This window comes from Pogona vitticeps, chromosome 4, assembly GCF_051106095.1.
Source record: "Pogona vitticeps strain Pit_001003342236 chromosome 4, PviZW2.1, whole genome shotgun sequence".
Taxonomy (NCBI): Eukaryota; Metazoa; Chordata; class Lepidosauria; order Squamata; family Agamidae; genus Pogona; species Pogona vitticeps.
Window position 1 is genome coordinate 162420409 of NC_135786.1, and position 144179 is coordinate 162564587.

At 41.7% G+C, this 144179-nt stretch overlaps 1 protein-coding gene and 1 long non-coding RNA gene across 7 annotated transcripts in view; both read left to right on the forward strand.

Annotated features, from left to right (window-relative positions):
• The first annotated feature begins 52971 nt into the window (after positions 1-52971).
• On the forward strand, positions 52972-99684 carry LOC144589223 (uncharacterized). Its single transcript, XR_013545207.1, has 2 exons — positions 52972-59115; positions 95995-99684. It is a non-coding gene; the product is annotated as an uncharacterized LOC144589223 (long non-coding RNA).
• A 29149-nt stretch (positions 99685-128833) lies between these two features.
• Positions 128834-144179, forward strand: part of PHACTR1 (phosphatase and actin regulator 1) — a 325437-nt gene continuing 310091 nt past the window's right edge. For 2 of the 6 annotated variants that reach the window (XM_072998617.2, XM_072998621.2), the window contains exons 1-3: positions 128834-129330; positions 131341-131478; positions 143171-143317. In XM_072998617.2, coding sequence (XP_072854718.2) covers positions 131400-131478; positions 143171-143317 — 226 coding nt within the window. In that variant the 5' untranslated portion in view covers positions 128834-129330; positions 131341-131399. Of the gene's footprint in view, positions 129331-130089; positions 130361-131340; positions 131479-143170; positions 143318-144179 lie in introns of those variants that run through there. The other 4 variants (XM_072998618.2, XM_078393443.1, XM_072998619.2 and 1 more) reach the window with 2 other exon arrangements.

Below are 144179 nucleotides of genomic sequence, written 5' to 3' on the forward strand. Positions count from 1 at the left end.
TTGTCCCACCACCACACACATAATAAATCCATATGCCTGCTTCACCAAAGGCAGAAAACACTAAAAGCAACAATCCCCAGATCTTTTCCTCCTAGCTTGCATTATCAATGAATTCCTGCAGTATCAGCAAAACTGGGGACCACACATCCGGCTAGTATCTTAATTGCAAGAACCTCATGGCCCAACTGGTGAATGCTGTTACATATATCAAATCAGCTTCCAGGGCCCCCCCCTCCCCTGCTCGCCTTCCTCACCTTCCAAACCTCCAAGAGTCCGGAAAGCCTTTCAGCATTCCTATAGAGTTACATAAGACATCAGACATAGATAACATTGTATGGTCGGAGCTGAAAATGCTGAATATTTTGTGCTTCCATGCAGAAAGGCATGAAGGAATGTTCCCCACATATCAGAGGGAAGAAGCAAGAATCCTTAGAAACAAGCTGCCATGCAGGCTCGAGGACAAAATATCAGACTATTTGGCTTATATTGTTTTCTCTTTTATTTTCAAAACAAAAGAAGTGGAGGAAACAGATAAAAGTGGATGCATGCAATTTTTGCTAGAGCTGTGCTTGGTCTGTTGATTTTGGATCAGGTTGATTTTCCCTTGCAAGCCCTTGGTGAAAGTAAGGACCGTATATCTTCCTCTGGTGTTTCTTTTGCAAGCACAGAACTCTGTAATTTCTTTAAAACACACACATAAAACAATGGAAAACATGATTTTAGTTTGCCTGAACTCACCTAGAGATGACTGTTATATCAAGGACTGGCAATTTGTAGCCCTCCAGATGTTCTGGGATTCAAATTTCTGCAAACCCTAGTCAGCAAAAGGATGATGTGAGTTCTAGTCCAACAGCATCTGGAGGGCCACTGGTTGCCCATCCCATTCTGAACATTCCAACATCTCCAAGTACAGTATCTAGACAGACAGACAGAGAGAGAGAGAGAGAGACTAGTGCCTGTAGAGCAGCTGGTTGCAATCCTGTGTCGTCCAGGTGGTGTGGACTACATGTCTATCCACAGTGACAGCTGGCTGTGCTGCTTGTGGCTGATGGGAGTTGTAGTCCAAAAAAGCCTGGAAGGCTCTTTAGACAAAGTGGAACAAATAAAGCTCTGATGAAATGAAATGAATGATGAGCTTCTGTTTTGTTCAAATGTGCAACTATGTAGATGGAACACTTCAGAGCAATTATTGTAGGATTCTAGTAATATTTCTCATTTCTAGAGGCTTTGGAAGATAATGGGCAACACGGTGGACAATCTGAAGACGGTAGATGAAGTTTGCTTGTATTCCCAAATGGAATTGCCCAACCCATGGAGTTGTAGAAAACACAGTGTTTGGGAATATAAGCAAACTGCACCTCCTCTAGTCAGGCGAACAACATGAATGAATCTAGCCAGATCATATGAGGCAGTCCTTGCCTTTTCACCACAGTCCTTTCTGGTCATGCTTCCTCAGAAGGGTATCGTGCCTTCATTGAAAAAGAACCTCTTGTCAGTCAGAGTTCCTGCTCTGCATGTGCATAAAGAAGCCCCTCCAAACAGATGCTAGTCAGGTATCCTACAGGGGCAAGGGGTGGCACATACATATGCTGACATTTTAAAAGACAAGACTACCACCCAATTCCTAGTGGCCATTTCACACATTCAGTTTGCACCCCAGAGATTTATCTGGGTGGCAGCCATTTTTTGGGGAGGAGACATGCACATCTGTTTTCTGTCATGTGCTTCAGCTGTAATTCCTATGTGCACTTAGCTAGGTATACATCCCACTGAACTCATTGTGGTCATATCTTATCTGACCCTAAAAGAATACCAAAATGGCAACAAGAATTGGCCCATCATCCATCCAGCTTTCCATGTGGAATTCCTCTCTGTGTGGGTTCTTCTCCTGCATGGTGGAGGGAAGGCCAATATATCTATTCATCCGCTATATGAATGGGTCACTACTGAATCCAAGTCAGCCTTCCTTAAGTGTCTGCTCTTTTATCATTGTTAATGGATACTGAGATTTGGACTCAGTGGCTGAAATCTTGATGCTTAGAGTAATAAGTCACAACTAGAGCAGGCCATTGAATGAATGGAAATCATGGAGGAGTTGACTCATCCAATAATCCTTGATTCAATGGTGCTACCATAGTTGTGACTTGCTGTGCTAAGCAACAGGATTTCAGCCACTGAGTTCCTTTACACCCGTTCTATGTCAATCAAAGTTATTTGAATGTTTTCTTAGTCCTATTAGACCATAGTTGAAGCCATAGTATTTATGTGTCATGTTTATTTCCAATTCTGCTTCAAGGGCTCAAGGGAAGCATTCACTGCCATTCTTCCCATTTGTATTGTCACAACAACCTGTGAAATATATTAAGTCAAAAGATAATAACGAATGGTCCATTGTCATCCAATGAGTTTCACGCTGAAGTGGGGATTCGAAAACAAAATACACTCTAATCACTATACCATTCCAGCTGTACTTGTTACAGTGATTACACAACTGAAGAAGCAACAATGATTACCATAATCAACAGTATGCATTTTCCATTATATTTTCATACTTTGCAACTTTAGTAGACTGAATGTGTAGCCAGCACAAATGCATATTCTCAGTGCTCATTCAAGCTCTGCTGAGTTGTCAGCATGCTCTTTTTGAAGTAAACCTGCTAATTTATGTCAGGGGCTCATATCTGCATGCCAATTAGGACTGGGTCTTCATTGGATTCTAATATTTGTTTTGGGGCAAATTTAGGTAATCCAATGCAGTGAATGAACAAAAGCGCCAGAGGAAATTAATTACCTGTATCAATAAACTTAAAACTCTGGCTGTTCATGCAATGTCAAGTCATGTAATGTCAGAGGAAAATGGATCAAAGAAATGGAGATGAAAGTGAATGAAGAATATTTCAAAGGAGCCAAGTGCAAGCTTAATGATTCATCGAAGGATTAAGCAATGTGACATTGTTTTTGCTGTCCTTCTCAGTTCTGGAGGTGTACAAAATACCAGTGTTTCTATCCATGTGATGCTGCAATCTTCAGCAGGCTTTGACAGTGCAAACTTTATTCATCCCAGTTGAGATATTTCTCAGTGGACTTGGTGTTCCCACTGGGCTTCTCTTCCCATGTACCAGATGTGTGTGGTCCATTCCTCTGATACCATGAATTTAGCAGGACAATACGGCATGCCAGGCATTGTCCATAAAAGCTACCACACTCATTATCTCTACACTGCCTCTCTTCTCACTGACCCTTAACTCTTTTCCAGCTATGGGCTTTAAGAAGCTCCATCTTAATCTATCATCAAAGGCCCTAAATCTGCTGCAGAATGTAGCCCCCCCCCCCAACACAAACTCTCCTCCCTAGGGCTGTCTCTGCAAATGGACAACCCAAGCTTCATTTTATTCTTTAGTACATGTTTAGATGGGTTTTTCTGTGTGTGTGTAGTTGGTTATAGTTTAGAATGTTTAGACGGTTACAGAATAAAAAACAGAGAGTAGCTCATGAGATGCATGCTACATCTTCATATTGGTACTTTTGACAGCCAGGGCTCTCATCTAAGGCAGCAGTGGGGCAATTTATAACTCTACAGTTATTATTGAGCCACAGCATTCAGGATCCTTCATGGCTGGCTATGCTGGCTAGGATTCATGGGAGCTGTAGTCCAATAACTTCTGGACGGCACACATTCTCTTACCTTGATTTAATAACACGGGAAACTACCTTATTTGCATTTATAACACCATACAGTATATGCAATAAATGTAATATATCAATAACATAGCAATAAATATAGCTGGAAATGGGACTGCTGTGTATAGTGTATATTCGAAAGAAGGACTCTGTTCATGTCAAAAGAAGGAATTTGATGGGTTCAGTGCCTTTTGGGGGAAATGTAAAAGAATGGCAGCATGTTAGTAGCTATATCAGTGCAGTAAAGGAAGTCTTGCCAAGGAAAGGAAAGGGATTATTTTGGTTATCAAAGAGAATGTGACCAAACAAAGACGAAAGGGCTAAAATTATGAATGGAAAGAATCTTGACTAGACATTGGCGGGGGTGGGGGTGGAAGGAAAATTCTTTACCCTCAGGGTGATAAGGCTCTGGCATTAACCATCCAAGTGGATCAATGAGACAATGTCTTTCATGACAGTCTAGGAAAAGATAGAAGACATAATGGAGGGAAGTTGTCATGGTGTAGAAGCTTGGAATACATTTGTTCAACTCAGGATTTTCCAACCCTTCCTATCAGTCAGTTCCTATGCTATGTGATGGTTGTACTCACTGATGGATACCTTCAAAGTCCAAACACAAAATCCAACATGGATGAAATTACACCATAAGGAGAATGTGGATTTCCTGCTATTACATCATTTCCTCTCTAGACGTGCAATTCCTTTAAAGCCCGAAATGAAGCTCATGCTTATTTGTTGACAACCAATCCTTTAAGGGAGCTTGGCTTCTGATGATGTGCTAACCATACTGTCTAGTTTGAGCCTATGAAACAATGAAAAGAATGGTACCAGCAGTGAAGGAAAACATTTCGCAGATAGAGAGAGAGAGACGTTTTATTGGTCTCTGATTTCTTTCTGAATGGTTGCTTTGTCTCATTCATTAATTTATTCTGGGGGCTAGCTGCTGTATTTGGTTTGGATGTTTTTTTCCTTCATAAGCAGTTGGTGTTTCTTTAAAAATGGCTATTTATTCCCCATTGTGGCAAATGTTATTTTCCCAAGAAAATCATCATCATTATTAGCATCATCATCTTCATAGAATTATAGATCTGGAAGTGACCATCTTAAAAAGGGGATTACTTGTCTTGTGAAAACTCTCAGGTTTTTCCAAAATGACGGTAGGGATCCTTTGGCAATTTATGTAAAAATGTGAACTTGCAATTAATTTGGATGTATTCCTACAGGCTAAAACCAGCAGATTTTTAGCAAATGATGAAAAATTTTCATGAGAAGTATTGACATTTCTTCGGGTAGGTTTGCATATCTTAATTAGTAGTATTGGATCATTTTACTTGGTTATTGGAAAGCATATTTGGACTATATATGTACAGTGGTGCCTCGCTTAACGATTTTAATTGGTTCCAAAAAAAATCGCTATGTGAAAACATCGTTAAGCGAAGCACCATTTCCCATAGAGATGCATTGAAAACTGGATAATCCGTTCCAATTGGAATGGATTACCGTCCTTAAGCCAAAATCGCCATAGGAAAAAACTTTAAGCGAAATGCGGTTCCTCCATTGAAATGCATTGAAGCCTATTTCAATGGGGGGAAAAAATTCACAAAAAATTCAAAAAGACTCAGAATAAAGCCAAATTAAGTTAGCGAAGGTTTTATTAGGTGCACTAATGATTCCAAGCATTTTAAACATTTATTAAACATTTTAGAATATTTTAAAAATAGCAAAAACGGGGCTGTCAAAAAAAAGTTAAATGAAACAAGGGGACCTAAAACAAAAAACGTTAAGCGAAGCACGGTCCCGAAATCGTTAAGAGAAAATTGCCCATAGGGAAAATCGTTAAACGAAGCGCAAGATGGCTCAAAAAATCGTTAAGCAATTTTTTCATTATACGAAGCAATCGTTAAGCGAGGCACCACTGTAAACGGTATCTTAAGGCTGTAGCCCTATGTTAATTTTGTCTGGGACTATGTTGTATGCAAATTAATGATGAAACTTACAGTTGCATAGAGTTATGCTGTTAGCTTGCATTTCAAATTTATTCTTCTTAATTAAATTGAAGTAAATGAATGCTTGCCTCTCAATACATATATAAAATAACAATGACGTGCCATCAAGTCAGTTCTGACTTTGGCAACTCTTCTCAGAGATTCCTAGGTACAGAGTACTCAGAAGTGTGAGACCAGGCCCTCATTGAATCTCGATGTAACACATGCAGAGTGCCACATGGAATTATGGAGTAAGGTTATTTCTGTATCCACTGTGTTATTCCCTGTGTTTAACTTGTAACTGTAATCCAAATATGCACCATGTATTCAGTACTATGTAATAGACATTTTATGTTAGCATTCCATGTATAACTCAATCATTTATATTTCCATGTACAATTCAATCATTTATATATCTCGTATATGCATCTTTCCTCTCTTGCTGTTCTCTGATTTCTTTTGAACCTTGCTCAGGAACCTCCTGACCCTTGTGCCAACTGGATTTACACCCATCACACTGCATTCTTGCATATTAAAGTACACTTAGGATCACTAGCCCTCATAGCCCTCAGTGGCCTTCTGGCTCAAGCTTACAGGAAGAGATAATGCCTCAAGAAAGAGGGTATTTAGGTTTCGTTTCTCACAACAATTACAGTTTCGATTTCATCAACATAGTTGTTTGCAAGACCATTTGGGAGATAAATGGGTATTGCCTCCTGGGATCTCACAGTCTCTGTCCCCACAGCCAAACTCACTGAGCTATCCAGCCAGCTCTCTCAATATATATCATTGCAAAATCCTAAAAAAATTAAGCAAGCAAGCAAGTAAATAAGCAAACAGCAAACACCCTCCATAGGAAAGCTGTGAATGATATGCATTCTTAAAATGCTGATGTTTTCAAAAGGGAGTCCCAGCTTCAGTGTTGTTGTTGACCTTCTAGTTTTCTTCTTGACTTAGAACTCTGATACAGGATTTTGATATCCTTGACCTGTTTGTTTTTCAGCCACGTTAGCTGACTGACTGGTGGGGTGGGAGGGGACATGTGAAGTCTCACAATACGGATTATTTGAAGACATCTGAATGGACGCATTGAGATAATTTCTGAACATTTCTTCCAAAATGACTGCCAGATCAGAGCAGTCTTTCTGATTACCCCCAAGGAAAAAAGAAAGGAAATTGAAATGAATAAGCATGAAATTCTCACAACAATGAACATATTCTCTGCTCTTTGTCTTTACAGAATGGCTCATAAGATAAATATGCATGGAATTCCTGGATTTTCCAGATCCCTTGTTTGGGTGCATGACAAACACAGCTGAAAATCTGACTGGTTTCATGGGCATAGCTGTTTACACAGACAATCATTACCTTCTATAGAAAATGTGTTGGTTCACTAAGCAAATAAACATTAGCTAAGAGGTTTCAGTCTTGTTCTTCATACAGCAAAGAATGTGGGCATGACCTAACAGTATAAATTTCCGGAGGGACCCACATTGGTCTACTAAACCGTTCACCTAGTATCTTGAAAGTGACATATCCTGTTACTCAGAAAAATCTCCCTTGATGAAGGAATTCCAGCAGTTTTTTCTGACATAAATGTTTGTTTTCTGTAGGTTCATATTCGCAATATAATTTTTCATATCAGGCAATTTATTCATAAAATAATTTCATTAAGAACAAAACCAGACGTTAAACTATAGAAAGGAATACCGGCAATTTGTGCTTTCATTAAAAATGTAATTCCTCATTAAGTCACTAGGTGGCACCTAGCTGAATTTTGAAAAGCTCAAATTGTTTCCAGTCACTCCAAGCCAGAAATTGATTTCACAAAGACCAAAGTTTTCTTTCACCATTTATCTTTACTTGATAGACAGAAGCAATTAAAGATTGTGGTTTCTCTTGTTATAAAATCTGTAGTCTCAGGGATGGATCTATGATATCGCTTTTGGAAACATTTTATATACAGTACAATTTTAATTTCTGTTCTGAAGGAGTGGCGTTCACAATAAAGTTTCAAATTCTGCTGAACATCCATGTCCACAGAAAGGACTTCTGTCCCTCCATCCACCACTGCACCCCAGAACCGCCTAAACATTTTGGTCCCCCCATTAGAAATCAAAATGGAGAGGAGAAGGTTGGGTTTTTAAAAAAAAATAAGAAAGGATTCCCTTTTGCTATGGACCTCCCTTAGTTTGGGGTTGGGGTTGGGGAATCACTGATGGTGGAGCCAAAGCCTAAATGAGGCAGAATTTGCACCACCATAAGATTATATTGTCCTTTATGCCAGTTTACCTTTCTTTACCTGCTGTGCTCACACACATACAGAGAGAGAAACTATTTCTGGAAAAACAGCTCAGAGAGCAAGAGCAGGCCTGAAGGGTTTGGAGAGATTGAGGATGCTGTCAATTGAGGTCCACTTTGAGCCACACGTTTTTTGCTCCAGTTTTCAAAAGCTCGTACGGCTACCGCTACGCTGTCAAGCCAAATCTGTCCAATAGGGCTTTGCTGAGATTTGATTCTCAGCCTATATTAGGGTTGAATTCAGAGCCTGTGACTCTACAGGGGCTGTGGATTGATTTGGGAGTTCAATGTTCACACTGGATGTGATGGGATGCAATTTGAGCCCACAACCCCCTCCTTCTTCTTCGTCTAGTCCCATCTCTGCCAATCTGTTTGTTGTTTGTTGTCAAGTCACTTGCTTTTGAAAGGGTTATTCAGTGTTCCAGGAAAGGTGGCAGCATTCCAATGTTCTTCTGAATGTAATTTAGATTTTTTTTTTCTTGTCCAGAGGTGATCTTGCGCTAAACCAGTATTCAGTACTAGCAGTAAGATGGTAAGGTGATCTAGTGCTAGTCTCATAGATGTAAAAAAAAAACATTTTGGAGGATGATTGGGGGGGAGGGAATATGTGTGTGAGTGCATCCACAGTCCTGAACATCACAGTCTGCCTATCTCACTGAAACACCACCCACAAACATGCCCCCCTCTTTTCAAGAATGAATTAACTGATCCCATGGAGAATTGTTCTGTCTTGAAAAAAGTAGAAGCTCCCAGTGGCAGAGAGAGAAAAAGCTGGGTTGGGAGCGAAAAAAGGCAGAGTGGTTTGAATCAGCCTTTGTTTCCTATGATAAATGAAAAATAATTCAAGTTCGTTCATTTTATAAGTAGAGCAAATCCCATAGTATTTGCTCATGTAGTCTCAGTTTATGAGTATAGATGAGTGGCTAACAGGGAAAAGACCTTATCAGTGGTGGCGCTCTGACTTCAGAGTGTTTTTTCAAGAGCGGTTCACCTGACCCCTATTTTGATATCCTTGGTGTCACATACAGCACTGATGGTACCTGTCTGTCATGGGTTTGGAGGGAAAGTTCCATCCTATGGGGAGTGGAAGGCGGGACATCAGGGGGGAGGAGCTGTACTGTATATATGTTTGGAGCTGGTGTGGAGAGTGAAGAGTTGGAGTCTGTGTGTCAGACTGGGTACAACTGTTTGTCAGTTAGTACATACCTGATAGGTTCAGGTTTCTATCTAGGTAGCCAGAACTGATAGGTTCAGGGTCTGTGCGTTACCTTAAAGTGTTCAGGGGGGAACCAATCTGTTGTATGTATATGATTGGGACTATGCCACGTTCCAGTATCCTATTTACCTGATCCTTTTATTTACCCTGTTTGTTATTTCAATAAACCTTGTTCTTTTGTTTATTAAAATCCATTCCTGGTCTGTGTGACTCCTTATAGGGAATGGTTGGTGGCAGCTTAACTAAAGGGTGGTATACTCCAGTAGGTCTGGGGTTGTCACACTTGGTTACTCTGTTAGGACTGATGGAGTAAAACATGTCTTCACCTTTGTTATGCTTATTTTGCATATCTGTGTGAATCTCAATTCTTGACTCCCCCCCCACAAATTAATCTAAAATGCTCCAGCGTCACAACCTTTCCTTGTAGAACAGCTATTCCAGCCACCAATCATTTTAATTGCCCTATCCAGCCTCATTTCAGCTTTATCGGATTGGTCTGGAGATATGCAAAGTGCAGCTTTCCTACATGAAAGGATATATTTAATCTACTGCCTTAGTCATGGAAGATTTCAAGAAAAAATAGCACAGGACCATCCAGGAGGTAGCAATAGTTTTGTCACCACACAAAACTACTATCCAAAGAATCAGAATTCAAGCTTCCTTTTGTGTCATTTATTCTCAGAAAATGTCACTTTTGGGGCCCCTCCAGGATTAGGGGCTCTGAAACATAAGCTTCATTAGCTTCATAGTAGATCCACCCCTGGTTCCTCTCTCTCTCTCTCTCTCTCTCTCTCTCTCTCTCTCTCTCTCTCTCTCTCTCTCTCTCTCTCTCTCTCTCTCTCTCTCACACACACACACACACACACACACACACACACACACACACACACACACACAACTGCTTGCATACCAATAAAAAAACGACTTGGAAAGAAAGTGTTCCTGATGAAGAAAAACATCTGAATTAGCATCTGACAGGGAAGAAGACGCCACTGGTGCCTTTTCCTTAGAAAAACATATATGCTATTTCAAATACCAGGTTGTCTGTCTAGCCGCTTTTCTGTGCTCCTCTCCAACTCAACTAGAATTTTTATAATGAGACATATTGTACATGAAGAGGTGAGGTAGCTGAGGTCAACAACGTGCCATTCCCCAAGATTTCAGGGCTAAAACCCGAGAACAGAGGTGAGCCCTTGAGATGTGACAGAAGCAGGTCAGGCATGGCTTGGGATGCAGGGGTGGAACTGCTTCAAGGTTAACTGACTGTGGAGCCAGGCACGAGGGAGGTCTATATAAATGGACTCCAAATCTGGGTAAAACTCTGCTAACCGAGTAATAAAGCAACCCAGACCTGGGTGGGAGTCTGTTTTGGTGGCTGAGAAGGCAGCAAAATTAATCCTGAGACCAGCTGATAAACAGCTGAGAAGTCTTTAAAACCACCTCAAACATATAAATTAGTCTTTCTGTTCCTTCAGTACTGCTTACCCAGAGATATCTTCCCCACCTAGAAACCCAGGGAAGCATAACTATTTCATGAGACTCCAACTAGCACCTGAGACCTGGCAACCATATGTAGTTTTCGTTGTTGTTTAGTCGTTTAGTCGTGCCCGACTCTTCGTGACCCCATGGACCAGAGCACGCCAGGCCCTCCTGTCTTCCACTGCCTCCCGGAGTTGGGCCAATAAAGTTAGCTGGGCTTATAAATAACCACCTCTAAAAAACACATCAGTGTGGCACACCCTTCCCCAGGCTGGTATTTTGCAAGTATTTGGGAGTACAGCTCCCAGCATTGCTGACCATATCCTGCATGGGAATGATAAGAATTTAAGTCCAAAATGTTAGGAAGGCATAACTATGAGGAATGATGAGATGAAGAATACAGAACATCCAACAATGAGCTAAGCACCAAAGCAGGCTGACTCATGCCATGAGACAGGGGGTACCTCACTCCCAAATATTAGGGGATGCCCCCTACCTTGGTCATGGCTTAGTCAACCAAAGAACGATTGCAGGTGAAAAATAAATCAGTAATCTGCCTGGTTGCTAGCACTGATATGTCTCTGAAGAACATCTTTAGTGCTTAATAGTTTATGTTTTTGCCAAATTTCTCTTCCCCCCCCCCACACACATTCTCTCTCTTTCTCTCTGAGCTTTTTTCCTGAAGACTTCAAACCAGCAAAGTAACCCACAGACAGCAAGCTTCCCTTTTCATCATCTCCTCCTCCTCTCTGCCTGAGGATGTACATACTTATTGATTGCTAACTTTTAAAGGCATCTCTCTGAGCATGTTTCTCTAGCACTGCCCTCCTGGAATGAAGGGGACACCTTGCTTCAGGGGAGGCCCACAGGTCTTGAATGACAGGCCCCTGTGCTCTGATGAATTGGCCAGACGTCACGGGCCAGTCAAAGGAATGTGGAGCAAAAACATCAACACATTGGTGTTCTGTGCTGCTGGTGGTTGGAGCCTCCCCATTGGCCAGATCCCGTCTCCACATCTCTGTGGTGCTAAGGCTGAGGTTACAGAGTTGATCCTTATCTCTCAAAGGCAGGAAAGTATCACACGCTAAGTCAGTCAAGGCAAGTTGAAGTTCTCCCAGACAGGCAAGGGGAGCCTCCTTCTGAAAATACCTCCAAGGGATCCTCATTTTGTTTATTCAAGCATTGTGCAAGTTGAAGGTGGGAACAATCTTTGACCCACAGATTCTTATCTGACTCATAAGAGGGCATCTTTTTCTCTCTTTGGTAGCTAATTTAGTTAAAAGGGTGGCCACCTAAATGTAGCTCAGACCCAGCCATGTGTTTTGTATGCAAATGGGACAAACATGGTTGTAAATAACATAAACATTGTTTCATTTCCCCAGTAATTAAGGTGTAATGACATTAAACTGTTCAAAATCTTTCCCGGAGTAAGTGAAAACACATGAGTAGTAGTGGTAAACTGCAGCTATTTTAAAAGCTGCAAGTTGCATGCTTTGTTGTGTCCTTGGTCACATGCCTTGTCATCTGCCAGTCATGTGACCAGGCACACAACTGGCACCTTGTTAATTGTCTGCAGTTTGCCACCATGATTTACTCAATTTTATTTACTCCTGGGTAAAATCCCCTCAGAACTCTGGCCATTATAATTGTAATTTAATTGTACATTTATAACACCACTCTTTTCACTATGACAGAGATAACTTTCTCATGCGATTGTACCTTTAAAAGCGACTTTTATAGTTTTGGGGCTATTGCCATATTAAACGGTGGAAGAGAGATACCACATGGTTCATGGGGTGTCACATGTTGTGCCTCCTGCAGCTGTGTCGTGCTCTGTTGTAGGTGTTCAGGCCACAGCAAGGTGGGAAGGATGAGAATGTACTGTACTTTATGCCAAAGGCTATTGGCTTCCAGCAATTAGACTTTCCCTGAGTAACTCAAAGGGATCTACTTACTTTTGAGGAATGGAAAAGTAAGTAGTTACTTTAAAAAAAACTGTTATCATAGTCATAGCTAACTTTTGGGATGCTTAGAACAGGAACTGTAAATATTTAAAGTGGTATTTTAGCCTTTGGCAATGGGCCGATGAGCAGTGATTTTTCCAGTGCTATTGCTACTTCCAAAAACCAGATGGGAAAAGCACTGAATGCAACTGGGAGAGAAGCAGTTCTCAGCAGTGTTTAAATGTATTAAAGCTCAGTGCATTTTGGGAAAGAAAATTTTCTTCTTCAGGGCATTATAAGAGCATAAATAAATATACATAATATTTAATATGAACACAAATCGTAATTATGCTCTTAATTTTATTTAGTTTTACTTATGCTCTTATGAGGCCCCTAGGAAAGAAACTGCTTCCCAAATTCATCAGGTTTTAATAAATATAGGCTGTTCAGAGAGCTGTTTCTCTCCTAGTTGTTTGCTATTATTTAATATTCACTGAATGCCCAATGTCAATTACTGTATTTTTATTTTATTTTTATTTATTTAGTTCATAGGCTGCCTTATAACTGGAGTGCTCTATATAGCCAACAGGGATTTGACAAACAAACAGTGAAGTAGTGCAATAAAATAATGCAACACAACCAATGGCTACTCCCTGCTAAAGCATTCTCACTGAATAGCCATTAAATGTTGAGTCAATATTTACACAAATCCTATTAATTCAGTAAATCTACTCTAGCTGAAACTTCCAGTCAGGCTCAGGTCAACAAATGGGGAAGATAAACTTCACTGCAACAAATTGGTTTAGAACTAAGGCAGAAGAATAGAATTTTTTGTAGTTAAATACTACAAAAATGTCATATAATTGAAAAGCCTTTAAAAAAAAAGCTGAAAACTGGTTAAAGTTTCTGCCAGGCAGAAGTATTTAAAGAGACAATTCCACCACAGTGGGCCACTAGTGAAAAGACCCTTAGAGGTCATAGAGACTCATAGAGGCCTTAAAGGGCATATCCTTTGTTCAAAGTAATCACAGATAATGTTAGCTATTCTGACAAAGATAAAAATAGGTAATGAATCGATAGTAGAGGGAGGGTGAGAGACTGTGAAGAAGAAATAAGTGATGGCCAAAGTGGTTCTGGAAAGGCTTTTCCAAAGAGAGCCACTGGATGACATAAGAGAAAAATCAGTTATAGAAGAAGGGAGAAGAGAATACGTACAAACTAAATGATGTTCATCATGTTTTTTCCAGGGTTTTTCAAAAAATTGTGAAAGACATCTTGTTTGTTATGGCAGATCCTTTTCTCCCTTCAATTTAGCATGTTTTGTTTAAGGCATGTCACTTGGTGGATCATTGCGTGGTGTTCAGTAGCTTTATTTGCAAGTTTCATTGCTGAGGCCTAGTATTTCTCAGGGGTTGCTGTTGAAGAAGAGGCAATGAGCTAATCCTAGTGAATATCCCTTCACCTTAGCTCCTGTTTTGAACCAAGGAACTGTTACTGGATGATAGCTCTCGACCTTAGCCATACAGTCCTGCCTGAGGGCCTCGTGAGGCAACGTTTCCTCCTGGGTTGCCCCCAAACATTGGAACCCGCTTCTCGCATATCTATGATATATCTACTCTTTTATTTATTGAACACCTCCTTGATAGTTTCACAGAAGGGTAATATGGAAGTCTTTTATTTCTGTCCATAGAGTTTGCTTGGCAAAGATACTGGAGTGGCTTGCCTGTTTCTGCTCCAGGTGGATCGTGTTTAGTCAGAACTCTCCACTGTGACCTGTCTGTCTTGGGTGTCCCTGCAAGGCCTAGCCCATAGCTTTTCTGAATTACTCAAGCCCCTTCACCACAACAAGGCAGCAATCCGTGAAGGGGAAAAGAGACTTCCATATTACCCTTCTGTAAAACTATCAAGGAGGTGTTATGGAAGTTCCAGGTAACTATGGAAGTTCCCTGGAAAAGACCCTGATGCTGGGAAAATGTGAAGGCAAGAGGAGAAGGGGATGACAGAGGACGAGATGGCTGGACAGTGTCACCGAAGCTACCAACATGAATTTGACCCAACTCCGGGAGGCAGTGGAAGACAGGAGGGCCTGGCGTGCTCTGGTCCATGGGGTCACGAAGAGTCAGACACGACTTAATGACTAAACAACAACAAAAAATATGGAAATACCAACACATGTATAGATGCATAAATTACAGTAGTATTTATTGGTAGGTTAACTGCAGCCTTCCCTACATTTATATAATCAGACTCTGAGAAGGTTTCTTTTTGCAGTTTCTAGAGTCCCTCAGGCCAAAGGCGATGGATGCTGGAAGTTATGGGAGCTGTAGTAAAAAAAAAGTAGCTTGTTTATAGCAAGTTATTCTTCTGAATTCATAAAGAACACGTGAGTTGCTGGTACAGAGATGTGTCCTGCACCTGCCTCTAGGCATGTCTACTCAGAAGCAAGCCCCAGTGAATTCATCTGGGTTTAATATCAGATAACTGCATCAGCATTTATGGTACAACTATAAAAACAGTAACTCATTACAAACATTTCTGATATCAGCGCACAGACATGAGGACTCCATGCAGAGACAGCCTTGAAACTGTTGAGATGTGAAACGGAAAAACTGGACAGTTTCATCCATAGCCCTGTCTAGCCAAAAATTAGAATTCTGGCCAATTCAATCCAGCTGACGTCAATACGAACTGCAACTTGATGGTCAGTGCAACATATTTGGCTTAAATATGAAATATGTCAGCTTAAATTAACTTTCTTTTTTTAGCGTTCGGAACGACATGTGCCTGGTTGATCCGTGAGAAATGATGCCTTTTAGGTGTTTTTGTTTGTTTCAACCTTTCCCCCCCCCCCCCCCCCACACACACATTTTAGGGGCATCTTATCACTTTGTTGAAGAGTCTACATAAAATGAAACATCAAGAGATAGAACATTAAAGCCGTAGCCTAAAATGTTTAGAAACAAATAACTCTGAAACAATACCCCTCACCTATTCTTACTTACAATTGTGGTGGAATTAAATCAAGAGTCTAAGAATTTTGCCCAGATTTAGGGCCACTCATTACCTTCCTTGTGCAAGCCTCATTTCTGCTTATTGTCTGTTGCCTCTTAAAAATATCCATTTGCCAGACTACTGGATCCATCAAATAAGAAGGGGGTTGTTACTTGAACTTCGCTGCTATCTGCCATCTGTGAAGATGATAATAATCAGGCGCCGTCAAGTCAATTCTGACTTGTGATGACCTTTTTTACAGGGTTTCCAGGCAGAGAGCCCTCAGAAGTGGGTTATTATTCCCTTCTTCTGGGGTTGTCCTGGGACAGTGCAGCTTGCCAAGTTCCAGGACGCCCCCCCCCCCAGTAGGCTGGCTTTACTCCCAGGAATTGAACTCTTGATCTCTGGCTCCATAGCCAGATAGCTAAACCACTGAGCTATCCAGCCAGCATCTGTTGAAGATATACACCCATTAATGTTATCTCACCAAAATATGCTTTCCTTTGACATTTCTCTTTCATGTACAAATCAGTATTGCTAGAAATGAAGATACAAAGCCCATTTCATATAGGGAACACAAGTGCTGTCTTACCAAGTCACCATCTTTCGAGACACACATCTGTGACGTTCCACCCAGTGTTCCCGTTTGTTTCCCCTAAACACAGGTTCACTCTCTGGATACGTTTACTTTTTCTTCCGCTACCACCAGTGGACCTCTCATCCACACTGATGCACCATATATGCATCAGACACATGCTGCTAATATAACGTGTTTATTTATCTTTTGGGTTTTTAATCACAGATGTTCTTTTATTATTGTCTAGGATCACTCATTAAACTTCTTATATTTGATTACACGTTTGCTTATTCAGGTATTGTATTTACTTATTCACATTAACCAACTCAATAATATTATCTGACTATTTAGCTTTACCATTCCAATTATCTTCTTCCCATTCTCTCTAACTCTCCAACTTTCCAATTCTCTCTCCTTAATTCTCTCCAATTCTCCTCTCTAACTGCCTCCCTCTGTCTCACTGTCTCCTTGACTCCGCCCCTCCTGTCTTCTCATAGGCTCCTGCACGTGAGCTTCTGCTATGATAGACAGGAGTGACGTAGGCATTCCGCCACAACATCTATACTCTTGCTTGTAGAATTCATGCCTGGGAGGGGTCTTTCAGCCTTGGCTGCTTGGTCCCAGTAGCCCCACTTACACAGAGTTCTTTCAAAGGGGAATTTTTGCCAAATACGAATTGATCGCATTGGAGGAAGGCAAATATTATGAGAGAGCTCCAGAAATGCCAAGCAAGAAGTGAATAGTCTGTGTCTAGCAAAGAAATTGCTAGACGCAGACAACAGAGATGCTTCAAAATAAGGAAACAAGGAGCGAACCTACTGCAAGGGAATTCTAAGAGCCGGGCCACTCAAAGAGCCAGGGGTGTGCCGGGGTGCTAGAGATGAAATCTACCAAGTGGCAAGGCTTGAGACTGAAGGTGTGATTCCCACGAGGAAACAGATTGAAATCTGGACTGCTTGTGGAGTGGGCTAACGCAATCTGTTTTGTGGCAATCACACAATGTGTGGGGAAGATGAGCTCCAGCCAAACCCTGATCCATGCCCAAGCATTTTGATCCAGCTGTAGGGCTACTTTTGGGGGGGTGGGGGTGGAGAGGAGTGATTCCTCAGCAGATGGAGGGGTCACTTTTAAGGAGATCACTCCTGTTAAAGAGTTCCTTTCTGGTGCTGTCAGGCATGTACTTTTCTTGCTGTCTCATCACACCATAAGCCGATATGGGGTTCAGGGCTGCTGGAGGAGAAGAGAAAGAGCTGATCTCTGAAATGAACCCCTTTTTAATGTGTTATGTTTGGAATTGTATTTACATTGCAGTGATGAGCTGGAGTGAAGTAAGGGGTGTGTGGTCTGAGCAGTGAAAGGAAGAAGAAGGATCTCATGGGAACTAAGAAGCAGGGGACAGAGATGGGGTGAGAGACAGGAAGGAAATGCAAATAAAGAGGTCTTTCCTTTTTCTCCCCTCTCTTTCCCAAACATGGGCTGGATCAGGTGTTGCTTTAGACCCCCACTTTCCAGACTCCTTCATTCACACTTGCCACAGCCAGGTGCACTTCTGCTCCTCATCTCGCCAACCACTTGTTCTAAATCCCTCTTGGGCAGACACTGGGGGAGGGGGAGCAAAATGGGACTGTGAAAGAGGGCAGAGGGGACACATGAGCTGCAAAGGCTCAGAACTGCAAGAGCAAGAGAGACACGTGAGAAAAAGGGGGTGGGATCTGGAGGAAGAAAAGCATGAAGGAGAGAGAGAGATGGGAGGAGAGAATGATCCAAGGAATGCCCAAGTGTAAGAAAGCATTGGAGCTGTGATTTAGGTAGCGACTGCACCGTGTGCAGGCAAGATGGCTCGTTAGTGTGGATTGCAAGACAGCCAGCACCATTTTTTGGTTTCTCTCCTAGAAGACTGAGATGGAGGTGCTTGCTAATGTTCAGTTTTAGAAGTCATCTTCAGGGTATGTCGAATCAGCAAACTGTATGAAAACATGTTCCATATTAATCTATATAGTCCACGGCTGGCAGACAGCAGCTTAACCATACAGAAAGGAAAGCCCTCCCCCTTGGACGGCATTTGTTTTTCAAATAACAAGGTTTCACTGCTCTGCAATTTGGAGTTTAGCGGGATTTTTGTTAAATAATTGGTTATTGGATGCAAACTGATTCATCTGATTTCACAGACATGGAAGTGCCTGTAGAGCAGTGGTTCCCAACCTTAGGTTCCCAGATGTGTGTCTTTATCTTTGTCTTTACTTTTAACTCAAACTTGAAGAAAAGCGGAGGAAGGCAGGGTGGTTCTGGAAGACTTGTAGACATTTTCTAGAAGGCAGGCAGGCAGGCAGGCAGGCAGGCAGGCAGGCAGGCAGGCAGGCAGGCAGGCAGGCAGGCAGGAAGGCAGGAAGGAAGGAAGGAAGGAAGGAAGGAAGGAAGGAAGGAAGGAAGGAAGGAAGGAAGGAAGGAAGGAAGGAAGGAAGGAAGGAAGGAAGGAAGGAAGGAACCTACAACAGTATGGAGATGGTTGTAGATTCCAGAGTGATGGCCAGAATGTAAAGCCAGGAGGCTACAATGCTGGCATATCATATATGTGTCTGGTTTATGAGGCTTCCTCTACGTGCCCTTGAAGAGGACAGTGCCACATGGCATGGCATCTTTGTGCAAATGTATCTCCATTTGTTTGCTAACCTTCGGTCTAGATGGGCGGGATAGAAATCCAATCAATCAATAAATAAACATATTAGGATCCACACAAGTGGAAAGCTTGTCACTTGTCATGTCTTTCTAGACCAGCATTGTTTCTAGTGACACACGAAATGTATGAAGACAAGAGTTCCCACTCTTCTTCTCCATCCCTGTGATCCCATATACAAAACAATCCAGCCCCAAACTCTTATTCAGCTGTCATAGATGGCAGGAGAATAGCTTCCATGGAAGAAGTTGACGCAAAGATGAGGGAGCTCTGGGGGAATCAGAGCCCAAAGAAGGTGAAATGGGAGGGTCTTCACTTGACAGGAGACACTTCCACCTTTTGCAAGTACTGCCCAGCCCTGCTCTGAATTGTCTTACCCCAAAATTGACATTCACACTAGATTTTTATATTCATGCTCCAAGAATTCACTTCACTTCCAGGGAATGAAAACCATATATTCTGCTATTAGGCATTCTGGCTTAGTTGTAATGATCATAGGTCTTCCCCCTCTTAAGAATATGCATTTGCCAGACTACTGGATCTAAGCAAGTGAGGCTTAAAATATAAGCTAAGAAGTATTTTTAAATGCCAGTTGATGCAGAATGAACATCCATTCATTCAGCCTTCTTCAAGATTATGTGTTCCAGATATGTTGAACAATGAATCACATCATCCCCAGCCACTGTTTTTGTTTTCTTGGTATTACCGTTCCTCATACAGAGGTAGAAGCCTGAGTTGAAAAACCATGACTTGAACAAGTGAATATGAGGGACAAAATGCATATTACTGGGGAGAACTGGGATCAGATCTCCCAGTGTGTTTTCCTAATTAGCTCCCCCACCCCCCACCCCCACCCCCAAATATTAACCTCACTATGAGAAAAGACAGGTTGAAGCTAAGAATAAATCCAGAAACAAAATAGTGCCATGTGCCTGAATGCTTTCTGTTACAAAGCAAGCCAACTTTGGGAGAACAAGCGATAAATCATCCGCAGAATATATAGCCTGTATTGTCCCCGAGCAACTGGATTTCAAGCACAGCTTCCTTGTGGCGATTAAACCCGGTGTTCTCCAAGCAATTGTTTTGAGCGTGTATGCATTCTCATGTAAAAGGATGGTTGGCAAAACCAGACTGTTGCCATCCAGGGGGGGTTAAAACAATTCTTGAAAGCCTCATGCACAGAACGGTGTTTTATCAGAAGTCCCTCTGCTCCTGTTTAGCCAGTGCCATGGTTACAAGCCTCACTCAACTGATGATATTCACACTGCAGGAAACAATGCAAAGAAAACAGGATTTGCATGGCTCCGGCTATGCTGCCCCAAGAATTCCAGGAAGTGATTATACTTTTTGAAACCGTCTGTGCTCCACAAGATTGTCTATAGCTTTCTAAGGTCAAACCGTATCACGCTGCGTTCGAAATGCCTTTTGTGTAATGAAAGAATGTTTATGAACCCAAGTACATGCTGTATTGTTTTCTCCTGCCGTTCCGCTTCGAAGGTGTTGGGTCGGAGTCTTTCTTTCTTTTTAACAGGATGGCACGAGGAATCCATCACAGGCCTTTCTGGCATAACCTTGGGTTCCTTTCAAAGGAGGGATGTCCATCATGTCACTTGAGTTGGGCTGGCGTGTGGAGAAAGTCACGGAGCCCAGCTGCTGGGTACGAGAAAGCCCCGTGGGGGAAGGCAGAACCAAGGCAACTGGACGTGCCCTGTTTGTATCTGATGCTTCCTGGAAAAAACAGACCGAGCCTGTGGAGGGGCTGGTCGAGAAAGTGTCCTTTCCACCTTTGCAGGAAAAACCCAGAGCTTTGAAAAGTTACATTTTTGGAGGACAGATTCCTGGATCTCTCAGGCATTGCTATGCCTATACTGGTGATGTGGGGGAGAGTCAGGATTGTTCTCTTAAAAAAATAATAAAGCTTTTCCAGGTTATGAAAAAAAGAGAGAGAAGTTGTTGTTTTTTAATAAAAAAAAAAAAGACAGAAGCATTCTGGAATGGTTAGCAAGAGAAAGCAGCAAAATTGCCACCTGGGCAGAAAGTATGAAGAACAGGAAGAGCCCCAGCTGGTGCCTGCCAATATGTGCTACGAAACTGGAGGCAAACAATGGGTTTTCCCAAACCCTTTGGAATTCTGCAGCAACACACACCAAACAATTTCTAATGTCTGGCATAGTTTTCACAGCATGTGAGCCAATGACTGTACTCTTCCTTCAGTACAGCTTCTACGTAGTCTCATTTGAGACGCGGCCAAGATATATCAGCACCTTGAAGATACTTTAGCAGGTTTTGCATGAGGCATACATATACTATAGTACATGTCACTAGAGCTTAAGGAAGTTACTTTTTTGGACTATGGCTCCCAGAATTCCCTGAGCAGCATGACCTCTGCCCATGAATTTTTTTCGGGTGGTTGTAGTCCAAAAAAGTAACTCTCCCCCACAACCCTGCAATGGCAGTCTTTGCTCTGTTGAAGAACTGGGTAGAGGGATGCCTGAGCCCTTCCTCCCTCAGACCAGTATAACAGTGTTCGCTTTTTGAAACCATATTGTTTTAATTCTTCAAGTACTCTGTACTTCCTCATTACATAGCTCCACATGGGGAGGGAAAAATGATTTTTTTTAAAAAAAAACCATTGAAATATGATCTCAATACCAGCACTACAGGTAGATTCCCTCAGAGCCTGTGTTCTGGGTGACTGAGAACAGAGAGCTTGTCCTGACATTGAGATGAAACAGGTGCTGAGATGAACTGGATGGCTTGGCATTTGCTGCTTTCCCTGCATTCAGTATGTGGTTGGTTGTGGGGGAGCAAACTCCCGGAGTCTCTATCTTAAACATTAAGATAGGGACCATACATACTTAACAGTATTCAACATTATTTTTAGGTTATCTTTAGATACTGAATAAGACAAAAGCAGTACAAATAGTGTGTGAATATCACCCACTTCAATTTTGTTCAAATTATTTGTCTGACAACTTACAGCTCATTTGCAGCCCATCCAATCTGATTGGAACCAAATATTTTAAAACATTTGTATATGTTTGTATTTGTGTGAATAAGGAAAAAAAGAGGGAAATAAAGGTTGGCACTGTTGCCCAACAGTCAGTCAGATCTTCTGAAATGAAAACACCTGCATTCTTAACCTTCTGGATTTTAAATCTCAGTGCTTCGAAGATCGTTCAAATTCAGTTTGAGTACTGCTTCATACTTCCTTGCTTCACTTTGGATCTGTTTGTAAATGGACAAATACTCATGCATTGCTTCGTTTTCTGAATGACCAAAAAGAAGGCAGACTGGTTCAAAGCCCATTCAGAGGAGTTGATGCCAGCCATTGAGGATAAGAAGAGAGCTCCAGCAGCATACAAAGCCTGTCCTAGTGAGTACAACTTGCAGGCTTTCGACTTGCTCGTAGCAAAGTCCAACAGGCTGCTAGGAGGTGTTCCAACAATTATTGGCTTTAGCTGTGCTCTCAGATAAAGACAGCAGCGGACACAGGTATCATCAAAGGAATGTATAATGGTATGAAGCAGGCATTAGGTCCAATACAGAAGAAATCTGCTCCCTTGAAGTCTGCTACAGGCATGATCATCCAGGACCGAGCGCAGCAGATGGAATGTTGGGTGCAGCACTTCTCTGAGCTATATTCCAGAGAGAATGTAGTAACCAAAGAGGCACTAAATAACATAGAGTGCCTGCCTGTCTTGGAAGAGTTGGACAACGAACCAACTGTAACAGAAATAAAGGTGGCCTTGGATTCCCTTGCCTCAGGCAAGCACCTGGGACAGATAACATCCCTGTTGAAGTGCTGAAGTGCTGTAAAGAGATCATCACCATCGAGCTCTATGAAGTCTTTTGTCTTTGCTGGAGGGAAGGTGGAGTACCACAGGACATGAAGGACGCAAACATCGTCACATTGTATAAGCATAAAGGAAACAGGGGTGACTGCAATAACTACAGTGGCATCTCTCTTCTCAGTGTTGTAGGGAAGCTGCTTGCCCGCGTTGTGCTGAAGAGACTCCAGGTGTTTGCAGACAGAGTCTATCCAGAATCACAGTGTGGATTTTGAGCTAATTGATCCACCACTGACATGGTATTCTCCCTCAGACAGTTGCAGGAGAAATGTAGGGAACAACAGCCACTCTTTGTGGCCTTCATAGACCTTACAAAGGCCTTTGATTTGGTTAGCAGGGAAGGCCTTTTTAAAATCCTTCCCAAGACTGGATGTCCACCTCCACTCCTTAACATCATCAGGTCCTTTCACGAGGAAATGAAGGGCACTGTAGTTTTTGATGGCTCAACATCAGATCCCTTTGACATCTGAAGTGGAGTGAAACAGGGCTGTGTCCTCACGCCAACCCTGTTTGGGATCTTTTTTGCTGTCATGCTGAAACACACCTTTGGAACTGAAACAGAAGGTGTCTATCTCCAGACTAGATCAGATGGAAAGCTCTTTAATCTCTCTAGATTGAGAGTGAGGACCAAAGTCCAGCTGAAATGCATGCGGGACTTCCTCTTTGTCAATAATGCAGCCATTGTTGCCCACTCTGCTGAAGACCTCCAAGAACACATGAATTGTTTTAGCAAGGGCTGCCAAGACTTTGGACTAACAATCAGCCTGAAGGAAACACAAGTCAGGGGCCAGGGCGTGGACTTACCTCCCTCTACTGTATTACCACCTCCATGCAAGAATTAGAGGTTGTTCATGACTTTGTGTACCTTGACTCAATGACCTCTGACACTCTCTCCCTAGATGTTGAGCTGGATAAACACATTGGCAAAGCAGCTACCATGTTCTCTAAACTCACAAAGAGAGTATGGCTTAATAAGAAGCTGATGACATATACCAAGATCCAGATCTATAGAACCTGTGTCCTGAGCACACTCCTGTACTGCAGTGAGTCCTGGACCCTTTGTGCACGGCAGGAGAGGAAGCTGAACACCTTCCATATGCGTTGTCTCCGATGGATTTTTGGTATCACCTGGCAGGACAAAGTTCCAAATAGAACGAGCTGGACTTTTTAGCATGTATACATTACTGAAACAGCGATGTCTACATTGGCTTGGGCATGTTGTAAGAATAGCTGATGGTCGGATTCCAAAAGATCTCTTGTATGGAAAATTAGTGCAGGGAAATCGCCCCAGAGGGAGACCACGGCTGTGATACAAGGATATCTGCAAGGGGGATTTGAAGGCCTTAAGAATGGACCTCCACAGATGGGAAACCTTGACATCTGAGCATTCAGCCTGGAGGCAGGCAGTGCATCATGACCTGTCCAATTTTGAAGAGACCCTTGTCCAGCAGGCTGAGGCAAAGAGGCAGTCCCAAAAGTAGCAAAATCAGGGAGCTGGACAGGGGACAGATTGTATTTGTCTTCAGTGTGGAAGGAATTGTCACTCTTGAATTGGCCTTCTCAGCGCACTAGACACCCTTCCAAGTCCTCCATACAGAGCACATTATCATAGTCTCTCGAGACTGAAGGGTGCCTAATCAATCAAATCAAATTGGCACGAACTGAGCAGTCCTCTTTAACTCCCCTGACCGCCAATTAGTTCTGCAGTCTTGCTAAGATGAATGAGGTTGACAACGCCTTAAAAAATGAATAGTAACAGATTTTGCTTGCGTGCCTGACTCTAATTCATAGCAGTTGTTCTGCACTCACTGTATACACCTGCAGTACCAAAAGCAGCAAAGACTAACTGCCTGGCTATGAAAAAGGGGCCAGAAGCTTGAATGTTCCCTCTGCCTCCTGAAGAAAGGCCAGCCAAGATCACGTGGAGCATGTACTGCTGATGGGATACATGCCTTCCCACCTGTGCAGCCTAGGGCAAACTGCATGTTCCCAAAGTGCTACCAAGATGAGGAAGTGATAAACTACTTTTCAGCCCTCTGTATCTGGGGAGGGTCACCCTGACACAGAACTGACTTGACAATATAAATGTTTTCCCCCACATTTACATCTTGATTATCAGTTGCTGGTGAACACAAGCAGGAGGGTTGCCCTCATGTCTTGCTCACAGGGTTCTACTGATGGTTGTGCTAACAGGTTGGTGGGCTTGTGTTCCTATGTCATTTTGTTTAAGTGGTGAAGATTAGGGTTGACCCCTGAAAATGAACTTGTTCCAAGCTGTGGTGCCATCAGGGCAGAATGTCAGGGACCTATGTCTGGGGCCCTAGGGTTTAGAAGAATCAGGAATTGCCCAAATTCAGTGGGGTTTGCTAGTTGGAATAAAAATAATATGTTGTTATGGGGCATCAAGTCACCTTGGCTGTGAGTTTCTATGGTTGAGCAAGAATTTGAATCCAAGTCCCTTGCATCCTTATCTATCCACTACATAACATTGTCCCTCAAGGATCATAAAGGTAAAAGTAAAGGTTCCCCTTGACATTTTAGTCAGTCGTGTTCGACTCTAGGGGGCGGTGCTCATCCCCGTTTCCAAGCCGTAGAGCCAGCGTTGGTCCGAAGACAATCTTCCGTTGTCACGTGGCCAGCGCGGCTATACATGGAACGCTGTTTACCTTCCCACCAAGATGGTACCTATTTATCTACTTGCATTTACATTCTTTCTAACTGCTAGGTTGGCAAGGAGCTGGGACAAAGTGACGGGAGCTCACTCCATCGCGTGGATTCAATCTTACGACTGCTGGTCTTCTGACCCTGCAGCACACAAAGGCTTCTGCGGTTTAGCCCGCAGCGCCACCACGTCCCATTCAAGAATCATAGACTCTACCATTTTTTTTTCAAAAATTTTTATTTTTTAACATAAGGGGTGACAGAAAGGAAAAGGGAAATTGGAATTAATGAGGAAGAGGAGAGACAATAACATACCAACATCCATTCTATTGCCATATCAAGATTTTAAGTTATTCTGTTTACTCTTTTCTGCCTTCTAGATTAAGTTCTCATTTCAATACTGTATATGCTATTTACACGCTGCCTGTTAATTCAGTCCAACATAGACTCTACCATTTAAAGGGGGGTACAGATTTAAGATTATCTAATGAAACAATTCCAAAATACTAAAACAGAAGTGGAGATAGCTTAGCTGTGCTTCAGATGATCCTCCTCTTCATCCTTTCCTTAATGAATTAGCCACAAAGCATGGAGAAGTCAAAGAAAAAGAGGGCTTCCAATTTTAAGGGACAAACCAACAAGTGACAAACTTAGTTGTAGTAAAGGCTGCCAGAGACATGGAGCAGGTTGTGAGCTCTGTCTCTGCAAGTTATCATGGAGATTCAAAGACATAAGAGTATGATTATAACCCGATGAAACCCATCAGTGGTATCTGCCATTAGTATTTTAATTGCATCTTAGTAACATTAATTTATTCAGCAAGTAAAGTTCTATCTGTTTTAGAAGTGTACATACTCAATGTGTATTAATTTCCATGCATTAATTTTAGCTTCAATTTTGTATTCTTATATTAGACAGTATTTGCTTTCTTTTTGCCATAGTCTGTGGACAAGTGCAATCAGTAAAAACAACAATAACAACAACACACCAGACATAGTAGTGATAGAATTGGGCCTTCTCGGCGGTGGCTCCTCGCCTCTGGAACAATCTCCCTCCTGAGATTCGCGGGTCTCCCTCGCTGGGTATCTTTAAGAAACAATTGAAGACATGGATGTTTGGGCAGGCCTTTCCATCATATTCCTCTTGACCTCCTTTTTCCCTCTTTACTATTTCTGTTTTGCACTCTATGTAATGTATTGTAGTGTTTTTACTGATTAGAATTGTTTATTTATATTGTTACTGTATTTTATTGTTGTTAGCCGCCTAGAGTGGTCCTCACCGACCAGATAGGCGGGGTATAAATTAAATAAATAAATAATAATAATAATAGAATGAAGAAATGTCTAGCTCACTGACATTGCAATTTCAGGGGATGCCAGATTCGAAAATGAAGAATTCAAAAAATGAACAAAGCACAGATACCTGGCAATCAAAATATCTCGCCTGTGGATGAAACACACTTCAATGGTCCCCATAGTCATAGGGGCTTTGGGAACAACATCGAGAAATTTCACACAGTGCTATAAACGTACAGGAAAGAAATCCAGAAGCTAACTACATGGTGCTTAGAAAATAATCTGCACCTAAATACCAGCAAGACTAAGGAGATGGTGGTGGACATCTGGAAACAGAGACAGGAACCAGCCCCACTCTATATCAAAGGGGGCAGCATGGAGAGGGTTTCCTCCTTTAAATTCCTGAGAGTGCACCTCAGCCAGGACCTCACCTGGAAAAGTAACACATCCCAGGTGGTCAGGAAAGCCCAATAGAGACTCAATTTCCTAAGAGTCTTACAGAAATACCAGGTGGCACAGCAGTTGATGACATCTTTCTACCTGTCAACAATAGAAAGCGTCCTCACATTGTTGTTGTTAAGCTAATATAGACAAGATTATCTAATACAGACAAGAAGGCACTACAAAGGGTGATGAGCACAGCACAAAAAATCATGGGTTGCCCCATAACCCCACTGGAGGAAAATGCCAAGTCTCACTGTCTCAACAGAATGAGTAAAATCCTTAGGGAGGACTCTCACCCAGGACAGCACTTCATATTTCTACCGTCGGGCAAAAGATATAGAAGCATAGCCAGCTGGACAAAAAGGCTGAAAATAGCTTCTATCCATGGGTTGTCAGACTTCTGAATGCCACATAACACCATGACTAGACTTAATATAACAGACTTACAGTGCCAGTATAATATGCAATATGCACATATATATGTATGTGGGAAATATGTGCCTAGCCCCAGTGTTCATGGGGTTGGGGATTTGTTTAAAAGGTTGGAGATGCATTCTGTGTCTGAATGTACAGTGGTGCCTCGCATAACGATTTTAATTGGTTAAAAAAAAAACGTTATGTGAAACATCGTTATGTGAAACACCATTTCCCATAGGAATGCATTGGAAACCGGTTAATCCATTCCAATAGGCACGGATTGCCGTCCTTAAGCGAAAAAACCCATAGGAAACATTGTTAAACGATATAATGTTTCCTCCATTGGAATGTATTGAAGCTGACTCAATGCATTTCAATGGCTTTGCGAAGTCAATTTTTGCAAATTTAAGTGTGTCATAAAAGGGTCAAAAATGGTTTTAAATGCTTGGATTAGCTTCTGCACCCTCTAAAACGGATGCAAAAGTTAATTTGGCTTTGATCTGACTTTTCGTTAATTTATGGTGAATTTTTTCCCCCCAACTTTTGACAGCTGTCAAAATCTGACAGCTCCATTGGTTCCTATGGGGGAATAAAAAATTCACAAAAAATTAACGAAGACTCAGCAACTGTTCTAAATGCTTGGATTCGTTAGAGGACCCCCTATGTCGTGTGCAAACGTGATTTGGCTTTGATCTGAACTTTCGTTAATTTATGGTGAATTGTTTTCTCCCCCATAGGAAAGCATGGAGCTGTCAGATTTTGACAGGTCCATTGGTTCCTATGGGCCGAAAAAAAAATTCACCATAAATTAACGAAAAATCAGATCAAAGCCAAATCAGGTTTGCACACAACTTAGGGGGTCCTCTAACGAATCCAAGCATTTAGAACCGTTTTTGACCCTTCTAAGACACTTTTTAAATTGAAAAAAGAAACATCGTTAAGTGAAGCAGGGGACCTAAAATCGCATTCGTTATGCGAAGCATGGTCCGAAACTTTGCTAAGCGAAAACATCGTTATACGGTGCATATTATTTTCTAAAAAAAACACATCGTTATGCGAATTCATCGCTAAACGAGGCACTCGTTAAGCGAGGCACCACTGTATTCTGTGTTTTGTGCTGTTTGGTTGAACCAAGGAGGTTCATTCAATTTCACTGCACACATGTTGTGCATTGACAATAAAGGCTAATAAAAAAAGCAGTTGTGGATCTCAAAAATCACACCATCAGAGCTACAAAAAATGGCAGTATTGGGAACAGCATACATACTGTGCCAATATTTAACAGAAATATTTACTTAGGTTTTTGGTTAAAACTTGTATTTGTTATATAGCAATTTCCTTGCCAGAAGAATGAAGTCAGGTGCGCTTTCTTGTTTCTTGGCACCTGCCCCTTCTTTGCTATCCTGTTAAAGGGCACCCATCCTTAGTTTTCTCTCACCTCATCCCAACACATGCACATACCCTGTTATTGCAAAACCTACTCCCCCCATTGTGCTATAAAGGCCACAGTTTTGAAGTCATGCCCCCATGTAAAAGGCACTGTTAAGTACATGCTTGGATTAATGTACTGTCCCTTCCATAAGAAGAAGATAAGAGCAGAGGTGGACAGGAAGTTACTTTCCAAACTGAAGCTGAACAGCAGGTTGTTACAAATTGTGAAGAAAATCTTCACACTGAAGCCAGTGAAATTACATAAAGGGAAACAGTGGGGAAAGGTGTCAATACATTGAAACATTCTTGTCTAACAGGAATTAAAGTCCTGCTTCCTTACTTTCATCACTCACAAGATGAGTTATCTTCAAAAGATTCTGTATGTTGATGAAGAGCAGATTAATTAATCAAATTGTTCAAGAGCTTATGCCTTGAACAATCTCTTCTTTGTCCAATGGACACATTTTGTGCCATGCTTAAAGATGTGAAAAAGTCTCAGCCTGGATTTTGTTGCCTTTCACTGAATCCCATTCACATAAATGCAGGGAACTGGGCTGTGTTTATGCCAAAGAGTTATGATCAAGTTTCACACAAGAAACCAGCATGAACAGTGATACATTTTTATTTGGGGTAAATAACGTTTTTTTCAAAAAGTAAGAACAAGGAGAGATACTGCTTATACACAGTACTGAAGTCATCAGAATGCACTGGGTACTTTTTGGCATTACAACTCTTACCAGAACTCCCTGACAACATCAGACAACAGGTCCTGGACACAATGTCTGCTGTGATAAGTAAATGTAATCTCTAAGAACCCAGGTTTACTCCTCTTTGAGTAGATATGGTGTCCAGGAAATGTCTTTCCACTTGTCATTGAGTCTCTTAATTTTTTTCCTGGTTCACTGAATTTATGTGAACTTGATGCTACCACTTATCAGAGATGGACTATTGCTTGAACCAATCATGAACTGTAGCGCAATGGTTGTTGTGTGTTTTCCGGGCTGATCGGCCATGTTCTGGAGGTTTTTCTTCCTACCGTTTCACCAGTCTCTGTGACCAGCATCTTCAGAGGACAAGAGTCAGAACTCTGTCTGTGCTCTGGTTCGTTGGATAGTTGAGTATTTATAGCCGTGGGATCAGCTTTTGTCCTGTTCAGGAGACTGGGTGATTATGGTAATCAGGATGTTTTTTCTTGTGGGTGTATTGTTGTGATAAGGGGGGGAGATGATCTGTCACTGTGATTGGTGGGTGTCATTAGGTGGTCTTTAGTGTACAGTGATCACTGGTCCTTGTGGCTGGGTAGAGTTCATTGACCTTTTGCAGCCTGCTGGGATCCAGGCCTTGTTGAGTTTTCTCTTTTGTTGAAGCTGTGCTGGTGTTTGTGGATTTCAGTGGCTTCCGTGTGCAGTCTAACATAATGATTGCTGGTGTTGTCCAGTACTTCTGTGTTTTGAACTAGAATTTCATGTCCTGCTTGTTTTAGGGCATGTTCAGCTACTGCCGATTTTTCTGGTTGTTTTAGTCTGCCGTGTCTCTCATGTTCTTTGATTCTGGTGTGGATGCTGCATTTTGTGGTTCCAATATATACCTAGCCACAATTGCACGATATCTGGTATACTCCTGCAGTGGTGAGGTGGTCCCTTTTATCCTTTGCTGACCGTAACCTTTGTTGTATTTTTGTGGTGGGTCTGAATACTGTTTGTAGGTTGTGTTTTTTCAAAAGTTTCCCCATGCGGACTGTAACCGCTTTGATGTATGGCAGAAATACTTTATTTGTGGGTGGCTGTTTTTCCTCTGCAGTTCGGTGTTGTTTTCTTGGTTTGATGGTTCTTGTGATTTCATTCTTCAAATAGCCATTTGCCTATAGGGCCCAATTCAGATGGTTGAGTTTGGTGCTGAGAACTTGAGCTTTACAGTTCCGATTTGCACGGTCTACCAGTGTTTTGATTATGCCTCTTTTTTGTTGTGGGTGGTGGTTGGAGTTTTTGTGTGGGTGGGTTTTCTGTAGACCTTGTGTCCCAATAGGAGGTCAATTTTGCGTATGACCATGACATCTAAGAAAGGGAGTTGGCCTTCTTATTTTTCCATGGTGAATTGTGTATTTGGGTAGATGCTGTTGAGATGGTTTAGAAATTCTTCCAGTTTCTCTTCACCCTGGTTCCAGATTGCAAAGGTCTCATCCACGTATCGGAACCAGACTGTGGGTGCAAAGGGTGCCGAAGCCAGGGCCTGTTTTTCAAAATGTTCCATGTAGAAGCTTGCTATAACTAGGCTGAGGGGATTCCCATGGCCATGTTTAGGTATCTGGCTGCAAAGTTTGGGAGTTCAGTTCCTCACTGTACCTCCTTGACAGGGGCTAGACTTGATGAGCTATAGTGTACCTTCCAGTTTAGAACTTCTAAGGTGATGGTATTGATGATGATGATGAGCAAAGCGCCATATCAGATACAAATGGTCTAGGTCAGAGGTCCCCAACTGCCAGTCTGCAGCCCGGTGCTGGTCCGTGGCCTGAGCCTTACTGGGCCATGGAGACAGATTTCCTGCCACCCCCAAGCATGCAGTCACCCCTGCACAGCTGATTTGTGCATGCTGCATGCACCCGTGTGAGCGTGCACTGTCATTTGTGCATGCTCACGAGTGAGCGTGCATAATGCCACACCACCGTTTGTGCGTGCACACACACTCATTCACACTCAACCATTCACACATGCCCACGAGCTTGGGGGGTGCCCTGCCTTCCCCAGCCGGTCCGCGGGGTGAGAAAGGCTGGGGACCCCTAGTCTAGGTAGTCAATTAGAAAGCTATTCAAAGGCTGGTTCCACATCTTTATTGATTCAGAATTAAAATGTTAAAGGAAGTAGCTAATTCCAACTAGACAGACTGTTGTAAAGTGAGGGGGCATTATACCATGGAAGTGTATTTGGAAACAGAACTGTCTGATTGGCTATCTAGACCACTGGTTCTTAACCTTTGTTACTCAGATGTTTTTGGACTGCAACTCCCAGAAGCCTTCACCATCAGCTCTGCTGGCTGGGGTTTCTGGGAGTTGCAGTTCAAAAACACCTGAGTAACAAAGGTTAAGAACCACTGATCTAGACTACTTGCATCTGTGATGGAGCTTTGCTTACAATTGACTCAAACTGCAATTAATCTCTAGTAAGATGACAGTGTTTGCCAGTCTCAGGTTCTCATATATAAGTGAAGGAAATCAAGGAAAGAACTGAGACAGGCAGTAAAACATCTTCTGGACAACAGGTCTACTCAGTATGATACAATTGAGAAGTAGATTTAATTTCTTAGTGGCCAGATTTACTTACCACATTTTTTTCCATTTACCAGTTTCCCATTCACATATTCATCACTATATAAGTACTATGTAGAATCCCCCTCATTTATGTTAGATAAGCAGAATAAACTTCTAAATCTCTTCACAGCTATTTATGGTCTGTCTCAGAGGCTGTGTGGTTATATTGTTCTTGTGAGTGAATGAATGAATGTCTGTAACACTGTGCACCTGCACCATGTTTCTCTGAAAATAAGACAGGGTCTTATATTAATTTTTGCTCCAAAAATGCATTAGGGCTTATTTTCAGGGGATTTTTTCAGTCATGTCATATTCTGGTTGCTGCACAATGCTGCACAATGCTGGAGGGCAGGGTTTCACTTAACTAGGGCTTATTTGGGGGGCAGGGCTTATATTACGAGCATCCTGAAAAATCGGACTAGGGCTGATTTTCAGGTTAGGTCTTATTTTGGGGGGCAAAGAGTACTAACCAATGTTCTTTCCCTCTATGACAAGTCCCAAGTCACAAATAGTGCTGGCAACAACATCATTGTAAAAGTATTTCTCAACAATGAGCACGCTGACCACATTCACAAGCAATGGAAAAATAAAATGTGTACTTCTTGACAAGAGATCGAAACCTAGGCTTGTTGTCTTAAGTCATATCTAGGAAGTTTCCTCCTCCCTCTTATTCAGGAAGCTTTGAGTATAAAAATTCCAAACAAACCAACCTCCTTCAAAAAAAAAAAAAAAAAAAAAAAAAGAGTCCTCAGTATTTTTACTGTGCTTCTGATTGTGAAGATTAAACATGTCTTCTAAGGCCCAAATGTAGATTCTTTGAACATTTCAACACAATATGATGTTAAATCTAACTTACTCATTATGTCAAAAGTGTTGACCTATTGCAAACCAGGTTATATTTGCAAGAGAAGGAACTTTCAGCCATTCGTATAAATCTTGTGGACAACAGCAATACTGGCAGCAAAATCTAAGGTTCAATGGTGATGCGGGGCCATCTGACATCATATAGTAACTTCATTTATATTTGACTTCCCTTCATTTTCAGTTTGGGACCCCAGCAGTGTGTTCCATTGTATTATTTCTATTTTGTGAGTGTTTTGTTTGTTTTGTTTTTTGTTTCCAAACTGGTATCTTGTTTAAAAATAAATAATACAGAATTAGTTAATAATATATAACAGGCCATTTCCCCATTTTTAATGTTGAATACTTCCATATTCATATATTCTCCTGCGGTTTATAGGTTTGCTCCACCCTTTTATGTATTTAATACAAATTCTAAGAATTCTAATTTCATATTGAGTTGTTTTTCCAGTGCCAAAATCAGACAAGCTTCCTTGTAAAGAAAAAGGCCAGTATTTTGTTGTGTAGATCTGCCTGCACAATAGGACTAGCAGCATTGCCAGTGGCAGATTGCCACTAATTAAAGAGTCCCTTTTTTATTTTGGGAGGGTGCAAATCACATGCAATGAAAAGAAGTTACATGCAGGCCAAAATAGAAAAAGGAACTCTTTAATTAGCAGCAATCTGCCACTGATAATGGCATAATATACATTACAGTGGTGGAGCTTTGTAACAAGTTACTGACCAGAGCTCTATTCCATTTCTCATCCAACAAAAAAGACATTATATTTGTTGTTTCTAATATGGAGAGCCTGTGACCTCAACAGAGGAAGTGGCTTACTTCCATGTTGGATAGTGTACAGTGCTCTCCCCATTCATACCACCAGTAGAGCATGTGTTTGTCTGTGTGCTTCTGTCCCAGAGAGTGGCATAATGTATCACAGTCAATTAAATTGTTAATTGTCAGTTTTAGTTGGGCATTTGTTAAGGTAAGTGGACAATTTACTTAGAATTTAAGTCAATTTGGGGGTTTGCATCAATGTTTCTCCGGTGACTGATGTTTGAGCATCAGTCAGGGTTGGGAGAGAGGCCACAGAAAATGAAAGCTGTTGCCTGGTCACAGGATCAACAGTGAGTCAAGTAATAAAAGCTCAGGTCCCCAGCCTTCCTGCAATGTCGCCAAACCAGTTTACACAGTTCCTTAAGGGCTTTCAAAGTTGACTGTCTCAAGAAATTCCCCACCCCCAAATTCATACAAATGATAAGAACCTGCTTTATTGAAACCAGACCTATCTTTATAGCTATGAAACGGATGGACTTCAGAAACTTATAGAAATCCTTGAAATCAATGTGAAGAAAAGAACCAACAACTTTCTCCTCAACTTTACAAAACACATATTTTGTATCAAATGCACACCCGCCCATTCAATGCTAAAAATGCAAAAATGTTTTTGGTTTTACCAAAATTGAGGCAAATATTCATTGAGATTTGTTTTATATGAACATACTAAAATCTGTTTAATAGAGAAAACACCACAAAACGCATATACTAAACCACAAGACAGGTGGTTACAGACTGAGAAACTGAAATATGTTACAGACTTATTTCTAAACTGCATTTCTTTGGTGTTAATAAAATGTAGTTAGAGTGATAGTTTACACAAATCTGAGTTCTAGGTTCAAGTTCCATTGAACCATTAAACTCATTAGGTGACCTTGGACCAGTTATCTTCCAGCTTGATCCTACTTCACAAGGTTGTTGTGAGTGTAAGTCAGGTTGAAGGGTAGCCAGGTAGTCTGGCTTGAGATTTTTGGGGGGGAAAGGTGGATATTAAAGTAAATAATAAAATAATAATAGTAAATACTATATAGCTATCTATCCAAATTCAAGTTAAGTGACGATGTAGATGCATTTCTAAAATTCTGGATTTTGATATGGGGATTGAAGCTGTAAAGACTAACACGGGAATCATGTATGATTAGGAGAGGATGTTGGAATGAGGCACAGGAATTCCAGTTTCAAATCTCAACAGAACCATGAAACTCACTGGATGACCTGGGGCCAATCCTTTCCTTTCAGCACGACCTTCATCACGGAAGACAACAATAAAAGAAAACTGTGTGGTTCACGGGAAAAATCCCAAACCAGCATTGGATAATACTTTTGTTAGAATATTAAAATATAATTAAAAGTGAAAGCTTTTTTTAAAAAAATAAATAAAACACAAGCAGGACACTGGGTCAGGCATTACAGAGCTTGGGGTGATAGGACAGAAAAGTCTAATAATCATTTCGGCTAGACGCTGAAGCTACAGAATTGCCATGATTCTGCGTGCTTCTGCTTCCAGTCAGCACAGAAATCCAAAAGATAATGTAGACTTCCCATTTCAGTGACTGGCAGCAATTTGTCTGTAGAGACGGAGATGGAGAGAATTGATTCTAAATCCCCTGAAGTGAAACCTAATATCACCACATCTCAAATTGATTCTTCACGTTTACAGTCTCCACCTTGGAACTGTAATTTAACTTCAGGCCCTGGCACTTGCACATCTATCTAAGATCCCTTCCTTCCTTCCTTCCTTCCTTCCTTCCTTCCTTCCTTCCTTCCTTCCTTCCTTCCTTCCTTCCTTCCTTCCTATTTTTGGTCTTTCTCTTTCTCTTCCCACTAAGAGATCTACATTGCACAGCCTGATCAAAGACTTAATGTAAATTAAAGAAAGGGTTAGGGTAAAGAGATGTGATAATATGCAAAAATAAGAAAAGGCTGTCAGGTTGTTGTTGGATGAATGAAAATGGAGGGGTTTTTTTTAAGGAGGCATTTCCTTGTCTACAAAGCTGAAACAGGGATGAGAGAAGTACAATCACAGACTGGATTTCTCACCTTCATTCTTGTAAAGCTATCAGAGGAAAGCAAAGTTTGCTGCTTATATACTGCCCCATAGTGCTTAAAGCACTCTCTAGACAGTTTCCAATTAAATTATCCCAGCTGCACATTCCACCAGTGCCACTCCAGTGAGCTGGGTACTCAATTTACTGGCCTCTGAAGAATGAAAGATTGAGTCAACCTCAAGCCAGCTACCTGAGCCCAGGATCAAAATCCAGTCATGAGTAGAGTCTTCACTGCAGTACTGCAATTTAACCACTGCATCACAAGGCTGTGAGTAGTAGTAAACAAATTAAATATAGTTAAATAAAGTAGAAAATAATTTTAATATATAGAAAATAACTCAATATAGAATATATATTTAAATTATTTTAATATATATCATTTGATATATATATGGTTGAGATATATATATGTTTTGTCCCAATTTTGGGACAGATATAAGTGGGTACTCTACCCATACATAGCACATGGACTGCAGCAGAGGTAATGGCAGACCCTGGTTAGTTATGACAACCAATGGGCATGATTATCTGGGAAGATGGTAGAGTGTGTAGTTAGGTGATTGGGAAGGAATAACAGGTCAGTTGCAGGTAGGCAGTCACACTTTCCCCCCCCCCAAAAAAAGTAAAACACCACACAAACACACACACAAACACTTCTCACTCACATAAAACTGAGCATGCTGGAAGAAAGGTTTAAGAGATGTCTTCCTGTGATGCCAGGTTTTTTTTTCTTTCCAGCAGAGTCAGTGCAGTGTAGTGGTCCGAGTGCAGCAGTAGAACTTCAGAGATCCAGAATCAAGTCCACATTGAGCTATTTGATCTTAGGCCAAGACACCTTTCATGGTCTGAATTGCACTGTGAAAATTTTGTGGCTAAGAGAAGAGCTACATACAGCATCCCGTATGGCGCAACCATAACTAATAACTAATAACAACCGTAACTAATAATCCCTGTGAACCCAGGGTTTTTGTAAAGCACGACTGCATTCATTATTGTTGCTTTTGATCCTTTAAATTTTTTTTGCAAACATTATTTTCAGTTTGTTGTTCGATTGACAATGCAAGATGAGAGAGGGAGAACTGTAAAATGCTGTTTCAGTGGTCTAGTTTATACTGATTAGAGAGACAGAGACAGAGATATATTTTGTTGAACAGAATTCTTTGCCCAACAATCTGGAAAAAATTTATTTCCACATCCTGAGTAAGGTTGCTTTCTAAATCAACTGGCCTTAGTTCATTTTGTGAAAGCCGTGGACCAATCAATCACAAAATGCCAACTCATGAAAACGAAATGTAATGTAATACTTTGGCCAGCAGGGGACAATCACAGTCTTCAGTGAAATTCAGCGCTTGCTACTTGCCAGTTTTCACTGCTGAAGCAATTTTCTGCAAGGAAAGTGTTATGCAGATGCCCGCATCAGTAAAAGGTCCTTCAGTTAAAGGACGAAAAGGAAGAGAAGAAGAAAGAGTTGCTGGCTGTTAGTTTTTTACTCTGAATATTTCAAAACTTTGTGGCTTCACAGGTGCAGGTAATCCTTTTCCTTATACGGACTCTGCTCTTTCATATGGTCAATGTGACAGAAGTGTATCCACAGAGGAATGGCCTCCAGTCCTAGCTGCCTGCCCTGATTTCCTCATCCACACAAACTACTCTGCCACAGTAGGATGACCATGAGGCCACCAGGAAAAAAAAACATGTGACATTAATTCGTTTTATAATGCCGGCCCCCAAACTGGTTCCCAATTTAATTCATCAGTGTAACCACATCGTAAGGGAAGAAACATCTCTGCTGCAGGTGCCCTGGCCGCCTGTTGCTTCATCTAAGGCTGTGGCAACTGCAAGCTGCGTCTCCCAGAGATCAGTTAGTGAAACTATTTATTTTTAAACAGTGTTTTGTTTTATTTTTAATTTAGTTTTAATTTTATTTTACCAGTTATTTATTTCAGAGGGGTAATGATTTTAGTAGCCTCCTTCAGTAAAAACAAAACAAAGCTTTGTTATTTCAGAAACTAAGTGGCATTTTTGCAACAGACTGTATAATTTGTCTGTCTTTCTGTCTTTCTGTCTTTCTTTCTTTCTTTCTTATGCTCATTCTCAACCACATAAACAATTGTTTAGGGCAGCCTCCCCTGCATCCTTCAGACCTTCTGGACTTCAGCTGCCATCAACCCCAGCCAGTGCGTCTAATGAGTATGGTTGATGTAACCCAAAGCCACCAGACCAAGACAGGCTGGCTGAGGCTGTAATCATAGACACATTGACCTGGAAGTAAATCCCCCTGAGTTGGTGGGACTTGTTTCAGAGCAGATAAATGTAGGAATCAGCTGTTTTAACACTGGCACTAAAAATGTATCTAAGACTCTCTAACTCTGTGTGTATGTGTGTATAGTAGAAGTCAACTTGTTTTGAAATCTGCTTGTACTGTGTACAAGAAAGCAAGTGTACAGGTAGCAGCAATTAAAAGGGACTTCTAATATCATGAGGAAAATGGTCTTGTCAGCTAATACATTTATGTATTAAGGATGTTTGTTAGTGGGGGAAAGAAATGTACTGCCAGAATCATTCCTCCCCTGATCCCCTGCAACAACTTTTTAATCATACCAGAATAACATTTTTGAAAAGGAATAAGTTGCCTTTTTTTTCACTACAAGAATAAGAGAATGTTATCACAGTTACATCATCTATTCATTAACATGTTCTTAAGCCATTTTATAGCTTCACTGTGTGAATGTTACCATTGGACAGGTCAACCTCTCTGTTCATAAATATTTGTGGGGGGGGGTTGTTTGTTTATTTAAAAACAAGTTGCAAGAAAGAAAGATGTGTAGTGTTTTAAACATAGTTAAGACTTCAAAACAACAACAACAACAACAACAAACAGAGCTGTTACAGCACCCTTTTAAATTCCGCAGCATCTTGGCATCTCAGAAGACAAATCCAATAGGGGATATGGGGAAAAAAATTCCTTTTAGTAACTATTCCCATTTCTGGATCCTAAGGGCCATCTCAGAAGGCACCTTGTTTAGCATGGCCAGATACAAAAAGAGGACAGGGTTCCTGCACCTTGTGTAGAGCAGGAACACACTATATTTGCCCTTCCTGCTTCTCCACAGAACTTCTACAGATGCAGGAGCTCTGCCCCCTTTTCAGGTGGTCACCCTGCTTTCAACTGATGACACCTTCCACCTAAAGAGATGCGGAATGCAAAGAAAAGATTCTCTCATACTGTCCTCAATCTTATCGATTGTAGTGTGGCAGAGAAAGAATAACTACTCTGGTGGGACAAGTAAAGCCTGGGTTGCTAATGTCAACAAATTTGTGTCCTCAGGTTCTCTGGAGCCATCCCATTCACCTCAGAGTAGATGAACACAGGATAAAGGTATGCCCAGAAAGGGAATGATACATGTGCATTCAGTAACATCCGCTCCTAGTTTCCTCTGAATGGTTCTCAGAGTGAGCAGTACAAGAAGGAAACATAACCTCTCTTGTTGATTCTTCCCAGTTATATATCTGAATGCATGAGAAGAAAGTGTTTGCTCACCCGTTAGAGGTACCTAGTCATTAGCATAGACATAGGTGTTTCCCTCCTTTTTTGCTTGTTAGGTTGGTGGACAACTCTCTGGTTTCCTGTTATTATCTTACCGTTCTTATGGTATCATCAGCTGTTCTCTGTGACAGCAAACTTGGAGAGCGGATTGCCATCAGAAGCCAAAAGGGAGCCACTGGGAAGCAAGAGGGAAATACCAACTTCCTTGAGCAAACCTCAAGGCATGCAGACAAACAAAAAGCTTTTTAGAAATTTACAAGGGAGGGGAATGTACATCCCAAGTACCATGAAAACACAGCTACTTGTATGGTACCTAAATGCATTCCTTCTGTATCAAATAGTAGAGTGAGGGGAGAGTCAACTGTTATACTTCCAAATTGTCATGGCTCCAGTCTAAAACATTTTTCATGGCGTCTTTTAGAAAAATAAAAGTTTAAGAAGACATCAGGTAATCCAGTTGCATACCTTTTACGTCACCCTTCTTTGGCTTTTTATGAGTGCATGATGGAGTTTTTTTTTAAAAAAAAAAATCTGGAGGTCAATACTTCTGTCTGTGTTTAGTGGCCAGAAGCAAAAAAGGAAAATAAAAATAAATCTGTAGCTATTAAAAATCTGTATAACCTATGAAATACAAAATTGACAGTGTGCTTTTAAATTCACATAGAAATCTATATTTTGCATAATCATTTGACAAACCTAATGATAGATTACACGGTTTGGGTCTTACCTTATCATCATACCCATCTAAATGAAAAGTCAAATAAGAGAACCAAAATGAATCCCAAAATGAAATGAAAGTAAGTAGAGCCAGGTAGGATATTTAGGAATTCAAAAACAGAAATGTTTATGATGTCCTGGTCATTTTACTGTAATGGCTCAGTACATCAACTTTACATACTTCACAGGTTTTTAAAAACGAGATTTTCAAGGTTTGGAATAGTGTTGTTTCAAAGAGATTTTCTTGTTCATATGCTTTGTGCAATGGCTGTTCCTTCCCAAGCCTGTATTTTAACTAGATTTCCCCTAGAAGATTTTCATGTGGTCTTGGGTGTTTAAAAGTAATATTTTATCACTGCTACTTCCAAAAGGATACCTATGTCATTCTCCAGTGAAAACAGTGACTCTTAAAGACATCAGGTAAATACTTTGTGTATGCATTAGTACGTTCCACTGAGCTCAACAGGACTTTCCTGGACAAGGAAGGAATCAAATGTATTATAGCCAAAAGGTTTTCATTTTCTAGAACAGGAGAGGGCAAACTGTGATTCTTTAGATGTAAGGCTGCTCTTCCCCATTGGCCTCAGTCAGCATGGGGATGATGAGTTTTGTAGCCCAACAACATCTGGTTATGTACATGAATTGTTACCTTTAGTTGTCAGAGGAAAAGGAAGATGAAAGGAGAAAGAGGTGGTGAATATTATAAGCCATAAAATTAGGGGTAATTGCCAAACTGACAATTGCATTAACAAATAAACATATAAGATTCATAAGTCATTAAATTCCTCTGGTGGAGAATTTTTCATGCTCAGAGCTTCTCCTGGTGCGCTACATCAAATTACTATTTTAAATTACCCTCCCTAGAATTAACCTCCAGCTCTGTCTGGATAACTCAGTGACTTGGGTACCTGACTGTGGAGCCAGACGTCTGGAGTTCAGTTCTCCACTGAGCTTCCTCAGAGAAGAGCCAGCTTCTATAGTTATGGGCAAACTGCACGGTGCCTGGGGTCCCCAAAAGACTGGTAAACCATTTCTGTGTTGTTCATACCAAGAAAGCCTTGGAAAGGCTCGCCACAAGCTGGAATCTACCTGAAGGCACATACTTAAAAACTATTTTGTTAACAGAAGAATGATCACAGATTACTTCCCTTCCCTGCATTACAAGGGACTGGCACATTCCATTTAGTCCAAGAGACATCTGAATGAGTCCCTGCTTTTCGATGTTCAAAAGGACAACCATAGTTACTCCTTTGTCGTGCTTGCCTCGAGTGCATCCTGAGATCTCTTGGGTGCTTAGCATGATCAAACTTGAGTCTGCATAACTTAAGACATTTGGCTGCCTGAAATAAAAGACAAGATGTTAAGCCCTCTATTCCACATTTAAAATGTGACACTTGCGGCTGTTACATCTTACTTTAACAATGGTAACAGGACCGTGTGCTGCACCACACCAGAGGGCAGCAGTCTAGCTTGTGTGGCCCAAGCCAGTCTGTGTGGCATCTATAGGTCTTTGCCCTGCACCACCTTGCTATTGCTACTCGCTCTCCAGTTTCTGCCATCTGAGTTAGCTGCCTCCCTCTGTCTAATGGTAGGGCCAACCCTCCTGCATAACCCATCTTCTATTCGATTCATTTTATGACTGTTCCAAGAGGTAGACAGAGCATTGTGAGCTTAGGCCCCCAGGAACTTTTCTTATCCCCGTCTCAATCCAATTTTCATACTACTTCATATTTAGCCTGAAGTTACTATGAATTCAAAAGCTTGAAGTTGCTTTGTGATATTTCATTTGGTCCTAATGGAGACATTATATGGTACAGTTGCTTCCAAATGATCTCCTAATGGGCCAGTTCAGCTGCCCACAAACTGTCGGTCATCTTGTGCTTCGTAAACTGAAGTGTTACTGCCCTCTAGCGACTACATACAAACTCCACCTTAATACAGAAAATCTCTCCCGTCTGCCACTATCAATAGCACTTCCTTCCTCGTTTTATTTTGCAGAAGGGCTTTTTGTGTGGACTATAGTTTGAATGTTTTTAATTGACTCTTCTGCATGTTGTGATCCTCTTTCTAAGCTGCTCTGATTGCATTTTATTTTTAAAAGGAGCACATAATGAATCATAGTAGTTTAACTCACATCAAAAGCATTTTGGAGACTGTAACAACAACCTCTCTGTGTTGCTTCTGCAACATTTGTTCTTTAGTCATTAAGTCGTGTCCGACTCTTCTTGACCCCATGGACCGGAGCACGCCAGGCCCTCCTGTATTCCGCTGCCTCCCGAAGTTGGGTCAAATTCATGTTGGTAGTTTTGATGACACAGTCCAGCCATCTCATCCTCTGTTATCCCCTTCTCCTCTTGCCTTCACACTTTCCCAACATCAGGGTCTTTTCCAAGGAATTTTTTCTTCTCATGAGATGCCCAAAGTACAGTATTAGAGCCTCAGCTTCAGTATCTTTCCTTCCAGTGAGCACTCAGGGTTGATTTCCTTCAAAATGGATAGGTTTGTTCTCTTTGCAGTCCAGGGGACACTCAAGAGTCTCCTCCACACCACATTTCAATTCCTCCAGCACCACAATTCAATTGTTCGGCAGTCAGCCTCCTTAATGATCCAGCTCTCACTTCCATACATCGCTACTGGAAAAACCATAGCTTTGACTATGCGGACCTTTATCGGCAAGGTGATGTCTCTGCTTTTTAGGATGCTGTCTAGATTTGTCATTGCTTTACTCCCAAGAAGCAATAATAGTAGGCATCCTTCAGTCTCAAGAGACTATGGTAGCGTGCTCTGTATGGAGGTCTTGGAACAGCGTCTAGAGTGACAATCTCTTCCACATTGAAGACAAATACAATATGTCCCCTGTCCAGCTCCCTGGTTTTGCTTTTTTCGGGATTGCCTTTTTGCCTCGGCCTGCTGTACAAGTGTCTCTTCAAATTGGGAGAGTCCATGATGCACCACCTGCCTCCAGGCTGAATGCTCAGACGTCAAGGCTTCCCATCTGTTGAGGTCCATTCCTAAGGCCTTCAGATCCCGCTTGCAGATGTCCTTGTATCGCAGCTGTGGTCTCCCTCTGGGGCGGTTTCCCTGCACTAATTCTCCATACAGGAGATCTTTTGGAATCCGACCATCAGCCATTCTCACAACATGCCCAAGCCAACGTAGACGGCGCTGTTTCAGTACCAAGGAGCAGGAGTCTTTTAATTTCATGGCCACTGTCACCATCTGCAGTGATCATGGAGCCCAAGAAAGTAAAATCTGTCACTGCCTCCATCTCTTCAGATTCACATCACTTTCCTCCACAGTTCTAGCTTTGTTTGCTGGATAGCTCAGCAGTTTAGGCATCTGGATTTCAATTCCCATTGTGCCTCCTTCACAGGTACTTGACAGAAATCCTAGCCTAATGGAGAAAGCTATGGGGAGTTTGTCCAAGAACATCTCGGGAGCCAAGGTTGGGAACCATTGCTCTAAGAATAAGAGAAGATGTTCTACAGGCTTATATTTAGACCTATGCCATGGTGCTGAATAGAATGAACCCCACTGGTTAAAGCCTGTCTGGAGCCTGAGGACCAAAACACACATTCAGGAAGCTGCATCTTTCTCGCTCTTGTAATATTTTCTCTCTATCAATATGACTTCTTTTGTCAATGTGCTTCCTCCTGCAATTAAACATACAAAGAAAGCTCATGTTTACATTTTGGTGGTAAATCCAACTATAGACAGTCTTCTGTTTTGTATTGCTACCATTTTAATTGTTATGATTTTCACAATTACACCTTTTTTGCCTCATTAGAGAGGACTGTCTCTACATATGGAACCAGTGCCTTGTTTCATGAGGCTTTGAATTCCATAATCAAAGCTTAACTGCAACGTAGTGACAATTGATCCTGTGACACTGGGTAAATAAGGAAACAAATGATCTATCATAATATTTATGACTGCCACAAGTAAGGTTCACATGTTCTCTACAAAAGGAAGTTTTGTCTGCTGTGTCAAAATAACTGCTGTTTATGAGCATTATAGAGAGTAATTTGAGCTTTTGTTCTGGCTTAAACCATTCATTGCCAAGCTCCCTGGCATGGGTTAGAGAATAGTCTCCACAAAACACAAGGATGCTTGCTTGCTTTTCAAAGGTGATAATCAGTTGTTGATTTAATGGAGCATTCTTATGAAAGAAAGAAAAAATACAGATCACCATGCTCAGAATCATACACCTGTCAGCTCATGTCAGGATCAGCCAGGATTCAAAATAAGAACTTTCTTATTGTCTATCCATATAGTGGTACCCCATGCAGCACGCCAGTCAAAAATGAAGAGAGGTTGCAACAGTTCTTCCAGATCTCTCCTGCACTCATTTCCAGCATGGTAGACTACTGGTTCCTCCTGACAATGATGATGATGATGATGACAATGACAACGACAATGACGACAATAATGATGATGATGATGATGATGATGATGATGATGATGATGATGATGATGGTGGTGGTGGTGGTGGTGGTGGTGGTGATGATGATGGTGATGATGATGATGATGATGATGGTGATGATGATGATGATGATAATAATAATAATAATAATAATAATAATAATAATAATAATAATAATAATAATAATAATAATAATAATAATAATAATAATAATAATAATAATAATAATAATAATAATAATAATAATAATGTGCCATCAAGATGATTCTGACTTGTGGTAGCCCTTCTCTAAGTATAAAATACTGTACACAGAAGTGATTTACCATTTGCTTTTTCTAGAGATGACCTGGGGCTGTGCAGCTTGCCCAAGGCTGCACAGGCTGTCTGTCTTCCCAGAAGACATGGCGGGGAATCGAACTGCTGAACCCTGCCAATTTGCTCAATTTAGTGAGCAACCCAGCCAGCTCCTCTTGATCTCGACAGATACAAATACTTCCAAGCCAGACCACAATCTGACCTTGTTTGGATACTTCTGTACTCGCTCTTATTCAGATTGCCCTGTAAATGGATCTCTTGTCTTCAGTCGGCTGTTGCATCTACCTTGAACTGAACAGTGTGGAAACCTTTTCCACTGGTGTGTGTGTGTGTGTGTGTGTGTGTGTGTGTGTGTATCTTCAATACACAACCAACTAACAGTGATTCAAATTGGGCTTTCAAGGTAAGTGACACATTTAAGAAGTGATTTTACCAGTTCTACCCCTCCAGTGAGTTTCCCTGGCTAAGCTAGGATTCGAACCCAACTCTCCTGAGTCCTAACTTGTCATTCTGTCCACCACACCAGGTGTCCAATGTTTTTATCCATACTTAATTCTAGTCCTGTCTTCTTATCCAGATTGGCACTTCAGACCCACCTGGAAAACAGTGATGTAAGTAATAAATGTGTGATATGATATGTGGGTGGTTGTGGGAGTTGTGGTCCAGAAGTGACTCTTTCAAGCTTTCATGAATTCTGTATAGACTGAGGCATTTTCATACATTCAAAGTTCTCATACCTCCTTACGTTCTGGGATATTTCATCTACCTACAATAGCTGGCATGCAACACTGCTCACTTTCTCTGTGCTGCCTGCATAAGCTTTTGCTTCGCACCATTTCACAAACAGTGACACAAAACACACTAAGCAGAAAACAAACCAAAACACTTAAGCAAGACCTTAGGTTTCGGTTTCCCTCAGGGCTGGCCCTGTCATTAAGCAGAGCCGAGGCAAAGGAGCTCAGATGACAGATAGAAGGTGAAAGCAGTGACAGACTATCAGTCCGTCCTTCTGAGTCCTCGGGCCATTTCTTTGGTCATGGAAGATATTACTGGCTATGCTTCATGGTTTGCACTGGGCCACCTTAACTAGCTAACTCTCCTGAGAGACATCAACTACCAGTTTGGCTTGGTTTTGCATGATTTGTACACTGCATTCAATGAGACTTACTCAATGATTAGTATGTAGCTTGTGTGCCTTGCAAACTGTTAGAGTCTATGTAACTATATCTTCCATATTTGTTTCTCTGTTGTCCTCTTAAACGGGTTAGACAGCAGATACAAAAAAATCCCATAAATATAAGAAGCTGCTGTTGCACAATATCAAGATGGAGTCTGTTTTGTGTGTCCTTTTCCATTGCAACCTTTACCAAGGGGCTAGAAAAGATCTACTGTATCTTAATAGTCAGTCTCTTCCTGGCTGGTTTCAATAGCTTCACTTCAGGGTTCTCAAGAATCAGTGGCTCATCAAGTTACAACATTTTTGAATATGGCCATTCTCATTAGACCACATACAATGGTCTGAATTTTTGTACACAATTTTTGTTTAATATACTGTATTTGTAACTTGTAATTTTGGTCTTTTGATGCATGTTTTACTAAATGATATAATAATAATAATCTGTTGACAGTAAACAAAAGATGATGACCACTGGTTATATCTGATTCTTCACAAAATAAACCCAAGGAAAATTTATTGTTCTACTTCTGGAGATAACATGGAAAGAAAGTCCATGCTACCTTCTACTGCAGAGAAACTATTTAAGAACCAGCACCCCATCAAGTAATGGCTGATCTACATCATCCTTCTACCTAGCAACCAGACAACTGCACCGTTTTTCCAGTTTCCAAACCTGCCCAGATTTAATGTTCAACAGTAAGTTGTTCACTTAAATTCTAACAATTGTGAAGACATCAGAAATAATATGCATCAACGCCCCTTCTGATTCACTCTTGCTGCTGCTAATAGCTTTTCTGAAGAACAGGTCTCATTTCTGGAGATGAAGCCTTGTTACATAAAAGCCTGATTGATATGAGCTTAAGGTAGGCAGAGAAAAAATGTTTGTCAAAATTTGACATCAGCTGTGAGATAGAAAAGTATTTTTGTTTAAGCTGGTGGGAGGTCATAAATGCCAGCAATGAAGATGGGAGAAAATTAAGCTCATACTTCAAGATAACTGTGGACTGATTACAGGAAACATCCCCCCTACACACAGCAGTATTGTTATGATTTCAACTCCACAACTTCAACAATCAAGCAAATTTGATTGCTTCAATCAAATCCAGTGATGGACTTAAATGTAACCAAGGCAACTGTCAATCAGAGTTCCAAGTCTGATTTAGGCTGGCTGGAATGGGAACAACAGTTGGACTAGAAACCAAACTCAGAACGGTTGCTTTTATAAAAAGACTACAATTTCCAGAATCTCCAGCTAGGCTCTTAGGTTGTCAGATCACTGTATAGAGTCAACCCCACATGTGACATTTGCAAATAATTAAAGTTGTGGAGGCATGTGCTGCTGTGGCCAGATCTGACATTTCAAGGAACAAGTGCGGTCCCGCAGCAGAGGCCACAGTCACACCTGCAGAATGTTTCCTGGTAACTCCTCATGATTTTTTTTGAGTTTGTTTGTTTCTTTTGTTTGTTTTGTTTAGATGATGCACAGCCATTACCATGCTGTCCCTACACTGAATCCAGCCCATTGGGAGGCTTCCAGTATATTTGTTCCGCGGTTCATCGTACATTACATCCAAAATTCCACCGTGTGTGCACTACTAAACCCATTCTTTCGCATTACATCTAGTGTGCAGTCAACCCCCAACCCCACCCCACCCCCAGTTGTGGTCTGAGTCGAGTCACTTTATTTTTTTTAATTCAAACTAGAGGGTCAACATGTTGATATGTTTCTGTGAAAAGAGCAGTGGTTCTCCGCCACTGAAGGTAACACAGCTCAGAAACAGGGGGGAAATGCCCCAGATCAGCATGTGGTGAGTAAGGGTGTTTTACTGATATACTGATGTGCCCACACTTTTTTTTAAAAAAGGGGGGGTGAGGACAGAGAAATGCACAAAAAGTGGAAGGGATATGCCCCGCTGCAGGGATGTAGACAAATGTACCGCATCTAATTCAACTCAAAAACACAAAACATTTTTAAAAGTATGAACCGCCATCACATGATATGTGTCACATGACTGCAACATGTCACTCCAGTCTACAGGAAGAAGAAGACACGAGAAAACAAGGGGACATTTCTCTGGTTTGACCGCAATCACAAACACTCATGTCTGTAGGTGCTACTTTATATCCAAGCCTGTTTCAGGATCCACAAGTGAGCTTACTTCTGAGCTTAGAGGCAGTTCTGGGTGAATCTTGGACTTCACCAAATTTTAGAAAAATGGGAAGAAGGACAAAATTTTGTTTGAGATCCTGTCGTTTAGCTAGTAAGATGTGTTAGAACAAGCCCATTGAATCAGAAGAGATTTGACGCATCATCTTCTCCATAAATTCCATTGATTCTAAAGGGCCTTCTCTAGTTGCAGCTTACTATACTAAAGTACTGAATCAGTGGTACTGATGGAAGAGTGGGCCCACCAAATTTTCATTGATTCTGTGGCCCTAATTCAATATCACTATGCTAAGCAATAATATTTAAGCCACTGAGTGGAGGGGCTCTCCAATGAGTTGACTAGACCCAGAGGCCTGGTTTGAAAGACCACTTTTGAGATAGGCATTTGGGTCTAACAGGCTCTCTGGAAAGTTGCAGCAGCCATTGGGGAGGTGGGCAGGGTAGCGTTAGCATAGTGGTTTGGGTCCACCTACCATCCTTCTAGTTTTCACATGCCTGCTACTACTTGCACTGTAGAACGTATAATGACTGTATAATGTATAGATTCTGCCAAGCACCTCCAAAGAAACACATAATTCATGCCACTGAACCAGGCTGTCCCTTACCACAACTTTGCCGAAAACTATGACCCTTCAATAGGTGGGCCATTTTTCCCTCTAGAAAATACCTTAGACCTTCTAGGTGGGCATAAGAAACAAATCAGCATCTCACAAATCTCTGGTGGTCCGGGGTTCTAGTAGTGGTTTGAGATAATTTCAATTAATTCTCAAAAAATCTGGCAGGGTTTTTTTTCAAAGTGCTACCAAGAGTCTAATCAAGCTGCCATATATGCCTTCTCCATCACTAACATTCTGCAAAAGTATACACTTCTTGCTAGCAATATAGGTGATGACAGCAATAAAGGACTGAAAGTATCTGCTTGCTACAGATGTGCCTCCTGACCTGTCTTAAACTTCATAAATACGCCTCGCACAACAATGTTAATTGGTTCCAAAAAAAAAAAAAACGTTCTGTGAAAACATTGTTCTGTGAAACATCATTTCCCATAGAGATCCATTGAAAACTGGATAATCCGTTCCAATTGGAACGGATTGCCGTCCTTAAGCGAAAATCTCCATAGGAAACATTGTTGTGTGAAACAATGTATCCACCATCCAAATGCATTGAGTAGGCTTCAAGGCATCTCAATGGGGGAGAAAAAAATTCACCAAAAATTAACGAAGACTCAGAACAAAGCCAGATTAAGTTTGCAAAGGTTTCACAAGCTGCACTAACAAGTCCAAGCATTTAAAACAGTTTCTGAGTCTTCATTAATTTTTGGTAAATTTTTTCCTGCCCCATTGAGATGCATAACCCCCCCCAACCAAGAAGCAGCATGGCAGCAGTTAAAAAAAATTTAAAATCAGATTTGAACTTGGGCATCCAAATCCCAGAGGCAGGCATGGCCACAAGAGAACAGCAACCATTTCCTTGCAGAATTCCACACACACAAAGCATAACCCCCCCAACCAAGAAGCAGCATGCAGGAAAAAAAATTAAAATCAGGTTTGAACTTGGGCATTCAAATCCCACACAAATCCACAGAAACCCCCAGCCAAAAACCCCCTGCAATTTCCCCAATGAAAAAAAACCCCATAACCAAAGCCAGACAGACCCAAATTCCCCCTTGCAAAAATCATCAGAGTTTTGCAATACAGTACAGTACAGATACACTGTAAAACCCATCACCCACCCAGGAGAAGAAATGCAAGCTTACCTTTGAAAGTTCTCCAGCACAGAAAGCACCCACAAGACAGAGCAAAGAGGCAAAGCCAACCTTTGAACTGCATGTGGGAAAGTAAACCCAGGATGCATGGGGAAGGTTTTTTATCCCTTCCCTGCACAGGCGCAATGCATCCTGGGTACAGGCAGTTAGAAGAACAAATTAGCATTGCCAAACAGCCACCTTTCCCGCTCTTTTTTGAAAACATCGTTAAGTGAAACAGGGGACCCAAAATGCAATCATTCTGTGAAGCATGGTCCCAAAATCGTTGTGAGAAAATTCCCCATAGGAAACATCGTTGTGTGAGGCGGCAAATTTTTCAGAAAAAGCCATCGTTGTGTGAATTTATTGTTGTGTGAGGCACTCGTTGTGCGAGGCACCACTGTACAGAAATGGATATTCTTTCCCCAGGAATTGGGAACTTATGGGCTTTCTGGTGTTGTTGGACTGCAAATCCCAGTATTTTTCACCATTAGCTGTGATGGCAAAGGCTGATGGGAGTAGCAGTCCACCACCATATTAAGTGGTATGTAACACCCCCTCCCATGCTCACTGAAGTCCAGTGGTTCCCAATCTTGAGTCCCTAGCTATTCTTGGACTACAGCTTCCAGAAATCCAGCCCAGCACAACTAGTGGTGAAAGTATCTGGGAATTTTAGTCCAAGAACATCTGGGAACTCAAGGTTGGGAACCACTGCCCTAGTCACATGCCACCTTACACAATGTATGAAAGGTAGGAGAAGCAGCTGTCTTCAGTTTATCCTCCTCACGAATGTAATGGAGGGAGGCTATCCTGACACTGTCAAGCAATGTCCAAGTTTTATTTTGTCCTTCCCCAGTGTGGAGTCCTGCAGATGTGCTGGTGTATACTAGGGACAGGAAGAGCTTTACTGAATTCATATAGGCAGCTTCCGGGAGACAAAAATTAAAAACTGGCAGAAATGTGATGCATGCTCAGCTAAACCTTCTGAACAATCTAATCTGCCTTTCTCTTAATTTTTGGAAGGGGTGGGGTGCACACAAAGTGAATAGCAGACAGTGCCTTGCAGGCTTCCATGACCATGATTCCCCCCCCCTTTTTTTGTTCCCCTCAATATTTTATTTTCTGATGGGCATATTAGATGGTTCCAGAGGCTTCAAAAGGAGTGTGCGCTGTGCTGTACACCCTTGCACTGAATAACATGTGAGCAGAAAGTCAGGTTTCTTTATACACCCCTACATTCAGGAGGAGTCAGGGAACTGTGACTGGGAATCAGTGTGCTGGCTCCTTCATAAAAATACAACATTCTTTTATAATTCTGTCTTATTGTGGCACCTAAACACACCCGCGGCCTAGAATAACAGGACACACTGCCCACTCTGAAAGATCTGCAGGTCCTTTTCTTGGTGCTTCAGTTCCCTGCAGATTTGTTTCTATGGCTCAAGCACAAGTAGACTCTGAGCTTTCTTCGTGGTCCTCTTGTTCCAGCACACCAGCATTTAGTCTCCTGATGGCACCGCTCTGTGCTAATTGGGTTCTGCTTGTAGCTGGAATGGGTTCATGACACTTCATTGTGTGCCTTTGAAAACTGAAATACAAAATTGCACGTAGCCTCTTGAGTCACATATCTTTATAACATTTAGGGATCCCGAATCTATCAACAAAAGTCTTCTGTGTATATTGCAGCACATACTGCCTGTCATAAACTTTATAATACCTTTGCCTTCCCATTCACACACCACAGCATTCGGATTCACATTACTGCCTTCTTCAGATGTAGTTAGTACTTTATCACAGTAACCTCTAATCTTATTATATTCTCTATAGCAGTCCATTTCACACTCAGAAATTCCCCCATTGTAGTCCACTGCTCTGAGAATAATTGCAACAGAGTAGTTGAAGTTCCTGGGGTGCTAGTACAGCCAGTTACTTATTCTTGAGGAGCTGGTTAAACTGTCATAGGGATCTGTAAATTTCCTCTTAAAAACAAGTACCGAATCCTTTGCCATAAAGAAACTTATTTAGTAAGATAGTAAGAGGAACCAAGCAGCTTCACAATTGAAGACAACATAGGATTGTTTGTTTGTTTGTTTTGTTCGATTTCTACCCTGCCTTTCTCCCTGTAGAGGGATTCAAGCCTCTTTACAAATGATTTAAAAACAAAACATGAACAACTGTCCCCTTAAAGTCCCTTCCTCAGCGGTAGAGTGCATATTAAAAACCAGCCTGAAAATGAAGGTCTTTGCCTGTTGGCAGAAGGACAAAAGGGAGACCACCAGCCTCATCTCCCATGGGAGGGAGTTCCATAGCCTGTGAGCAGCCACTATAGAGGTCTTCTCTCGTGTCTCCACCACATAGGCCTTTGAGGATGGTAGGACTGAGAGAAAGTCATGCCTCAAAGATGTGAGGGTCTTGGGGGGGGGGGTTGGATATGAAGAGGTATGGCCCCCTCTGTCATTATTGAACTGTTTGGAATATGCTAACATGGGTCAGAATGACCTGAAGAAAGATCTGCCAAAATTGAGGATCTCACTGCATCTTCTCCTGGACATACTATGAAGTCCCGTGACCTACTCATTACATAAAGCATTGGTCCCCAACCTTGGGCCTCCAGATGTTCTTTGACTACAACTCCCAGAAGCCTTCACCACCACTTCTGCTGGCCAGGATTTCTGGGAGTTGAAGTCCAAGAACATCTGGAGGCCCAAGGTTGGGGACCACTGACATAAAGGATAAAAGGGGAGATAAAATATGGTAGTAGGTCTCACTCCAGATCAGTATAAAGAGATATGCAGGGCAACATGGAGACCTCCCTCTCCCACTGCCTCTGTCTCTTGCTCTCTTCAATGTCAGTGCCTATAGTTCTTCTCCTGCTCTCTGCTTTTTCCAGCTGTTCTGATTTCTGCTTGGGTGCAGACAACTGGACTGCCTGACTCATGGCACTGGCTGGGTGCAGTGCTTCAGCTCTCCACAGAAATTTGGAAATATGGTCTTCATATACAGTTGTTCAAGAAGTAAACAAGTCAGAGCACTAGGCGGGAAGAGAAATGTTTATTGAAGCAGAGAGAGGCCAAATTTTTAGATAGGACATGGAATGAATTTCAGTTCAAATGACATCAATTGATTGCTTTGTCAGTGCGGTCCTGATGCCACTCAAATTTTACTAATGGTTTTCCTAAAGTATATAGATTTTAAAACCTGTTAAGATTTCTGGGTTTTTTCCCAAGTTATAATATTATTTGTTGATTGAAGGCAATCTTTTTTAGTATGAGACATCAAAATTTTATGTTTGTGTTCTTTTGACACTGGCAATCCTTTAATCATCAAAATTTGAACCTTGAAGAATAACAGTGCCCAATGTAATGATCTGATTTAGCTCTCCTACTTAACCTAGCATCACTTTCATAGCATATTCCAGCACCACCTCCTACTGCGCTTCCCTTCTAAAACAAAAATGCAGTTGCTAGTCACGCCCACAGCCCTACAACATAGCCAGCTTTTCACCTCTATTGATCACTTTGTGCTCTCTAGTCAAATGTTGGCAGGAGATCCACATCCAGGCACACCACAGGAATAATGATAGCAGCCGAACCTTTTATTTTATAGGCACATCTGTTTGGTTCACTACCTTGTACTTGGAGAGAACATAAGCTGTGACAAAAGCCCAAGCTTTTGTTATGGAAATTCCACACAGAATTTGCCCAGGAATGGGGGAGACCATTCACTAGAAACTTAAATTAAGTTCATCTAATTTCAGGTTTATCCCACTCTAGCTCTCTAGGAGATACATTGATCCCCATCCTTATGCCTTTTATAACAAACTCTACCCCACCCCACCTCACCCCATGCAGTTTCTATCTGAGAATTATTCTTGACATTCTTCAGAAGAAGGTGTCTTGAAATACTCACTCCACATCAGGGACTGGAAATATTACTTTCTTAAACTGCAACTCCCCAAATCTCCTTGCCAGCATAGCCACAGGTCATGCTGTGTAGAGGATTCTGTCAGCTGAAGTCCAAAAAGTAAACTTCCCTCACTGGAATATAGCTGGCATATAAGTTTCTTACCTAGCAAATGGGACTTTTCCCATTTAATGGAAGGACCTGTCTCTCCTTTTGCCAGTCCCATGGATTTGCTTGAGGAAAGTCCAACTTGGCTATTTTTGTTCAATTCAGTTAGAGCACTGGTTCTTAACCTTTGTTACTCAGATGTTTTTGAACTGCAACTCCCAGAAGCCTTCACCATCAGCTCTGCTGGCTGAGGTTTCTGGGAGTTGCTGTTCAAAAACACCTAACAAAGGTTAAGAACCACTGAGTTAGAGTATAAAGCTCGATTCTCTTGAGTCCTAGCAACAGATGGTGCAGCCATGTTCTCAGCCTGCTTGGTTGCAGGCTAACTCCTTATTACTTTTGGGTGAGAGCAGTATTTTGCTAGGCTAATACAATGAGCCACTTCAGGATTATCCCAAGGTATCAGGCTGCCTGAGGAAAAGGACAACACAGTGTCTCCTCTGCAGCCTCAGATATAGGACATGGCTGAAGAGGCAGAGAAAAATGTATTTGAACACTGATGATGGTTTAGTGTCTTCTGGGTAGTTCAGAGAGAATGGGCATGATGTCTTCCAAGTAAGAACAGTCAGTTCAAGTTTGGTAGATTGCTGCTACTGCTGCTCATCATCTGCTATCTGAAACAGTCCATTCACTCTGCCTAACAGTCAATCCAGCCCTGTCTGAAAGTTGCCTCTCTATGAGCACCTGGGCTACTCCGCTATACTCCACAAATTAGGAGAAGTCATCCTGGTAGCATCCAGATGTTTTGGATTTCAACTCCCATAAGCCTCTACTAGCAGAATCAATGATCAGGGATGATAGGAGTTGGAAACCAAACAATCTGAAGGGCTTACCTTTGACCCATATCCATATAGAAGCTGATCCGCAGCTTCTCCCAGTTAGTGTCTTCAAAGTGTTTGCCCAGGATGTCTCCATGTCTGTTTTGTTGACTGGGACTCCTTTTGGAAGTTCATTAGACAGTCTCTTAAGAAGGTGACTATAATGGCAATTTTTAAAATCAAAGAGCAAAGAGAGAACTGGAGATGCTATTACATGCAGATCAGAAGAAATGTGTGGACTTAAAGGAAAACTGCCGAACGATATGCCAGAGATTGTTTATTATAATAGTTCATTATAATAGTTCCCTTTACCTTAAAAATAACTAGAACAGCAAAAATAGAATAATAACACCACACACTGACTTGTTTTTTCAGATGCTGAAAATTCATTGATTGCTACTTACATCCCTGCATATGTGTGTAGAGTCTGTTAACTATGTAAATATAATGGAGACAACCTTTGCTGCAGAACAAGAAAGCAGAGAGGAGGGAGAGAGAAAGAGAGAGGTGAGTCACCAAGGTAAAGAGGAGAAGCACACAGTACTTAACAAGGCTCCTGGACTGGTGAAGCATTACTGTGCATCAACAAGTAGATTTGTGATTGTTTAAAAATCGTTTTAAAAGGAAGACCAGAGAGCTAGAAGGGTTAAGTATGTATTTTATTAGAGAATAAGCCCCACAGCTAACATGCCCTGGATTATGGAGAAAGCCAGAGAGTTCCAGAAAAACATCTGCTTCTGCTTCATTGACTACACAAAAGCCTTTGATTGTGTGGACCACAGCAAACTATGGCAAGTTCTTAAAGACATGGGAGTGCCTGACATCTCCTGAGAAATCTATGTGCAGGACAGGAAGCAACAACCTCAGATATGCAGACGATACCACTCTGATGGCAGAAAGTGAGGAGGAATTAAAGAACCTCTTAATGAGGGTGAAAGAGGAGAGTGAAAAAATGGTCTGAAGCTAAACATTAAAAAAAACCTAAGATCATGGCCACTGGTCCCATGGAAGAGATGGAGGCAGTGACAGATTTTACTTTCTTGGGCTCCATGATCACTGCAGATAGGGACAGCAGCCACAAAATTAAAAGACGCCTGCTTCTTGGGAGGAAAGTGATGACAAATCTAGACAGCATCTTAAAAAGCAGACATCACCTTGCCAACAAAAGTCCTCATAGTCAAAGTTATAGTTTTTCCAGTAGTGATGTATGGAAGTAAGAGCTGGGCCATAAAGAAGGCTGACTGCAGAAGAATTGATGCTTTTGAATTGTGGTGCTGGGGGAGGCTCTTGAGAGTCCCCTGGACTGCAAGGACAACAAACCTATCCATTCTTAAGGAAATCAACTCTGAGTGCTCACTGGAAGGACAGATCCTGAAGCTGAGGCTCCAATACTTTGGCCATCTGATGAAAAGAGAAGACTCCCTGGAAAAGCCTCTGATGTTGGGAAAGTGTGAGGGCAAGAGGAGAAGGGGATGACAGAGGACAAGGTGGATAGACAGTGTCATTGAAGCTACCAACATGAATTTGACCAAACTCTGGGAGGCAGTGGAAGACAGGAGGGCCTGGTGTGCTCTGGTCCATGGGGTCACAAAGAGTCGGACATGATTTAACGACTTAACAACAACAAGCCCCACTGAAGTCAATGGGATTTAATTCTAAGGATATATAAGACTGTGGTAGATGTGAATTTGACTTTTTCCTATCACATACCAGTGATGGGATAAGTGCAAATTCACGTGTAAAACTGCTCCAAAGAGTGGACAAGAAATGTCTATTTATTACAGATTCTGTCAAATGAGGAGCAAGAACATCCTTTCCAAAAATATCTATAGGTCTGTGTGCTGCGTTGTTACTGTACTTTTGAAGGTTTATTCACACAGTTCCAGGATGCCTACTACCCAAAATTGCAAAAAGAAAAAGAAATTGAGCAGAGATTATAAGAAGAGGTTAAAAGTGGGCAGACATTGAAAGCCATGATGCAGCCCCTCCAAGGATCTTCAAAGCTACCTTCAAACAAAGCCTAAGAGCTTATCCTTCTGCCCAGAAGCAGAGGAAAAGGTTGCAGTGTGTGAGAGATGAGACCCTTCAAGGCTTCATAATGACTCCTAAAACTCAGTGCTGGTGAGATGAGCAAGTCCCATTCAGTACCTGACAGCTAGTGTGGAGAATAACATACAATCCTCTTGTTCCGCCCACCACCTTTCTTCCTTTGTTTTTTGATAGCAAGAATGAATTTGCAGTCTGTAATTAGTTGTTTTGAATATTTGCAAAAATGAATTTGCAACCTGTGATTAGTCATTCTGGAATCTTTGCAAAAACCAAAACAGAGGTTTGTCTCTGTCCATATTGAATTAAGAGAAAAGAGACAGTGCTTGTAGCACAGTGGGCTTATTGGCAAGTCAGTCCCTTAGCTGGAGTAGCTGGCAAGAGGAAACTGCTTAAAACTGGGAAAAATCAGGGGGTGGATTTCAACAGCCCTTTACATTTGCTTCTTTAATTGCTCTCTCTCTCTCTCTCTCTCTCTCTCTCTCTCTCTCTCTCTCTCACACACACACACACACACACACACACACACACACACACACACACACACACACTGCAAATACATATACATCTATAAGGCTTATATAATAGAGAAGGTGCAAGAAAATAACTGTGGAAAGGAGTGGAGTGAGATGCCTATCTAAAGCAATTTATGTATGAGTTATATGTCCTTTTTTAAAATATATATTTAAATTCCCAATACTATATATCTTACTCTTTCTGCAGAAGAGGGAGAGATTAAGAGACAGCAAGAAATACACACATATAAGAAATAGACAGTGAATCATTAAAAAATTTAGGATCCAGCACTTAGAATCACAGAGTAATTGAGTTGGATGGGGCCTATAAGGCCATCAAGTCCAATCCCCTCCTCAATGTAAGAATCCAAGTCAAAGCAGATGATTGTCCAAATTTCTCTTGAATGTCTCTAGCGTTGGAGTGCTCACCACCTCCGGAGATCATTGGTTCCATTGTTGTACTGCTCTATTAGTTACGAAGTTTTTCCTAATATTCAGCCTAAATCTGCCTTCCTGTAACTTGAACCCATTATTACATATCCTGCACTCTGGGATGATTGAGAACAGATCCTGCCCATCTTCTGTATGCATAGCTTTCAAGTATTTGAAAAGTCCTATTATATATCTCCTCAGTCTTCTTTTCCGTCTGGCTAAACATGTCCAGTTCTTTCACTCTTTCCTCATAAGGCTTGGTTTCCAGTCTCCTGATCATCCTTGTTGCCTTCCTCTGAACTTGATCCAGTTTGTTACTGTATGACTTACTGTATGATTTCTCTATAGACTTCATCTATGGACAGTCAAGAAGGCATGAGCCTCACTGAGCTTATTATTTTGATGATTTGCGTGTGACTCAGTCAAGAGGCGCAAAAGCAGGAGGGGGGAATCACTGAACAGAATAAAGCATCCTAAGGGGATTGTTTCATGTGATAAGAAAGGTGATTTAATGTCTGTGTTGCATATTCTTTTTCTTAATGTTTTCCTTCAACAAATACAGAAATCTGGTATTTCATTAATAGCTTCCTCTCTTACCTTAGGAAAAAAATGTATGCTATGTAACTGATGCCTGAGGTCAAGAATTCCCACTTTTGGGGGTGGGGAAATAAGGAATAAGGGGAAATCTTTGTTGGAATATATTGTTTGAGCAGCTCCTAAGGACCTGCTGAAGTTGTGCTCTGATAAGTCTGGTGTCACTTAGCTACACCGGGAAGCTTTCATTGTTAATTGAGCCACTCAGTCTTCCAGTGTTAACTAAAATCTTTCTAAGCATTTTCAGCTCTGTTTATAATTAAAGATGTGTTTTAACAAAAACAAGACAAGCAACTGCTGTGTGGGTGGATGCTGAAAACGATTATTCACACAGCAAACTTATCTCCCCTGTAATTCTGTAAAAAAAAAACCCTCCCCTCAAGTCTTCCATTGGAGAAGTTATTAGAACAAAACTCCTTATGTGGGATATGCAAACTGAAGGCTATAGCAAGAAGAACGTCAGCTTTGAAGCATGATGATTGTGTGGGCAGATCCATCAGAGGCCGGCCAGCTGCGCAGAAAACTCCAAGAAGAAATGGAAATGCCTCAAGCACCTGCACATCAGCTATTGAGGTAGCACGATCTCATTTCAAACAGGAGTTAAGAGCTATTCATTTTCCTTAAATAACACCTTGAGATTAAAAGGGAGGCTTCTAGGAATGAATGAGAATTTCATTTCAATTCACGTCTGATAAGGATTTGCCGAAATGCACACATTCCTTTGTTGTTAGGGGGGAGGAGACTTGAGGGCTTAGAAAACAGAATTTGAGAGAAAGTAAAACTGATAGATGTATCTGTCCGGACTTTGAACTTTGAAAGATGTGGGTTCGTGTTCCTTCCTATATGATAGTGTGATGAATGATGGTGGCTACCTCCTGTTTTCTAGCAGACTCCTAATCTTGAACACCCAGAAGGCACGCAGGTACAATATGGACGCCTCCATAGTAGGAACAGCAGAAATCCATTTGGCTGATGCAGAGGAATTTTGTTTCGGTTCACTTTTGTGGAATTTATCAAAACAGACTTCTTTTTTTTCATTTTGGAGGTGGAAAGAACCTGAGGTTGTTTTGTGTCACAACAAATGCCAGAGAAGCACAACTGACCATTTTTCTCATCCTCAGACATACCTGGGATGCTCTCTTAGAAATACTGCTCCCCATAAGAAATCATTTAAAAGTCCTGTTCAGCTATAACACCTGAACAAGATATGTGAATGCATGTAAGGAACACAGGGCCATGCATATCTTTCTTGTCAGCTCTCTGGGGTGGTTTTTTTTTTTGGTTTTGTTTTGTTTTGTTTTGTTTTGTTTTGTTTTGTTTTTGCATTGAGTGGGCAGGCCTGGGAGCGACTTCTACTTACATTTGCTTGAATGTAAGTTGACCCTTTCCATTCAAACCTCTCCAATCACCTAAGACTTCTTCTTACATTAAAATGGACTAGTTTTTATGCAACAAAAGGCAATATTCTGTGCCTTCACTGGTACACTTTCACCCTGTCAGAGGCCTAATGGATACTAGTCATAGTGGCTATGTATTAACTCCAGTGTCAAAGGCAGTATGAATACTACTTGTGAGTACCCTTGCCCTCATGTCCAGCTTGTGGGACTCCCAGAGGCATATGACTGGCTTTTGTGGGAAAATACATCTCACAGCATTTTGATATGATCTAACAGGTTTTCTCTTCTGTTCTATGAGGTCTAGTCAGCACTCCATGTAAACTCAGAAGGCATGTGTTAACTTGGAATGGAGTCCTGTGTAATATATGGATGATCCATGGCTGAACATGTTCTAGGAAGGAAGGAAGGAAGGAAGGAAGGAGGGAGGGAGGGAGGGAGGGAGGGAGGGAGGGAGGGAGGGAGGGAGGAAGGAAAGAAAGAAAGAAAGAAAGAAAGAAAGAAAGAAAGAAAGAAAGAAAGAAAGAAAGAAAGAAAGAAAGAAAGAAAGAAAGAAAGAAAGAAAGAAAGAAAGAAAGAAAGAAAATGTTCTAACAGCACTGGTGTAACAAATACATTTTGGGGGCTGCCTACATTGGCCATTTACCTCATAATTTGCATCAGATAAGGCACAGATGAAATCAGTTCAAAAACTAGTGATTACATGACATATTATCTGCTCATTAATATTTATGTTATTTGCATGCACCAATGGGAGATGGTGAGGGCCAGAGTTAGTGGGGAGTGAGAAGAAGAAGGGAGGGAGGGAGGGAGAGTAGGTGGTTGAAAGTGAAGAGAAATGGTTGTTTTAGTGGAGAGTTCATGATATTGTCTGGACTGTTATCACCTGTAGCAATAAACAATTTGTATTTGGTTCTTAAATGATACAGTACATCGCCAGGACCTCTGTCATTAATAGTAAATAAACTTGATGTAATGGTTGTTGTGGGTTTTTTGGGCTCTTTGGCTGTGTTCTGAAAGTTGTTCTTCCTAACGTTTTGCCAGTCTCTGTGGCCAGCATCTTCAGAGGACAGCACTCTGCTCTGATGTAGTTTGCTTGGGAGCAGAAAATTTATGGTTGTGAGATAGGCTTTTGTCCTATTCAGGAGTTGGGTGATTAGTGTGTCTTGTTGTGATAAGGAGGAGAGATTATCTGTCACTGTGATTGATGGGTGTCATTAGCTGGTCTTTTGTGGCTGGGTAGAGGTCGTTGACGTTTTGCACGCTGTATTTTTCAGAGCTGGAAGCCAAGTTTTGTTGAGTTTCAAACTTTCCTCTTTTTTTGTTGAAGTTCTGCTGGTGCTTGTGGATTTCAATGGCTTCCCTGTGCAGTCTGACGTAATGATTGCTGGTGTTGTCCAGTATTTCAGTATTTTGAAATAGATTTTCATGTCCAGCTTGTTTTAGGGCATGTTCAGCTACTGCAGATTTTTCTGGTTGTTTTAGTCTGCAGTGTCTCTCATGTTCTTTGATTCTGGTGTGGATGCTTTGTTTTGTGGTTCCAATGTATACCTGGCCACAACTGCAAGGTATCTGGTATACTCCTGCAGTGGTGAGGGGGTCCCTTCAGTCCTTTGCTGACAGTAAGAAGGGATCTCCTCATCACTGCAGGAATATACCGGATATCTTGCAGTTGTGGTCAGGTATCAACTGGTGGCAGCTGAATGACACATTGCTTGTGCCTTTGTTTGGTGAGACAGGTGGGAACATGACAGCTCAATACAGGGAATCCTGGTGGGGAACTGTCCTTTTCCAGAGGGGAATCATGCTTTTTCAGTCAGCCAAAAAACACAGCTTTCTCTGCCTCTGCTGACACCTACAACACAATCCTGTAATTGTTTGTCAGCAATTTCATCCTCAGAAACCAGCAGAGACCCAATTTGAATAACTACAGATCACAGTGGATCACAGCGTGTTTCCCTCAGGGAAGCCTTGAGGACAGCAGGAGAATCATATTGGCCTGATTATGGCACCCTAGATTCTACTTGCCCATGTCTGAAATCATATACAAAAATATCTTTTGCTTATTAAAAGCTAACTCTAAAGGTTCTTCAACCATTTCAGAATGCTTTAATCATGATTCATTAAAAGCAATTTCATAGAAACAAAATTTAAAATGTTCATTGAGTGCCAGTGTCTTGAGAAAGTTTTTCTCTAGCAGCCGCACTGCAAAATGGCATCCGACAATCCCTAACTCACAGGCTGAAGGGTATGTCAAACCTCTTCCTGACTCCATCCATGTGGCTGTCCCTGCCAGTTATAATTTTATAGAAAATGTTCATCTTTCAAAACTCCTTTATGTGGGAGAGTATGACGCAAGGGCAGTACAACCTCAGTCAATAGCATAAATGGTTTCTCTGGCAACCAGCATCAAATTGCCTTCCATTTCACACATGGCAACTAAAGTGTAAATGCAGCTATATTTAGATTACAGGTTGACTATAATTTGTGGATTTCATTGGAGTATATTTACATACATGGTGTCAGCTGAGCCAAGGCGCCAAGGCACTCAAGATATATTTTGATCTTCCATATCTGTCCTTTTATGGCATGGGAAGAGGAAAGGTAACTCCCAGAGGAAGTACAGAAAGGCCACACCAACATCCATTTTACTGTGGTGTATCTTGTTGTCAATGGGATTATATGAATACAATTTTGATTCATCCTTTATTGGTCCAGGGACCCAGCAATCAAAAATGCTACATACTGTTCTATATGTGCCGCTTAGATTTTAGGAGTAATATTTATCTATAATGAGTTACTGGTTGGGTTCTTGGGGCATAAAGACAAATGTCCTGTAGTTACTTTTAAAAGTTACCTTTAACAAACACTTTTGCATATTTGGACAGATGTTTTGTGCCATTCTCTTAACAGTCCTAAGAGGGGTTTAAAATTAAAAACTAATGAGCAAAGCAACACAACAAGCAACATAACGATTTTTCTCCTTTCTCATTAAGTGCATATATATGCAATTCCCCAAGCTGTAGTTCTGCTTCTCAGAATTTTCTAAAATGTGGAAATAAACTGGCAAAAGTTTTTTTTTATTTAATTTATATGCCGCCCACACTACCCAAAGGTCTCTGTACTGGTATGTACTGGTATTTAACCATGTACTGGTATTTCTCGCATGCTATGCTTATCTGTGACCAGCCTTTGCAGACTGCTTCAAGATAAGGGTAGCCTGAGAGTCTATTAGGCACACCAAACATCATTTCAGGGCAGAGATTGGCCTTTTAGGTCTTTTCTGTGGATGCTATTGTTCCACATTTTCTCTGGGCCTAGGGCATAGTCACAGCAGACACACTGAAAAATCAAGGCACATCTTTTCCTTGTCACTGAATAGATGGGGGATTTCCTGGGAATCTCACTGTTGCAGCTTTCCGAAGAGAAATTGATATGTGAATATAAGCATAATGAATAGTAATACCATTGCTTGATATGTCTTAATAATACCAAGGTTTTTTGGGGGTGGGGGGGAAGGTTCTTTTGTTTATAAAAATTAGGAAAGGAATTGACTCTGCATCTCAGTGAAACCTTTCAGTGAAATTGCACCTTGCAGCCCTTGAATCCTATTCCCACCATACTTTCTGTTTTGCCTTGCCACCACGTTTTCTACATACCATGCTGGGTATTTTAGTTTACTGTTGAACCATTTTAGCATGCTGAAATCCATTTGTAGTTTAGAGCTGGTGTTATGGTGGTATAAGAGGTGCATATGGCCACATAGCCCAGTTCCGGAGTGTCTACCAATCATACACACCAGTCTTTGACTAAGAAGTTGCCATTGGTATATAAAAATAACTTATAGTGAGTTTGAAACAATGGTCAAACTGGCCCTTGTAGAACCAGTGCAGTTTGTTATAGGAACCAGAATCCATGAGAGAGGTGAACATCCTGAAGTTCATTGGTTTCCCTGAACATAAGACACATCTAATTCTCTGTTAGACTGCACCCAGAGTGTTGGACATGGACCAAGACTGGACTATGAAAAGCCAGTCCACAAGCAGGATATGACCTGAACAGTCCAGTCCTGCTGCCCAGTAAGTGGAACAGTATTTAGAACTGTGCTGCCTCAGATCCTATAAGTCATAATGACTACTTGTCATTGGAAACTTTATCCTCCATGAATTTATCTAATATCCTTTTAAATCCACTACCACTATATTTTGTGGTAGCAAAATCCATACTTAACTATGCCCTGTGTGAAAATCTATTTTCTTTGGTAGACCACACATTCCACTGGTCACTTTCATTGGATGACCCTGAGTGTTTTCTGTACTATTCCCTTGGTCTGTGTAGCTATTTTTAAAAATAAAGATTGTAAATGCATTTTATATTGTAGAGATCTGAATAGTTAAATTAGATAAGAAAAGTGGCAACAGGGACAAAAATACAAGTCAAACTGGACATTACTTAAATATGTGCCCCCAAAGCTCCATACACCAACATGGTGCCAGAGCAAAAGTTGCTTGCCGAAATGCCCTACAAAGTCTCTTTAATTCCCAAAGAAAATAAATTTCAAGCCATCCCTATCTCCTACAGTCTTCTTTGCTATCAGGGTTGAAGGCGCGAAGAGAAGTATCTTCAAAGATAGAATGTCAACACTAAACAATAAAATAGAAAGATAGGTACAGATACAGAGTATCAATGTGAGGAATTAGCCCTCAGGTTGTCCTTCCTACATATTTATATCAATATTCTGTTTGAGGGACTATACCACTTCATGTTTGGCAGGGGAGGCTTTCTTTTGCTCCCAGCACTCTCACGGGCATGCTCAGTGCAGACAAAGAGCAGAGCCTTTTTGGTGGCTGCTCCCAGGTTGTGGAACTCCCCCCATGGGAGATGAGACTGGCCTCCCCACTGCTGTCCTTCCTCTGACAAAGAAAATCCCTCCCCCCCCCACCAGCAGTATTTTAATCCATACATTCGTACTGAGGAAGGGATTTTAAGGAGGACTTTTTCCTCTTATCTTTTTCATTGTTTGTAAAGTTGTTTCAAAGAGATCTCATGTAGTACCTTTTAATCATAAATGTCTTTGTTTTTAACAGTGTGCTCTAGTTAGTGAAATTTAACCTAGTTCTTTTAATATTTAAAAAATCATTTATAAGCCACGTTGAGTATGCCTACAGTGAAAAAAGGCAGGGTACAAAGAAGATAAAATAGAAAAATTCTATGATCTAAGAAAATCTATTAATAATTATATTATCTCAGAAAATCAAGGTGATAAGAGCCTAATTCTGGCTCCTCGGGAAATAGAATCTCCTTTCCTATCCATTTCTCCCTTTTTTCAATCTGAAATTTTATAGGTATGTTTCGCTCTCAGATGTGTTCTTAGGATTGGCAATGGTTGATAAAAATTTCTCTCTTTCCCCTTTCTTAATTAAGCACTCCCCTACCATGTCCCATCCACTGCCTCATTGCCTTTTTTCCCCCTAAGCTAAAAAGCCACAATTATATTACTCTTTCTTCCTAAATGGAAAGATCAATGTATTTATAGCAGTTTTTTACCAGATTGCTTTGGCCATGTAGTAATAGAATACTGCATTTTGATGCCAGACGCTATATAGAAGATGGGACTGAGGAGAGCATGTTCTATCCTGGCTCCCATCTCTGTTATTCCAAAATGCTTTATAGGCTTTAGCAATTATTATTCCCCCTGTTCTGAAACAAAAGGTCTTTCTTCTCCCATTTGCTTAGTATTAATTAGTTTAATTACTACCCTTCTGAGAACTACTCACATGAATTGCCATTTTTAGTGAACTAGAGGGAAAATAAAATAAAATGTTATTTAATCGAAACAGGAACAGAATGGAGGAGCAAGCAAGCACACATAGTGACTGGTCCTGTACCCATGGATTTGGGAAGTGTTTATATGGCCCTTCTGAGGACACCTTCTGCCTCCTATCTCTTTCAGGGATAAAAAAAATCTTTTGTTAGATTTGCATATGTTGTGACAGAACATGAAGTCACTATGATGGAAATGTTGGCAAGGTCTAAGTAGTCCCTATGTTTTGTTCTAGGGTGGCCGTGTGTCCTACTTAACAGAGGTGAGTTCCCCAATTGAAGGGACAGCAAAAACTTATTTGAAAGCATTCTGCATGTCTAGTCCAAATCTAGCTGAGAAAAAAAAATCCATAAGAAGAGAGAGAGAGAGCATGAGTCTTCTTCACTTTCAGTCTCACTTCTTTCCCACTAAGAGTTTTCACTACAGCTCCATATCCACAGCACCTGAATCCAGAACCAAATCAGACCAGTTATGACCAAGTCTGAAATGAATGAGATTATTTGGTATTGTTCAGTTTTTACTCATCAGTGAGCTTGCTATGCAGGGAACATACAACATGGAAGGCAAAGAAATTCACAGACAATTGATAAATTTATTTGAATATACGCTTAAAAAAATATACTTTCAAAAACTAGAAAAAAATCATAAATACATGCCAGAAAAAAATGCATTTTATCAGTATCCAGAAGCACAAAATAAAATCATACATAATCATGGCACAAGTTGTACAAATACTTTGTCCCATGGCCTGCACTCCTAGATTTTTCTACTGGGGACAAAACAACAGTGAAAATGTTGATTTAGAAATCTGGTACATAAAAAATAGCAAGGGGACCATTAATACTTTTGACGCTGCATGACTTACAAGAGCTGGCATTGCAGGTGTTTCAAGAAAACAATTTGGATCCATCGAAGTTGTGATGGCACAAGTATCAGAAGTGACAGAAAAGGAGTAGTACAAACCCTGATTTAAAAGAAACTTAAAAATAAAAGCTTTTACAACCATTGCAGTAACCACCACCTCTTGTTGCAAAAGCTGAAGACGGTGAAGAACTCTGTCAAGTAAAATTTTCACCAATGTACTATATTTTGCATTTTTTAAAAAAAAATGGAAAATGTGCATGTTTTGTGAAGGTGACCTCAAGTTTTGCAACATTGTTTATTACCTTGGGATAATTATAAAATAATCAGTGTTATTACTGAAAAGATGAAAAGTGGCCACTTAAATGGAGATAGTGTTGCCCCGAATGGAAGCTTACTATCTGTTATGAAAAGGCTTGGATTCTGCTTTTGTGTTCATGAACAAAGCTCTGGAGATTCTAGGTCCTGTGGACAAGGCTTTACAAGTCCAAAAAACAGAACTGACGGACTTAAGCCATTATAAATTCAGTGATGCAAACAAAGTTAAAAAGTGAACAATTAGAAACAACGTGTTGTCAAGTCAATTCCAACTTATGGCCACTTTTTGCTCACGGTTTTCTATGTAGGTAGAGGGTACTTCCCCTTCTTCATGGATTGCTGCCTTGTCGTGGCGAAGGGGCTTGAGTCACTCAGAGAAACTATGGGCTATGCCGTGCAGGGACACCCAAGACGGACAGGACATAGTGGAGAGTTCCGACTAAACGCAATCCACCTGGAGTAGGAAATGGCAAGCCACTCCAGTATCTTTGCCAAGAACGCCCCATGATCAGAAACAAAAGGCTAAAAGATATGACGCTGGAAGATGGGCCCCTCAGGTCGGAAGGCGTCCAACATGCTACTGAGGAAGAGTGGAGGACAAGTACAAGTAGCTCCAGAGCTAATGAAGTGGTTGGGCCAAAGCCGAAAGGACGCTCAGCTGTGGACGTGCCTGGAAGTGAAAGGAAAATCCAATGCTGCAAAGAAAAATACTGCATAGGAACCTGGAATGTAAGATCTATGAACATTGGGAAGCTGGAGGTGGTCAAACAGGAGATGGCAAGAATAAACATCGACATCCTGGGCATCAGTGAACTAAAATGGACAGGAATGGGCGAATTCAGCTCAGATGATTATCATATCTACTATTGTGGACAAGAATCCCGTAGAAAGAATGGAGTAGCCCTCATAGTCAACAAAAGAGTGGGAAAAGCTGTAATGGGATACAATCTCAAAAATGATAGAATGATGTCAATACGAATCCAAGGCAGACCATTCAACATCACAATAATCCAAGTTTATGCACCAACCAGCATTGCTGAGAAGACTGAAATTGAACAATTCTATGAAGATTTACAACACCTTCTAGAACTGACACCAAAGAAAGATGTTCTTCTCATTCTAGGGGACTGGAATGCTAAAGTAGGGAGCCAAGAGATAAAAGGAACAACAGGGAAGTTTGGCCTTGGAGTTCAGAACGAAGCAGGACAAAGGCTAATAGAGTTTTGTCAAGAGAATAAGCTGGTCATCACAAACACTCTTTTCCAACAACACAAGAGGCGACTCTATACATGGAAATCACCAGATGGGCAATATCGAAATCAGATTGATTATATTCTCTGCAGCCAAAGATGGAGAAGCTCTATACAGTCAGCAAAAACAAGACCTGGAGCTGACTGCGGTTCTGATCATCAGCTTCTCATAGCAAAATTCAAGCTTAGACTGAAGAGATTAGGAAAAACCACTGGGCCACTCAGGTATAATCTAAACCAAATCCCTTATGAATACACAGTGGAAGTAAAGAACAGATTTAAGGAACTAGATTTGGTGGACAGAGTGCCTGAAGAACTTTGGATAGAGGCTCGTAACATTGTCCAGGAGGCAGCAACGAAAACCATCCCAAAGAAAAGGAAATGCAAGAAAGCAAAGTGGCTGTCCAACGAGGCCTTAGAAATAGCAGAGAGGAGAAGGGAAGCAAAATGCAAGGGAGATAGGGAAAGTTACAGAAACTTGAATTCAGACTTCCAAAGAATAGCAAGGAGAGACAAGAGGGCCTTCTTAAATGAACAATGCAAAGAAATAGAGGAAGATAACAGAAAAGGAAAGACCAGAGATCTGTTCAGGAAAATTGGACATATTAGAGGAACATTTTGCGCAAAGATGAACATGATAAAAGACAAAAATGGGAGGGACCTAACAGAAGCAGAAGACATCAAGAAGAGGTGGCAAGAATACACAGAGGAATTATATCAGAAAGATTTGGATATCCTGGACAACCCAGACAGTGTAGTTGCTGACCTTGAGCCAGACATCCTGGAGAGCGAAGTCAAGTGGGCCTTAGAAAGCCTGGCTAACAACAAGGCCAGTGGAGGTGATGGCATTCCAGTTGAACTATTTAAAATCTTGAAAGATGATGCTGTTAAGGTGCTACATTCAATATGCCAGCAAGTTTGGAAAACTCAACAGTGGCCAGAGGATTGGAAAAGATCAGTCTACATCCCAATCCCAAAGAAAGGCAGTGCCAAAGAATGCTCCAACTACCGTACAATTGCACTCATTTCGCACGCTAGCAAGGTTATGCTCAAAATCCTACAAGGTAGGCTTCAGCAGTATGTGGACCGAGAACTCCCAGAAGTACAAGCGGGATTCCGAAGAGGCAGAGGAACTCGAGACCAAATTGCTAACTTGCGCTGGATTATGGAGAAAGCCAGAGAGTTCCAGAAAAATATCTACTTCTGCTTCATTGACTATGCGAAAGCCTTTGACTGTGTGGACCACAGCAAACTATGGCAAGTTCTTAAAGAAATGGGAGTGCCTGACCACTTTATATGTCTCCTGAGAAACCTATATGTGGGACAGGAAGCAACAGTTAGAACTGGTCATGGAACAACTGAGTGGTTCAAAATTGGGAAAGGAGTACGGCAAGGCTGTATATTGTCCCCCAGCTTATTTAACTTATATGCAGAATACATCATGCGGAAGGCTGGACTGGAAGAAACCCAAGCCGGAATTAAGATTGCCGGAAGAAATATCAACAACCTCCGATATGCAGATGATACCACTCTGATGGCAGAAAGTGAGGAGGAATTAAAGAACCTTGTAATGAGAGTGAAAGAGGAGAGTGCAAAAAACGGTCTGAAACTCAACATCAAAAAAACTAAGATCATGGCCACTGGTCCCATCACCTCCTGGGAAATAGAAGGGGAAGATATGGAGGCAGTGTCAAATTTTATCTTCCTGGGCTCCATGATCACTGCAGATGGAGACAGCAGCCCTGAAATTAAAAGGCGCCTTCTTCTTGGGAAGAAAGCGATGACAAATCTGGACAGCATCTTGAAAAGCAGAGACATCACCTTGCCAACAAAAGTCCGAATAGTCAAAGCTATGGTTTTTCCTGTCGTGATGTATGGAAGTGAGAGCTGGACCATAAAGAAAGCAGACCGCCGAAGAATTGATGCCTTTGAACTCTGGTGCTGGAGGAGGCTCTTGAGAATCCCCTGGACTGCAAGGAGAACAAACTTATCAGTTCTAAAGGAAATCAACCCTGAGTGCTCACTGGAAGGACAGATCCTGAAGCTGAGGCTCCAGTACTTTGGCCATCTAATGAGAAGAAAAGACTCCCTGGAAAAGACCCTGATGTTGGGAAAGTGTGAGGGCAAGAGGAGAAGGGGACGACCGAGGATGAGATGGCTGGACAGTGTCTGCGAAGCAACCAACATGAACCTGACACAACTCCGGGAGGCAGTGGAAGACCGGAGGGCCTGGCGTGCTCTGGTCCATGGGGTCACGAAGAGTCGGACACGACTAAACGACTAAACACACACACACAGAGGGTACTTAGAAGTGCATTTACCATTCTCTTCTTCAGGGGATGCCCTGGGACTGTGCAGCTTGCCCAAGGCTGCACAGGCTGGCCCTGTTCGCAGGAGGCACAGTGGGGAATCATACCCAAACCACTGAGCCAGCTAATCAGAAACAATATGCTTTGAATTCATTGATCTTGTTTTATAGAATTTAACAGATTCTGCCCTCAAATGCTACCATGATATCTGCAGTGGGATCTGTTGATGCCTTAAATTTCGAGCATGTTAATCCATTTCGCTTCGTAGGAATCGCTGCCCCAACAAAAGCAGAGCAACCCAAATGTGGTACAAGAAATCCGTATCCTTTGTAGACTACGGACACAACTTCTGGCTGCTGCAAATATTTTGTCTTCCTCCCAAATATCTGTGAGTGAACATTTTTTTGTTCTAATCCAGATCAGTCAGCTGCAGAGGCTTTCAATAACTCATAGGCATTTAATGAATTTAGGGTTTTTCCCCCACTTGCATTTGAAAAGGAAAAGGCAGGAAACCTTACTGTTGGTCTTTTTTTTCCCATTTTCCATTTAGCCCAGCAAGACTTGGGCTTTGAGAGGAGACGAACCAACACATTCCAGCTACATGGATTGAACAAGGCCACAGTTCTGTTGTTTACAGCTGAAGCACCCTAGTACTGCAGAGAGCACATATTGAGACCCTCAGGAAACGCCCATGCTGACCCAACGTCTGAAACCAATCCCAGCACAGCTACTAGGAAGCAACAATGAAATGACAGGAAACAGAAGTCCATGTGGGTGGATCACTACTCTGTGACTCCCACACTTGGCAGAAAGACGAGGCCTCTGGCACCTAAGCTGGATCTGGCCAATGTCTTATCTCCTGACTCTCTTAAGAGGAGTCCTCAGATTGGGGAAAGGGGGCCTTGATATGCAACCTGCTCCTTAACTGGATGCATCCTGATGCCCAAACTGCCATCAGAGGCAGGCATAAGATCGCTCCTATAGCTGTAACCAGACCCTGAATCCATCCCTAAAGTGAGTTAGTCCAGTGTTCAGACTCAGCCTGAAAGGTAGACTCCATTAAGCCAGATAACAGTATCCATTTAAAATATAAAAAATATTAAAATTTGAAAATATCTAGGTATCAGGTCCAGCCACCCCTTTCATTTCCACCATTGGACACTTCAGCCTTCCAAGATAAATTTTCATGACTCTTTCACTGCAGCTCCCCCTCCAACTGGTCAGACCATATCAGCTGCAGCTACAGATAAACATCACTTATTTACCCCCAAGTCTGCTTTCATTGCACACAGAAGGCTCCAGCCCTTGCAGACTGGCAGGTCATTTTCATCCAGTTGTGTTATCAGAATATCCAGAGAACCCCACTGAGCCACTTATTGCTCCATGAGAGGTATAAACCCTCTCTTATCACCAAAGCCATGCACAACACAACATGTAGGTCCCTTGTGGAAACAGTTTTATATTTTCAACCTGAGTTTCTGGGAGGCCCAAACTCATGACCTTGGTTCTAAAAGAGAGAGAAGTAAACTGGCCTGGTGAGAAACCAATGGCTGACAGACTAGCACACAGCAAACCTGTGAACCTCTTTAGGAGATTGCAGTGATGCACTCCATGAAATCCCTAGTGGCATAGATTGGATAAGACCACCCACTAGACCTGTCCCATATTCAGATGATGCCTCCCCTTCTCACTTGTCTCTTTTTAATCTCCACAGTTTCAGTTGCAACTCCTTTTGGCTCGGTGTGGTGTCCTAGAAATGGGTGGCTTACTATGGGGCCACGACCAATTTCCTCACTTTAAATCCCTGAAAGAAAATCAGGGTAAATGCAGCCTCAGGATGCTTTTCCTTGAATGCAAACCAGTAGAAATTGAGCAGGAGGCATATCAGTCCCATGAAAATTGAGAATACGATGAGCACCACTGTGATGTGGCTGGAGAGGATGTCCGGATGCCACCCCTTGACTTTATGCCTGGCTTGGAAGGAGCTATATGGGCCTGCCAACCCCTGGGCTTTACTAGAGAACATGGTGGCTGCCAAGTGTACAGCAATTGTCATGGTACCTCAAAGAAGCAAGATACTTAAGAATTACAGGCCTGGAAATGGGCAGGGGATGCAAGCTCTCATGATGAGCTGCAAACTCCAGAAAAGCTGCCAAATCAGAACTGACAACAGAGGGAGTTACTGAATTGTAAACTCCGTGCATAATTCCCTAGCTCCAGTATTCTGCAGCTTGGCCATGAATACATCTGGCTCCTGCTCTGTGCTGGGTGCCAGCATACAGAATTTCTCCTCCCGAAAACAAGACAATGTACTCACAATGCTGTTATCTGTGCCTGGGACGTATCTGTCTGAAAATATAATATGGGCTGAGACACAAATAAGAACACATCTGAAAGCAAAACACACACCCTTTCTGAGCTAGAAAGCTGTGAATTGACCATCCTGACAACTTACAGCACCACATTATCTATACCCTGACTTTCCTGACTTTTGACAAATAGTTACCACCACCACCACGAAGGAGAATAGCCCTAGAAGGGTCAAGTCCTAGGCAATTTCTAACTCCAGCAAGTATGAAAGCCACCTCTGGCACATCCCCTTCTGCTGAAGTACATCATTATGCCAACATTCCTTGCTGCATGGAAGTGAACCTGGAAGGCGAAAACCCTGCCCAGGAATTCCTGCCACAAAGTTATCTGGTTGAATTCTTGCAAGAATACAAGTACTGTACTCTTCTCTCTGGAATTTAAAACCTAGGAGGCAGAAGTCCTCTAGGTCAGTGGTCCCCAACCAGATGTTCTTGGACTACAACTCCCAGAAGCCTTCACCACCACCTCTGCTGGCCAGGATTTCTGGGAGCTGACGTCCAAGAACATCTGGAGGCCCAAGTTTGGGGACCACTGCTCTAGATGGACTGGCTGAATACCCTGAGGGCCAACTCAATGTCACTCTTTAGCAGGAGGGTCTCATGTTCACAAGCTATCACCAAGTTGACCACTTGGTTGAAATGGACTGTGCAAAATTCTGGTGCTATAAAATCAGAGGAACCCTTTGGGTAAGAAAGGTGGTGAATAAGTCTACATTCCCCAGTTGTCTTTTTGAGAACCATCTTCAAGGACATTGGAAGACTGAATGAGGAGGGGACTGGCAACATGGTCTTTGAATACAGTACTTCTCAAGAAGATCTGAGAAGAGACCAAATCTTTCTGGTCTGCTTCCACTGAAGCTCCTCCCCACCTTCAGAGCAGTGCCAGTTTCTCCTAGTGGCAGGAAACACAAACAAGAAAGATGGGAGTTGTTTTTGGTCGGGGTGCACGATTTTTGCCTCCTGCTCCTCTCCACCACACCAGATCCCACATGGATGCACAATGGGAGCCACCAAATAAGATGGATTCCTTGGCAGAGACAAAACCAAACCCTGCCATTGTCCTAAACAATGAGATCCCTCTGATGCTTTGAAAGCTCTCTGTGGACCATGGCTTCTGCTGTACGATGTGACTAAGAAAATGTCAGGAAAGACCTACTAGCACAGCTGATCTTTATTTGGGATTCCTAAGAGGCACTTTAAATGATGGCATAACATTCTACTGCATAACAAGTACTCCCATGCACGGATGCCCCCCCATGCCCCCCATTCACAGATGCCGGCGGTGGCAGCTCCCCCCCCCCCCCAGTCCTTGGAAGAATGGTCTTCAACAAAACCGGTCCCTGGCATTAAAAAGGTTGGGGACCACTGCCTTATTCCATACAACTCCTAAAGTGATTTTATATTCAAAGTTATTTAGCTATTTTGTTTCAGAAATAAAATTTCTAAAATAAAATAGGATTAACTACTTGGTTAAACTAATTTGTTTCACATCTTTAGGGCCAGCTGGATAGTTCAGTGATTTAGGTATCTGGCTGTGGAATGGTTTGGGAGTTCAATTCCCCACTGTGCCTGCTTCTGTGAGTAGAACCCGCCCCCCGCCCCTGGTGTGGCCTCTTGGACACTGCTGAAAGAAGGGAATGGTAAACCACTTCTGAGTACTCTCTGCCTAGAAAACCCTGAAAGGGTCACCATAAGTCAGAGCTGACTTGATGGTCCATAATTATTATTTACATCTTTTGGTACCTGCTTGTCCTCTGTAGCTAGTGTCCTGCTGCCATGGAACACGCTGCGGCACAGCTAGTTCCACACATAGTGCCTCCTGGGCTACCATTTGACTGAAGAGGAATTCAGCACTAGTTACATGAACACAAAGTCCAGTTTAAAGCAATGGGGCAACCTATGGCTTATGTAATTGCAAGCCAGAAATCAGCAGGGCTTAGTGGATTGCTCCACCTGCAGAGCTGGAACAGGATGTTAGCTTGTATATTCAATATCCCTTTTTTCTCAAAAATAAAATACATGCCAGTCATTTAATTCCTTGGTTTTGTACTACATTTTCTGTTCACTTGACCTTTTCCCTTCTCTTGGCCTGGCCTATGCATCCCCTCTACCAGTGAGGATGGCAATGCTCTTGAACTGTGCCCCTTTCTCCCAAAAAATGCCATACATAGAACTGTGGCTGCCCCAGCTAACAAGGAAGCCTGGCTACAGGGTTAGAATCACTCCTCTTTCCATTGAAAGATCCATCCCTCAAGGAGGTAAGAGGGACAGCTTGTAGACAAAGGGCCTTTTTGGCAGCTGCCCCCAGACTATGGAATGCCCTCCTGACTGAGATTTGTCTGGTGCCGACTCTGATGACATTTCGGCGCCAGGTCAAAACCTTTCTGTTCCAGAAGGCTTTTAATTGAAATAATATCAACTAGTGGGTCCTGATGGCAATTTTTAGAGTATATATTTTAATTGTATTATAATTGTTTTATTTTTTAATGTGTTTTAATTGTTGTAAGCAGCCCAGAGACCTTTGGGTAGTGTAGGCGGCATATAAATTAAATAAAATAAATAAATGAATAAATTGCTTCCCCCCACTGAAAATCTTCAGCCATGGAATTATTGCAGTACTTCATCTCACCTGCAGAAAATTCTGGGAACAAGTATCCTTCTTATTTAACTCAGTAAACCAGTGGTCCCCAATTTTCGATCTCCATTGTTCTTGGACTACAGCTCCCAGAATTCCTGGCCAGCACAGATAGTGGCTTCTGGGAGTTTTAATCCAAGAACATTTGGGGAATCAAGGTTGGGAACCACTGCAATAAACCATTATTACCCACAATTCTCCTTCTTCTTTCTGAAATGTTGTCCTCCACAGCAAAACTTTTTATATGTGCAGTGGCAGAACATTAATGTGGTCAAAAATTTAATACCCCACCATATAAAATAACTTGAAGCTAGAAATGTGACGAAATCCTGCTAAATTGTTCACTCTTGTCAAGACAAGCTGTCCTGAGAAGATTGATGAAACACACACACACCTCAGTTTTTCATCCCTCATGTTAAAATGAGGCAAGGAGTATTTTTTCTGTTGAGATGCCACAGTTTGTGCAAAAGTCTCTGTGCAAAACTCATTTCTTCACATGTTGTGAGGCAAAGCACAAGTATTGACTGGAAGCATGGAAGGATAGGGTGACTGGTCAAAATGATGCAAACATTTCTCAGTTTTAAAAAGTCAATGTGGCAGCAGTAGCTACGGTAGGTTTATGCAACTGCACAATCTGTGGAAACATTACTCTTGCAAACGTGAGAATTATTATCAGTACTGGCAAAAAAAGCCCCTCATCAGACAGAAGCCTGTTGGGTGAAAACAAAATGTAAAAAAAGACAAAAACATGGTGGCACCTTAAAGACTAAATTAAAAAAAATTAATGTGAGCTTTTGTGGAAAAGTCCACTTTATCAGACATGACTTGTTGGTGAAAGCTCACATTTAAAATATATATATATATAAATTAGTCTTAAAGGTGCCACCACGTTTTTATCTTTTTTAACCTTTTATTTTCATTTTTTCACCTATAACACCTGCGCAGATTAACATGGCTACCCTTTCTACAATTAAGCCTATTGGGTTTGTGCAGTGTGAACCCAAAATTTAACTGATGTGTAAGGTCATTCTGGCTGTATGTCATGTACTCTGCTAGAAAATTACAAAAGCAAAGCAAAAAGCGTGCTGCTTATATACTGCCCCATAGTGCTTCAAGCACTCTCTGGGCGGTTTACAAGTCAATTATGCAGGCTACACACTGCCCCCCCCCCAGCAAGCTGGGTACTCATTTTACTGACCTCGGAAGGATAGAAGGCTGAGTCAACCTTGAGCCGGCTACCTGGGATTGAACCCTGGGTTGTGAGCACAGTTTTGGCTGCAGTACAGCAGTTTAACCACCGTGCCACGAGGCTCTTGTGCGATTTCCTGTACACACCTAGTATTTTGCAGTAGGATTCTGTCCAGTATCTCATGAGTAAGGAGGAACATTTTGGATTGTCTTGGTCTCATGTGAAGAGGAGGAGAAGAAAGTATTTACATCCCTATTTATTGATAGGTGTGATACAAACACACTGTATTTGTGAGTCATAGCCTTACATTGGCCAGTCACGGAGGGTCTGGTACTTCTGAAGTATCAACCAATTAGATGGAGCATTTTATTTGAGCATGACAATTCCTATGCCATTAACAGACAACCATCTGCTCTGTTCTCATCCGTTTCCTATTATTTTCCTCAGATGAAGGTTATATGAGTAAATTAAAAGCCATGAGCAAAGGGATGGGTGGGAGCCCAAGTGACTTTAATCTGGAATTATGAATTCAGATTTATTTTTAGTAGCAAGATTGTTTAAGATTTGTTCAGTGGTTTTCCAAGTTGCTTTACAACCTGCATTGGAATAGCACAGCATATTTCATTCTGGTAGAAAGGAGCTTACTGTTTGCCTGGGGAATTTGGAGTCGGAGTCTTAAAAAGTAAGGGGCTGGCTAGGCGACCCAATTGGAGTAGGCAGGATCAGGCTAAAGAGGGTCGCCTCTGATCATGTAACTTTGGACAGAGGTGCATGGTGCGGTCCTTACATCTACATACAAGCGTTGGGTGGTTTGGTGTCAGGAAACTACAGAGCAACTCTGTTTAGCACAATCAAGATCTTCTTTCACTTTAAAAGGATTTTATTAAAAAAAGATTTTAGTAAAGTCCTGATCTCTGATTTGCTGTGTCAGTTAGTAAACAAAAAAATGCTACATTTCCCCTCCCTTCCCCTCCAGAGGTGAGTGACAAGCAGATTAAAGGTAAAGCTTCCCAGTTCTTGGGTTCATTAAAGCTGCTTAACAATCTTGTGAAATGAGAAGCTTTTCCTTTCTTCCTTGCCACTCATGTTTGGAGGAGGAAGGAGGGGAAAGGATTGCTAACTGACACAGCAAATCAACAATGCGTTCACAGGGTTTTAATAAAATCTTTTCCTTTTAAAAAAAATCTTTCCTTTTAAAGTGAAAGAAAATCTTAATCATGCTAAACTTTCTCCCCAGCTTGGGCTCTGCTGCAGCTGCAGTGCCTTGTGGAGGCAGAACCCGCTGGCATTGAGGAAAGGGTGGTGGATCCACTAAGGAGGCACTAAAAGCCTGAGCAGGCAATAGCCACTTTATTCTTCAGGAGAGTCTGGGTGGAAGTCAAAGCCAGTCTCCAATCCAGCTGGTTTTCTCAACAGTTGCTTTTATTTACTTAACACACATCTCCCCCCCCCCCCAAAAGCAATTGAGAAGGCAAAAATAATGTGTGGGGGGGAGGAGAGTTGTTGTCTAGAGATGGACACAAATTAAAAAACAGATTACAAAATTCATCAAAAATCAGTACTGTAATTCATTGATCTGTATTCATCTGAATTAATACCCCTGCCTAATATGAATCAATGTGTTTTTAGCAATTTCTGATTTGTCAATTTGTTAGGCGATAAAATGCCCCTAGGCACCTGGAGACACCAAAATTGCAGAGAAGCTTTCCTTGACTCTCCTCTAGAATCTCTCCAAGTTTGGTGAGGATTGGGTTTCAGGCATAAACCCACAAAGAGGTCCCCACAGGAAAATTTCCCCCAGTCATTTAGAGACACCAAAAATTACAGAGAAACTTCCCCTGGATCTCTTCTACAACCCCCCCCCCCCCCGCAAGTTTGGTGAAGATTGGGTTTTCCCCAGGGCAGCTGTTAAAGGTGCTTTTTCCTGGGGGGACCCAGTTTGTGGGTATATAACTTGGATGTCTGAAATTTAAATGTCACCAAACTTGGCTGGATTGTAAAGAAGAATCAGAATCAATTTTCCCTGTAATTTTGGTGTCTCTAGTTACCTGGGCAGAACTTTCCTGGAGAGCCCTCTTTGTGGGTTTATAACTCGGACATCTGAAACCCAAACTTCACCAAACATGCACGGCTTATAGAGGAGAGTCAGGGGAAACTTCTTTGTGAATTTGATGTCTCTATGTGTGTGTGTAGGGGGGATTTTATTGGGCTTTAAAGGAAAACTGAATCAATGAATTGATTTGCTTCTCATCAGAAAAAAATTATGATTATCCATGATTCATCAGCCTCGCTGAATCAGAAATCAAAACCAAATTTCCATTTTTCCAATTCATGCCCATCTCTAATGCTGTCACCTGTTGATGAATTTGGGCAGGTGGGGGGGCCCTTCCCTGACTTTTATCGTGGCCATCATTCAACAGGTCATAGTGACTTTTTATTTGTTACATCAAGTAAGTGACAGCAATGTATCTACCAAGGATGGTACGCATAATACCACCAATGTATCTCGTTGATCTAAAATTTCACTGCATCAATAGGAAATATATTTCTTTAAATAACTCAGTAGAGAAAATGAACACAAAGTGGGGGGAGGGTCCTATTGTCCACTGTAATGTCACAACCCACCTAATATATCACAGAGTTATCATCTCAGTTAACACCTCCCACAACTCCATTTGGGTGCGAACTAACCATCTGCGTAGGCTACACAACAGGGTAATTAGGAACATGTTGAATTGTGCCAAAAAAAACCAGAAGCCCTAGCACTGTAGCACAAAGGGACAGCTCTAAAAAGGGGCGGATGGATGGCTCTAAATCTAAACACATGTGGATGTCATAATTTGATTCAAACTAAACAGTACGAAAAACAATCCAAATAGCAATTTATATATCTGTCTGGACAGACTCTCAGACTCAAAGCCACTATGCCAGCAAAGAGTTAAATGAGAGTCAGGTAGGTTTATTTAATTTCCAGCCTTCATAGAGTAGAAGGTGTCTTGCTTCAGCACAGCCTCAGCCAGACCTTGGCCATCTTGATAAGTATAAACAATATTACAATCCCCCCCCTCCTCCTTTATTTTACTATTTTTTAAAATTTCTGTATTAAATTTATACCCCATCTTTCTGCCAAAAAATGATACTCAAAGTGGCTAACATTAGCAATTTTCAGACAAAACCAAATACACATAAAATGCTGAAAACAGATTAGACACACATCCTTTAAAAAACAGCACCTAGTTAGTAAAACTGCTCCTGCAGCAGCAGATTATATGTCTGTCTAAATAGAAAAGCCTGTACTTGCACACAAGAATTGGTTGATTGGCTGGCTGGTTGGTTGGCTGGTTGTGTTAGCGCATAAAGCTGACATCTCTGGCACAGAGTCTTTGTCCAGTCCACGCAGTCCAAGTAACTCACACTTACACAGGAAGCTTCTCCGGACACCAAAGTATATTTACAATATATACAGCAGTTCCAACTGGCAGCATGACATCAAGCAAAGGATCAATGGTGGAGATACATCATCAGTTCAGCTTCACATATATATATTTATACATATTAGTATATAACCAATCATAGCAGATGTTGCATCATCTATGATTCAGCATATGTTGCATGATCCATGACTCAGCAATACTCAGCATTCTTGCACACCTGTACAATCATGGATGCTCATTAATACAAACCTTGTTCTGGCAGGTTAGGAAATTATCCTTGACAGACAGACAGACAGACTGACTACAGTCAGACAGGCAGGCAGGCAGGCAGGCAGGCAGGCAGGCAGGCAGGCTGGCTGGCTGGCAGGCTGGCAGGCTGGCAGGCTGGCCAGCTGGCCGGCTGGCTGGCTGGTTGGTTGGTTGGTTGGTTGGTTGGTCCCATGCCACCTTTCTCCCAACAGTGAAACTCAAAGCAACTCACAAATAATTAAAAGAGGGATCTCCAATAAGTATTGGAAATGTCAAGCTAAAGAGAGTTATTTTTTATCATATATGGTGGAGTGGCTGTAAAGTTCTGGAAGTAAATCTACTCAATAATGTGTGAGATATTGAAAATTAACTTGGAATTAAAACTAGAACTATTCCTTTTGAGTTTAATAGATTACCATGTAGAAAAGAATAAAGTTGTACTCTTTAGATACTTTACAACAGCTGCAAGACTCCTCTATGCTCAATATTGAAAAACGAACAACATACCCTCAGTGGAAGATTGGTTACTTAAGCTGTTGGAAATGTCAGCTTTAATTAAAGACAGATCATTAATGAACTTCAGAACAATTTGGAAGCCCTTAAACTGATGGTATATGGCTTCGAATTCCTGAGATTTGGGTATTAAAGAGGATATTCCTGAATTTGACTAATTTTGATGTGGCAGATATTCACTTGGAAGTACTCACTATAATAAATGAGGGAATAATTGGTAAATTATTGTAATGATAAATTATATAACAAATGATGGGACATTCTATTACGTCTTTGTTTTAATGAATTTGTTAAACTGGTTTGTTCCTATATGAACCCCCTTCTCCCTAGTGCAGCGATGGTGAACCTATGGCACGCATGCCACAGCTGGCATGCAGAGCCCTTTCTGTGGGCACGTGAGCCATAAGTTGCCAGATCACTATCCCCCCCCCCTGCAATGCTGGTGCTTCAACAGGCAGTGGGCCAGGATCTGGAGCAGCTGGTACTGGCAGTGGATCTGGAGTGGGGTCTTGCCCAGGATTCCCCCTTCTGCCACCACTTCTGGTTCCACCACTGCCGCAGCACGACACCTGCTGTCCCCCCCCCCCCCCCCAGTTTGGGCACTCAGGGCCAAAAAGGTTTGCTGCCACTGCACTAGTGTATTCCTTGCATGAGAAACTTAATAAAAAATTATTAATTAAAAAACCCAAATCATTAAAAGAGACAAGAATTTAAAACATACAAAAAGCAAATAAAAACTATTTTAAAAAGAAATACTAAAGTCATGATATAAAAACAAATTAAGAAATATGAGAGCATTTAAAAACACATTAAAAAGGATATATTTGCATCAAATGTAAGGCAACTAGTTAAGAAGGCAAGGATGTGCCTCCAACAATAGCCAGCATTTACAATGCCCTTGGAAGTAGACCAGTTACAGGCTGCTATAACATTAGTAAGGGTGTTGCATGCCCTCTCTGTAACTTGCCTTGGTAAACCACCTGGTGAGATGAAATTTCCAAATATTTTTTCAGAGGTAGTCCCACACAGAATGCATCACAGTAGTCCTCTTCATGTGTATACAGAATCCAGAGATTTGAACATGCTTAGAGGAGAGCCCATAACCTCATCCCATTGTCACACTGCTCATGTGATCACAAATGAGTCTGAAGAGGTGAGGTCTCCGATCACATACAAAGCCCTCCATATATGCAACAATTCTAGAAAATCTGAGCTGTAGCTCCCACAGAGAGTTAACATGAGAGCAGAATTCTCTCATCTTCAGGCTTTTTTGGCAATTGCACAAGCAATACAAAAATGGAGGGAAGTGCTCCCCTCTGTGCATGTTCAAAGTTCTGGGTGTAGTAGCACCTCAAGAGGAGTGGTAGTCCCATCCTTAACCTTGGAATAATTTGGTAGAATCCGAATAGTTTGAGCAGACTGATTGAAAACAATGGGTCTTGTCATCTTTCCTTGAAAACGATAGAGCTTGAAAACAGTGGAATTAGTCACAAAGATGGGAGTTGTAGTCCAAAATAATAAAATTTCCTTTCTCTGGCCTGTCATGCCTGTCTTCAGACCTACTGGTTTCTAGGAGTCTAGCTATAACTACTGTATATCTGGATCCAGTCCTATTGGTGCAACAAGCATAATTAAAAAGGAGATGAATTCTTATTTTAGAACCAAATATGCAGGGAGAACTGCTATTTTAAAACATATCCAAGGCTCCAAGTCAGAAGAAAACTAAAGGGAACATGGCTGACGCAATGCTACACCATATGCCTCCTGAGATACTGCTCCTCTGACCTCTGTGCCTGCCGATGCTATTTCCTTAAAAAAAGAGAAACCAGCCCTGTGGTTGCTATAGTTGCCAATGATGTCGGAAGCAACCGCAGCGAAGGGGATTGACATAGAAAAAAAGGGAGGGAGAGCAAATCAGGCAAAGAGCAGAACATGCTGCCTTCCTGTGTTGAATTGAACTTTATTACAAACAAACATTTCATATTATTAGATGAATGTGCTATAAATTTATTTGCTTGTCACCACCCACAATACAGCTGATAGTCTGCCTCATTACCCATTCTGTGATATTGCTTCATTACAGGGGAAAGCTTCAGCTTCTGAAGCTTCTTCATCAGAATTCCACACAGCGTGCTGCTGCTCTGTGCAGCCAAAATGATGTGAGGGTCCTGCCTGTTTTCGCCTCTCTCTGACTGAAGGAACATTTCTGGTGTGGACAATTGGGTAATGGTTACTAGGCTATATAGATACTGCTTTTTGAGTAGGAAGGTCTCCATGTAAATAATATAAAAATGCCCCTGTCAACAAAGGCATCATACTGAGAAGCTTTGGCATGTGTGATTGTGTCCTATACATTAATTGTTTGTGTGTGTGCTAGACCAGAGTTACAGAATAACTGTGCATTTTATATATAATAAAATGATTTTGTCACATTTCTACAATTAAAATACTCAATCTGATATGTTGTTGTGATGTCCTGTCAGGTTGCCCTGACTTATGGTGACCTCATGAATGAGCGACCCCATGAACGAGCGATCCCCAAAATGTCCTGTCCTCAACAGCCCTGCTCAGATCTTCTAAACTTAAGCTTGTGGCTTCCTTTAAGCCAGGAGTCAATCCATCTTGTATTTGGTCTTCCTCTTTTCCTTCTGTCTTCAACTTCTCCTAACATTATTTTCTTTTTCTGAGAGTTTTGCCTTTTCATGGTATGCCCAAAGTATGATGGCCTCATTTTTGCCTCAAGTGATACTTCAAGCTTGGTTTTATCTAGGAGTCACTTTGTCTTTCAGGCAATCCAGGGTATCTGCAAAGCTCTCCTTCAGCTCTACATTTCAAATGAATCAATTTTTTTCCTGTCAGCTTTCTTTACTGTCCAGCTTTCACACCCATATACGTATAGTGATCAGAAATAATAGAGTGTGGATGATCTTGATCTCCAGTGACACGTCCTTATACTTGATGATGAGTTCCCTCATTGCCACCCTTTCAACTCTCAGTGCTCTTCTGATTTCTTGGCTGCAGTTTTTATTTTAATTTATGATTGAACCAAAGTATTAAAAAACCCATATCTCAATTTCTTCACTGTCAATGCTAAAGTTGCATAGTTTTTCTGTAGTAATGATTTTTGTCTTCATAATGCAGTCAATTGTTTTCCTCTCTCCCTATGTCCCTCCATTTCTCTCTCAAAACATACTACTTTTTAAGTACATTTGGTGTTTCCAGAAGTCTTAACAAAAATGTAAAACTAGTTTAAAGCAAACTAGAGATTGGACTCTCAATGTGTGCAATAAGGCTGAATTAGCCCGTAGCGGGCACACTGGAGCCTCTACTAACTCAGGCCTCCAGGAGTGTTCACTCTTCTTCTCAGGTAGCTGCCACCAGGTATTGCTGTTTCAATACCAATTAATCACTGAATCATGTGTTTCTTCAAAACGTAAACTTGTTTATTGGTTTAACAAAATAAATTAAGTTAATCACAAGAAGTTAATCAAGGTCTCTCACTCACTGACACACACAGACTCTTCCCTCACTGACTGTTTGGCTCACAGGCCCATAGACACACTCATCACTCACTCTCACAAAATCTCTCCCTAATCTCCCCTCTCCCTCATCATACACCCCTTTATATTTCAGCTCCTCCCCTTTCTGCACCACCTTCTGTCCCCTCATTGGCCGATGTTCCACTGCCCAGCTGTGACAGACAGGTGAGGGAAGGGCTGAATGCTACATAGCCATATTTTTAATCACTAATCCATTAGCCATACTACGCCAGCAATCTTCGGTAGGTGAGTGAGCAGGCTGACAGAAGAGGGATGACATACTCTTCTTTGGTACATTTCATTACATGAATAAAGTGACCTGTTAAGAGATGGGAATCCTCTTGGCCTATATTCAGTAAGAGTACGAAGTGGTTATAATCTCTGGTATATATAAATTTTCACTTTCCTGAGATTATAGACAGACAGAAAGAGAAGGTACAGCACATTTATGCAGACTCTGGGACCGCATCTGCATCCTGCATGAGGCTGAGGAAGGCATTTGTAGCAATGGATTCCCAGAAAACAGAAAGACACTGTAAAATCATGGCCCAAATCCTCTTACCTAGTTTCACTGGCATAATACAAATGGCGTACCTTTTGGAAGCAAATTGCCCTGATTTAAAAAATCGTTATAGATATTATCATACTGAATTGTACAACTCAACTTCCAACTGATAATATCAATGGTGACTTTTTAACCTGGGGCAAGCAAAATTTATGCTTTTTACATAGCTACATAGGAAGATTTGGGCTAATGTCTGAAGATGCTGTTCTTCACAGTATTCCATTGCGATCTCACACAGCATTGGGTATGATAACAGTATTCTTTGTCCACTTGGCTTGAACGGTACAAAGATACAGAAAAGAAATTGGGACCTAAAGATCTTTCGATATTGTGTGACTCTCCAGTTCCTGTCATTGAAAGCTAGAGTAGCTTTGTGGATGGCGGGAGTTTTCATCCTTGGTACTGAGAGATGTTTCAATTCTCTCTCTCCCTCTCTCTCTGTCTCTCTGGAGTTCAGTTCAATTAAAAAAATGCACAGACAAAATATATTTTACATCCCAGTGTTTCATGAAGATGCATAATCAATTAAAGAACTAAATTTATTATTGTATTTTGGAACTTTTATGCTTAATGAGTAAGTGAATGCACATTCTAATTGAAAATGACAAGACAGATGTAAATAAATATGTGACTTAATTCAAAACTAAGTACGCAGTATTCCAAATTCAAGGGTAGTATAATACCTCATGTTAGAGAGACAAGTGTGGCAAAATCAAGCTGATCATCGACAGATTGTCCGTATCTATTGCTAGCTCCTTAGGATAAGAAAGTTCAAATTTCTTGTCAGCATTTGTCATAAATGTTTAGTGCTCTACTAATTGAATGCATGCATGAGGCTGATTTCCTCAGCAACCTCTGCATAGTGAGAGGGCAGACTTTCTGTTCAGTTTTAGCATGAGGCATCTCCAGGAGCAGATGCCTCTGTTTATTTATTCACTGCTTTGGCTGCCCTACTAGCCTTTCACTGTCAGTCAGCCCGGAATACCTTATTTTCCGGAGGCCCATTGGATTACACAACGACCTTTGACCTCTAGCAGAGGCACTTCCATTTCTCTACCCTTATACTTTGAGGATTCAGTGGCTATGTTAACCAACATTCCTTGAGGCTTCAACTGAAGCCCTTTTGGGCAAAACAAACTTATCAGGGGGTGGTTCCTTGGCTTAAGTTTTGTTTTTCCCTGAGGAGTTAAGAGCATATAAACAAAACACACTGCCCAGAACTGCATGATAGATTTCCATTTCTGTTAAGCTAGCAACAACAGCTGGTCTTGGCTCAAGTTAAAAAACAGTCGGAACTGGCCTGAGACCTACTGATATTCATGTAGACTAAATGCAGCCAATCAATGAGGTGTTAAGTTGTGTCTAGGTCACATGCCTGGTCATATGCCTAACTGCACAACAAAACACACCTTGGCTTTGCTGGACTTTTTGCAACCTTACATGCTGCCTCTAAGACATGGGTCTCAAACTCAATTTACCTGGGGGCCATTGGAGGCAGAGTCTGGGTGAAGCTGGGCCACATCAGATTTTCCACCAGAAAAGCTTTGTTTTAAAAAATTCCAATCTTCTCAAATCTCTTTATTTTTTTAACATAAAATAAGATGAAAAAATAGACAATTAATAATGAATAAGAAAATAAACAAAATTATTATTATTATTATTATTATTATTATTATTATTATTATTATTATTATTATTATTATTATTATTATTATTATTATTATTATTATTATTATCATCATCATCAAGTGAGTGACTATATGTGGTTTCTTCAGTATTCTCTATCTGCTGTATTCAGATTCAAATGTCTACATTAACAGTTCTTCAACCTTTAATCTTCTTCTAAACATGAATAGTCCTGAACATGAATGGAACATTGAAGAACATGAACTGTTCTTCTCAATGTGGCTTCTCTTGCCTACTCCTTGCTGCTAGAGACCTGGAAGTGCTTCCTCTTGCATAGCCGATCCACATTTGGCTTGAGAGAGGAAGCAGTTGAGACCCTCAGTATGGCTTGAAGATGATCATCAGTCAGTCTGGACCTGTGTAGCGTTCCCCTTTATTAGGTCAATGGTTCATGTTTTGTTATGTAATTGTTCATGCATATTCATCTTGCTGAGAGGCAGAGCCAAGAAAGAGAATAAGAGGCGGAGCCTGATAGAGATGGTCAGAGAGAGAGAGAGATGAGTAGAGTGAGAGGGTGGAGAAGGGAACAGAGTGTGGAGTTTGGGGAAATCTGAGAGGTGATTAGAGTTAGGAGTGTATATCAAATAAAAGATTGTTGTTAATAATAAATTTACCTAAAGAAGATATTAATGAATCACTATCAGTTTCTGTAATCAAGAAACAAAAGTTATATTTAAAAGATTTTTAACTGTGGACCTGAATCTTCATCTTCCTGAAGTAGTGGTGATTTAGAGATCACCTGGTGGCAGCAGTGTAAAAGAGGGGATTGTTTGCCTTCCTGTGCTCTGAGGCTTGATGGTCAAGCAAGAGGCACGAGGGTAAACACCACAACCTGTACTTGGACTTATTGAAGTTCAAGGTGGAGAAGAGCTTTTCACACAGGTATGTGCTCCCAAAAAGGTACATGGTCCACTTGAATATTCGGGAAAGCTCAGGGAAGCTGGGGGTCAATTCTCTCGAAAAATGTCCAAGCTTATCTGCTTTTCCACTCACATCCCTGAACTTCGCTTTGAGTTCAAAGTTGCACTGCAGGTCAATGAGCTCCATTTGAAGCACAGGAGGGGCATCTTACACATCAAAGGAGAAGGGGTCCACAAAAATTTGAAATGTGGCTCTGTGCATCCAGAAGCGGGGCCCTCACTTTGCCCAGCAGTCTTCTCCCTCAGGGGTTTGGTGCCACCGGGGCTTCTGCTTTTAGGTCTCTCTCCCCCCCCCCCCGGCTCTTCGCAAGTCACCTGGTGAGGCTGCTGCTGCTGTCACCTCCTCCTCTCTGTATTTCTCCTTCCCCCCCGCCTGGCGCTCCTCCACTCCCTGTGCACACACACACCCCTAGCAGCTGCATGCACCCCTTCTGCAAGGCTGGCCCCATCAGCAGATTAATCTTTCCCCCCTATCCAGGGGCTAATGGGGCTTCCTGGGGCTTCTTGATTCCCACTCTGGCAAGATGCTGTGGTCTTGCCCAGTGTGGCTCATATTGAAATCATTCTATCATTTTTGAAATTGTATCCCAGTACAGCTTTTCCCACTCTTTTGTTAACTATGAAGCTACTCCATTTCTTCCATGGGATTCTTGCCACAATAGTAGATATGGTAATCGTCTGAATTGAAATCTTCCATTCCTGTCCATTTTAGTTCACTGACGCCCAGGATGTCAATGTTTATTCTTGCCATCTCCTGTTTGACCACGTCCAGTTTACCAAGGTTCATAGATCGTACATTCCAGGTTCCTATGCAGTATTTTTCTTTGCAACATCGGACTTTCCTTTCACTTCCAGGCATGTCCACAGCTCAATATCCTTTCGGCTTTGGCCCAACTACTTCATTAGCTCCGGAACTACTTGTACTTGTCCTCTGCTCTTCCTCAGTAGCATGTTGGACGCCTTCCGACCTGAGGGACTCATCTTCCAGCGTCATGTCTTTTAGCCTTTTGTTTCTGCCCATGGAGTTTTCTTAGCAAAGACACCGGAGTGGCTTGCCAGTTCCTGCTCCAGGTGGATCACATTTAGTCAGAAGTCTCCACTATGACCTGTCCATTTTGGGTGTCCCTGCATGGCCTAGCCCATAGCTTCTCTGAATTACTCAAGCCCCTTCGCCATGACAAGGCAGCAATCCGTGAAGGGGACATGGGCTCTATGCCCCTCCATACAGAAGCCACTGTTACTGGCTTCTGTAGCCAACTTTTCAATTCTTTGTCCTGCACTTTCCCAGAAGTGGATATCCTGAAGCAATGAACACAAGGTTTTTTGTATTTACCTAATTGCAAGCTTTTTGGAGTAGTTACTCCTTTTGAGTAGCCATACACTCAACAGTAATCTCCTATACTCTGCTAGCACAAATATCAAATATTTTTAAACCAGTGAAGGGTCTATGTATGTTACAAAGCTACAGTATAATGTCAACTTCTATTTGGAAAAAACAGCCTTCAGGGGAATATAATTTGAAGACAACATATTTGTGTGAGCAGGGAGGCCTTTAAGTCTTTCCTGACCAGTAACTTTTTGCTGTGATGTTTTCTCCCAGGCTACTCTCCCCATCCCTAGATTCCTCATCTCTCAGGTAGAACTCCCAGAATGGAGAATTATGACATTTGTTGTCTAAGAAATCAGAACATGCCATCCCAAGTAAAGTCACATTACCTCCAGTGAATGGCAGATTGAACTGAGTCCATTGAATCCAATGCAGGGGCAAAAATAGCAGCAACAACAGTACTGAAGAGGGTGAGAGAAATGTTGTGTGTATATTTTTTAAAAACTTTTTTGGGTTTGTGATGGTATTTTTACTACCATCCTTAAAAGTACTCAGTCCAGGAGTCAGATGGGACTGAGTACCCCATAGTGTGCAAATAACAACCAGCCAAAAATTAATTTAATTTTCTGGGAAGAGTTGAACTCTCTGGGGAAATGATTCTGGACATAAATGTTGCATACCTTGTAGTATTCTGCACAGTTTGATAAAACCGATAAAACCGATAGGCTTGTTTTTAGCCACACATGTTTTCATAAATTTCAGTGATATCCAGGAGATTTAGAAGTTTAGAATCTCAATGGTTAATACTTTGCTGATGTTATTTATCTCTGTCCTCTGGCTATTGAAGCATATCAGCATAACACGAATATTGCTAAAATAACTACCCATACAAATGCTGAAATGAATTTCTCCCCTTCCATATTTCTGAATATCGCAGCACATACGGGAGAAGATGGGATTATCCTGGAAACTAGGTTCTCACCCCCACACACCATAACACCATCGTTTCTTCCTTCATTGCCCAAGGAAGGATGAAAGTTTCAGAACCATTTCCAGCTTTTCACTTTATAATATTCTGACATGGTAGCTACTGATGTTACCTGTCTGTCATGGGTTTGGAGGGAAAGTTCCATCCTATGGGGAGTGGAAGGCGGGACATCAGGAGGAGGGGCTGTACTGTATAAATATGTGATGCCTGTGTGGTGAAGAGGAGATGCTGAGACAGACTGTGAGACACTGGGTTGGGACGAAGCAGCAGCTGGGGAAGAAGAAGCTGTTGTGGGAGTCTGGGTGTCTGACAGGGTACTACTGTGTGTCAGAGTACCAACCTGATAAGTTCAGGTGTCTGTGGGTTAGCCAGAACTGATGGGTTCAGGGTCTGTGCTTTAAGTTAAAGGTTCTAGGTGAACCAAACTGTATGCTTGTGTGTGTGAGAATAAGCCACGTTACTTTATTTTATTCACCTGATTGTTTTATTTACCCTGTTTGTATCTAAAATAAACCTTATTCTTTTATTGTTTAAAAATCCATCCCTGGTCTGTGTGACTTCTTATAGGGAATGGTTGGTGGCAGCTTAGTAACTGTGTGATAGATCCCAGTAGGTCTGGGTTTGTCACATTGATTGGTGTCCAGCGTGTGGGATACGACTGGTCCAGTTGTCCAGCGGTCCAGCAAAGCCTTGGCAAGTGTGCCCAGAGCAAGGGGGGTCTAGTCAGGGACAGTCTGAGGCGCGTAGGTAATCTTCTAGGTGTACCTCACGGGGAGGTGCACTAGTAGAAGAACGTGCCAACTGGGGAGACTTAGATTAAGGTGCTCTGAGGCAGCCTGATTTTGGCGGGAAAACGCTGAGGCAAAACTGCGTAGCAACAGTGAGCTAGCTTGCCAGCTGAGAGGCCCAGCAGAGGGGGGTAGGCTCTGACTCGATACTGTTGCAAATTTAGTGCTGAAGAACAGCAGCAATCTCTAGGAGAGCTGGTTCTGAGGCAAGAAGGAAAAAAGTGGTCGTTTTATTTTGAGGCTTGACTTTTTAAAGCAGCCTGTTCTGAGGGGGGATTATGCCCTTGACTCGAAGTCAAGTAACAGACATGGGTGAAGTGAAAGACCCCCAGATTGACCAAGGTTCTGAGGATGAATTTGGCTCAGTGCAGGGTGACAGCACGGGAGAACAGACCTTAGAACTCAGAAAAATGCTCCTAGCCCAACAGCATGAATTTAGAATGAGACAATTGGATAGGGAGGCCAGAGAAAGAGCTGAAATCAGTCAGGCAGAGGCAGATGCCAAGAAAAGGGGAATGGCCATGAGGATAGAAGAGATGGAACTGGAACACAGAGTTAGAATGGCACAATTAAAATTAACATTCCTAAATAAGAAAAATAACAACTTATCAGTTGAAGAAATTGCGGAAAGAGAAAAGTATGAGGCTCAGGTCAGACAAAGTGAGCAAGATCTTGAAAAATATAATCAGCAAAAAGACATTAAGTTAAAAGAAATCAGAGATGAGACTGAAGAAAAAGTAAAAGAGATAAAAGCTAGGGCTGAGGAAGAAATTTTACAGATCAGGGCTGAGTTTGAGGCTAAGCGAAAGGAGCTGGATTTGAGAATAAAAGGGAAGAAATTGCAGCAAGGGGGAGGGGCCCATGGTGAAGGGAAGCCCTCAGATATGAAACCAAGACCTCAGATTTTGGAGGGAAAACCAAAACAAGATGAGAGAGAATCAAAATATACCAGAAAATGCTATTTCTGTCAGGGAAAGGGTCATCTAATCTCAGAGTGTGAGAAATTAAAGCAGCTAAAAGGAATGGTGCCTCAGAATTCTAGTGGGACCAAGCCAAAAGCTGTGTTCTGTGTCCAGAAAGAGCAAAGCTCATTGTCACAGAGGGAGCCTGTTGCCATGACTACTCAGTCTGGAACAGCTACCTCTGCTGATCAGGCTGAGGAAAATGGTCCTCTTGGGGAGGTAAAGCGCTGCTTGCTGGTAAAAACAGATTCTCAGTTGTTTGAGACAGCAGGGGTGGACGTAGGAATACTTGACCGTCAGTATAGGGGGCTGCGGGACACTTGTTCCCAGGTAACCCTGTGCCATCCAGATATCATCCCTAGGGAGTTTATAATCCCAAATGAGAGCATGAAGGTGGCAGGGATTGAGGGGCAGATAATCTCTCTGCCAGTAGCAGAGGTACCTGTCAACTTTCAAGGCTGGAGGGGAGATTGGCGGATAGCGATTTCATCGACTCTGCCAGCAGCCGTGCTCGTGGGAAATGACCTGGCTGAACATGTGAAACGGGTGCTAGTGATTACACGCTCACAAGCCACCACAGGGACAGTTCAGGGGGGTAATGATGAGCCAGAGACGGAAGCAGAGGGGAGTTCAGAAGCTGTGGTGGAAACCTTAACCACAGACAGCAGATTTGGACAGGAGCAGAAGGCAGACGCCACTCTCCAAAAGTGTTTTGAACAGGTGACTGACGCCCAGCTAACACCTGAAACCCCAGTGAGATTTCTGGAGAAAAAGGGGATTTTATATAGAGAGACCCTGAGGAATATCTCAAAAGGGGGAGATGGGATCAGAAGTCAGCTGGTGGTACCTGAAAAGTATCGCCCCATGATCTTACAAAGGGGTCACTTTGACATGTTTGCTGCACACTTAGGGGTGAAAGAGCCCCTTGATTTGATCAAACAAATTTGGGAGCAGGTCACCCAGGATGACCCACAAGACGTTGTGACATACATAGACACCTTGATGAATGACCTAAGGAGAAATCTAGAGCTGGCAGCAGAAAACCTGCAAGCTCAGAAGGTCAGACAGAAAACATGGTATGACCACAAAGCCAGAGAGAGGCACTTTGACCCAGGGGAGGAAGTGCTTTGGCTTAGGCCCTGCAGAGAGAACAAACTGCAGCTCAAATGGGCAGGACCATATAGGGTCATTTCCAAGATGTCAGACCTGAACTACCTAATAGAGCAGGAGGAGAACCAAGCAAGGAGGGTGGTTCATGTGAATGCCCTAAAACCCTACTACAGAGGGGAACAGAGGGTTTTATTCGCGATAAAAGCAGCTGAGAGTGAGGAAGCTGAATTACCCTTCTGGGAGGGTAGAGGGGAAGTAAAATACAACCCAGAGGAGGTAAAGATCAGTCCTGCACTCACCCAAGACCAGCAGCAAGAATTAAAAATGCTGCTTAATAAATATCAACAGGTATTTTCCAACAAGCCGGGGATAGTGAAGGGAGTGATGCATCGGATCCACACAGGGGATGCACCCCCGCAGGCAGTATCCCCATACCGAGTAACGGGACCCTATAGGGACAAGGTGCGGAAGGAGCTGGACGAAATGCTGAGGGAGAACATAATCGTCCCCTCTTCTAGCCCTTGGTCCTCTCCAATAGTCCTTGTGGACAAGCCTGATGGGAGCATTAGGTTTTGTGTTGATTACAGGAAGTTAAACCGTGTAACCACTCCTGATGCCTACCCAATGCCCAGGCTAGACAACCTGATTGAAACCATAGGGGGTTGTCAGTTCATCTCATCATTGGACCTGGTAAAGGGATATTGGCAATTAAGAATTGATCCCAGGGATCAAGAAAAGACTGCCTTTTGCAGCCCTTTTGGTCTCTATGAGTTTCGAGTCCTGAGCTTTGGTCTCAGGAATGCACCAGCCACATTCCAAAGGCTGATGGACCAGACCTTGGCAGGGCTCAATGACTTTACAGTGGCCTACATTGACGACATAGGGATCTTCAGTAATACCTGGGAAGATCACCTGATACACCTGGAGTTAGTGCTGCAGAGGTTAAGTGCAGCAGGGCTAACAGTAAAGGCCAGCAAGTGTCAGCTGGGTAGCCCAGAAATAAAATACTTGGGTCACATGATAGGGGGAGGAATGATAAAACCCCTGGAGGCCAAAATAGAAGCTGTTCGTGATTGGCCTAGACCCAACACCAAGAAAAAAGTCAAATCATTTCTTGGGTTGGTGGGCTACTACAGAAAGTTCATCCCGAGGTTTAGCGAGATTGCGGCTCCGCTGACCGATCTGACGAGGAAGAAGGCTGATGACCGCATCCCGTGGACCAGCGACTGTGAGGCGCCGTTCCAGAGGTTGAAGGAGGCGTTAATCAACTATCCTGTCCTGCGTGCTCCAGACTTCGACCGGGAGTTCATCATCTACACCGATGCGTCTAACAGCGGGGTAGGAGCAGTTCTGTGCCAGGAGGATGAGAATGGTGACCAGCATCCAGTGTCCTACCTGAGTAGGAAACTTCAAAAAGGTGAGAGACATTTGGCAACCGTGGAGAAGGAGTGTTTGGCCATAGTCTACGCGATCCAGAAGGCCAAGCCTTACATCTGGGGAAGACATTTTGTTCTGTGTACTGACCATTCACCATTGCAATGGTTAAAGACAATGAAAACCCACAATAGCAAACTTATGAGGTGGGCTTTAAACCTACAGGACTATGACTTTGAAGTGAAGGTGGTCAGAGGGTCAGTGAACTGTGTTGCTGACGCCTTATCAAGAAGACCTGAAGACTGAAGACGGCGAAAGAACATGGACTATATGTATATAATGAAAACAAAAAGTTAAAATGTACCTGGTTTTAAATTGGTTTGTATTAATAAAGGTAAAATTGATGTAATGCATATGGTAAATGTTTGAAATGCCTATTTGCTATGTTTAACTTGGAATGTGAGTATATGTAAGTATTATATGGTATGTATAACTGTTGTTGTGTATTTTATGCAGGTTGTTTTTTGGTGAAAAGCACTGTTAGCTTTCCCCCTACAAAACAACTTATAAAGAGGGGAGGTGTTACATAACAGCACTGATGTTACCTGTCTGTCATGGGTTTGGAGGGAAAGTTCCATCCTATGGGGAGTGGAAGGCGGGACATCAGGAGGAGGGGCTGTACTGTATAAATATGTGATGCCTGTGTGGTGAAGAGGAGATGCTGAGACAGACTGTGAGACACTGGGTTGGGACGAAGCAGCAGCTGGGGAAGAAGAAGCTGTTGTGGGAGTCTGGGTGTCTGACAGGGTACTACTGTGTGTCAGAGTACCAACCTGATAAGTTCAGGTGTCTGTGGGTTAGCCAGAACTGATGGGTTCAGGGTCTGTGCTTTAAGTTAAAGGTTCTAGGTGAACCAAACTGTATGCTTGTGTGTGTGAGAATAAGCCACGTTACTTTATTTTATTCACCTGATTGTTTTATTTACCCTGTTTGTATCTAAAATAAACCTTATTCTTTTATTGTTTAAAAATCCATCCCTGGTCTGTGTGACTTCTTATAGGGAATGGTTGGTGGCAGCTTAGTAACTGTGTGATAGATCCCAGTAGGTCTGGGTTTGTCACAGGGATTATCCTGGAAACTAGGTTCTCACCCCCACACACCATAACACCATCGTTTCTTCCTTCATTGCCCAAGGAAGGATGAAAGTTTCAGAACCATTTCCAGCTTTTCACTTTATAATATTCTGACATGGTAGCTACTCAAATACTTTCCAAGTATAGAGGCTACCAGCTGCCAAGTCCCACCAATGTTATCCCCGTCCTGTCCCCTGCTGATTATTAATTTCTTCCTCCAGCAAAAAAGGTGGTTGAAGGCTGGCACAAAATGAGTTTTGTCCTGACAAGGTGTCCTCAAATTATTTCTGAGGAAAACAAACCCATTCCAGGTTTCCCTGAGGTTGCTGATAAGGAAAGCAAGCCTTACAGTAACAGGAAATTGCCTCAATTGAACCAGGGCCCGGTGGTCTCATTCTGTGTTCTTCCTTTGCCCCCATCTCCTTCCCCTCTCCTGGTGTTTTTCCTAATTATCTTTTGAATTCAAACACTTCAGCCACGCCCAGCAATATGTTATTCAACTAGACATTGTATAAAAGAGATGCCACCTAAAGTATTCGAGCAGTTTTATCAGTGAACTGTTTTGCTATGCATGCACCCCTGCACAACCTTTTTTAAAATTGCATTAACAGAATGTAAACAGGAGAACAAAAGGAAGAAAACCAACCATGAATATATACACAGCTGTTCTGTGTGCTTACCTTGCAGCTGATCAGATATTTCTCTTCTCTTTTAGTAACAGCAGATGAGCAGAAACTGCCCTGGACTAAGCCTTCCAGTTTGTCTCAGTGGTGCAGCCCTCCTAACCTGGTGCACCCCAGGTATGTTGACCTGTAATTCACACAACCTTCCAGCCAGCTGTTTCAGGAATTGTAATCAAACACATAAAGAATGCACCAGGTTGGAGGCATCTACTCCATAGAGCATCAGGTGACACATACTCCCTGAACATGGATCTTTTCCTGGGCATACTTACTTGGAGAACCCACTTCCAGAATCCAATCCCTGAGTTATGGGATTGCCCACATCAAGATATCTTGAAGTCTTAAATGTTGGGTCAGGTACGTGGCTATACGCTTGCTATGGCTCTCATCAGTCATGTCCTTTTTTTTCAAAATGAGATAAATGCATCAAGAGCCTTTCATTCAGTGCCCTGTTACAAATTTAATCAAGGTGTCTCGCTGCCATTTTCTGCAAAATTACAGAATATATAATGCTCCCTTAATAAAGATCTGAGAAATATAGCAGTTTCACTGGGGAAAACATGCTTTGCTTTTAAATGTTTCGCCCGTCAGTCATCCTTTATACCACTCTTCAATATCTGAATGCAAGTTCACAGTTACACTGTAGGGTATATTGACACACTACATTTAGCAGTAGGGAAGATATAAAAATCTTAATTAGAAGGATTTTGTCAGTAATTCTACCATAAAATGTTGCTCCATTTAAAAAAAAAACTTGCTGTATACAATGAAATCACTTTAAAAGAACTGGGTTCAGTGCATTGTACAGTCCAATGATCAAGCCAGTAATTTGCCAACTAAGGTGGATTTAATTGGTAGGTTGCAGTGACATAAACTACTTTTGCAAAATGAACCTTCCATAGTAATAATAAGGCAGAGGAAACTATGACTATGCTGCTTTATTGATTAAATAGCAAATTAGTATTTCCATTTAAAAGCTTAACACGTGAACTGCTTTGGAAATCTTCAAACTAAGAAGAGCGTGCTCTAAGTATGATTGACTTCTGAAGTGAAGTAGGTAGCTAGATTCCCACTAAAGCAGTCTCAGCAGCAGCAGTTTGTTTCCAAGTCTATAAAGTGGAAAGGAAAAAAAACTACCCACCTCTTTAAATATATAAGACCCCAGGAAAATCAAGCCTCTGGTCAAACAAGGAATCCAGTTACTTGGAAGTCACTTGGAAGCCTTTGAAGTGGTGTTGGGAAGACCAAAGGGAAGCTAAGAAAATGGAGGTTTTGTACCAACACTATTCTTTTTATGTAACTATAGAGGAGAACAAGCAGCTCGACACCTACGTCAATGTACTCTATGCCCCCAGCACATACCATGGAATATTTGATGGTAACTGCTCAAATGTTCTTCATGCTCGCTACTGTCCAAAAATTACCTGATAGATTTATTAATTATACTATGGTGCTTCTGACACAAACAGAGAAGAAAGAAAGCAATTTGCTGTCTGATATTGTCTCAGCCTGTTCTTTGCATAGCTGCACTAGCTCCGAAAAGTAGCTGAGCCCCACATATTCACTCTGAAAGGTCCTTTCTCACAGGGCAGCATTATGGGAGAGACAACTGTGGAGACAGTGAAGCATTTGGGTTGGAAAACTGTGCTAGCTTTTCTTTCTTTCTTTCTTTCTTTCTTTCTTTCTTTCTTTCTTTCTTTCTTTCTTTCTTTCTTTCTTTCTTTCTTTCTTTCTTTCTTTCTTTCTTTCTTTCTTTGGCAGCTTGCTCAGCTTTCCTGAAAGTATGTGGCCGATGTTTTTTGGGGAGGGGCAGTGAGGGGTGGGGGAGACGGGAACAGGACACCTTGTTCACCCTTTGAGAGCCACATGTAGAATGTTCACTACGAATAGTTATTTAACCACTATATTCCATTACCCATTCGTTTTTCAGAGTGTCCTGCGGATATATACATAAAGTTTCTGTACAGGTCAAATATTCTAACACAGAACCCCAAAACTGTTCAAAAGAGTAATATCAAGATTTGGACAAAGGCAACTGCGGCAAACAAAGACAACATTGCATTAAACATTTTTATTTCTACCCAGTGAAAGGAATTCCACACAGGTTGAACTCTCAAGTGAGCAGATGTCCATTGAAGGTGTGTTTGTTTTGTTTTTGTTGTTTGCTTTTCTTTATCATAACCTCACTGGAACACTGACTGCCACAGTAGAACCTCGCCACTCTTGGAGGTCCTTCTGTGTTATACAAAACTAACAATGAAAAACAGATCCTGGTCCCTCAAAGTGGGATAGCATAAGAGCCATTCAAGCACTAACATAAAACCAAAAGTAAAATAAGTTGCAGAAACTTATGTAAAAGCAATAATCCCCTTAGAGCTTCCAGTTCCCTTTTAAAAAAAATTTTTTAAAGAACACACCATTATCTTAAAAGCCATAAATAGAACTGCAAAAACCATTGCTGTTATATGAGCTCTAAATGAAGCTTGATCTCAAAGATGTTTAAGCCCGTCTCTTCTTAAGCTAGCATGCTCTTTAAACATTATCATGAACATTATAGGCTTTTTCCTCTTATTTTATAATTTTCTTCTTTAGATCATTCCCATAGAATGTGGCTTGTGGCTTCGGGACCTTAGACAATTAACTGAGTATTCCTCTTCTTGGTTTTTCTATCCAACAGTGTGTGTTTGTGTACATACATGTGAGTGTATGTGTATGTTCATCATGTTTTTACATGTGTACATGTCTGTGAACAGGATTGTCCACCACATTTTCCTACCTGAATGCTACTCCTGAAAGAAGAAATACCATAAGAATAAATAACTGACAGCTGCCTGTCCTTTCATGACATCCAAAATCTAGTATTAGAAGCAGCTGTCTCATTCTGCCTAATGATAGAGATGGCTTTGCCTTCCAGGTTCTCTCTCTCTCTCTCTTTCTCTCTCTCTCTCTCTCTCTCTCTGTGTGTGTCTGTCTGTCTCTCTCTCTCTCTCTCTCAGAACTTTTAGTAAAAGTTAAAGAAGAAAGTGCCAAAGCAGGACTGTAGTTGAATGTTAAGACAAAAATCATTATTATAGAACTACACAACTTTAGAGTTGACAATGAAGAAATTGAAATAGTAAGAGAGTTTGTATACCTTGGTCAATCCAAATGGAGACTTCAGCCAAGAAATAAGAAGACTGAGACTAGGAAGGGCAGCTATGAAGGAACTAGAAAAGATCATCAAGTGTAAGGATGTGTCAATGGAAACCAAGACCAAGACATTCTTGTATTTTTGATGGTGAAATCTGGCCAGTTGAGAAAGCTGAGAAGAAAAAAATTATTTCTTTGAAATGTGGTGCTGGAGGAGAGCTTTGTGGATACCCTGAACTGCCAGAAAGACAGACAAGTGGTTCCTAAATAAAATGAAGCCTGAACTATCACTGGAGGCAAAAATATTAAAACTGAAGCTGTCCTATTTGGGGCACATCATGAGAAGGCAAGATTCTCTGGAAAAGACAATAACACTGAGAAAGGTGGAAGGCAGCAGAAGAGGAAACCCAATACGAGATGGATTTACTTCTGGCCTAAAGAAAACCACAGGTTTAAGTTTAGTAGATCTTAGCAGGGCAGCTGAGGACAGGACATTTTGGAGACTGTTCATTCATGGGATTGCTATACGAATAAGTTGGAGGTGACTTGACAGCACGTAACAACAAGAAATTAAATTCTAGTTTTGATTCCCACTTCTCTTTCTCTAGAGGTTTCTAACAGACATCTTCTTGGCACTGTCTTTGTTTGGTCATCAGAAGAAAAGGGTCCTCTCAGTTGGGACATCTGGCCTAGTGTGTGACCTGCTTTACAAAGGGTACACAGATCATCTATGTGCAGTCCCTTCATTATGGTGAGATTTGTACTGCCATTCTATTTGAGTTGGTAGAATTCTTCCTTAATTTGGATCTCCTTATAAGCACCTACAAATTCTTTGTGTATCCTTGCCCTCTTCTTCTCTGTTGTTGTTGTTACTACTGCTGCTGCTGTTGCTGCTGCTGCTTTTCCTTTGCCAGGAGGAGTGCAGTCTATGTGGCCAGCCTAGTTTTGTCTTTGGAGCCTCACCCCAGGAAAGCTTGCCTTGCTCTTATGTTGATGTCCTTTTATTGCCAGATGAAAACATGTTTCCATGTTTTAACTTCTCTGATACAATTGATTTTATGCTGCTGTTTTGTATATCTTATTTTTATCCTGGCTGATGTTGTTGCTTTCTTTCATGGTTTTCATGCTTTAAGGTGGACTGGAAATAATTTAAGGGCAGCATCTTAACTTATTGAAAAGATTGTGCAAGTAAAGCTCAGTGAATACACAAAAGGTGGTCAAGAAAATGTATGTGAAGCAATGGGAGAATTAGGAGGGGCAGGGTTGGGGGAGAGACATGTTATTTTAATTATAAAGCCAGGATCCAGCAGGATTCAATGCTTACAGAATGTCACCAGTATATTCAGCCATTACTCATCACAGGCCTATAGGCAAGCCCCCGCCCCCCAAAAAATCTGCTCTAGAAGGCTGGCCTGGTAAACCTTCTAGAACTGGTGTTTAGGTGGGCACAGAGGGCTGCAAGAGGACAGGAAAGAAAGCTGCCTGTAAGCCCAGAACTAGATGTAACCCTGAGGCTGCCATCCAAAGTTTGCATTCTAGCAAGTCCTATGAAAACCATAAAGAAGGCTGACCACTGAAGAATTGATGATAGGTAGGTAGGTAGGTAGGTAGGTAGGTAGGTAGGTAGGTAGGTAGGTAGGTAGGTAGGTAGGTAGGTAGGTAGGTAGGTAGGTAGGTAGGTAGGTAGGTAGGTAGGTAGGTATTTATTTATTTATTTATTTATTTATTTATTTATTTATTTATTTATTTATTTATTTATTGGACTTATATACCGCCCCATAGCGCTACAAGCACTCTCCAGGCGGTTTACAATTTTTAATTATACAGGCTACACATTGCCCCCCCAGCAAGCTGGGTACTCATTTTACCGACCTCGGAAGGATGGAAGGCTGAGTCAACCTTGAGCCGGCTACCTGGGATTTGAACCCCAGGTCGTGAGCGCAGTACAGCATTTTAACCACTGCGCCACGAGGCTCCTTGATAGATAGATAGATAGATAGATAGATAGATAGATAGATAGATAGATAGATAGATAGATAGATAGACAGACAGACAGACAGACAGACAGACAGACAGACAGACAGACAGACAGACAGATAGATAGATAGATAGATAGATAGATAGATAGATAAAACTTGATGCTTTCCAATTGTGGTGCTGGTGGAGACTCTTGAGAGTCCCCTGGACTGCAAAGAGAACAAACCTATCCATTTTGAAGGAAATCAACCAGAGTGCTCACTGGAAAGACAGATCCTGAAGCTGAGGCTCCAATACTTTGGCCATCTCATGAGAAGAGAAGACTCCCTGGAAAAGATATAGTTATATATGAATGATTCCTGATGTTGGGAAAGTGTGAAGGCAAGAGGAGAAGAGGACAACAGAGGACAAGATGGTTTGACAGTGTCACCGAAGCTACCAAGATGAATTTTCACCAAACTCCAGGAGGCAGTGGAAGACAGGAGGGCCTGGCGTGCTCTGATCCATGGGGTCACAAAGAGTGAGACACAACTTAACGACTAAACAACAACAACAATGAAAATCAACTTCCCGGGAAACATGCTTTGGATTCTTCTCCTGATCACAAGGAAGAAATCATTATGAAAAGCAAGTGTATGCTCATTTGTTCTGCTTTATGTTGCTTATGAATCATCCTTGTTAATTGCCACAGTTTTTTCATGTAAACTGAGTCATTCCTGTCACCTAAAGGCCCATAACATTTCATTCCCTGCCTTCAGACTTTCGATCTCTGTTTACAATTTTTTGGGGGTGGGGGCTAGGTCCTAATTAATATTTTCCACTGTTCTCTCCAAAGTATTTTAATGAACTACAAGATTCAACAGAACAAGTAGTAACATTTACACAATGCTAAGCCAGAAACAAGCTGTGAAGGAGCAGCACACGGGTGCACACATTGTTTGCTCCTCTCCCATCTTTGTGCTCATAGAAGTGGTGATGTGGTGGACCCATGGCTCAAAGGGGGGAAGCTCCATGATTTTCTGCTTAGCAGGGACTAATGTGTAGCTGCAATCCTCAAAGTAGCTGGGGAAGAAATACATTTGGCCAGGAGCAATTTACTACTTCTAGCTCTCTCTGTTGTAACACAAAGCATTTGAGAGCAGTTTGATCTTGGATGGACAGTTGAGCACCATTAACTTCACAAAAGATTTGCTCTTGTTGGAACCAAAACCTGCTTGAACTCATTTGTTGCTGTGGGTAGATCCAACTGCCTTTTTGAACTCTCCCAGGGGTGGGGGTGGGGTGGGGAGAGGGTTGACTATGGGGACTGCCATGATGAAATCCTGCTAATGTACCCTCTAATTTTCAGTACCACTGGGCAGGGCTCTGCCTCTCTGGCACGCAACTTCACCTGTCCGTCCGTCCGTGCATGCATGCGTGACTCTGCCCCCTATGTGCAGGGTTCCATCAGGACCGGAACCAAATGGGTTGAATGTGATCACTGTGTGGAGGAGGAATAAAGCTGCATGGAGGGAACTGGAGTTGCACACGTGCACAGCTTAGAGGAAACCTTGTCTGCTGCATTTCAAAATCTACCACTACACTGCAAGGGAGAACAAACCAGGAATGGATAATATACAGTTGATGCCGAAACCCAGGATTCTGGTGTACCAGTCCCAAAAATCTATAACAAACCGAGGCTTGTTTGGGACAAACAAACCAGGATCCTAGGTTCAGAGGGCACAACAAATCTACTCTGGTTTATTTTATCTGCTCAAATGAAAGAAAAAATGAAACAGGAACCTACATGCTGCATATATCAGCAAACTATTCTTTTCATAAAAAGACAGGATAATTGCAATATCTTATTTTATAGTTATATATGAATGTTGCCAATTGTTGGACTATTTAAAGTTTCTTCAGACTTCAGATCTCCATTTTGTGAAATAGTGATGACTATATCTTTGGATGTGGAACAGGACTGAACTGATAAATAGTTCTCTGGAATGATCAGAGATTACAAACATTACAGTCCCTGTGGTATTCTGGGAGTAGTAGTTCCCAAAAATAACTTTTCTCATCTCTGGGAATGACTGGGTCTCTCTACATGTTTTGTTGAATCTTGGAGTTCTGGTGTCAATTTTTATCTCATGCTGGACTTGATATTTATTTATTTGTTACTTTGATTTTATATACTGCCCCATTAGTGCCAAAGCACTATTCTGGACAGTTTACAGACAGTTAAAACAAACTACATAGAACTAAATACAACATAAATACCAAAAACATAGTCTAAACACTTAACAACCAATGGTCAAAACAATATTCAGAGTGAAGCAAGACTGGAGGCAAGGCATACAACTGGGGTCTATGTGAAAGGTCTCCCTGAAAAGTAGTGTTTTTAACTGCCTCCTAAATGAGTACAGGGAGGGCCAGGTGAACCTTCTCTGGGGGTGTTGATTCAATAATGTCAGTGCCAGCACCTAGAAGGCCTCTCTCAGTGTGGTGGCATGGAGGAGCATGGCCTGGTGGGTCGGGCAAATGACATTGGGGAAAGACAGTCCGACAGGTAACATGGTCCCAAACTGTGAAGGGTTTTATATATGGGTGTCAGAACCTGGGACACAACGGGTAAGCAGTGGAGGCTGGCCAGCACTGGGGTGATGTGATCAAATTTGCCCACACCAGCCACCAGTGTGGCCACCACATGCTGGACCCACTGTAGTCTCCAGGTCAATCTAAGGAAAGCCGCACGTAGAGAGCATTGGAGTTATCAGTGAGTGCTTGCACCAATGTCCTGAGGGAGCACTTGTCTAGGTGGGCATGAAGTTGGGAGATCAGCCTAACCTGATTACGTAGAAGCCAATCTGGACATGGCTGTGATCTGGGAATCCCAAGAAAGAGACAGGTTCAGAAGAATGCCCCAGTTACGAACGTGATCCCTAAACTGGAGGGCACCACCATCCACTCTAGAGTTGATCCCCTCACTTCTCAGTGGGAGGGGGAGGAACAAACTTCCAGTCTTGTTCAGATACAGTACATTAGCCTTGGTCCATTCAAGTACCGAAGCCAGGCATTGCTCAAGCATCTGAACAGTCTTCACTGCAGAGATGGTAAAGGACAGATAGAGTTGTGTGTCATACAGATGCCACGTTACTCCTAATCTCCTGATGACGTCCCCTAATGGCTTAACATAGATGTGAAACAGCATTGGGGATATTGACCACCCCTGGAGCATCCCACAACTGAGGGTCCAACAGCCTGACAACTCATCCCCAAGCTGAACTATCTGGACATGGTCCTTGAGGAAGGACTGGAGCCAGCATAATGCTAGGTTCCTGATCCCAATCTCCAAGAGCTTGTCCAGAAGGATACCGTGCATTGCAATGCCTGTGGTATCCTGGGAGTAGCAGTTCCCCAAAATAAAAGCTGTCGAGAGATCAAGGAGAACCAGCAGGATACAATGACCCCTGATGGCCTCCCTTAAAAGGTCATGGTGCAGTGCAACCAGGGTCATCCCAATATTCCATTGCTGCCTGAATCCAGGCTGGAATGGGTCAAGGCAATCCTTCTCTTCCAGGTATGTCTAAAGCTGGTCAGCTACCACCCATTCGATCACCTTGCTCATAAAAGGTATGTTGGCAATCAGACAAAAATTATTAAGATCATCTGTCACTAACTAATTGTGGGCATTTGCTAATGGGTCAGATGATCATTTCTTTTACATGAGAGAGAAGAACTCCCTCCCTATATGAAGAGTTGACAATATTCACAACTCAATCCACTGTTACCAGTTGGCAGCTTTTATTAGCCAGGCTTGGCAAATGTCGAGCACACTGGTACTTGGTCTGCAACCAACCACCACCCTGGACACTTCCTCTGGTGTCACAGGGTCAAACTGAAGCAGGCAGATGTGTAAAGAGTGCAGCAGTGGAGAGGGGATGTGTGTATGTTGGGATGTTGAATACCATTAGTCAACCCGGACTTCACCAGATTGTCCACCAGGTCAGCCAGATACCCTCCCAAGACTTTCTAAAACCATTCTGGGTTAAGGGCATGTCAATTTCATAGGTCCATTCTCCCTATGGAGAGGGGATGCAATGGACAGGTTCAATCTCAGCAGGAAGTGATCTGTCCATGACAGTGGACAGGAAATCATGTTCACACTTGGGATTGAATTTCCCTCCATTCCATGTACAGAAGCAGACAGACTGGAAGCTAAATTTAAGTTATATATGGAAAGTTGCCTTTTACCTTGCTGTTACATGCCATCAAGTCACCTCCAACTCATGGTGACCCTATGAATGAGTGATCTCCAAAATATCCTGTCCTCAGGTGTACTGCTCAGCTCTTGCAAATTGAAGACTGTAACTTACTGTATGGAGTCAGTCCATTTTATATTTGGTCTTCCTCTTTTCCTGCTGCCTTCCAGCTTTCCCAAGATTATTGTTTTTTTTCCCCATAGAATCCTGCCTTGTCGTAATGTGTCCATAGTAGGACAGCCTCAGTTTCAACATTTTTGCCTCCAGAGAGAGTGCAGGCTTGATTTGATCTAGGAACCACTTGTTCACATTTTCGGAAATATATTCCACCTGGCTCTGTATTATTTAAATTACATTGAAAGTGGATGTCTGGGGTCTTTCCTAGCCACACATGGAAATGCAAGAAGTTGAACCTGGGACTTTATGTCTGCAAAGCGTGTGATTCACCAGTAAGGGATAAACTTTCCACTTCAGCACCGTTTATGAGACAGTGTCTTCCACCCCACTTGAGGAAAGTTAGGGAGTGCAGATCAAGCTGCATAGCACACACAATTCTGTCTTGCAATATCTGGCTGCTACTGGTTCTTGCACCCATCTGTTGCAAGCTAAGTGTGCATTCAAATGTGATAGCAATCGTGCCAGCATGCATCATGTAAGTAGACTGACACATGTTTATGTGTGGTGCCTTCTGAAGTGTGTGGCCTCATCTCATTGCCCCTTAACTCAGTCAGGGGTCTTTCTGACTGAGCCCCATGTCAGTATATTGGTGTAAAGTGACATAGACACTTAGTTAGTAGGACCATTACATGTGCATGCTTTGACAGGGTGTTGGAATCAAGGGCCCCTGAGGTCCCTTTCAGCTCTAGAATTCTAGGATGCTACAATTCTATGAATCATCATGGGATGATGAACATGGACGTGCAATCTAGGCCTTAATTATTTATGGGAAGAAAAAATGAGCTGGATGATTCACAAGGTAAAATACTGTAGATGAGTGATTCAAATGCAGGAGATGCCACCCAGACAAGGAGAGAATTAGTGGTTGTCAGAAAATAGAAGATAACTAAGGTACTCAAACCATGTCCATTACTTTTTCCTCAGTGCAAAACTGAGGCACCAGGAATGCAGATAGCTATCTGAGTACATAAGTTACAAAATCTTTATGAAGCAGGTATTTGACCTTCATGCACAACTGCTGGTAGGTCAAAGAGCTTGTGGAAACAGCACTCTCTCTTACTCTCTGCTCACTCTTTCAAACACATACACATGTGCAAACTTTTTGCTTAGCTGCCTATTCAGTGCTGTCAGGAACTAAGCATTTAAAAATTAACACCCACAAGCTGTAACACTGTGTGGGAATTGAATAGGGAATCAAACTTAAAGAGCAGTCTAAAAACTGCTAGGTAATGGCTTGAATCGTGCTCTTTATCCTGCTTCCTTCCAAGGAATCTCAGGTTTAAACATTATGTCAAAGAAAAGTTTGCCTGAAACATTCTTTTAAAAAAGAACATAAATCTCATGTAAAGCCCTTGCAGCTCCTAATCTAACTTTTTCGAAAAACTGGCATGGTGAATTTCTTAGGCTCTGTTTGTAGATGCTGATAATTTATTAAGAGATTATGCAGTATGTTAGGCAGAGAGCAGATTCCACCATGTGCACTAGACTAGACTAGACTAGACTAGACTAGACTAGACTAGACTAGACTAGACTAGACTAGATGATGTTCATTGGTACACAACTGCACAATTGGTGACCCACAAAACTGAATGCAGCCCACCTGTCTACCCTTGTCATACTAGCTGGGGATGATTAAGGGCCACAAAAACAACATGAATACATTGCTCAAAGGAGACAGCCTTTCCCCCTACTTTGCTAACTAGGTATGGATTGGACAGATCAACTCTCAGGTGGATACACAGTTGGTAACAGAATCATACTCAAAGAATGCTTATCAATGGATCATTCTCAGACTGGGAGGGATAACAAACAGGGGACCACAAGGCTCAGTTCTGAGGCCAGTGCTCTTCATCATTTTTATTAATAAATTGAATTAGATAGTGCAGAGAATGTTTATCAAATTTGCAGATGACACAAAATTGGATACCCTGGAAGACAGAAGCAACATTCAAAAAGATCTTGATAGCTCATGAATTGGGTGGAAAATAAGAGAATGAAATTTAACAGGGGTAAGTGCAGAGTTCTATAACTAGGAAAAAGAAACCAAATGCAAAGTTACAAGATGGGGGATACTGGGCTGATTGATACTACATGTGAGAAGGGCCTTGGAATTGTTGTAAATGGCAGGCTGAATTTGAGCCAAAAAATTGAGCTCCAAAAAAGGCAAATCCTGTTTTGGGCTGCATTAACAGAAGCATAGTCTTCAAAACTCTTGATATACTAGTTCCTCTCTATTCAGTACTGGTCAGGCCTCATCTTCAGTAGTGGCTCCAGTTTTGAACATGGCACTTTAAGAAGGGTGCTGGCAAATTGGAAAAAGTTTAGAAGAGGGCAACAATGGAACTGGAAACTAAACTCTATGAAGAAAGACTGAAAGAACTGGAGATGTCAAGCCTTGAGGAAAAAAAAGAGTGAGGAGATATATGATAGCACTTTTCAAATACTTGAAATATATTCATACAGAGGAGGGGCAGGATCTATTCTCAATCATTCCAGAGTGCAGGACACATAATAATGGTATCACATTACAGGAGGCCGAATTTCATTTGAATATCAGGAAAAATGTCCTAACTATTAGAGCAGTCTGACAATGGATCTAATTACCTCAGGAGGTGGTGAGTCTTCCAATGCTGGAGGCATTCAAGAGAAAATTGGACAACCCTCTGTCAGATATAGTTTGATTTGGATTTCTGCATTGAGGAGGAGGTTGGACTTGGTAATCTTATGGGCCTCTTCAACTCCATTGTTCTGTCATTCTATGATTCAGAGCCAAAGGTTACTTGAAAAAAGATTTTTGCTCCACTCCCTCAACCATACTTTGCCCTTGCAAGGCAAAGTCTTCAAGCACTTGTATCCAGAAGTGTTGTGGGGACTTTAGAAGGGTGGATGTTCATCATGACAGTCCATGTATTCAACCCCCACCCTCAAGAGTCCAAGAAGACTCTGGTAGTTACAGTTTTGGCCAATACGAACACCCACCCTCAAAATCATTCTCCCTAGCTGCCCCAAAATATTCTAATTTTTTTTCTTAAAACAACTAATCAAGTTTAGTGCTAGATCACCTTATCACTACATTAATATACTAGTTTAGTGCTAGATCACGACTGCATGGGGAAAAAAGAGATAAAAATCAATATGAAACAGAAACAACTTTGATGAACTACAGTAGACTACTATGTCTCTGCAGTAGGTGTCTATATGTTATGGAGAACTTTGGAAAACTGTTCCTTTTCCTTATGTCACACAACACTTTAAATATTCCAGCTTTACAACCATAAAAGGAGAGCCAAGGATTAGCAGAGGGCGGGATCAAAAGAAATGAGGCTGTGGGCTGTGGCATGGATCAAAATGTGTCAGACTGAGGGGCCAGTGTGGACACTGGCACCGAAACAATCCGCGGTGTCTAGGTGACCATCTAATCCCAACAGAAGCACAAAATCAGCTTCAAATCAAGCCACAGCAAAGCCAAACCACTGCTTCCATTTGCCAGTGTAGTTGGAGTCTAAGATGTTGAGAAAGTCTCTCTCTCTCTCTCTCTCTCTCTGTCTGTCTGTTTGTCTGTCTGTCTCTCTCTCTCTCTCTCTCTCTCTCTCTCTGTGTGTGTGTGTGTGTGTGTGTGTGTGTGTGTGTGTGTATGGATATGGATGTGTGTGTGTGTGTGTGTGTGTGTGTGTGTGTGTTTGGATATGGATGTGTACATAGTAAAGATAAGAATGCACTACCACCACTTATTTTTATTTTTATGATTTAGGAAAAGATTAAAGCCTCCCCTGCAATATAATTGGATTTATCAGAGCTTGTATTCATTTGCAGTGATTTGCTCTCCAAACAGCAGCAGGGAAAACACCTCCTCAGATGTTACCGTCCTAATATGGGCCATTGAAGTCATTGCCCCCAAGTCAGGAAATTATTCTTCCTGAATGGCATTGTTAATATATATATACAATGCTACTGTATACCAAGGTACAAAATCATCCTGGGGAAACACTTAAATAGAGAAGCTCACCAGGTTGCCAGTGCCATAATGAAAGCATAATTTGGATTAAAAGCCAGATGTCCTCCTGATTCATACACAGGATTCAGGGCTGCAGTGGGAGCTTGACATTATAGGCATGCAAAATGGGATCTCGGAGGATTAAATCAGTTACAAGAAGCAATAGCAGATTAATCAAATGATGATAATGTGTTTCCCTAAGAGAGAGCCACAGGGGCAATCCAGTTAAGAGGCAGCAGCATAAGGAAGAGGCTTGTCAATTTGATTTTTTTACATGTAAGCTCCATGAATACAAAATAGCACTGTTGTTTTTCAAAATGCAAGAACTCTTCTTTAAAAAGAATTGTATGCTTTCAGAGGAAATGGAGCGGGATTTGGAAGGGTTTGGTATATAATGCTAGTATATCACTTCACGCATACTTATTTAACAACAAATTAATAAATAAACAAATGAATAAAAATTAAATGAAATAACAAAAGGGAGAAAAGTCAGGCTCAGTTTTGCAGTCCTGTTAATTTGGCTGTTTTGATGAGGGTTGACTAACTCAAGGTTCTTTCGGGTCTGAACTTCTTATGTACATTGAGGTACATTGTTAATAAAGGGGAGGGGGGTGGAAGCCGTGCTTTCAAATGGAATGACAGCTCTTGGGAAGTTACAAGTTGCTTATGCAACACTACTTGTCAAGCCTTTCTAACATCAGTAGAATGTTCCATGTTTAAAGGGTGTTTTGAGCACAAGTATTGGTCGAGAAATCTGCAGGGAACTAATTGCATTAGTTACCGATGTTACACGCTCAAAGTAGCATTTCCCTGAGCTGTTCTTTGTCTCTTGGGTGATTCAAACCAAGGACAAGCTGGCTTCCCTGAAACGAGAGATGTGGGCAGATGTCAAGGAATGTCTCACACAGATATACGGAAGAAGATACCATCCGACTCTCCAAAGCTTATAGTGCATGCTGCTGCTGCTGCTGTTGCAGTTGCGTGGCACCCCCCAGAATCTCTAATGGCAACCATGTAGAATAGAAGGTGATAGGAACTGGGCACCAAACATAGGTCATAAATTGCACCTCGTGAGATGCAACCATACGCCCTAGACTCTTAAGGCCAATGAATGTTTTGCTTCTGCTTCTTTTATTTTATTCCGTATGTCTGAAGAAGTGGATTTGAGCCATGCAAAAAATCACATTAAAATATAATAGCCTTTAAGGTGCCACAAAGTTCTTGTCTCTATTTTTAAGTTTTGTTCTTTTTTTCCTTTGGATTTTGCCTGATATGCTTGCCCAGACTAACATGACCACCTCTTCTAAAACTAGAACTATAGTCTGAAGCACTAACTTTTCAGGCTCTGCCCCTCACGAGGCAAAGAAGGATCAAGTTCACTTTCGTCTGCAGGGATTCAAATCCAGCCTGTTATCCAGGTCTCTCTGGGCATCTTTGGCAAAGATGGACCTTTGCCAGGTCTCTCTGGGCATCTTTATATCAGCTTCCCCTCTCAAGGACACAGACAGAACAAACAGCATTGCAGAGATGCTTGGGAGGCAGAAGAACTGTGAAATTGACAACCCTTCATCCCATAACTTTTACCAGTTCTAATAATCCAATGACAAACCTGATGAATGTATGAAGGGAGGAACCAGGATCCCCACGCTGACCCTGCCTCCTCTTAACCCTCCACACATAGCCATAACTCTGCAGAGCTTTTGTGCAGTCAAACCACAAATTGCAGAGCTTTGGGGCCTTGTAGTCTCAAAAGACTGTAGATATTTCTAGTTTTAGTCTCATTGATTTCAAGGGCTTTGAGCATGGATTCAACACCTTCTCAGATCACTGGTTTTGGATGCAGAGCAACAGGTAAAAAACCTCTGGGAGGTTTGTCTTACAGTCTATGGATGGATTCCTATGGGCCTCTTCTGATGACTGAAGTATAGGAAGTGATGGATTCCATGTATGAATAGGTCATTATGTTATGGACAGAACTTTTCATTTTGCTAGAATCACCTCAGACGCAACACTTTTCCATGTGGACAGTTCCCATACTAAGCAGCTGGTGATTCAATTATAAGTGGTTAAGTCTTTTGTGCCATCAAGGGTTCTCAGAAGTGGTTTACCATTCCCTTCTTTTGGGGCATCCAAGGCTACACAGGCTGACTTTTCTCCTCAGACACACAGTAGAGTACTGAATTCCCAACCTCTGGCTCTGCAGCCAGATACCCAATTCACTATCATGCCAATACATGCACAGAGATCAAGGGGTGCATATGGGTGTGTGAACCAACCCATAACGACTACAGTAGTTGCTCAAAGCTTGAAATAGGGCTATGCACAGACACCCATGATCAGGTTAGAGCCTGATCAGACAATTTAGGTCCAGCTCCAGTTTGATCCCTTGAATTCAGTCTGGTTTTGGAACTGAAGCAATTCGTAAATCTCTCGTTAGCCCTTCCATTGACATGCTTTGGAAAACAAATATGATTATAACCCCCCCCCCGGCCTGATGTACATAAAACCTTGAAGCATGATAGGGTATAAAGAGGAAAATAAACTTGGCAAATTTCAGACAGCTAGCTCCATGGTTTTGGTTCTAGACATTTTTACAGTTTCACTTCTTTCCCTTCAAAAAGTTTAAAATACAGTTCTTGAAAGGATACAGACACCATTCGAATGTGCAGTCTTGTCAGTTCATACAGATCTTTGGCTATCCCTCTAGTATTGGCAGCGGCCCCCTTCTAGAGCTCTAAGAGAACCCCCAAGCTTTACAGTGGAAGGACTGTACTAGAGAAGAGCTGTTTAGACAGGTTTGAAGTACATAAGGCAGCCGAAGCATAGACATCAAGTACGGTCACCTTATTTGGGACAGTATGATACTGCCTAAAGAGCATTGATAAGGCTCCTCTAGAGCAGTGTTCCCCAACCTTGGGCCTCCAGATGTTCTTTGACTACAACTCCCAGAATCCTTCACCACCACCTCTGCTGGCCAGGATTTCTGGGAGTTGAAGTCCAAGAACCTCTGGAGGCCCAAGGTTGGGGATCACTGCTCTAGAGTACAGTACTGCCACACTAAATAATAAAGCAAAGATCAAATATGAAGGTCAGAGCTGAGGTATTCCACTGAAAGGCAACTTGGTGAACACTGATAGACACAGGGAGGTAGCCATGGTTGCCAGAGACGGGTAGATAGGCAGGCTAGAGATGGGGAAATGTGTAGCAAGGGGCAACTAAGACAGCTTTCTAGAGTGGCATAGTATCCCAGTTTCAGAGCAACCTGGCTGGACCCCCAAAGAGCATACCCAACATTCAGCACTGTATTACTGCATGGAAGAGTACAACAAGTGTCATTGACTCAGCAGGTGCCACCATCTCACCAAAGCATGTGGTGATCTCAGATGGCACTGGGAGCTTCCATCTTGTGGCCCTCTGCATCTCCTGTTCCATCTCCTCCGTGGTTGCCAGTCCAGGCCTCTTGCTGGAGCAGGAGGAAGAAATGAGAGCTGCTGTCAGGGGCATCAGCACTCTGTTCCTACTCTGTGAGTCTTGCCATTGATAACTAGCTGCCAGGACTTTTATGCCTCCCTTTTTAGGAAACCTGAGCAGAAGCTGCCCCTTAAGATGGCTGAGCAGTCTGCTGGTGCTGCAACATCCTGACAATTTACTCCTGCTCATTTGCTGCCTACAGTGAAGGCAGACAGCAATCACAGGATCCTCTCTTTTACCTCAAAATGGACCCACACAATGCTTTCCCGTCTCTGTGTGACTCAGGCTGCCTGCCTTCTGTTTCAGGACAGAGCAGCCTGCTGTCATGCTGCTGCTGCTGCTTCCTGCCTGCTGAGGCCCCTGCCCAGTTGTATCAGAATTACTAGCCCTGACAAGTCTCCCTGAGGACAAAGGCAAACCAATCTGCTTCCGTATGGACCTGTGAGTACCAGGTATATTTATATTCCGCTGCTGTGAAAATGCCTGGTGATTTATTAACTTAAACTAATGATCAGATGTAGTGGCAATAATAGTCCATGATATCTGTGTTTAACTAATGGGAATAAAATAGAAATTAAATTACGTGATTTGTTTAATGAAATGAAATGAATGAAATTGGCAATAAAATAATCATGCTTTACAATATGAATTAAATGTTCATTACAGGAGCAGGAACAGCAGTAGTGGTACTTAATGAAAGTTTAATGTTTAGTAAAAATTGAGGGAGGAAATTTGAGACACTGAGACAAAATTTAGGTAATAATCTTTATCTAATTCTCTTAGGAAAAAGGTAAACGGGATATCCTAAGAAAACAATAAAACTACTAAAGTTACATAAGAAATAATACCAAACAGCATGGCGGCGCTGCAGGCTAAACCACAGAAGCCTGTGCTGCAGGGTCAGAAGACCAGCAGTCATAAGATCGAATCCACGTGACGGAGTGAGCTCCCGTCACTTTGTCCCAGCTCCTCGCCAACCTAGCAGTTGGCAAGCATGCAAATGCGAGTAGATAAGTAGGTACCACCTCAGTGGGAAGGTAAAACGGTGTTCCCTAGTCATGCTGGCCACGTGGCAATGGAAACTGTCTTCGGACAAGCGCTGGCTCTACGGCTTGAAAATGGGATGAGCACCGCCCCCTAGAGTCGGACATGACTGGACTAAAACTGTCAAGGGGAACCTTTACCTTTACCCAAAAGCAAGTAGGGCAGCAGCAGCTCAGGCAATGCCCACAAACCTAGGCAAGTACACAGAGTCTCTGCTTCACTCAGTCAGTCAGCAGCAGTGAAGTGTGGGTTTGGGAGAGAGAGAGAGACAAAAACAATGAATCCCCTTTTATAGATCCTCACTGAAAAAAGGGGCAGGTGAGGTCTTTAAGCACATTAACCCACAATGGCTAGAATGTTGGATCTTGTCACATCCCAACAAAAGTTCCACAGCACAGGAATGCACGGTTTGAGAAACCATTACATGAACAGCACCCCAGGTACCTCCTGGATGATAATGTTAATAAGCAACAACCAAAAACGTTGCTTGTATTAGGCCATCTTCAGGTTGAAACTGAGGGATTTGTATGTGCAGTATAGAACCAAGTAATTTGCACTAAACATAATCAGAAAGTAATTATGAACCAAGGTATAAGTTATTTATGTATGTCTTGAATCAAAAGAAATTCTTTTTCATATGAAAACTGGATGCCCCAAGCTAGTATCAACAGATTACACATGGAGGCATAACCAAATTGCAAACATCACTCTTTGGCAATTAACCAAATCATAGAGATTGCTTGCATTTTTTACTCCATATTATAAATTTCACCCACCTCCAGTTTTAGAAAATAAAATTGCAGTACTATATTAGGACAAGCAAGTTACATTTGGTTTTAATAAGCTAGATATTAAACTTCTGGATGAGCAACTAAGAAGAACATACTTTACAGATGTTGGAGTTCCATCAACCAACAGAAAGTACAAAAACTACAAAGTATCATGTTTGTTTGTTTGTTTGTTTGTTTGTTTGTTTGTTTGTTTGTTTGTTTGTTTGTTTGTTTGTTTGTTTGGTTGGTTGGTTGGTTGGTTGGTTGGTTGGTTGGTTGGTTGGTTGGTTGGTTGGTTGGTTGGTTGGTTGGTTGATTTCTACCCTGCCCTCCCTAGATAGCATCTACTTGGGGCGGCTACATACATTAAGGCAAGAGATTAAAAGAATATGGAAGCAAAATCAGGTTTATTCTCTTCCCCATGCTAATTTCAGCAACCAGAAATTAACAACCTATTCCAAAATCTTTGGCTACCATTTTTTAAAAATTGTCAACAGCTGCCCACCTGCTCCCTCAGATTAAAAAATCAGTAATTTTGCATACATGCCACCTAACTTGAAAATCTATAGGCCTTGACCCCTAATTCTTATGTTTGATAATTGTGTCCACCTCCTCCACAAGCAAGGCTGAGGTTGCTTTGATCCAAAATATGAATAAAATAAATGTGCTTGCTTGCAGACACGGAGGCAGAAGCCAGACAAATTAGCAAGAATGTCAAGGAGAAGATAAGGCTGCTACTACTGTAATGAGCAGGAAAAACTGCTGGGATAGCATGCCATTTCTGTCCAAAATGGAATGGGACCAATCTGCTTCAATCCAAAAAATGTTATAGATTTGTCTGAATCAGCCTGCTTTGGTTCATATTTCAGGGTTCAGCCACATAGGTTATACAACCCTAGTGTGAAATGATTACACAGAAAGGCAGCAGACTGAGATGATGTATAAACTGTAGTCAAGTGATGAGCAAAATGTAATACTGTATGTAGGAACTGTGGGAAACTGCACGCCTTGCATAATGCCTAAACTCACCAGGCCATCAGGCAGAATGAGGTGGTCACCTCAGGTGATGGAATGCTGAGAACAGCTGGAGAGTCACCACCTGCTCACTGTTTCCTGAGGCTGGAGCTGCTGCCAATTTCTCTTTGCTAGCCAGGACCTGCTTCTCTCCATATAGTAGCTGCTTCCCACCTGACTACCCAAGAGTCTATATAATGGCCTTGAGGGTCCAAGGCATTATGGGAAAAAGTAGTAAAAACATTGCTTGTTGTAGGTCATATGTATGTATGTATGTATGTATGTATGTATGTATGTATGTATGTATGTATGTATGTGCGTGCGTGCGTGCGTGCGTGCGTGCGTGCGTGCGTGCGTGCGTGCGTGCGTGCGTGCGTGCGTGCGTGCGTGCGTGCGTGCGTGTATGGGCCTCCTCTCCACATAATGCCTTCGCCTAGAGCAGGGGTCTCAAACATGCAGCCTGGGAGCCATTTGCGGCCCGCCGGATGATAGTTTGTGGCCCCCGCCTTGCCTCCCCCCCGAAGCACCCACACGTCCTCTGCTGTCAAGAGTCAAAAAAAGCCTAGCCTCACTCACCAGCTCTCTCCCAAGGCAGCGCGTCTTGCACCCTCCATCCGGAACTGCAGCCTGCCAGCCGGCAGACAAGCAGGCTGGCTGGCAGGCTGCAGTTCCAGATGGAGGGTGCAAGAGGCACTGTCTTGGGGGAGAGTCAGCGAGTGAGGTGCACTGCCAGCCCTTTTCCATGAGCGCACAAGTTGCCACCGAGCGATGCCTGAGAGTGGAACTCGCTCCCATCCCATCCTCGAAGATCGTCTCCAACAGTGCCAACAGCATCTGCCGCCGCCTCTTCCAGGGAAGTGGCTCTCTGGCTCTCTTTCTCTCTTGGCACCCCCAGTACCTGCCTGGCCAGTGGCCATCTCAGCACCCGGCGGTGCTTCCTCTTCCTCCTCCTTGTGTTCATCCTGCTTCAGCCACCTCGGCTCTGGAGGCTGCCTGGACTCGCCTTGCAAAGTTTGCTCCCCTGTCGTGGTGGGGGTAGCTGCTGCTGAGTGCGCCTTTTTTTGAGGGGGGGCTCAGAGGAAGGTTGCTGGACCTCTCTCTGTGTGTGTGTTTGTGTGCATGTGTGTGCATGCACCTTTGGGGGGCGTGCCCCACCAATGGGGGCTTTTCTCCTTTAGCAAGGCGATTCTTTGAGGGTTTTTTAAAAAATCTGATGTGGCCCAGCCTCACCCAGACTCTGCCTCCAGCGGCCCCCAGGTAAATTGAGTTTGAGACCCCTGGCCTAGAGCAATAGTTCCCAAATGTGGGTCCCCAGATGTTCTTGGACAAGTGCCAGAAATTCTGGCCAGCACAGCTAGTGATAGAGGTTTGTGGAAGCTTTAGTCCAAGGACCCAAAATTGAGAACCGCTGGCCTAGAGGATCGTCCAAGAGAGACATACAGTAATTCATTATTCATACATCTCACCAAGAAGTGGCTGGTTGCAGTGTGGAGAGGGGAGGTGACGGCTAGAAGAAAGAAGATTCTACTGCTGCTGTCCTCCTCCTTCCCCTTGTCTTGCTCTGCATAAGGGAGGGGATTACTGGCAGTGCTTCTCTCCCCACTCTGCCTTGGATGGTAGGAGAGTTGGTGCCAACACTGCATAGGGCCAAGCCTTTTATATAACAGTTGAGGGTAGATGCATTTCTAGAGCTCCAAAAGATAAATACAAAGTAACATCATGTCTAGTTCCATGGTCTTCTCCTTCTTACATCATGACCTTCCTCAAGCATACAACATCTCAAGCCAAATAGAAATATATACCATTTTATTTTACTACGAATTTCAAGCTGTGCTGCTTGGTTTGGTTCTTTGCATCCTTGACAACTACTATCACCATGATTATCACTAAAATTGGGGATTTCCTGCCTGCAAGTCTCATCCAAATCAATGAGAGGAAAGATGAGAGAAAAGCGGTGGAGGTGAGAATGTTGTACATGTGCTCATGGCTGTTGTGTTGGATTGTTTTCGGGGGGGGCATTCACAGCTGTGCAGCTCTGTGAGTGTGCAGGGGAAGATCCATTAAAAACGAAGACAACCTGCTTTCCTGTTCACAAATCTAATTAAAACTTCTGCAAGAGAAGAGATGGGAAGGGAAAGGAGGCTGTGTGGGAAAGTGGAATAAAATATTGCAAAAGATGTTCTGCAGTGCTGAAGCCACTCCACCATTGAAAGGCACAGTATCAGGAGGTAAGACCAAGCATGACTGACAGTGTATAGAAACAGCAACCCCTAGAAAAAAGGTTGTCAAACAACTGAATTAGGGAAAAATACACAGGGAGAAATAACATTAGAGTAATCATCAAAAGCAAAGCAAAAAAAAAATGAAAACAGAAAGCCTGGTGCCATCTTACGAGTAAATAGATTTATTTCAGTGGGTGATTTCCTGGATTATAATTCGCACTGACACAAATCTGTTACTCTTTAAAGTGGCATAAAATGTTTGTTGTTTTGTGTGTGTGTGTGTATGTGTATAAAATCAAAACCATTTTGTGGTTTGTGTCTTAAAAAAATAAACATGTTTTGCTCTGAATTAGTGTCCTTCTTTCCTGTTTTGTTGGCCATGGTTTTCGTTAGGGATCACTCTAGCGTGACAGATCTGGGATTATTCCAAGGGTATAGGAATTTGAGGGCTGCTGCCTCTGGTATTTCATATTAATTTTTGTATCCCAGCAGGATACCATTAATGCCATAACCTCCTTCAAAATCCTGGTTGCTTTTAGAGATTATTTCCACTAATCACACGTAGGAGGAATGGAGAGGTTGCTACAACTGTCTCCTTTCCAAAGCATATGATTCATACCCACAATATCTCAAAGGACAGACTATGCAGCAGCTAACTCTGTCGTCATCATTTAGTTGTTTCCGACTCTTCGTGACCCCATGGAACAGAGCATGCCAGGCCCTCCTATCTTCCACTGCCTCCAGTAGTTGTGTCAATTTCATGTTGGTTGCTTCGCAGACACTGTCCAGCCATCTCATCCTCTGTCGTCCCCTTCTCCTCTTGCCATCACACTTTCCTAACATCAAGGTCTTTTCCAAGGAGTCTTCTCTTCTCATCAGATGGCCAAAGTACTGAAGCCTAAAGCTCTGGTTAAAAGAAGACTAATTTTAACCCAACGGTGTACCCCTATCTACACACCCTTAGAGATGAGTGGTCTTTCTTTGCACGTAGACACACACAGGATGGTGCCCAACAACAGGCCCTTTTAACTACAAATGACATTTAACAAGTCACTCATCAACATCTCTCACAAAGTTGCCATCTGAGAAATTGATGGTATCCTTTAGACTTTGCCCAGAAACTAGACAAGTGACTTTTTGGGGATGACAACCAATCTGAATTCCCTACCAAAGATGGCTAGTACTTAAATTTATTAGGAAATGTAATCTAAAATGGCAACTCTTCGAATCTATGGTTCAGTCTGGGTCACCAATCATATGCACTCCCTACTGCACACACAACAGTACACGAAAACTGTATTTCATAGCTTTATGACATCGATGTCCCTCTAAAGCATTTTGGTTTCGTTGCAATTTTGCGATAGCGTAGGTGGCTTCGAGTGATTTTAGCATAAAAAGAAAAGTGTGGCGGGGGAGCACATTACATTTTTGTGTATAGAAGGAGAAGGCATTAAATGTTTCCATTAGTTGCCATAGGGATGGGCAGAAGTTCAGTTTAAATGACAGCTTCTTGCTGCTTGAGGGCATTTTAAAAAGAAAGCATTGCAGCATTTATTATGACTATTATTATTATTATTACTTGAAGGAAGAGGTATGCTCAAGGGAATGTTTCTTTTACAAAGGGGACACCTCAGTACACACCCTTGCATAAAATTAAACCTAAGGTAGAATGCATGCCTTGCATTCAAGTCCTGGTTAACCTGCTTAATCCCAGGCACTTCCAAGGGAGAAGGCCTCTCCGAAAGCTTGTCTGAATGCTCTTTCCAGCCACTGTAGAAAAGATTGGGTTAGATGGAACAGAGGGAACAGGAGTCATTGGTGCAACACATGACTGAGCCTGAAATATTACTTTTTAAAAGTAATTAGTTACAATCCCAAGACTTCCCAAAGGTATCTATTGTTATAATTACAACAGTCAAGTAACTTTTTCCTTTCTTGTAATAGGACAGTTACTACAGATGTATGAAGGTAGGCAAGCATTTCTTTTTCCTTTTTTTTAATTAGTAAAATCAGTCCATGCTTATCAAACATTGTGATACATCGGTTTAATTTATATCCATTTGTTGATACAGATTAGGGCCTAATCTCTACACCACGTTCCTAACCATTGATAGAACAGATTCCACATTTGAAAATATTCTGAATCTTCCTTCTCTTTAATTTTCAATGTAAGTCTGTCCATTTCTGCACAGTCCAAAATCTTCTTAATTATTTCTTCATCTGTAGGTATTCCTTGATTTTTCCAATGTTGTGCTAGTACGATCCTGGCTGCTTGTCAAAATCTGGACTGTTAAATATACGTGCCCTGTATGGAGAGATCTGAGGGCGTGATGCAATTAAGAAACATTTAAAAGAATTCATAATACTTTTAAACGCTTCAAAACTGTATAACAACTGGAACAAAACTGCAAGATTGAAATCCGGACCATGAATGCTTCTGTGAACAAGGAGGTTTTGCTGCTGAAATGAAAACAATGTCAGCACCAGTTGAGCTTGCAAGGGGAAGGTATGCTTTAGCCTGGATGTACATTTGGGAAAGCTTCTTCCGCATCTCTCATATGCAAATATATATGGGGAGAGATGTTCTTTTAAATATCAAATTCCCCAAGCCATTTAGAGTTCTAAAACTCATCCAATTATGAAACAGAGACCAAAGTCTCAAGTGGTATTGAAAACACGCAGCTTTATTACAGTTTGACCATGCCCAATATGTTTCAACCTGTTTATGGCCTTTCTTCACAGAAAACCAAGAGGGACAGCACAGTAAGAACATTCAAATTCTCAAACTCATTTTTCCATCATATTACATTGCATCATCATACATTTTCCCATCACATGACATTACCCTAAAATTGGCAATTTTGAATGAATGTTGTGGAAAGTATAGAAAACAGGTACCCTAGGTTTGCTATTCACTAGAAATTTATATCCTAAATTACTAATGCCACCTAGAAATAAACCTTCCTCCAGAGTGATCTTGATCTTTTTAGTCAGTTGACTTAAATTTCCTCCTCATAGTCTGCAGTGTTTTGGATAACTATAGAACCTGACTTGCCAGCTCACTTTACAACAATGGAGGGCTTAGAAGGAAGAGCCTTTAAAGCACACCATTCTGTTCCATTCATGGTTTGCTAAAGTGATCTCTTGAAATTTTTCCAAATCCCACATTACCAGTTTCTCAAAACTGCCCTAGCCAGATATGGGTTATCAGGTGGCATAAGAAAGATTCATCATTAATTTTATTTTTTCAGTTTTGCAGACTGGCCTGCTGACTTACCAAAATACTTCCACAATTATATAAATATAAATCAAGCCTTACTTGAATGGGATCATGGTGAGGAACAGGCAAACAAAGGCAGTTTCATATAGGGCTTTCTCTATCGCCAACACTTTTACAGGCAACAATTTAAAACGGATTATGCATTCAAAATTACATCGGCATAGATCACCTGCACAACAAATGCCTTCCTGAAGTGCCCAACTAGAAACTCACCCCCCTCATCTTGAGTGATGTACCCCACCAGGGATGGACAGCTTGGGTGGATCCAGGGGTCCAGCTTTGGCTCCCCCTTGAGAGCCACTGGGGCTGCACCTTCACTAAAAGTGAGCTTTTTACCATTTCCCCACAAACTTGAAAGCATTAGAAGTTTTTTTGAGGGCACTCTTACCCTAAAGCAGAGCCTAGTGCCTTTCCTTAGAAGAGATGCGCCACTTCTGGAGGCACCCAGGAATGTGTTCCTCCTTGTTCTGAAGCCAAAATAACGTTATCGCACCCCCAATTGGTGGCAATCAGGAGCTCTGGAGATGATAAAATAAGCTTGTGTTCCATGAGCTGCATGTTGTCCAACCTGATGTACATCAACACATATAAGAGGGAAGGGACAACACACAGCAACAGCATGTACACTGCTGCACGTAACAAGCACAATGTGATGGCATGCATGGGATAGCAAAGCACAGAATTGTTATATATGAAAAAACTGTAAATAAATTGGCTTTAAATAAGAATAAGATGGCTAATTTTCTAGATGTCCCCACCATCAACCATACCGCACAGTAAGTGCATCCTTAACATGACTGTGAGAAGTCTCCACAACCGTTTGGGGTTTTTTTTTGGTTGTTGGGTGTTTTTGTGGTTTTTTTGTGCCAAAACCAGAAGTTACAGCAACCAGCATTAACCAGTTCCTTGTAATTATCCCACTGCCTGCCTTCTTCATACCTGTCACATTTATCAAAGAAAAAGCATGTCAGTGTGGGATTTTCAAGGTGCTACTTATTTTCTATTATATCCTCCTAACAGAGATGTTGAATTAAACTGTGAGATAGCTCAGTGGTTTAGGCAGAGCCAGAGGATGGGTGTTCGGTTCCCCACGGCGCCTCCTTGACAGGGGCTGGTCTCCACGATCCATGGGGTCCTTTCCAGCCCTGCAGTTTTAAGATTATAGAAGACTGAGAGTTTTTTTTTAAAATCTACCGTTCCTCATTTGCTCCTCATTTCTGGTTGAGGAATTCATAACAGGATAATTCCCAAAGCTGAAGAAACAAATGACATCCCCTAACACAGAACCCAGGCTTAGGGCTTTGGGGTTTTGTGGCTGTTCCTTATGTCAGTCACAAGGGTGGAAAGGAAGCTCGCTGTGCTGCTTGTCACTACCTTGCCCTTTGAAGACTATTGTTTGAAGCCATACTCAATGTCTCCATTATCAAGATGTACTGGCAGTGTCACAATGAATATTATGCAACATGCAAATGAAGGGAATTACAGAGGACCTGGTTTCAGAACAATTGCTTTTGTTTCCTCGCTAAGTTAGAGAGGACTTGTTTTGACAGAAAGAAAACTGGGGCAAAAAAAATATGCCCAACACAATCTGTTTTCAAAGTCTTTGGATCACTGAGAAAATCTCCATTCACTTTAATGGGATAAAATCCTTGACCAAAAAAAAAAAGTAATTAAGTATGAAAATAAAAGTTTATTCCTCACACAGAATACTATGACACATCAAAGAGTAACTGGTTTATTTGTTTCCCCCTTTCCTAGCCCTCTTCAAATGCATCCCATGGATGCGGGACATGGTAAATTTACAAATTTGTGGAGTTGCCCCTACCATTCTAATTAATGGGCAAAAAATATAAAGCTGACATATTAGATCAGACCTGGGCAAAGTGTGGCCCAAGAGCCGCTCCTGTCCGGCCCGCGGGCAGTTTTGAACATCAAAACCATTTATGGCTTTTTGTCTAAAGTTGATCAATTGCTTATCTTTAACATACCGCAAAAAAGCTCTTTAGTATTTGTGAAGAACAACAGGTTTAGAATACAAACAATCATAACATCACTGTTTCATTTTATTTTTAAGTAAACTTGGTTCAGCCCCCAAACACAGTTCAGATTTTTCATGTGGCCCCCCTATATAAATTAATTGCCCACCCCTGTATTAGATAAAGGTATCCAAAGGCAAAATAGTCTGTTCATGCAGACTAAGATAAAGGTTCCCCTTGACAATTTTTGTCCAGTCGTGTTCGACTCTAGGGGGCGGTGCTCATCCCCGTTTCCAAGCCATAGAGCCAGCGTTTGTCCGAAGACAATCTTCCGTGGTCACGTGGCCAGTGTGACTTAGACACGGAACGCTGTTACCTTCCCACCGAGGTGTTCCCTATTTATCTACTTGCATTTTGCATGCTTTCGAACCGCTAGGTTGGCGGGAGCTCATGCAGACTAGGTATCACATTAACAACGCCCTAGAGTACAAAATCTTCTATGGCAAACTTGTCTTCAGAACTAATGCCAGAATCCTGCTAGCAAACACAGAGTGTGAGGGTTACATACATGCTCAGAGTGCTCTGCATTCACCCCATTGAAAACCACATGGATTTTCATCTGCTGAAGGGATTACTGGACTCTTCTTATGCAAACAGAAGGAAAAGAAGAACTGTGCATGGAATGAGCCACTTTGCCCCTGATTAATAAGCAGCAAGATACCAGCACAAATCTTTAACTTATTACTAACCTTACAGGTGCTTGCAGGAATACAGATGGCATGCTTCCGAATACCCATTTGCCAGGGATGGGGAAAGTTACTACTACTACTAAGACTAAAACTCTTAGAATACCATATACAAACAGTATTGCAAAAAGAGACTACAACAGGAGGGGGCTCCTGAGTTCCTCTCCTGCTTGTGGGTTCTCAACAGGGCCCCAGGTTGATCACTGTAGGAAACTGGATTTTAGATTAGGCAGCACTTGATAGAATTGTTGGGAAGAGGGGGACCCTTCCCCTGATCACAAGCTGTTGCTTATGCTAGACAGGCATTTGAACATGCAAGGAACATGTGTAAAGCTATCCCAAACTCTACTTGGCAGCAATAACAGAGAGTTATGTGTGGCACCCTTAATTCTAAACAGATTTATTATATTTGTGAAGGCTTTCACGTCTGGGGTCTAATGGTTGTTGTGGGTTTTTCGGGCTCTTTGGCCATGTTCAGAACTTCAACAAAAAAAGAGAAAAGTTTGAAACTCAACAAAACTTGGCTCCCAGCTCTCAAAAATACAGCGTGCAAAAGGTCAACGAACTCTACCCAGCCACAAGGACAGGGGATCACTACACACAAAAGACCAGCTAATGACACCCATCAACCACAGTGACAGATAATCTCTTCTCCTTATCACAACAGTACACCCACAACAAGACACACTAATCACCCATTTACAGAAAAAGACAAAAGCCTATCTCACAGCCATAAATACTGCACTCCCAAGCCAACTACACCAGAGCACAGAGTGCTGAAGATGCCGGCCACAGAGACTAGTGAAACATTAGGAAGAACAACCTTCAGAACACAGCCAAAGAGCCCGAAAAACCCACAACAACCAACAGATTTATTATAGCCTGAGCTTTTGTGGACACACAGTACTCTTCCTCCAGTGCTTGGAGAGCCATCGTGGTGCTTCAGGCATTGACATATGCTGGAGTGGCACATGGTCCCAGCTGGGGAGTAGGGGTGCCTCATCCTCAAATTTCTATGTGGACAAAGGTTCACCTATGGGTGTACAGATAAAACATGTATGGTGGGAGGCGAGGTCTGGGCCAGTTGCCAGAGGTTTGAGAACAGCAGGAAAAACTGTCACTGTACAGTATTGAATGTGCAAGAATTAGATGGCCAAGCTCCTATTAGGCCTGCGGAGTGCAGTGGCTTCATACTGTCTACCAATTACAGGGGCTGGTTTGTGCCTTCAGGAGCCTAGAATACACCTAACTAGGTTAGGTCTCAACCATAAGGATTCTAGTTTTAGCTCAAGAAAACTTGACAGCTTTTTCCTTCAGCGCTCTGTTATACCACCACTCTGAAAGTAGACTTGTGTCATCTGTAATTCTTTATTTATGCTATTGCCTGGACACATCTGTATGTTTTTATTGTGTGATCTCTGAAACATCTCACATGTTAGAGTATTGAACAAATACTGAACAAAGCACCAACCTTTAGCCTTTTAAGCACAAAATACATAATAGCAGCAGCTTATAGGTATTCTTGACAGCTAAGTGGCTTAAAACTTTGACTCCCTACCCCCCCCCCCTTTCCTTCTGAATCTCTCACTCAGGAAACAACTGCCTGTAATAATCACCTTCCCTACATGTTTCTTCAGCCGCCCATTCAGTTCTCTCTCCTACTTTCTTTTGGGCTAATATTAGTGTTTGTCAGCAGCAAGATCCTTTCCCTTTTCTTTCTAGGCTCTGAGTCATTATGGCAACAGTTACATTCACAATAAAAAGTGCAGAGTGGAGAAAGGTGGGAAAATCTGTTGCCAGCATGTAAGTGCATGCTTTAAAGCCATAAGCCAACTCTCTCAGAAATGCCAGGCACCCAGTTATTGTCCCTTTCTGTTTGAATGGTGGATTATTAAATTTGCCATTTTGGAATCTGGGGGGTGTTTGTGTGTGCAAGCACATTTTAATAAGAACAGTACTTTTTCTGCATGAAGTAGAAGAAAACAAAATGTATTAGAGGGGCTAAATTGGGGAATGGGTTTGTCATTTAGGATTGCCAAATGTTCCTTAATATGAACGGCATCCTCTTACTGTATTTAGGCTGAATGTTCTGGAACTACAAAATTTCCCTCTTCAGAGAACAGAATGGCTATTCTGCATAGAAATGCACAGGGCACTCCAAGTTCTTTGTCATACTTCTTTATTATACTTAGATGCTAATCCCAAATTTAATCTCACAACCACCATGGCTATTTTGCTGGCTGGGGCGGCCCACAAGATGTCACCCCTCCTTTGATCGACATAAAGAAGCAAGCTGGGCTGATAGATTCGTCTTATTTCAGCACATAATGAGAGGAGGTTTGATGATGTCATTCTGTCCCTTAGAAACGCATCACTGTCATGATGATCTCTCTTGGCTAATAATGGATTTAGATCAAATGACATCAGCGGGTTTTAAATAGATGACTAAAGTAAAACTGGAAACGTGGTACATTTCTATCCTTGACAAATACATGTCTAATCATAAACACCTTTCCAATGGGACAGGACCACCTTTGTATGAGGAAGAACACATATTGACACCTCTTCTGATTTTCAATTTGTTGTTTGCCTCTGTGAAATCTTCCAAGGACACAACTCTTAAGGATCATCAGCTTCAGGGGAAGAGAACGAAGCTTTAATGCTCCATTAAAATCAGCGTCGCTTGGAAATGCTTCACTTCATTGAATCTCACACTTTGTCTGGATTGTGTTGTAAGTGTGAAATTCTGTGGCTGGGATTCAAAAAAGAATTCCCCTCATGCATATCCTTGGGGGATTTGAGATCTAACAACTGTCTTCCCGTGCCATATAATAAATTATTTTTGAAACTGAGGGAATCTATAATTATCCATGCAAGTTTGTTTCAAAATTGAGGCAGTTGATAATTATACATTTAGGTTTGTTGCATAACATCCAAAACCTTATTGGTGTCTGTGTATGTTTTGAGCTACTTGCGCAGTTAGTTCTGGCTAACTAATGAAGTGCCGGGCTGTGCCAGTCACATGCCTGATCATGCATCCAGTTGTGCAACTGAGATGCAACCCAGCACCTCTCCATTAGCCATAATTAGTGGTGGCAAGCTACATAGATCTTATGAGAAAAACAGTAACAAGCCAGCCAAAGATTAAAAGAAGAAGAAAACACCACTATATTTGGCCTAGTGTCACATTTTGTACAAAGCTCACTAACCTTCTAATTGCTTAAGTGGGAGGAACGGCCCACCCTACACGGCTGACAAAGGGTGCAGTTTCATTGGCAATCAGAACTGCCGTTAAATTGATTTGAGCAGTATTTAAATTGATTCATAAATTCCCAGGCACATGACACACAGGTGAAATCAATTTATATGGGCTGCAATGCAATTTTTTTCAACCGGCCAGCAGGAGCTTTTAAAAATACTTCTAAATCGATTCAATTCAGTGTGGTTTTGTGAATATGAACACTGATGTCATTTTAATTTTTACCTCTGTGGATTTTGGGTGGTAGGGGCACTGCCATTTTTTCTTTAAATTGTTTTTTTTTATTCTTTCCTAAAATGTTTATCACTGTATCCCTTCATCAATATGTTTCGTATTACAACCACCTACCTCATTCTCTCCATTCAGCCAATGAAGGACCTGGCAGAGCAGCAGAAGACCAGTGAGCACAGAGCAGGCATAGAGCTAGTGTGGAGGGGGATGCAAATGCAACCTGCAGGCCATTCCTGCTGCTGCCCCCCCCCCCAGTCCCAGAGAAAAATCATCCAGGAGAGCGGTACAATGGCTGAAGGTCCACTCTCCATTTTTCCATCATTAATTCCCTCCAGAGTTTCCTCCAGAGTTTCTAGCAACTATTATGATACCAGATGGTGCCTTGTGGACACTCTCGTTAGCAATATATCACTTAATTTTAAAAAAAATCAAAGTCTTTAACAACAGCGTGCTCCTAAAACAGAAAGGAAATGAGTCGATTTCACTGTAGCATCGCCAACCTAGTTTTAATTACCAGAAATACATTGATTTACTTTCAGTTAAAAGTTAGCACAGCTACCAGTTTATATACCACATGACTTGAACCAATATTTAAAAAAAAGGTGTAACAGGAATCAATTCACATTTCCAGTGGGACTGCACCCACTGAAATTCTGTGCCAAAGGATTTTAAAAGCAGGGTGCCGCATCCTTGAGTGAAATGACAAATCAGGTTGCTCGGGTCATCACTTAGAATACAGAGACAAGAAAAGCTGTGTTTATTTGACAGGAAAAGAAGACAAACGCAAGGAGATTGATGTTTTAGAAACGGAGGGGTAGGTCAAGCCCCAGAGGAGATACAGAAGCTGCTACAGGCTGAAGAAAAGCAAACATGACAGAGCAGACAGCAAACCTGAGGAGAAAGGTGGTTGTGGGCAGAGATGGGGAAAGTTGCTCTTTTGCACTACGTAACCCAGAATAACCTAACCCACATGTCCAGTGGCTGCTGAAAGGCAGACACTGCAAAGAAAGGCAAATGAAAAAGGCAAAGAGCTGCAGGAAGAAGTGGCCAAGGAGGAAAATCTCAGGAGTGGACCTAAGGAAAGGGGTTTACTTTGGCAGGCAAGAAAATACTGGAAACAGTGCCGTCGGCAAAAGAAGCAATAAAGCAATGGGAGAAAGATTGTTTGCCATTTCTTTCAACGTGCAGATTCTTATAATAAAGGATTATCAGAACAGGATCCAGTTGGGTTGGGTCCCCCCTCATCCCTCCAAATAATTGACAATTTGCCTGAGTAACTGTGTTGCCAAGCATTTTCAAATGGAGGGAGGAAAAATCAAGAGAGAGAGAGAGAGATGGGGAAGGGAAGGAGGGGGGAGCCACTCTGCATTTCATTCTAGAAAATAACTACCAATTATAATTATTCACCCGTTTTCTGGCTCAGAAGAGGTGGGGTTTCTTCAAGCCATCCAGCACATTTTGTCATCATTAGAAAATACTCCACACCTTTTTACAGAGCACTGGAGGAGACACAGGAATAAATTTTAATACAAATTAAATTGAAGGGGTAACAGTATGGGGACAGATAAACCAGGAATATAAAGCTTCCCTTCCCCTCTCCCATTCTTCTTAAATTAGCAGGCAAATGTGTTTTGCAAAAAGGGGGCTTCCCATACATCTGTGCAAAGGAGTTCCAAATTCATCATCATAAACAGCAAGTTCATTGCTGTTTTTCTCCTAATTTCTCTATTAAGATCAAAGTAAGAATTAGAAGTGTCTGGATTTGGAAGCGATTTCAAAGGTTGCTTAGCTTTTACTTCATGGTATGCAGTAGGATGCCAGAAGGACTGTAATATTGGTAAGTACTTTTTGTCTATCAGCGAAGTTGTGTATGTGTTTGTGTGTTTTAATCTACGTGGGTCATTCCTAGTCTTCATCCAAATACACATATTAGAAAAGCTCCATTATGTACCCTTTGTATTTCAGAAATTCATTGTTAATATACTGAGGCAGATCTTAGTGTTTCTACCTCCAAAATCGAGATTGATGTTTTCAAATGTGCATGAGAGAGTTTGAACCTTTGTACTCACTGGGCATGGTAATACTGGGTATGCATTCCTTTCTGTATGGTATTACAGAACAGAAAGGAAGGGGGAGAGAGCCTTAAATAGCCAACAGTAGCTCTTGATAAGAACAGATAGGGTCACTGAAGCATTTCATTGCATTATTCATCACTTTGCATTTAACTGTAAGATAACTTTCTAGTCCCATTACTCTTGTGGCAAACAGTATATGTGGGGAGGGGACATGCTCATGGGAGTAAACAATGAAGTAAGAATAAGTGTTAATAAGAATTAACCATTGCAGCCTTTGTATATGAATATACTGTATGTATGTGTATGTATATAACCTTAGGCAAAAGAAAATAAAGATCAGGAATGGAGAAGAGAAATATTTATAGACTATAACGGAAAGCACTAGAATATAATATGTATGTTTTCCTCCTCAAACTTCCTTGGGGAACTTTGATTACAAGAGAGAGCTGGTGGTCTGCTCATCTCAAGGAGAGGATGAGTGGGTGTAGAGAAGAGGGAAGTGTTACCTTTGGTTGCTTAGTAACATCTCCTGGCTGTTCTGGTATCAGATAAAAGAAGTCCAGTCGATGTTATACATTATTCATCTGAGTTCCAATCAAACAATCAAAATTATTTGCTTACACTGGAGGACATTTAGCCACATCAAAAGAACTCTCACTGGAAACACCAAGACCTTTCATCACCAGCAGGAATCTCTCGATACCTGCTTTTGCAGTAAGTATTATTTGGTGTTCCGTAGAAGCTGCAGAAAAGCCATCTAAAGGAATTACAGAAGTTTTTTTTCCCTTTCTGGTAAGGCTGCAAATATTAAAAGAGTCTCGTGGTAACTGACCAAAAGGAGTTAAGGGTGGAAAACTGTAGTGCAGTTAAGAAAGAGATTGGCTATTTGATAGAGACACTTTTAAAGAAATGCTGGGGAAAATGTGAAAAATGTGTTTAGCTAGCTTTTTAATTTAAAAAAAGTGGTGTCCAATAAAATACAGGTCTATGTATAGTGCTTAATACTGGGTTCTGAATATGTAAGTGTACCTGCTCTGAAGGAAAAGGAAACCGGGCAATCTGTGGAAGGTTAGAAAGTTCAAGGATCACTGAAAATGAACATGCCAAATATATGCTGTATGTGCACAGAATGTGCTACTAACCCTCCTGCACTATACAGATGATCAAGAGATTGCTATCACCAAAAACCTACAGAAGAAATCATTCACAGCTTGCCGGTGATAACTGTTTTCTCCAGTATTTTACAAGCTGGCAATGTGAACTCGTGTTCATCTTTTCTGTTGCCCTATTTTATAATTTTTATTTTTAAAATCTGGACTGATTCATTTCTATCACAAAATAAAACTAATATTACCAGTACAAGGAAAGAAGGCTTCATACAAATGTAATTTATTAGCAGTTGTATTGCAGTATTATCTTGGGGACGGCCAGATGGCTTAGCATTCTAGTGTTGTAAGCATAATATCATCAAAAGTCTACGGTTCTGAGAGGACAGTAGAAAGCAACAGGTGGTGGAAAAAGTAGCTGCTGTCACATGAACAAAAACAGCAGAGCTCAGGAAATGTATGTTTGTATATCTACATGTGTCTGTGTACGCACGTGAGTTTCCCCCTAAGTAACATGTGTTTCTGTGTGTGGGTATATCAATTATGTGAATGACTCTGGAGACAGAGTTTTCTCTTTCCAGACACCAGAATTAGAGTGGATTGAATACTGCATGCATATATTTTTAACCTGTCTAATATTCTTCCCCCCCTTCTCCTTTTTTTAAGGAACTTGACTACATTTTGTTGGGAAGCACAAGGAAACAAAGGACGAAACATCTTCCAAAATGGATAGTCCTTTCAAGATGGACTACCTGTTAGATGTTGATGCGGCTTACCGGCTTTTTTACAGCCAAGGAGCTCAAGGTAATAACATCTGAGATGGTGATTAAAAACTGTGTTAATACAGAGGAAATAAAGGCACTGTTGTGTCCTGGTGGCATAAAGCATAGGGGGAAGTAATAGTTTCTTTCCTGATTATGAGCTAAGAAGTGAAGAAGTATATCGTCAGCTATTATTTATTTATTTATTTATTTATTTATTTATTTATTTATTTATTTATTTATTTATTCATTCATTCATTCATTCATTCATTCATTCATTCATTCTATTTATACCCCGCCTATCTGGTTGATACAACCACTCTAAGCTATTTAATGGCCCTTAGTTATGAAAAGTAGCATTTTCCAACTGCGTCAATGACTTGTGCCAATGCATTATCTAGGCAAAGGGAAGTTATGGAAACACTCCCAGCTGTACCTCATCAGATGAGGTAATAGCTTTTCAAAACAAAATGGCAGCCCTTACTTAAGAAAAGTGGTGGTGAGCCAAAGGCAGCCAATGGGTAAACATTGTAGCTATTTACCTGCTCTAACACCCCCCTCCCAAATCCTCACCTGACAGGCAAACATTATGTAAAGATAACTTCAATGCACAGTATTGTCCAGGCTATGCATTGCCTTATTTAGTTATTCTGTTTATACTCCGCTTGTCCTTCAGAGACAGCTATACTCCTCCACATAGCTTTTTTTCCCTCACATAATTCTATGTATACAGTACAGCAGTGGTCCCCAACCTTGGGCCTCCAGATGTTCTTGGACTGCAACTCCCAGAAGCCTTCACCACCACCTCTGCTGGCCAGGATTTCTGGGAGTTGAAGTCCAGGAACATCTGGAGGCCCAAGGTTGGGGACCACTGCAGTATAGTACTTTCAGAAAGAGAGGTAGCGAGTGGTGCAAAATCACCCAGGAGCCTAGAGATTTGAATTTTAGCCTTCACACCTTAGTCAGATGCTATAATCACATTTTCCCCCCTCATATGTTAGAGCTAATTTCTAAAGGTTATAAGATGCCATAGGAAAGGAGATAATTTGATCGGGACTGCAGCAGTATTGGTAGAAGGGGAATGGTCATCAGTTCCCTTCACCTACACACCATATTCCATTTTCCTTGTCTTAATTGCCTCTGTAACTGTTTGCCCTCTGGTTAAAAGAATGCAGAGGTTTATACTTCTTGTGCACCAAAACCATAGCTACAGTCTGATCTCTCCCCTCCTTCATGAGCTGTAAGGATTTTAGTGCTATATTAATGGGAGTATCTCCCAGGGTCACAACTGGTTTGGACCAAAATCCCGTTGTTCCCAATGAACAAAGCTTGGTGAAAACAGCAGTGAGAAACCTAAAATATCTTCTTATGTGCAGTTAAAATGCTGATGTGGGCAGGAGGCAAATTTTCATCCTCAGGATTAAAAGCAGAAAGGGACTTGAGCTTTTAAAGACAACTTTGGAAGAACAGGAGAGTTCTTAGATTGTGTGGGAACTGAGACTTTTGTAAGCATCTGTTTCATAGATCAGCCTTTCCAAGCCTGTAATCTTTGGAGACTACAAATCCCATCAACTCCACGGCTGGAGATTATAATCTCCAGATGTATTGTGACATGTTTGGTGGTATGGCCTGGCAGTTGGGGAAGGCTGGCTTAGATTTTCCAGTTAATACAGTATTTCCACAGAGAAGCACAATGGCTCTTGGCATTCAGGGTTCATGTATGGGATAAGCTTTTTCCTTTAACCAACCACTAAGCATTAAAACAACATCATAAACATCATAATTGGGCTCTAGGGCAAAAGCATCCAAGATACAGTGGCATAGGGTTTTGAATCAGATAGCAAATGGGTTGTGTATAACAAAGAAGTGCCATTATTGATGGTTTGTGCCTTAATTAATGCTTTTATTAAAGAAAAACAGAGGTCAAATTACATATAAAAAACTTCCCTGTTGTATTTTGCTGTCCTCTCCGGACAATAGCAGGAAATGAAATGGTTGTAATGTAAGGAAAGGGAGGTGGAGGGAAAAAGCTGCCCCCTCAAGAATGCATAACTTCACAATATTGCTACACACTGCTGCATCCTTCAACAAATACTTACAGCTCAGTCCCAGCATATATGTTGGAAGTAATAGCCAAAATGCACATTATGCTAAAAGCATAATCTAGCCATGCAACCATAGTGGTGGGAAGATTTTTTTAAAAGAAAACAAAACCTTAGAATTGTACTGTTTGTCTTTACTTTCTGTTGCTTTCCCCCTTCCCCAGTGCATACCATCTGCATTGAATGCCACAGAGAAGCTCAGTTAAACTGTAAAAGAGACTGACAAGCTGGGGTTGACAAAAAATAGTCCTGTAGTTCACATGAATCAAATAGCTGCCCTCTGTTCTTTGCAGCTTGCCTTTCCAGTTGAAGCTGCAAAATCCCGTAAGAGATTTATTTGAAATATATCCACCTCTCTTCCATCTGTGGTTATTGGAAGAAGTGATACAAATATTCCCTTTCATCTGTTCAGACCTTAGGAAGAGAGCAGTTTGTGGAGGAACATCTTTATTTGACTAATTTAATTCTATGCAAATATATTATTTTATATTATATTGATATTTATTTAGTAATAAAACATTTGACAGAATCAGTGATCAGGTGGCATCATCTTTTTTGGCTTGAATAATTTGCAGATGAGGTTTTTTTTTTTTGAAGAGTTGGTTAGGAATCTAGACATGTTTGTGTATACAAATTTGTTCAGAGTGCAGATTCTTTTTTTTAACCAACTCTGCACCTGATGGAGTGAGTGCCCGTCGCTTGTCCCAGCTCCTGCCAACCTAGTGGTTCAAAAGCATGCAAAATGTGAGTAGATAAATAGGGACCACTTCAGTGGGAAGGAAACAGTGTTCCGTGTCTAAGTCGCACTGGCCATGTGACCACGGAAGATTGTCTTTGGGCAAATGCTGGCTCTATGCCTTGGAAACAGGGATAGCACTGCCCCTGGAGCTGGACACGACTGGACAAAAATTGTCAAGGGGAACCTTTACCTTTACCTTTTACTGCACCTTACAAATTAGTGACCCCTATAAAATTACCTACTCAGAAGCACATACTGTTTTTTGTTTGTTTTTTGAGAACAAACTGAACAAACGTTCTGTGCTTTTTGTGACTGTTTCAATCCCAGAATTCTAGAATGATTTGTACAGTATCATCATATTATAACTGAACTGGGATTGAAATGTAATGTTTCAGATCTGATCTCTGCCCATTTCACCATCCTGTCAAGACAAGCCCCGCACTAATAAACTTTCAAAAAAAAATTTTAAAACTTGGTTGTTTAGACAGGCATTTCCATCAATGAAAACTCATTGAAAAGTTCAGCCACTGAATCAGTCCTACCAGCTTTTTAAATATCTAATCATTAATTATGTAACAGTTTAATTACTGTTTTTATTTTATGATGTTTATGTGTTGATTTCACATTAGGTATAGTGTAGTCTTATTGTCTGATTATGCTGTGAACTGCCCAGAGTAGCCTCGGCTAGGTAAGCAGTATACAAATTAAATAAAAAACTACATAAATAAATTTATGTTATGCTGACACAAGCTAATAAATAATATTGTGTAGACAAGGGATGTACATCCTCAGTTGTTCTGTTCTTGTGAATGAGAATAAGAAACTGTAATTGTTTTTTCTTACCTGCAAGATGGCATTATATTTTCTGGTATTCTTGTTGAGAATTCCCAAATAATTTTATATTAAAAATATAAAATTGAAAATTAATTCAAAAGAAGCTCTATGCATTTCTGATTTATCTGACTTTCTCCCTTGGAAAAACCATAAAGAGTTTTATGGCACCTTAAAGACTAAAACATGCTTTATAGCATGGTCCTTCATAGATTAGAGCCTGCTTCTTTAGATACAAAAATGTAATGAAGAATTTCAGGCCTAAAGTTACACACACACACACACACACAGAGAGAGAGAGAGAGAGAGAGAGAGAGATGTGTTACACATGTTGGGGGTGGAGGCTGAATTGTAGACAGTGAGGTCAGAAAGAAATTAAATATATTGTGATGATTATATGATTAACAATAGCCATTCTCAAAAAGGTAGTATAGTAAGAACCAATTGCCTTGATTCGACCATCTCCTTTTGTACCTCATTTGTTGGCTACATTCAGTTCAGTGACACAGTACACCAGGAAGTTGCTATGTTCTCCCATTAATTTTTTGGATATTGATATTTCCAATGTCAGACTTGTATCCATTTGTTCTGTTGCACACCAGTTGGTTGGTTTGCACTGTCCAGAACATAGGAGAGTGTTGCTGAATGCTGTCATTTCTCTTCAGTTTCATTGCTCTTTGCACCAGCAGATGGCACAGTGGAGGAATTCTCATTGCAATTTCCCCTTCTTGACATGTGAATTTTTAGAAGCCAATGACTACATAAAATGTTCTAACTTGAACAATACTGGCCTAGTTGTTTCAAAAAGACTGTGTTCTTTCAATATCCACAGCATATATGTAAGCAGTACAACAGGTTGTGGAAGTTAGGAATTGCCCGAGTAAAACAGGAGGCGCTCTCCCGCAGGAACTTTCACCTACCTGAAGTCAGTGTGAAATCCTCTGTCCAGAACTATCTTCAGGGTTTAGGACATCATTAGGCAATGGGAAATAAGTGCCTTGCTAAGAAATATTAATGGAAAAAGAGGGAGTAGTTTAGTAATCTGGCAGTGGAACCAGAAGTGGGGAGTGGCCTTAAGTGGCTAGATAGGCGGGATATAAATAAAATAAAATAAAATAAAATAAAATAAAATAAAATAAAATAAAATAAAATAAAATAAAATAAAATAAATAAATAAATAAATAAATAAATAAATAAATAAATAAATAAATAAATAAACTGTGCCATTGGATTCAATGATCAATAGGGCCCCTTCCAGCTGTGCAGTTCTAAGATTATTATTATTATTATCTGCACACATTTTAATACATAGCTCATATTGTCAGCCTATAATCCTTATAAAGAAAAGGTGCCTTAAAGCTGTGTGCCAGTGCACAGTGCACTGGCACATAGGAGGCACAACACCAGTTGGTGCTTCATGTTAGCAATATTAAAGTCCAGTTCGAGTTTCTGAAATACTTCTGTCATGATGCATCTGTAAACATGTGTACAAATGGATTTGGCTTTTCTTTCTACATATGTCAGCATTGCCTTCCTTCCCAGCTATGCAGCAGTAAGCTATCTGAACTGGATGGTGGTGTTGGCCTTTTTAGTGGCCAATCTCTGGACCAGTTCAAAGCATCTCTTACCCAAGCATGATTTGAAGATCAAAAACCTTAAGAAGGAAGAGCAGATGTCTTGAAGTTGCCCCTCAACTGTTAGCACGTAGACAGCCAGTTCGGTTGGTCAATGGTCATAGATTTCCTCACTATAAGGAGATCTACTTCTATTTAAATTAGAATTCTTGCCTGAAGTTCTGTTGTGCAGTTCCACAGCAGAACTGTGAAAATGGCAGCAGAGTCAATAAATTATCTTTGACTAAAGCCTTCCTTGGGAAATTTCAGGTATATGCAGCTTCACCACTTTGTATATGAGTCATGCAAATCTACAAATCACCTATAACCGGTGACAATTTGCCTCTAATGATGATGTCATTCCTGTTGTGCACACAGAGTTGTGTAACAGGATTTCAGCTTTCATATCAACATTTCTGTTTCTGTCTATAAATGAGTACCTGAAAACTTTATGCAAACTACTTCTTTTGGAGATGCAAAAGAGGGTACCTATTGCTCTAGTTTAAGGAGGGGCATATGATTGCACCTCTGAACCCAATGAATTCCGTGGGACTTACTTGTGAGTAGAATGTGCATAGAATTGCTCTATCATTCATGTTTTTGCTGGAAATTTAATCCATGGAATAAGGAGCTCTGAGAAGAAAGTCATAGCAAATTACTGTGCAGATGAAAATGATAATTTAATGGATATGTTTTCTGTCATGGAGGATAAGTAAAGCACCTCAATTAATATTCTTAGTATCCAAATTAAAATTAGTTTATAGGTGACCCCCAGAGAAGAGCTTTTTTCAAAATATACCTCAGGAAAACTATCTCTCCCCTCCCTCCCCATGCCCAAAAAACAAAAAGCTCAAAGTAATTTTTAAACTCAAAGATTTGCTCATTTCTTCTTTGGTGTTGCCAGGTGGCTGAAGATTCTTTCAGCTGCAAACATCAAATACAGATTCTTCTCAATAATCTTGATACCAAGCAGCTCAGGATGCTTGTTGTGCATATAGAAATTAGCATGAAGTAAGCAAAAACCATCTTAGGCTAGAACTCCCTCCAAGAAAAAAACAGAAGGTCCTGTGAATTGCTACTCTTGACAGAAATATTTTGTTTGGCCTGGAATCACAATGGCAGAGGCATTATAATTCCAAATAAATATATTTATTTATTTATCTATTTGACTTCTATATTATAATTCCTCCAAGAACTGGGTCTCAAAGAGATTTAGAATTTTTTTAAAAATCTGGTATACAGAAAAGCAGGGTAGTGGTGGTGATCGCAATAGTAATAGTAATAATATAACTATTTTAAAATTCACCTTTGTAAAACTGAGTTTCCTTTGAATATAACTAAGTACCGGAACTGGATACCTAAAATAAAGACATTTATTAAAGATACATGCTTGTAGCACATGTGTCACCTTTAGAATGCATAGGTTTCCAACCTTGAGCCCCCAGATGTTTTTGGACTATAACTCCCAGAAATCCTTTCCGGCACAGCTAGTGGTGAAGGCTTCTGGGAGATTTACTCCAAGAACATCTGAGGACCCAAGGTTGGGAACCACTGCTCTAAGGGAATTAGTAGCATGAAATCTCTCACAAGCTGCCTTGTGAAGAAGGCAAGATGGCAAACATGGACTATATCCTCCATAATTAGCGCTAGCTAGTACTGAGGGATGATGGGAGTTGTAGTACAAAAATATCTGGTGAGTCATATAGAAAGAGGCTGAGGTCAGAGGAAACAGCAAAGCAGAGGAAGATGTGGGAGGAGCTTGGGTGGAACAAAGGATAGAAGAGGAGCAGGGACCTGAGAGAGAATGGAAAACAGTTTGCACAAGACCAGAAACTTTAGATACAAGGAGCTGTACAGATTGATTTGAAATAACAATTAAATCCTTGACTATAAGCTTTTACTCCAGCAATATTGCCCTGTAAATAATTTGGGGAAGAGGAGTGAACGGTGTTGTCTTTCACACAAAATTCTGGATAGTTGGTGTCTTCTTTTAGTCTGAGGGCTTTAAGGTCTTTGGCCTATTCTGTGAGCTGTTTTTAATTAAGTCTGCAACTCCATGGTCAAATATTTGTTCTGCTTATAAAATAGTTGAATTCAAAGAAATTTTATCTGACAACATGATGCAAAGGCTAACTTGAATCCATCCAGCCCCTTTTCCTCCCAAAGCAGCTTTTTTCTTTCTCTGCCACTGGAGGATTTCTACTTTTTCAAGCCAGAAAGATTCAAACAGGTTTTTTTTCCACATGTGGGTAGTTGGGATATGTTCTTGTAAAGATGAGGAGCATGTCTGTAGATGGTGTTTTGGTGACACAGGCAGTTGAGGCATGACGTTCAGGACTGAGAGAACACACACCTCCATTCTTTCCTCTCCCCCAATCATCCTGCAAATTGTTTGAATTTTTCTTCTTACATATATGAGATTAGTGCTTGATCATTCTATCACCTTATTGCTAGGTCATCATTATTAGTCTTTCTCATATTTATGCCCTGTCAGTTCCCCAGACAGGCAGAGGTGGGAGAAGAGGAATGAACGATCGACTGAGGCAGGACCAGAGGAAGGATGGAAAGAAGGGGGCTGTGGCTTGGAATATGAATCATATTGCATCCAGTATGAACTGTGAATTCCTGAATTAATCCCCAGCCCCTATGTGAGCACTAAACCTGGTTTCAAATATAATACAGGCTGCAAATCAAATCACAGTCTTGTCACACACCAGGTCAGTGTGTGAACACTACACATATGCATTGACAAGTGTCAAAGTGTAACACAGTATATCCATTTGCTTATGACTGTTTGAATAAAACATCTATTTGTTTTTACTGTACTAAATTGCAAGATATCTACCATAATGTTTGCCCCAATATATTGATGTCTTTAATAAATGCTCTTCTCATAGTGTATTGTTCTTGCAAATTGATTTAGCAATCTTCAGGCTTTTACATTCATTAATTTTACTTCTTCAAGTGCTGAATAAAAAAGCAGTTGATTAGCTTTATGGGGCTGAAGTTCAAACAATGGCAAGAAGCATCTTTCTGGAGGTAGTAGTCTACTTTTAGCATTACTTGGTAACTATCCAAATTATGGATTCTCAAGGGACATAGCAAATAACAACAGGTAAAAAAACAGAGTCTTCATTCAACTCCATTTGCATACATAAGCTGCATCAGCTGGTGGACACAAATGAGGAATACTTCAGAACTTGCAAAATTTACCTATGAAGACTACTATAATTCTTTAGAACATTTGCAAGCTCTAAAGGATATACACTTCCATGCATATCAAAAGTCACACTCCTTCCATTCAGTGGGCCTTAGATAAATACCACAAGATGTGTAAGGGGATATATTGATATGCACATGGGCATTTGCACCAAAAGAAACCCATTTCCATGCAAGAATCTCCATTTTTCTAGCAGGAGTCTGACTTGCCCAATGTAGAGATACCCATGACGTAGGGTAAGAACCAAACTGATTTACATTTCATTTATTACTTTGCATTGCATTTGTGGTGTAAGAAGTTGAATTCTACCAGAGTGTAACGAAGTAAAATATTTCTTTCTAGAGATGGCGGTATTTGTATTCGTATACAAATACCCCCACACAGGTAGACATAATGAAGGTCCCGCCCCATGGAGCGGGACGATCCACTCACCAATCCGCCGCAACCGCAGGTGACACGGAACCTTCCAATGGCTCCTGAGATCCCGTTTGGCGAGCCACTCCTGGCAGGAGGCGGAATGACATGCCTCTCTGCTAGGTCTAAGAGTGGCTCACAGAACACAATCTCCAGAGCCATTGGAAGGCTCCACAGTGCCCGCAGATGTGGTGAATCAATGAGTGGACTGTCCAGCCCCACGGGGCTTATGTCCACCTGTGCAGGGGTATTCATAGATGAATACCCGCATCTCTATTTATTTCCCAACCAGACAAGTTCTTCTGATCAGATATTATAGCTTTCATTGAAATTGTTGGTTATGAATATTCTCCAGGATATTTGCAAATTGATTATGCTGGAACACATGAATCTTTCCAAGCTCAGCTTATTTGGCATTCAAGCCTTTTGTCCATGAAGCTGCTTGATTGCCACAATTTTCAAAGAAAGAAAACTTTCCAACAATACTGGAAAGCTGGTTATATGTTCTGGGCAGTTGAAGCAGAAACTGGAGTAAATTAAATACTATCAAAACAGATAGGCAGACAAGAATAATTTTGCCCTTAGTTTATAGTTTAAAAAATTCCAAAACAAGTGTGGACCACCCTTTTCCACCTTTATCATGATGGTTACAGAACACACATTATTAAATTCAGTGCCATCCATAAATTAATCCATTAAGCATTCACTTCATTTTCTAAAGAGGCCAGATCAGGAAGATGCTGGAAGCTTGAAACATGGCTTCTGTTCAACATTATTTAGCATTTTCCCTAAAGAGAACCAACAACACAGACATATATCTTCAAAGTATGACTTCAGCAAGAGATGACTTGACCCCCTGTGCCACATATTTCTTGTCATGCTAACTGCACAATCATCAAAAAAATGAAGTGCAGTGCTTGCATTGCCAGCTCTGAGGAAATATGAGAATACAGAAGGCTGCCTTGAAGTAAGAGATCTAGCTGCATATTGTGTACCAACAGTAGCTTCCTGGCATTTCTAATAGGATCCTTACCTGGAGATGACAGGGATTGAATCTGGATCCTTTTCCATGCATAACATGTGCTCTTCCATGAGCTACTCAGCTTCATCCCTACCCCTTTCATGGATACACCATACACTAGCACAACTAATGTTGAAGTTTTTTGGGAGTTCTAGTCCAACAATATCTGTGGACTCAAGGTGGGGAACCAAAGTTCTAGTCAACCATTTCTGTTTTGTATGGGCAGAAATTCCAACAATCCAAATCCTGGTTCCACTCTCACTATCGTTTTATAATGGATCCCTAAAGTTCTCATTGGAGATATTTGCTGCATGTTCCAGTGGCGACTAAATGGAATTTAGCACTGAATTATGCTTGGACAATAGTAGAACACAATTGTTATAATGCAGGAAAGTGACAAGCAAACAAGAAGATGAAAGCTTATGCAGTAATAAATTGGCTGGTCCTCATTGAGTGCCACAAGGCTCTTTTTTATGCAACAGGCTAATGAAGCCACCCCTCTGGAAGTACTGTGTAAATCAGGGGTGGGTAAAGTGACGTCCTGAGACCTGACCCCAGGGCTGTTTTTACTCTGCTACCACCCAGCAGCTTGATTCAGTGGTTGTGCTCTAGTCACTCTCCCTATTTTGGCCAAAACCCTGGAAATTTTTATGAATTATTATTCAGCTTTTACTTGAGGTTCAGGGCCCATTTAGCACCTGCACTATTTAACATGACAGCATGTTATTTGCTTGTTTGGGTCAGCTGTAGTTTTTTGTTTTGTTTTTGAGTCTCCAAAGCCCCTGGAGGGTCTTGAGGCAAAAATGTGATCCCTGGAGCTGCCAAATTTGCTTACCTCTGTTGTAAATTATTAAGAGGATGAGCTGGCCCAAGAGTCTCCAGGACTAGTCCTCCCATAAGGCAGGATGAAGCAGCTGGTTCAGACACCAGACATTGGGGTCAGCAATGGCAGTCTCCCAGGGGCTCCTCATAAATGGCAGAACTGTGTTCTTCTGCTACCCAGACACTGCCAATATGTTGTACAATGCACAGTGAAACAGGCTGTATGTCTGGACCCACAGCTGTCCACAATAGATGGACATTTCAGCATTTCCAGTGCCATTTCTCCTGAATCTTAGAATCAAGCGGAAAAACAGAAACGCAAACTTTGGCATCAGTCTCTAATCTGATTGCCATCTCAGAACTCCGGCCGCTTTTTCAGCTGGGACACTATTCAGACTGGGTCTCTCACAGGTGCATTTGTTCGCTCTCTCACTCCCTTGTGCCACACTCACACACTCAGCAATAGAGCAGAGCTCTTTAAGCTGTCCTCTGCAAATCGGGTGGGCTTCAGATGGTCCGATCCTCTACTAGTCATGATTACCCGCTTTATCGATAGCTTAAAAAAAAAAAACGAAAATCACCCTGAAGGCTTTGTTAGTCTTTGCAGTCTCCCAAGTGTGTGTGTGTGTGTGGGGGGGGTGTCTCCTGCTCTACCCCTGGGGTAGCTGCAAGGAGAAGGGTGGCAGGACAGGTTTTGTAAATCAGCTCCAGTCCAGAGATCCTTAACGGGTTTTCCTTTTCTCTCCCCCCTTCTCTCCCTCTCTCTCTCTCTCTCTCTCTCAATCTCTCTCTCCCTTTCCTCGCTCCTTCCTTCCTTCCTTCCTTCCCTCCCTCCCTCCTTCTCTCTCTGACTGTCTTCCTGGTTCTTTCTCTCTCTTTCCCCTTCCCTCTTCTCCCCCCTCCCCTTTCCTATGCGCTGCCGTCCTCCTCCTCCTCTTTTCCACCCCTCTCTCTCCTCTTCCTCCCTCATCAGCTCGCCGGGCGACCCTGCTCACGGTACCCACATTAATGGCGGCATCTTCCGAGGAGGATATCGACCGGAGACCCATCAGGAGAGTGAGGTCCAAGAGTGACACCCCTTACCTTGCAGAGGCCAGGATCTCCTTCAACCTCGAAGCAGGTGAGTGGCAGCCACCCCGCCCCCCAACGCAAACCCTTGCCGCCTTCCCTCTTTAATCCTGAGGTGGCGGCGGCGACTGCTGGTTCTGCTACACACACACACACACACACGCACACTCACACACAGAGAGAGAGACATCTACAAACACTCCCCCTCGCCCCCTCTTTGTGTCTAATGGGTGCCGAGGCTGGGGCTGTGGAGGGGGGGGCTGCTGCTGCTGCAGTAGCTGGAGGATGTGAATCCTTGGCATGTCCTGGTTGTCACCCTCGCCTTTCTCTCCTCCCCCCCCCCCGCCCGCCCGCCACCCGTTTCTCCTCATAGAAGATGCTGGTGCAATACAGAGCCGAAAAATGGGGAGGAGCTGGCGGGGCGAGGAAGATTGAGAGAAAGAGAGAGATTTCGTAATTAGACTTGTTTGGGTATCAGCGCTGTATTCTCTGTCTGGAAGTAATTGTGGCCTCAAAGTTCGGAATGTGGAAAGACACTTGCACAGTTCCTCACAGCCATATCTTCTCAATGCAGGACTATGAGAGGCATAGTGAGTTGTTCCCACCAGGCTCTTTCAGATATTCCCCAAACGTTGCCACCTTCTGGCTGGCTTCTGTTCAGCTTTTCAGTCTCTCTTCCTCCTTCTCACACACTCTCTGATATGCCCAACAAGACCCCAACCTATCCCCACACGCACATTTTCTCCTCCAACGTCAGTATTCCAACCTGCCACCTGCTGTCTTCCAAATATACTTACCTACTCTCTGTCTAAACTGTGTTTTCAATTTTTTTGGTCACTCTTACTGCTTTCCATGATTCCTCTCTTGTCCTCACTGAAAGTCAGATCTCTCAAGTTCTCTGCTCCCAAGCTGTC